This window comes from Copadichromis virginalis, linkage group LG17, assembly GCF_057382275.1.
Source record: "Copadichromis virginalis isolate Kocher_CV1m ecotype Utaka linkage group LG17, C_Virginalis_male_GT1.1, whole genome shotgun sequence".
NCBI lineage: Eukaryota > Metazoa > Chordata > Actinopteri > Cichliformes > Cichlidae > Copadichromis > Copadichromis virginalis.
The window spans coordinates 26,625,437-26,766,852 of NC_140634.1; the positions used below are offsets into that span (position 1 = coordinate 26,625,437).

At 40.2% G+C, this 141,416-nt stretch overlaps 10 protein-coding genes and 1 long non-coding RNA gene across 20 annotated transcripts in view; 5 read left to right on the forward strand and 6 right to left on the reverse strand.

Moving 5' to 3' along the window:
• The first annotated feature begins 20,619 nt into the window (after positions 1-20,619).
• Positions 20,620-38,453, forward strand: LOC146689543 (G1/S-specific cyclin-D2-like). The gene is made up of 5 exons (XM_085436362.1): positions 20,620-21,065; positions 21,986-22,201; positions 27,174-27,333; positions 30,130-30,278; positions 35,620-38,453. Exons 1-5 carry the CDS (start codon positions 20,871-20,873, stop codon positions 35,782-35,784), a joined length of 885 nt encoding a protein of 294 aa, XP_085292488.1. The 5' UTR covers positions 20,620-20,870; the 3' UTR covers positions 35,785-38,453.
• A 6,333-nt stretch (positions 38,454-44,786) lies between these two features.
• LOC146689544 (uncharacterized) lies at positions 44,787-48,626 on the reverse strand. 3 transcript variants are annotated; one of them, XM_085436858.1, is made up of 4 exons: positions 47,792-48,626; positions 47,554-47,709; positions 46,438-46,530; positions 44,787-45,429 (listed from the first exon to the last, which is right to left on the reverse strand). In XM_085436858.1, exons 1-4 carry the CDS (start codon positions 48,614-48,616, stop codon positions 45,112-45,114), a joined length of 1,392 nt encoding a protein of 463 aa, XP_085292984.1. In that variant the 5' UTR covers positions 48,617-48,626; the 3' UTR covers positions 44,787-45,111. The 3 variants fall into 3 exon arrangements, with proteins under 3 accessions (XP_085292984.1, XP_085292985.1, XP_085292986.1); XM_085436859.1 differs by lacking the exon at positions 46,438-46,530; XM_085436860.1 differs by lacking the exons at positions 44,787-45,429; positions 46,438-46,530 and adding an exon at positions 46,750-47,112.
• Positions 48,627-48,640: 14 nt separating this feature from the next.
• Positions 48,641-52,574, reverse strand: LOC146689545 (uncharacterized). The gene is made up of 3 exons (XR_014916013.1): positions 52,420-52,574; positions 51,675-51,747; positions 48,641-48,852 (listed from the first exon to the last, which is right to left on the reverse strand). It is a non-coding gene; the product is annotated as an uncharacterized LOC146689545 (long non-coding RNA).
• Positions 52,575-63,036: 10,462 nt separating this feature from the next.
• Positions 63,037-68,902, forward strand: tigarb (TP53 induced glycolysis regulatory phosphatase b). 3 transcript variants are annotated; one of them, XM_085437047.1, is made up of 7 exons: positions 63,037-63,115; positions 63,205-63,258; positions 63,384-63,421; positions 63,517-63,638; positions 65,679-65,756; positions 65,851-65,961; positions 67,858-68,902. In XM_085437047.1, the coding sequence occupies exons 1-7, from the start codon at positions 63,084-63,086 to the stop codon at positions 68,290-68,292; spliced, it is 870 nt and encodes a 289-aa protein (XP_085293173.1). In that variant the 5' UTR covers positions 63,037-63,083; the 3' UTR covers positions 68,293-68,902. The 3 variants fall into 3 exon arrangements, with proteins under 3 accessions (XP_085293173.1, XP_085293175.1, XP_085293174.1); XM_085437049.1 differs by lacking the exon at positions 63,205-63,258; XM_085437048.1 differs by lacking the exon at positions 63,037-63,115 and having other exon boundaries at positions 63,122-63,223.
• A 1,735-nt stretch (positions 68,903-70,637) lies between these two features.
• On the reverse strand, positions 70,638-73,217 carry fgf23 (fibroblast growth factor 23). The gene is made up of 3 exons (XM_085436697.1): positions 72,953-73,217; positions 72,767-72,870; positions 70,638-72,185 (listed from the first exon to the last, which is right to left on the reverse strand). The coding sequence occupies exons 1-3, from the start codon at positions 73,185-73,187 to the stop codon at positions 71,757-71,759; spliced, it is 768 nt and encodes a 255-aa protein (XP_085292823.1). The 5' UTR covers positions 73,188-73,217; the 3' UTR covers positions 70,638-71,756.
• A 1,412-nt stretch (positions 73,218-74,629) lies between these two features.
• On the reverse strand, positions 74,630-81,177 carry LOC146689548 (fibroblast growth factor 6-like). Its single transcript, XM_085436873.1, has 3 exons — positions 80,424-81,177; positions 79,834-79,937; positions 74,630-78,052 (listed from the first exon to the last, which is right to left on the reverse strand). Exons 1-3 carry the CDS (start codon positions 80,764-80,766, stop codon positions 77,876-77,878), a joined length of 624 nt encoding a protein of 207 aa, XP_085292999.1. The 5' UTR covers positions 80,767-81,177; the 3' UTR covers positions 74,630-77,875.
• Positions 81,178-99,103: 17,926 nt separating this feature from the next.
• rad51ap1 (RAD51 associated protein 1) lies at positions 99,104-106,330 on the forward strand. Of its 2 annotated transcripts, none has more exons than XM_085437170.1 (9): positions 99,104-99,369; positions 99,464-99,510; positions 101,498-101,627; positions 104,764-104,870; positions 104,953-105,036; positions 105,122-105,256; positions 105,343-105,519; positions 105,597-105,755; positions 105,854-106,330. In XM_085437170.1, exons 1-9 carry the CDS (start codon positions 99,353-99,355, stop codon positions 105,979-105,981), a joined length of 984 nt encoding a protein of 327 aa, XP_085293296.1. In that variant the 5' UTR covers positions 99,104-99,352; the 3' UTR covers positions 105,982-106,330. The 2 variants fall into 2 exon arrangements, with proteins under 2 accessions (XP_085293296.1, XP_085293297.1); XM_085437171.1 differs by having other exon boundaries at positions 105,600-105,755.
• Positions 106,331-108,320: 1,990 nt separating this feature from the next.
• Positions 108,321-116,683, forward strand: LOC146689550 (putative polypeptide N-acetylgalactosaminyltransferase 8). The gene is made up of 11 exons (XM_085436305.1): positions 108,321-108,544; positions 108,861-109,104; positions 110,035-110,201; positions 110,824-111,007; positions 111,103-111,300; positions 111,755-111,869; positions 112,191-112,376; positions 112,502-112,639; positions 114,635-114,730; positions 114,806-114,973; positions 116,067-116,683. Exons 1-11 carry the CDS (start codon positions 108,352-108,354, stop codon positions 116,199-116,201), a joined length of 1,824 nt encoding a protein of 607 aa, XP_085292431.1. The 5' UTR covers positions 108,321-108,351; the 3' UTR covers positions 116,202-116,683.
• A 70-nt stretch (positions 116,684-116,753) lies between these two features.
• On the reverse strand, positions 116,754-126,018 carry ada2b (adenosine deaminase 2b). The gene is made up of 10 exons (XM_085436303.1): positions 125,834-126,018; positions 125,031-125,414; positions 124,185-124,404; positions 123,882-124,092; positions 123,641-123,768; positions 120,331-120,421; positions 119,940-120,048; positions 119,682-119,839; positions 117,551-117,753; positions 116,754-116,874 (listed from the first exon to the last, which is right to left on the reverse strand). The coding sequence occupies exons 2-10, from the start codon at positions 125,329-125,331 to the stop codon at positions 116,787-116,789; spliced, it is 1,509 nt and encodes a 502-aa protein (XP_085292429.1). The 5' UTR covers positions 125,332-125,414; positions 125,834-126,018; the 3' UTR covers positions 116,754-116,786.
• A 65-nt stretch (positions 126,019-126,083) lies between these two features.
• Positions 126,084-135,272, reverse strand: atp6v1e1b (ATPase H+ transporting V1 subunit E1b). Its single transcript, XM_085436304.1, has 10 exons — positions 135,165-135,272; positions 134,977-135,038; positions 132,692-132,757; positions 131,400-131,509; positions 131,078-131,144; positions 130,883-130,972; positions 129,714-129,782; positions 129,416-129,510; positions 129,215-129,302; positions 126,084-126,907 (listed from the first exon to the last, which is right to left on the reverse strand). The coding sequence occupies exons 2-10, from the start codon at positions 135,007-135,009 to the stop codon at positions 126,845-126,847; spliced, it is 681 nt and encodes a 226-aa protein (XP_085292430.1). The 5' UTR covers positions 135,010-135,038; positions 135,165-135,272; the 3' UTR covers positions 126,084-126,844.
• A 3,122-nt stretch (positions 135,273-138,394) lies between these two features.
• LOC146689553 (uncharacterized) overlaps positions 138,395-141,416 on the forward strand; it is a 5,054-nt gene continuing 2,032 nt past the window's right edge. The window contains exons 1-4 of one of the 5 annotated variants that reach the window (XR_014916047.1): positions 138,397-138,461; positions 138,551-138,688; positions 139,168-139,390; positions 140,387-140,468. Coding sequence is in view for 1 of the 5 variants with exons in the window: in XM_085437115.1 (XP_085293241.1) it covers positions 138,644-138,688 (45 nt within the window). In the remaining 4 variants the exon portion in view is untranslated. The other 4 variants (XR_014916048.1, XR_014916046.1, XM_085437115.1 and 1 more) reach the window with 4 other exon arrangements.

Sequence of the window (141,416 nt, forward strand, 5' to 3'; positions counted from 1 at the left end):
ACATACACACTCCCATTCACATCCGAGTACACAATCTGACAGCAGCCACTGAAAGGGTGTAGAGAAGAGCCGCACCTTGAGAGCCCCAACAACTTTTTTCATGTCTCGCAAACAGAAACAAGTCTCAAGCTTCTTCCTCCCACACAGCACATTTCACACATTCCACATGAATGTTTGCTTTTTTTTCTTTCTTTTTTTTTGGACTTTTTTTTTGCTTTACCAGGTCACGAGAATCAATCCAGTGCAGCATTTTGTGTCTCACCAGCTTCTGGAGATCACTCTACAAAGACTATTTATTTCATCTTGTGCAACTCCTTCTTTGCATAGTCATCGTTTTTTTTTCTGCAGTCCAATTGAAAGTCTTGCTTCTCCCTGTGAGTATTTATGTCCTCATGGGCTAACCATAAAGATAGCTTCCCCATGCTTTCATTTCCTCACTCACAGTGGGAATCCTGACCAAGGGCTTGAGCTCTGGTCATCGCTCCAACTACAACACGTCTCACTGCTTCCTGTTATCGGTGATTACATAAGGTTGGGAAACAAAGACATCCTAGGTTGTCGGGGAAGCGACGAGCTTCCCTGTCGACATCCACGAGAATGGAATAATTGGACTTTTCATAGCGACGCTGATGGAAGACGCAGCTGTTGGCATTCAGAAACATCCTTGTGTACGAACACAGCCTTGGAAATATGAATAATACTCCAAATCATTCAGCGTTCTATCACAACGTTAATTCTGGCTTTCTTGTGTCATTTCAGTGGTTACCTCAGCCTGAAGTTTCCTGATTTGAAAGTCCTGGTCAGCTGTTTGCATGTTTTGGTTTGGCTGTGTGGGTTTCACAGGTTTGGTTAATTTTAAAATGATGTGAAAGTAAGTGGTTGTCTGGCTCGTTGTTTTGGGCCCGTGACACAATAGCAACCTGTCTGCCTCTTGCTCTGAAACAGCTGGGAGAGGATCCAGCACCCATGAGAAAAAAAATGGATAAATGTGTTTGACTCAGTTTGAAACAGTGTCTGCACCGCATCGGTATGGGCTAAAGTGACCAAATCACCCTCTATACGTGGAATATGTGTGTGTGTCTTCGTGTCCCACATCTCAAGACAATGTCCCAGATTTTGGCTTGTTCTGTAGAACATGCACTTTTCGAACGTTTTACTTTTACCCAGTGCAAATGAAGGAAAGGCTTTTTATCACAGCTAGTAGAACATCACCCTTCCTGCCATCCTCATCAGTGAAAGTTACGAGTCAGCAAAAAGTCACAAGCGTTGCAGATTTTGTTGAATATGATGGAAACTTCTGCTGAGAAAACAAGGTGGCAGAATATTCTGAGAAACAGAACCTCAACACAAATAAAAACTATCTATCTATCTATCTATCTATCTATCTATCTATCTATCTATCTATCTATCTATCTATCTATCTATCTATCTATCTATCTATCTATCTATCTATCTATCTATCTATCTATCTATCTATCTATCTATCTATCTATCTATCTATCTATCTATCTATCTATATTGCACAGCAGATGTTTTTCGACTCAGCTTTTCATAACGTGATAAGCAATGCAAAACTGATTTTTTTAAAAAATAGGTGACCTGTTTGTTTTGCATTTCCTCATTTTGTGTTATATAAACAATGCTGCGATGAAACGATTCAGTGTCGCCAAAATAAATAATGAGGTGAAAGTAAACCCTTTGAGGCAAAAACCTCTCGATGCTATCACCTGCTGCAGGCACAGACTGAATCATTCGGACGACATTTGACAATTTCAGCCTCAGCATATATCAATAAAGACGTGGTTTGATGACTATTAGAACAGTTTCTGGGGGTTTTTTAAGAGTAGCTGCATAGACAGAGATCACCCTAACTAACTTCTGACATGCACCCAGTCATTTTGTTCAAATAGGAAGGTGTAGAATATGACAGAAACCACTCAGAGCTCCTGATAAAGTAACAGAATTAAAGACTTTATTCTTTCAATCACACAAAGCTACTCCAGTGGAGTAGATATAAATATGAAAAGCATGACTGGTCCCCTTTAAGTGGCCTAGATAGCCATCCAGGGAGTCAGCATGCACCATGAACTCAGAAAATCTGACCTAAGTAACATTCAATCGGCTACTCCAATGCTTCTCCTCTTATAACATGCCAAAATTCTTTGGACTATTCCTTTAACAAGCAAAACTGTCGTCCTTGTGGAAGCATTAGACAAAAGGTCACAAGAGTAGTTTGACTGTTTGCACCAAAATTCTTGGCAATCCAACAGACAAGCAGCTACAGGTATCTCAGGCCCTGGTGTGTCACATGATGCCTTTTGTGCATATTTCTGGGGTAAATACAGTGTGTAGGTCACTGTGGACAGTGCTGAGGATGCAGAGTGATACAGCGGGAACTTCAGCAGCACTCCCCGGGGACTAGGCCTCGGTCCTGGGAAGTAGTGGCCCGAGATCAAGCAGACCATCGCGACTTGAGCCTGTTGCAATACTGGGAACCTCCTTTCCCAGCATGGGTTGTTGGTTGACATGTGAACAGCTACTAGGATTAGCTCCTCCCAGATTTCGGTGGGAAGACTTTTCTCTTTAGTGACTGAAGGCAAAGAGGAAAAGATTTTCTCCTGGGCGGTAACTATTATTAACAAGCCCGGTGGACTGCTAAACAAGGCAGTTCTTGTGGGAATGTTTAGTTGGATCAAATGTCCTGTTTCCAAGAGAGCAAAATTATTTTGTGCATGTGTAGCATGTTGTATCATGATCACTCTGATCCATCCCTCTTAGCTGAGGGGGGAGCCCTGAACTTGGTAACAAAGCCTGGTGTCTGGTTCTGTAAGATTGCTATTTGATTAAGACTAATCTTGAGGTTTTTCTTTCAACTGCTTTTGTCTCGGGTGGAAGTACTTTTTTTTGTTGCTCTCTTTCAATGTCTAAATTAACACTCAGCCTGTTCGACTGGATTTTGAGCCCTCTGATTTAAAAACAGCTGCACCCAAGGATAATGTCTATGAGGGGGACAGACATGAGAAAATGCCAATCAAGCAGTTTACAAATTAAGGGGAGGAAAGCGTTCCTTTCCTTTCTTCTTTAGAGTCTGCGTAGGAAATAGATAACAAAAAACAAAGGAAAGCAACTAGCGTCAAAGTTCCCTAATTAAGACATAATTAGTGCATTCTGGAAGTCGGAAGTGGAAATTCATGTGGAATGCCCCCTCAAGTTGAAGCAGCTCCATCAACCTCGAGTTAAAAACCCAGGATGGCGGCAGTGAACATAAACAGTAGCTGTCATGTCACTGAGTCTGCAGCCCGGTGTTTTTGTGTGTTTTAGTTATATTTTTCAATTATTGTAATTCATGGGTTTTGGTTCCGCTTATTATATATTTAGTCCTAGGATTTTGGTTTCTGTTATTTTGCCTTTCTAATGTTCCTTGTCGTGTCATGTCTTGTCTCCTTGTTCCCTCTGTCTCCCCAGTCAGTCAGGTCTCTATGTTCAGTGTCAAGTCTGTGTCTCTGTGCCTGTTGTGTGCTTCCTATTTTATTTTGATAGTCCCTGTCCTGTGTACAGTGTGTCTGGTTTTGCTGGCTCTGATTTCTCCCTGCTGTGTTTCTCTTCTGTCTCCCTTTCCCCGATTGTATTTAAGCCCTGTGTTTTTTCCTTGCTCTGTGTTGTGTTGTACCTACTCATGTGTGTAAGTCTCGCTGTGGTCCATGTTTCTAGTTTCCTTGAGTTTCTCAATGTTCTTTTCCTAGTTTTTCCTAGTTTTGTTTGTTTTTTGTGCTTATGTTTTGGACATTTTTCCCAACAATAAAGCTGCTGCCTTGAGTTCACCTTTTGTGTCCTGCATTTGGGTCCACCTCCTGCTGGACACAGCCTCACATGACAGTAGCAAAACTGCAAAACTTTTAGGCTACGTCCACACGTACACGGGTATTTTTGAAAATGGAAATTTTCCGTTTTCGTTTTCTTTTTTAAAAAATCCTGTCCACACGTAAACGCAAAAACGAAGGAAAACGCTGCTAGGAACATGCCAAAGCAACAGGTGGCGATATATTCCGAACCTGTAGAAATGTTGGCCAATCAGAAGTCTAGAAGCCTGGGTGGGAAAAGTAACCAAAGATGGCGCATAGAAACAGAACTGAGTCCTATGTGGAGGAACAGAAACTGTGTTGTATATGTAATCATGTAAACACTGCAGAGAGTAAAGTTAACAGTAACAGTATTTTGTCCAAGTCCGCCACTGTAGAAATCCATTTCACCGAAATAATAACGTGGCGCAAAGTGTGACGTGAAAAAAGGCGCACACCTTTGATGCTGCGTTTTCTCCATTTTTCTCGTCCACACGTAAATGCAAAAACTGAGTTTTCGAAAATATTCACCCTGGCAGGCGTATTTAAAAATCTCAGTTTTCAGTGACCGAAAACGCCGTTTACGTGTGGACGAAAGGTGCAAACGCAAAAATCTCTGTTTTCAAAAATACCCGGGTACGTGTGGACATAGCCTTAATCTGTGCTGCCACTGTTCTGTATTTGTGACTATGTGACAGGCTGTATCCATGAACATGCTGCAGCAGTGTTTTTAACAAGCACTATGATGCATAGTGATGTTTTACTTTGCTAAGATGCCAAACAAATCCTGTTTTTTCCTTGGTTTTTTACAACTTTACTACTGGAACAAGGTCAACTTGGCAGTGACGGCACTCCTTGTTTCCGAAGTATCTAGAGCGCGGCATATATCTTTGTTCTTTTAACCCGTTACAGAGGCCAAAGTGCAGGTTTTATTATCATTTTGTATCACCCTGCTTCTTGGTTTCCTGTGGTCACGCCTGTTTTTGTTAAACAAATGAGATGTTAACTATTAAGCTTTAGAAGTGCTCACTTTCCAATGATTTCCCCTTTGAACAGATCCGGGCTTGCCAAGTTAAGCAGGCAGATTTAAGAGTGTTATTGAGCTTTTTCTTTAAATGCTGTTCTTTGATTGTGTGATTCACTGGAAGAGGCTTGTGATGAGATTCCATCGTCATATCTTAAGGTTGGGCAATTACCACGTTGTGTCTCACACAGTCTTATACTTCACTTCGAGATTAAATGATTTCAGGAAAGTTGCCAAGTATGTGAAATCACTTGGCATTATCAGACACAGGAACGCCCTGGTGGATGCAGACTCAAGCTAATGGTCTGTGCATCATCAGGCAGGTTGGCTCCTCTGCTCCTCTGGACCTCCACTGGACCTCCCACTCACTGCAGGATCAAAGTCATGCTGGATGTCAGGGGACCGGAGGAGAATGACATTGTCATCAACCACTGACCACACCATCACTATGCTAAATCATATCACGGTATTTCCTGCTGATAGGCCTGGTATGCCCCTGTTTGTCTTATTTCTTTTATTCTCGGCCTTTCTGGAATGTCAAATTACACAATGTGCAAGAGGAAATGTCAGATTTCACCATCACCCTAAAGTGTTTTTGTTTGCTGCGCTTGTGTTGCTAGCTGCGATGGTAAGCTCAACACGGGCCTGAGATGGACTAAACAATTGCCTTGTGGTTGAAGTGAAGTGGTTGTGTCGAAACCATGTCATGCTATGTAGCCTTTGCTTCCTGCATTTCACACACTCTTCCTTTGTCTTCTGTGCATGCAAGTGGACAAATGCAGTGAGCCAAAACTGCCACAGAATGGTTTCAATTTTAAGAAGAGTTACCTCACAGAAACAATACTCCCCAGCCCCACTTGGGTTTATTAAACTCACAGCAATTATTAGTGTGTATAAGTGTGTTTGATCTGGCTACAGTTCATGGCCTGTGTCTCTATCTGTGGGACCATTGATAACAGGTTGATCCATCCTTCTGTTTGGATTCAGGAGACGCTCAGAAGTTCTGCAGTCTCCCTGCTGAATTTAATCAAGCAATGAGACCAATGAAAGGAATTAAGACTGGAGCTGAGTCAGCCTCACAGAGGTCTCTTTATACTGCTGCCGAACTTGACGGGGTCCAGGGTTAGCATGCATCACACACAGGAAAACAGCAAGCAGCTTCCAGACAGTCGCAGCCACAGCAGTCCGCCTCTGAATCTCCCCCCCTACACACTCCTACTGCACGCTGTTTATAAGAAGCATATCGCCTTGCTAGAACCACTTTCAAAGAGCTTTCGTTCACATTGTGAGGCCCCCCATTTCCTCCTCTCTCTCAGGAGGGAAATGTAAGTGTGCAGGAGTGGAAATGTTGCAGAGTAGAAGGGAAGTGAGTGGACCATGTTATTTGTGGGGCTGTGAGGCCCATAGGCTTAAAATAAACTTACACAAAATGACTTACTGGAAACTGCTCAGTCTTCTGCTGCTGATTAATGCCTCATTTTTCTTTGGGCACAGAGAGTGTTTGAGAGCAGGACAGAGGGAGAAAGACTAACTTTTGTTTGATCCAAGGTCACTGAGTGGCCAGCTGCAAGGCGCTCTATCTAGCATAGGGATCTGTCTTCCTATTGGACATCCTGTCTCTGATGAATTCTTACTTCTCTGATTTAAAATTGCACAGAGGAAGCTGGCTGCTGTCAAGACACACCCACCAGCACACATACTTCAGCCAATCAGATGACTCCAGTTGTCCAGCATCCTTCGCACTCAAACAGCTGCCACAGGAGCTCCTCTACTGGAATTTTTTGTGTGTCTTTCCTTCCCTAATCTCTGACCACACACACTTGTTCAGTGTGACAGGCAGCCGCTGCCTTTTGGCTCTTACTCAGTCCTCCACCCCACCCCTCCACACCCCACGTCTTCTGCACCGCCCTGAGACATGTGTGTGTTGTGAGGCAAATGAGCAGGAAAGCTGGGCAAACTTCAGAGACGGCTGTTGGAACCCAACAAAGGGGGCCCCCCACATCAGAGTTATATAACAGAAATCTAACTGCATGCTCACATGAAGAATATCACTCTTTTTCGCCTGCAGATGCATGCCGTGAGCTCATGCTGTGAACCCACATGCATTCTGGGTTTTTTTTTGTCTTGTATACTAAGAGAAACAGCATAGATGCAAATATATTATCCAGATATCTAAGTGATTTCTTATAGACATCATCTGGAGGGGATGTGACTTCATCTACTTAAAATCCAACGTTTGTCATTTGTGCTAAGTGTCCCTCTCCACCCAACATATTTAAAAAGTAATTTTGAATTTTTTTTAGCCCAATATCTGATATTTTTTTAATATTTTTCAATCAGTCGATTGAAGCCCAGAGGCAGGAGAATCCCCACAGTCCTCAGGGTATCACCACCCCAATCGAAGTTCATTGTCGTACAGACCCTTCCATAGTCTCCAGATTGGAACTCAGTCAAATCCAGCCAGTAGCAGTTCCCAGTCTAAAGCTTAGCCAGCCACACTCAATATTAGATTCTATTCAGGGCCCAGCCATTTAATATCAGCCCCTAGCTTGGAGTTTAGCCACCAGCAGCTAGCAACACATTCGTGTATAGATGTAAGCCACCAAAATCAACACCATGTTCCAGCCCAGAGCCATCCAGAAACAGCCGACAGAGTCTTCCAACACAGAGTGTAGCCAATCATTACCAGCAAGGGAAAGGAAGAAGGAAGGTAGGAAAGATCAGATTCTGTGGCCCAGATCCAGTGAGAAAAGAGAGTGGGAAACCATTGACTCAGAACCAGCTTTTATACTAGATCAACCGAAGGATCCAGTTGAAAGGAAGTTGGAGAACCTGGGAACCATCATCTATGGCTATGGGCTGAGCAGTTTGGGGTAAAGAACAAGACTCAGAGACAGCAGAAAGGCCCTTTAAACCAGTTAAAGTCCAGGAGACAGCGGGAAATTGACAGATTAGTGAAAGAGAGAAGACAAATGAGGAAACAGTGGAGGAAGGCCTTTGAGACAGAAAGGGAGGGACTTACTGCCCTGCAGGAGTAAATAAAGCAACAACTTACTAAGCTACGAAGAGCAGAACACCAGATGACAGCGTAAGAAGAAAGAACGGACCCTTTTCTACAGCAACCCATACAGCTTTGTTAGGGGCCTTTTTGTTGAAGAGAAGAGTGGGTGTCTCAAAATGCCCATAAATGACCTGGAAGATCATCTCAGGAAAACTAACTCTGAGGATCGGAGCAGTTACCATTCCGAGTGATATGCCGCCTATCCAGGCACCTGAACACCAAATGAACATAAGACCACCTACATGGATTGAAGTGGAGAAGGTAGTGAAGCACGCAAGAGCAGCATCGGCCCCAGAACCTAATGGCATCTCATATAGGCTCTATAACAACACATCAAGAGTCCTCAAATACCTGTGGAAACTTATGAAGGTAGCATGGCAGAAAGGAGTGATTCCAAAGGCTTGGCAAAAAGCAGGAGGTATTCTGATCCCTAAGGAGAAGAACTCCTCATCCATCAGCCAGTTTTGCCAGATCAGCCTGCTGAACGTAGAGCGAAACATCTTCTTCAGTGTCTTGGCCCAAAGACTATCAACTTTCCTGCAACAAAACAACTATATTGACACATCAGTGCAGAAGGCCGGCATCCAGGGCTTCTCGGGATGTCTGGGGCATGCCAGCGCCATCTGGCAGCAGATTCAAACTGCCAAGAAAGAACAAAGGGACCTTCATGTGGCCTTTTTAGACCTTGCCAACGCCTTTGGGTCAGTTCCGCACAAGATCTTGTGGATGGCTTTTAACTATTTCAGCGCACCAAACCACATCACAGGTCTGGTCAAGACCTACTTTCGGGACTTACAGTTTTGTGTGACAGCTGAGAACACCACCACAGCCTGGCAGCACCTGGGAATTGGAGTTATGGTGGGCTGCACAATTTCCCCTCTGGCATTAATCATGGCAATGAAGTTGGTCATGCGGGCATCTCGGTGGGTAGTGGGAGGTGAGAGACTCGTCTTCCTCCCATTAGAGCCTACATGGATGACATGACCATCATTACAACAGCAAAACCATGTATGAGACAATTGCTACAGAAGCTCCAGGAAAACATGGGCAAGAATGGGTAAGAAAGGAGTTTAAGCCAAGTAAATCTCACAACATTTCCATCATAAAAGGAAAACTGACAGCTGAGCAATTCTATATCAGTGGAGAACTAATTCCAACAGTCTTAGAGAAGCCTATAAAGAGCCTGGGACAGTGGTATAATGCAGACCTCAATGATATGAATGATACCTGAATGGCTAGAAGAACTAAGGCAGAACTTGGCTAATGACCTCAAGTGGATTAACAACACAGCACTCCCAGGGAAACTGAAGCTCTGGTGCTTCCAGTTTGGGTTATTACCAAGACTACTGTGGCCGCTGACAATGTACGAGATCTCACTCAATCATGCCAATAGAGACTGAAAATGTGACGTCATTCAGGGGTAAAACCGCAAAGGATTCTGGGAACTCGTGGCAAGAGGTACTAGCGCACGCAGGCTTTCAATTGAAATTACATTACACAGCGATAAAAAGAAACACAAAAAATGGCATTATTTCCACTACTAATTAATTACCGTTGAGCTTAAAGGTCCTATTAATAAACTGTTAACGAATGTGTATTTATGAAGTGAGACTGGTAAACTTACGACTGGTAAACTTACGTTTGTTCGTACGATGGTCTTTCGTTCTACACGGTGCATTTCAAGGTCCTGTACCCATCCGTCGGTAAACTGTACCTGGGCTTGTTGCAGTGACCTGAAGTTACTAAACTTCACGAGTGTATGCACTCACTCCAAGAAGCGTATAATTATAAATATGAGCGTGGTGAAAGTTGGGCAGCACGCTAACGTCTTTTGTCCACTCTGTGTGCTCGTAAGGGTCTAACCCTTTCACTCGTTTGATTTTTTCCTCGTATCTTTTCTTTGACTTTTCTTTAAGTCTGTCTTTGTACGGACCGGCATTGTTCTCCTTCGTTTTGTACATACCTTTTTTGGGGGACAAAGAAAAAGCAAGAAGGTATTGGAACCGGAGAATGAACGTTTTCAGGGATGAAGTGGACCCCAGCCATATCTGTACTTGCTTACAGGGCATTATTTGATTGATGGTGTTTCCTCTGTATTATTATATGATCTCTCCATTAAATATAAAGCATCATAAGGTTACTGTATGTAATTTGGCGCTATATAAGTGAAATTGAATTGAACTGAATTATTTACCATTTCAGATTATTTGGCACACTCTTTACTTAGCTCTGAGAACTAACTTCCTGGTATCTTTGCTAAAGTAATGACCATAACATAATTTCATGGGTTTTTTTTTAAACACACATCAAATACACGTACACACACAAAGGACACAGCAAACTGATATAATCTTAGAGTTACTGAAAGACTCATTTTATTAGTTCTGATGTGGCAGGAAGTCGCAATTTCCAAGTTTCCCTCAACTGCCCCTTCAAGTCAGATTTCTAACTTGGAAACTCAAGTGGCCCACCAACCCCTACTATCCAGGATGGCAGCAGTGCACATAAGCATTAGTAAAACTGTATAAGTTATAGTCAGTATTGCCACTTTTGTGGTCAGTGCGCAGAACACTGAGCAGGCATGAACATGCTGCAGCAGTGGTTTTAAGTGCAAAAAAACAAGTGTTGTTCTGCATTGCTAGTGATGCATGAATGGCTCTATCATAGTTTTCCCACTTTACAACTGACAATTGCTTAACTCAGAAGTGACATCACTCTCAGCACTAACATCCAACTTGGTTTGTGCTAAGCCCTGGAAGCTCATTTTTCATTGACTGCTTGCTGTGTCTACAAAAAGCAGATATTAAAAAGGCATTTTTCAGATAATTACTCTAATTACTCAGCATGATAGCAATGACTGTCCCTCTGCAGTGTTCTTTATAAACATTTTGCAGTAGGAATCTTTTTCTCCAGCACCTTATAGAACCTCTTTTGTTTCAAACCATACCCTCTTCCTCACCCCTCTGTCTGCTGTTTTTCCTGAAATGATGATGGAGAATGCCCCAATGTTTCTTGAAGGCTCTGGAAGAAATGAGGGTTGCAAGCTGCTGGACATCAGACTTGCATATGGACATAAAGGAGGAAGAGGAGGAGGGACATCCAGCCATGACCGAGGCCCAAACTGTAGAAGAGAAACCCCCTTGTGTTCATGACCCAGACCAGGGCCGGATGTTGCTATCTGTTCTGCCATTGTCTCCTCAAATGTTGGCATTTGAGTTTGAAAGATGGCTTTCAGTTATGCCAAAACATTCCTAAGACACAGTGTGGGGGGGAACACCCTCTTTTTCCTGCGCTGATTTGACGGAGCTCCATTTGTTTTCTAATCTTGCTGCATAGTTGAGTGCAAATTAGCTGATTGCACCACAGGGTTTCCAATCACATCTGAAGGATTGATGATAGGAGTTACTCAGGCATTAAGGAAGTGGGATTTACAAATCCAAAAAAATATAATTAAGAGATGCTGGGTAAAGAAAACCACAGCATTTGTTGATAGCAGCTCAAAACAGTTATTTCTCTGGCATGACTGACTTGGAGTTCTCCCGGAAAGCACCTTCTTCCACACTTTTCACCGTCAGCCACTCCATGTTGAGTGGCACTGATAGGGCAGCTTTGATGTATGACACTCCTGATAGAGGCTGCCGATAGTTTGACAAGAATAGCATGTGAAAGAGCAACAACATTCAACTGAATAATTATGTCGCCCACATTTCATGTTTGGGAACGCTTCCAGAAGGAGCGAGTAATCAGGAGATGTGAAGGCATATAGCATTGCAACCATGTGACACACAGAAGCCACTTTATCTCCTTTACTGGCTGACATACACCAGCTATCAGTCAGCTCTGGGAGGAGTGTTCACCGCTGTTCACACCACAGCATTCCAGCCATAGCATCCTCTCCTCTACTGTCAGTAAACCCAAACAGCCAGCTTGACTCAGAGCACATGGGCAACCTGTAATCAAGCTTGGTCCCGAAACTGGCATGTAAAAGTAAATCCTGTGTTTATATCTGAGAGAGGCCTCCCTCATGGAGTGGCTTACTTGATCTTCCACAGGAAATGCATAAGATGATTTTAAGCTTCAAGCCAAGCTGTAGGATTAAAGATCTTGACTCTCACCCTGCACCTCTTCCCTTTTTCTTTGTCTCTTTCTCTTGATCTGTGGCAGTCTGCCCATCTCCGGGCCCCTGTGCTCTGGTGGGTTCAGTGGACTGGTATGCAGCAGGAATCTTTGGATCAAGGTGATTTCACGCTCCTCCACGTTTTCCCAGGGCTTTGGGCGGTCTCTGTTACCTCTGTGCAGCCTGCAGCGTGTGATAGCACTTGACATGTGTTATCATAGGACACATGCACAAACAGCACCAACAGGGTAAGGCCATTTTATCTGTCTAACACCTCTGTTTCCCTCAAGTGTCACTGCTGTGACTGTCTGGTATAGCAGTCTCCCTTGGCCTCTTGCAGGGAGACCTCCTTCAGACGAAAACATTGAAGAGGGGATTTGTCAGCCTGCCCGTGCACAGACGAGGGGATAACCCTCTGACAATGAAATCTCAATTCTGAGATGAATCCTCTCAAATACCCCTGCCCTCCCCCCTCCTTTGAAGTTGAAATAACCTCACTAACCTTTGACATTCCCTCAGAGACAGTTCCCATTCTCACTTCACAGTCTGCTCTCATAATAGCGCCACAGTGCTCCATTTTTTTTTCTCAATGAAACTCCATATCTCATTCAGCTATTGGTGGCGGCAGTGAAAGGGAGAAGTTTGTGAGAAGCGGATCAGTTCAGCTACTCTCAGAAACACTTTCTGCAAATTACACTCACGCATGATCCGAAGCAGTAGATTTACATACATGAATATATCTTTTATTTATCCAGGAGAGATTAAAAATTTCTATAGACCTTGCCAAGAGGATAGGACAAATCCAAAACAATAGTCATAATAAAACAACAAGTAAAGAACAAAGAAGTTCACTGGACATGATTTTTACACATGTTATGAACACACAAATAAGACAATTTCATGTTTTTAATAATGAGTCATCATTCGGAACTGCGCAGAGAAAACACAGACCCGCTTTGTGGCCTTCAAGTATTAAAAAGTGAAAGGAAGTCGACAATCTCATGAGTTCCTCTTCTATATATAATCCTATGGTTTAACAGATTAGATCCTGTTTTAGAAGGACAAAATAACAAACACTTTGAGATATCCTGAAGATGCCACAAGGACTCTCTGCAGATTTGCATGTCCATCCTCATACTTTCATGTTTAGGCATGCCACTGCGCCAAAGGACTTCCTTTGAGGAAAACTTTGTTCTGGAAAGCCATCAACATGCCACATCCTTTGCACACACAACTCACTTTGAAGGGCTATAACCTGACTGGAGGCACCACTGGCTACCAAATATTCACATCATGAATGTGACCACACATGCACCACTAAAAAGAGCATGCTCAAATCTAATGTTTATCTGATATAGAGCCTATGTTAGTCATATTTTTAAAGGTGTAAACATACCTGGAATTGCTCTTTGTGCTAACCTTTAGCGATGTTTGCATATAAAAATGTGTACTGGTTTTGTCAAATGTTTTTAGATATATTTCTGGGACATTTTAGCCTTCATTGTGATAGGATAGGGGGAGAAAGACTAAAGGAAGACATGGAGCAAATGGCCTCAGATCGCCTGCTCCTCCCAGTGAGCTAACCAGCATTCTCGGCATCCATCGGTTTTTAACAGCATTGGATTCAGCATCTTGGAAATCCAAAGAGACATATTTTATTGAGTCTTTGTATGCTAATTTCCAGCTCCATTTTGTCTGTTTTAGAGCACCTTTGCATGACGTTCAGTATGAAATGATCCTTATTCTCCCCTCAAATGGAGGCATGATATAATTGGTTTGTTTTTTGTCTGTATGTCTATTTGTTAGCGGTTAGCAGATATCTTGTTCAAATTTTGTGCGATGGTAGATACCAATATAAGCTCAAACTGATTTAATTTTGTTGCTGGTCAAGGACAAGCTCAACGTCATTCCAAATGTGAAAATCAGTAATAACTCTACAATTCACGATTTCCTATGGATCATCTTCAAACTTCACAAAAACATACCAGGTCTTGGGGGACATGAGTATCTAGGTTGGCTAAGTATTAGGCCTTAACCTTCAAAAATTTGGTAAAGAAACTGTTACGTACGGCCCAAAATGGCCTCCGTACAAGAAAGTAGTAGCTCTAATATTGACCAGTAAGGAACCACCACAGACACACTGCAGTGGTTTACACAAGATTTCATTTTTTCTCAGAGTCAAACTACTGGCTGAAGACAACTCTGGCCAGGAATCCAAGGCCCAAGGCCACCGCGGTCAGGGTAGTTAGCCTGGTTACAAACAGGGGAAAGGTGGTCACTTGGAAGAACAAGCAGCCAAAAACATATCAACCCTGCATCTTCCCCAGAAAGGCTTCCCACCCACCTTTTCAGGCCTGGCGTCGTTCGAGCTTGGGTCTCCGCATCAAATCCTGCTTCCACTCTCAAGCTGAAACTTCCCTAAAACTTGTCCAGTTTCCTTTTCATGGGCACAGAGAGTCTCCAATCAAGTGTTTGTTTCCCCTCCCAGCAGGTCCACACAAATGCCAATTAAAATGAGTCCTCCCTCCAACATCCTCAGATTATTTTAAAAGCAAAACCAGGCCAGGTTAAAAATCTTTTCCTTTAAAATGTGCACACTTCATCCTGGAGTCTCCGAGGCTTCCCTGCTGCACGTGCAACAATATAGCACGTGAAAGGCCATGGGGAGAGGTATCCTTTGGGGGAAGTTGGGCTCTCTGAGTGCCCTTTTTTGTCTTGCTGAGCCTTGGTACACCCCCCCTCTGTTCACCCACCATCTAATTCAGCAATTTTTGCAATCTCCCTTTAAGCCAACTTTCTTCTGATTGGCCCCTCAGAAACCAAACCAAAGGCCAGTGGGAGGAGCCTCTGTTAGTCAGAGCAGGGTAATCACATCAGGTTTATCAGCTTTGACTGACATCAGACAGAGCCAAGAGGAGAAAAAAACTTCCTAAAACTGCACCTTTAGATCACAAGTATTATTTGCACATACCCTGACATCAATTTTAGAACTTGACTATTTTTAATATAAGCATCCATCACTGTAACTGTAAATATACATGACAGAAAATAAAGAAGAGCACAATTTTAACAATTTTTTTTAACATTGCAAAAGTATGTATTGAAGGGTGTACGTGAGGCTACTACACTGAAAGATCATCAGGAGCACATTTGTTCCCCAAACAGACTGGAAGCTGACTAGAAAGTAGCATAAATAAAAACAATGAAGCATCCATGATGCCTGTGCACAACCTCATCGGAGTGCTGCCTTATACCTGTCGAAACATGGTCAAAATGATATGAGGGCAAATGGTCTTCCCCACAGAGTCTCTTGTATATCCTCTGATGATGACATTTCCTTTTTTTTTTTTTTTGCCTGTCCTATTTGGTTCTTTAGCCGTCAGAATTGTTGTCTGAAGACCAACAAGGATACCCAATGGATATACTTTGCCAAATGGATCATCACGGCCTTGCCGTATTGGTCCATTTGATCAACCTTTGTTGTTATTGTTTATTTTATTTTATTTTCAGTTGTTACAGACGGGACAGACATGACTGAGGGATAGGAAAGGGAGAAAGAAAAATGAAAGAAAAGAAAAACAGAAGGGAAGAGGGACAGTGAGAATGGACACTTAAAAAGAGAAAGAGAGAAAAAAAATCTCCTGGATCACCTGTTGAGAGAAAAAGAAGAGAAAACAAGCAAAAAAAAACAAACAGAGCAACATACTAAACACAACACCATCACGTTAATCTAGCTAAGTGTAAACAGCAGTAAATAGTAAATATTGAATGTTGTTGTGTAGCAAGCAGGACCGACAGCGTATAATGTTCTTGGAAATAGCAGCCAATAAAGGTGTAGTTTATGTCTATGAACAGTGAACACCCGTGTGCACACCTGTGTGGATCAGCGCGCTTGTATTCAAAAGGTTTCCCCATGTAATGGTCTGCTAGAGGATGTAGAGAGCCATAGCCCTGTCCCCAGGGCATGAAGCAGGCATGGAGGAGATCCAGCCTCCAGACATCCAGAGGCCCCAGAGTGCGAGAGCCCAAGGAGGACAACCGGAGGGGCATCCGTGCCACCCTCCTGGGAAGAGCTGAGGAGAGCCCCAGATGAGGGGTCACCCAGTAGCCACGGCTCTGCCGGCAGCCAGCTGTGCCAGAGTGAACCGAGCCGCAGGCCCAGAGGCCCGAGGGCCCCCTTTGCCCCGGAAGAGGCCTGACTGAGCAACAGGCACCAGGCCCCGCCAAGTAGTCACCGGGAGTGAGCTGGTACATACCTGAGCGCCCAGCCCCGGACACCAAGAACTACCAACGCACCGACCCCTGAGGGCATCAGTTACCGGCAGGGAGTGTGGTGAGGGGAGATAGGCCTTGGAGGGCCTGGGAGTTCCCAGAGAGGTGGAGTGTAAGACCCGACCTGACATATAAACACAGACAAACAGGCACACACAGACACAAACATGCATTCCCACCCTCATGCACACATATACAAATACTCAGCACTCACCCAACATAGGGATAGACATACATGGGCACTGTACACACAATCACACTCCCCAAACAAACTCTATACCCCAGGTCCAGGTACCCTCACCCCTGGAGGGGGAAACGACACCTAGACCCAGGAGATGTTACCCTTTCCCCCGGGGTGGAGGCAAGCAGACCGCCCCAGGCTCCGCAGCAGCAGGGAGGCCCCGCATCCCAGATCCCAATCGGACAGCCAACACCTCCTCCCAGCCCCCCCCCCGCCCTGATGGCCGGCAGAGAACAGGGGTGTGTGAAGACCCCAAACCTCCTTCCTCTCGCTCATGTGTAGTGTTGCTGCGTGTTGTTCTAAGGTGTATTTAAAACACGGGAGAGCATGGTGCTGCTGCCAGAGAGCAGCAGGTGTTAGCACGGCCCCTCCCGAGAACCCTCAATGTCTACATGGATTTAAAATTGAGAGGTGGGCACCGGCAGCAGAGGTGGGGTTGAATACACAGACCGTCCACTGGACGCCGTTAACGTGCCCACCCTCCCTCAAGGCCCTATCCGGTTGTTCAGTCTGATGTCACTAGCTGTGTCTGGGTCTAAACTCCGCTGCAGGTCCATATATCAAACGATCACTATGGCATTACTGAGAGTTGAAAAACTGTCTAAAGTCTTTCATCTTTAATAAAATTATCAGCGTTCTGCTCTACCAGGTGTAACAATTGAGTTTAACATCCAGGCATCCATGAAAACGGAATTTATGACATTAAACGGAGTTAGAAGTTAGCAGGGAGTTAGCTCGCTAGCTTCTATCTAAATACAATATAGCATGTCCTGACTGCAGGGTTTTGGAAACAAATTAAAACGTACAGCTCTGCTATCACTTCCAGCATAAATGAAGACAGAAAACTAAACAGCAGTGACGTTTGTAGGGTTACTGAAGTTGGGCTAGCTGGTATATAATGATGTGCTACGTGACCGCTAGCGACACAGCTATGTTAGCATAATATAAACAAGCTAACTTTTTTTCCACTCGATAAAAGTTAACGTGAGTGTTCTCGGTGGTCAGAAACAAATGTAATCGCATGGCAGAATGCTGTAAAAGGACCAAACTTCAGCTAGGAGAACAACTGAGATAATCCATCCACAATACGAGGTTAGTCATTCATATACTGCTGCATGGGCTGGGCTGTAGTTACATCCTAAGGTTTTAAAAACTGAGCTTAAATAAATGATTAGCGGTAATAAAAGCCGAGGAGGTCAACAGGGATCACTGACTGTTTTAGGAGCTTTTTGAGATCAAATAGAAGAAAATACATAACATTAAACATGTTAACAACACAAAAGCCATATTAAACGCAGACTACTTTAGACCCGGAAGTAGGAGTCGTCGCGTCATCACTGAACAACCGGATATGTATGTGTTATGAGAGTATGATGATGACATTTTCTTCAGTAGTTGAGAAAAGTACACTATGTTGAAACTTTCAACCATAGCAGTTACTACTTAGCAGTTTTGTGACGTATACGACATTTTGGAGGGGTTTTTTTCTGTCTTGTCAGATCATCTTCCTTCTTCTTGTGTTAAAAATGACCAAAAAAGTAATGATAAAAAAGAAAAATGTTTAATGAGGAGCAAAGCAGTAAGGAAATGATAAGAAATCAAACATGATAGTGATAAAATAAGCAGCAGATTACTCTAAATTGTGTTTATCTGCATTATTCTATGCATTGATGTATATACTTGTCTGACTTTTCCCTCTGTTTGCTCACTGTTCTGCTAGCTTGAGAAAATTAATAAAGAGGTTCTGTTGTATTTGCAGTCAGTCCAGTGGCTTATTGCACGATCCTCAAATATGTTGGGACAGCTGGGTTGGAGAATTTCAGGCCTAACAGCAGACAGTGCTAAGTACTGATTTATACTATAAACTGCATTTAATAATGTAAACGGTCCATGATTTGTACTTTAGAAATGTGGCATCCTTTCCTTTTTTATATACAGCAGCCGTCTAGTTGATATCCACTTTAATACTGCCTTCAACTGACTTGATATCAAGTTTTTTCCCTCAACTGTAAATTATTTTGCTTTTTTAAACACCTAGTAAACTTAAACCAGATTGCATTCACAGCTGACAGGCCCTGTAACAACATCTATGTGAAATTTAGATGACTCTTTCTGCAGTTTTTGCACAAATAATTACAGGAGGAGCATATAGGACTCATAGCCACCAGCAATTTACTGAAATCTGTGAATGATTATTGTTATTATTGTTGTGCATTGTTTTTCATTTCTTTTAACATCTGCATTGCATTTCTGTCAGCAGACATTCATATCCATTTAATGTTAATGCTTTTATGTGCTTGGTCACCATCTGTTTTTCATAATTATGCAATTATATTTTGTTCTTTATTAACTGAAAAAACTTTGAGCTAAAATGTACTTTAACTATATAAAAAATGTCCCCAGTTGTTTGGATTCTATAGTTTTACCATAAACAGCATAATGAACTTCATGTGACACACTTTTGTCAACTATAAATTAAGCAAAATTATTGGGTTTTCTATGGCACACCATCTATGAATTATTTTTGAGGTGTTTAAACCTTTATTTCTATTATTTTTCTTTAATATAAAGCTGATGAAATGTATGCGTAGTAAACTGTGTTAAAATGGACTCCCAAAGACTATCGATGGTCCAACAAAGGGTCCAGACATTTGCAATTTTTAAAATTCTTAAAAAGTTGTTTTTGTCTGTTTTATTTAACACAATATAAGCTATCGGAAATCCCATTTCGTCATCATTACTATTCAACAATTAACCTTGGCTACAATTAAAGTTCCACTAGTAATAATAAACCTATAAATGTAAAACAACCCATCCATAACAATTAACTAAACAAAATAAATAGAAATAACATATGTATATACACATACACGTGTGCATACATATTTCAAAGTTTCCTTGAGGAAGATGCTGAAACAGAAGTTGTCGACAATGCATCCATCAACATGTAAGTGCTACACAAGTACCAGTCAAGTCTGCACCTCTCTTTCCAACAGCTTTATGGTGTGGCTCATCAGCCTTATTGCTCTGTAGTTACTACAGGTCTGAAGATTACGTTTGTTGAAAATTGGTACCAGTACACCTGTTCTCCATTCCTTAGGCATCCTTTTAGTCTCCATCATTGTGTTAAATAATCTGGTTAAAAAGTCCACTGTCCTCTCTCCTGGACTTCTCCATACCTGCACAGGTATATCACTAGGTCCAACCACTTCTCCACTCTTCATCCTTTTCATAGCAGCGCTGAAATGAGAGAATATAAACAAAAAATCGATCCAATACCAGTACCACCATTGGTATCAATACTATGGATATTTGGATTGTTTGTTTTTGATATTTGGATTCTGCACTCTATTCTCTCTCTCTCTGTCTCTCTCTCTCTCTCTCTCTCTCTCTCTCTCTGATTTCATTCATTCATGAGCTCCTCATAGTATTCCTACCATCTTCTCAGCATAGACTCTTTCCCTTTAATACATTTCCATCTCTGTCCTTAATCACTCTAATCTGCTGCACATCCTTTCAGCCTGATGTACATGATTTAGACTTTTACTTTAAAACTGTGTCATAACTTGGGTTGTAACCAGAACTTGCCTTTAACTTTATGATGCCAATCAAGCTGTTGCATTCTGCATTTACCCAATGTTTAGTTACATTACTTGGGAGGGTCATGTGAGATTAAGTGGACAGCTACAACGTGGTGTTAAAAGGAATTTTCCATGATGACATAGATTTCTCCACTAAAGCATAATTCATGCATTAGCCTTTCCTTTTTCATTTGCTGCCTCTCTCTTTGGGCATAGCCTCCCAGTACAGCTGTCTGGATACACACAATTACACACATGGTCCTCTCTCCATTAACTTTGATACGACTCTAGCCATCTCACAAGCTCACTCTTGGACTGAGAGCAAAAAACATAGTATTGCTGTAATGACAATGATAATCCTTAAAATTTAAAGTAATGTTATATTTATTTATTTATTTATTTTATTTTATGTTTTTGCTTGTTTGTTTTTATTAATAAGGTTTCCGGTTTGTTTTCTGCTTTCTTCCCAGACATTTATTTTTGAAAGTTCGTACCGGATGTAGTGCGTGCAGCTGCGGACCATCGACTGCAGCGAGAGGAAGCGAACCGTGAGGCAGCAGGACTGGAGCAAACCCAGCAGTCTCAGCCTCATGCTTCGTCCTGGGCACTTCTCCTCCTCCTGTCCGCTGTCGAAAACACCGTAACAATATTTATTTACTTTTCCTTCATATTATTCAGTAACTAAAACAAAGGCAACAGCAAACAAAAAAACGGGGCGAAGACGGGGGCCGAGACATGGAGCTTTACTGCCTGGAGTCGGACCTAGCCGTGAGAGCCCAGCCTGACCTAAACATCCTCTGTGATGACAGAGTGTTGCAGAGTTTATTAACAATCGAGGACAGATTTTTACCTCAGTGTTCGTATTTTCAGCGGGTCCAGAAGGATATTCAGCCTTATATGAGACGAATGGTTGCAGGCTGGATGCATGAGGTTTGTGGGCATTTTATGCACTCGCGGGGCTAACCTAACCGCTTTAGCTAATTTTCAGTTTTTTGATTTGTCTTGTTTTGTTTTTGCACACTTACAAGTTATTTCTGGCTCATTTTAGCTCGTGGAAAGTTGTCATGGATGTTAACCTGTTTGACAATTGAATAAGAATGACTCACCAAAGGCGTGGGAGAGTCGGAAATTCCACCACGAAGAAAATTCGGCTTCAAAGAAAACAGCCTAGCTGCATATTTACATTGGTTAACAGCTTCAAAGTTTGTGCTTTCTGATAATTAGTAAGTTCAGGCGACAGGGGGGGACTTATTCTTAATTTACATAATCGAAAACTCGAAAATTTCCCCTCAGAGTAATTATTATTAATTTTTTAAAAGTGACTCAGGCTCGGGGCAAGGCAGGCAGCATGAATGCTAAGCCACTTTCATTTTTTCAGCTCAAGAAAATAAGTTGATTTTGGTAAAGTTCTTTCACACAAACTGTCGGAAAGTATTTGAAGAAAACATGTGGATATTTTGCACACTTTATAAGGCTTTTGGGTGGTTTATTTTATTTTATTTTTATTTTTTGATGAGTGAGGCAAGCCCCAACAAGGAAGAGAGACTGAATGGCGATGTGGGGGTTTTGCAGAACGAGTTGCTGTTGAACTAATTTGTTTCTGCCCTGCTCTGACTTTGCAGCCTTTCATGCAGGAAAAAAAAAGACGTGAAAACCAGTCATTTAACCTTTAACCCGAAAACAGTACTATTTATAGCAGAATTAATAGCCACCAAAACCTGTTTTATATACAAACATATTCCTCTTTTTTTCTTTTTCTGTTTTGTTATTGTAGTTGGGTTTTTGTTTTGTTTTGGGTGTTTTGGCATAGTTTTACCTAATATATGTGTCTCCTGTTTAAACTTTTCCAGGTGTGTGAAGAGGAGAAGAGCAATGAAGACGTCTTTCCTTTAGCTATTAATTATTTGGACAGATTTTTAACAGTGATGCCCACAAGAAAGAGTTACTTGCAGCTTCTGGGAGCTGTGTGCATGTTTCTGGCCTCCAAGCTAAAGGACTGCAGGCCCATATCAGCAGAGAAACTTTGCATGTACACAGATAATTCATTCTCACCACGGGAACTGCTGGTAAGAGCAACAGTCCCATCCATTCATCCATCCAAACATTCACTCACTCACTCATGGGAGCATGAAGATGTCGTGTCACGTTTTTTCGATGACTTTATGATGCTAATGGCTGAATTGGTTTCACAGGAAGTTTCCTATTTTCCTTGTAAGTGGAGCACAATACAGCCACATCCTTTCTTTGGATCCATGTGGCCTGAAGAGACGCAGGATGCCATCTAGTGGCAGTTATGCAGTTTAGGATATGGATATCATGAGGAAGCCTGCATTTCTAGTACATATTGAGTATTTCATGCTATTAAAAACCAAACCTCCAAGCTCAAGTATTATTTTCTTACTATCATACGATTTACTACACAACCGTTAACCCAGGGATGCTTTTAAAGGCAACTTTTGGCACCATGTTGGCAGTTTAAAAGTCCCTTTAAGATAAATTTCTCTGTTAATCATTTGTTGTGTAAGAAAGATCTTTAAAAAGAAATTAAGGATAAATAACCCACCCAACACTTATCTCCATTTATTTAGCCTCCTCTTGAGCTTTTGATACTATCACATCGTCATCATCAGCAAAACAGTTTGTTTCTCACTTGCAGACGATCACGATGCTGAATTTTTATTAATATCATAGAGCTAATTTTTTAATCCAGTTTATGTTAATTTCAGGCTCCCCTAGGTGGCTTTTTGTGACTGGAAACATTTGGCTTAGAACAGGGGTGTCAAACATAAGGCCCGGGGACCAGAATTGGCCAGCAGAGGCTCTCAATCCGGCCCATTAGAAGGCTTTGGAGCAAATGAAGGACGGCATGTATTTTCATAAGTTTTACAGCTTTCTTTCCATAGTCATTCATACTACACCAAAGTAACGAAGTAATAAACACTTAAATGCCAGAAAAGTTATTTTCTTTACTAAATGTTCCTAATTTTACACATTTATTTCTTAGGATTAAAGGCCAAAGAGTTGTGCTGACTTATTTTTCTTATATTTAAATATTAAATATTAAACTTCTTTACGCTGACAGAAGGGGGAATTTCACAGATTAAAGCAGGCCACGATGTAAAATGAGTTTGGGACCGCTGGTCTATGACTTCTACAAGCAAACAAACGTTAGCTTCTGCCCTAAAAAATGTCTTGTTAGAAGTTTCCATTAAAAAAGAAATTGTCTTAAACAACTAAAAGAGTTGCAGATTTAATTTAACCACTTCAGTGCCAGAGTAATTTACATGTTGCAGTAAGATCTGCCAAACTGCTGCCCAGGCTCTCTATGGCTACATCCACACTAGCCTGGATAGATTTGAAAACGGCGTTTTCGTTTGAAACCGCTCCGCGTTCACACTAGCGTTTTCAGTCGTTTTCACAGAGTTGTGCGTCCGCATTGAAACGGCCGAAAACGCTTGGGTTCCAGTACTGCGCAAGAAGATTTGACCTGCCTCATTTCTGTCTGCCGCTTATTTACTTTCTGGCTCTTTGAAACGTCGCAGCAAAATGTTGAGGGAAAGCACCGAGTTTTTTAAATGGACTAACAATGAGGTGGAGTTGTTGCTACGAGTAACACAAAAGTAAAAGTTGCAAAAGCGCGTGAGAAATAAAGAATTTGAAGAAAAGCTATCTGGAGCATGTACAGACTGATTAATCTTTAATAGGGCTGTCAAAATTGAGAGCAAACAAAACAACTGCTGTATAATGCCCTCCGCTAACTTAGTTTAATTGGTCACATGACTGAATCATATGACTAACATGCGTCATCATTTTAGAAAGTCTTTGTTTTTGCTGTCTGCACTGCAACGCGAAAGCACCGTTTTCAAATGTATGCGTTTTCGTGAGCGCTTTCAAAACGCTGCGTTTTCCATGAGTGAAAACATCTCAGTGTGGACGGGAGGCCAGAACGGAGAGAAAACGATGCGTTTTCGAGTGAAAATGCATTAGTGTGGACGTAGCCTATGGGTCCTCCTGCTCGGCTGCAGCTGTTTAGGGAAATGACATCCATCCGATTTGATGCTCCATATTGTTGTAAGGCTCCATATTCCTGGATATCCTCACAGGATGCAGAGAGCAGGCAGCAGGAGCCTCTGGAAAATTATTGTAGCTCCTCACTCTTACAGTAAATGTGCTACCCCTGCTGGTGGCAGTTTGCCTGTAAGAGAGAAGTTTAACAATGGTAGTGGGTGGTATTTTTCATCAGGACAGATGTCCCGGAAGTGATCATACCAGTGGCAAACCTATCCCCTATTCATCTCACAATCATCTATCTACATTGAGGCTAAAATCGTGGCTCAAGAGTTGGGCGTTCACCTTGTAATCGGAAGGTTGCCGGTTCGAGCCCCGGCTTGGACAGTCTCGGTCGTTGTGTCCTTGGGCAAGACACTTCACCCGTTGCCTACTGGTGGTGGTCAGAGGACCCGGTGGCGCCAGTGTCCGGCAGCCTCGCCTCTGTTAGTGCGCCCCAGGGTGGCTGTGGCTACAATGTAGCTTGCCATCACCAGTGTGTGAATGTGTGTGTGAATGGGTGGATGACTGGATATGTAAAGCGCTTTGGGGTCCTTAGGGACTAGTAAAGCGCTATATAAATACAGGCCATTTACCTTTTTTTTAAAAATAGGGTGAAGAGAAACTGGTTATGTATAGGAAACCCACGTAAATGGGATTGACGGGTGACATTTTAGATGACAGAAAAGCGTTTCGGGGTGGGGGGACTGTCCCCGCTGAGCGTTGGGGTTTCGGTGTGTACTACGGTTACTTTTTGTGTGACACAGAGGAAGTGAGAAATTAGAATCAGCTGTGTTCATTCAGCGTTAAAAGGGCATTAAAGAAAACTTCTCTCATGAGAAATATGAGTAGTTTTAATCCCTTTTAATTTCTTGCTGTTGATTGCAGTGATTTCTAACACACTCCAGTTAACCTTTCTCATATTTTTCTACCCATAAATGAAGAAAACCAAACAATGACGCCGTTATCGCAAAGGTTTTCTCATGGTTAACAGAATGGACCTCATGTTCCCACAGAAATTTATTGGTATCACCTTAAGTTAAGTTCAGCCCAGCTTGCCTCATATCAGGCTTATCTGATATAAGTCACACCACCTTCTTAGGAAGTGCATATCAGTTTTCTTTATCCAGTCGCCTAGACACCAGTGAAAATCCAGTGTTAGCCTCACCTGTGACATTTACTGCCAAAGTGTTAGTCTTTGTTCTAGTTATGATTTTCAGACCACCTCTTTATGTAAACACAACTTCTCTTGTCTCAGACTTTGTTTGCTCGATTTAACACTTCAAAGTAAGTTCCTACAGACCAATATGTGCATTATCAGACCCCCTGGCTTGCTTTTTTTGGGAGTTAGATTTCACAGTGGTGCCACTGGAGGCTTACTCTCTACTGGCACGTGCCGGGGTGCCAGTGCAGCACACATTTTGATAGATTTAAGAACGGAACGGTACACAGTGTTATTCAACGGAGGTTGAGTCGTTTTCACAAATGTAAAATCAAAGCGCGATGATCGCGACCGTGAATCATCTGTGAATTTCTTTTAGTTAGTGGGTTTTACATGGTGCCGTCACTTTTTGGCATCTTATTCTGTTGAAATGTTGAGTTATTTCTAGATTAAGGGGGTGGGAAATGGTAGATTTTTAGATGTTACCACCAGTGCCAGATGTAGTGGCACTGCACTGCTTTTTTGGAAAAAATGTTTTAAATTCTTTTAAAGCCAAAGATAAGCATGTTATGAACTAAAAAATGACCTTTATGTAGCTCATTTTGATTCTATAGGGGAGCAAAACAAGTGATTCAGATTTGATAGGTGTCACCACCTGCCTCGTCTTTTTAATCGTGCCTCAGTAAAACTGCACTATGCTGCACTTCTGTCTCACCTGCCTTCCCTTCGACATGTTCCCACTTATCGTCTGCAGGTACAATTCTTTCAGAAGTGCTTGGAGCAAAGTTTAGACATGAATCTGTTACTGAATGAAAGTGTATTGATGCTAGTGTTTAGCTATTCATAAAAGCGTTACAACAGTACTTCCCCTTTAGAGTGCCTATATCAATAACTCCATTTACAGGGACAGTTCGCCACACCCTTGGATTATTTTCTCCAAATTGACAGTTATTTTAAATGGCACACCTGTGCAACTTTAAATAAAAGCTCAGGTGCAGTTTGGACCCTAAACAAATAAAAAAGCAACACATGTAAGCGTTTTTTCAATGAATGGCTTCTGGAGGAACACGCACACAATCACAGCTCAGAAGAACTAAAGTGAATTCAATTTATTTTAAGGCAGCAGTGCGATGCTTTGCTCTTTTAGGACTTCTGTTTTTCTTAAAAAGAAACAGTGGCAGGTAGAAATGGCTACAGCAACCACATTTCAGTCTCTAAATTTCTCTCGTGTGGGAGGTTAGAGAAAGTGTTATTGATTGTGTTGAAAACTTGATCATAACTAATTGTTTGTCTGAGTAAATTTTAGATGTTGAAGTCTTCATTTGATGTCTCTGCTAAATAATATTTAAAAAATATAGTAAATTGGTTGGTTTTGAATGCAATGAGTTAAGATTAACAGGAAATTAGATAATGCAGTGTGTGCAGTCTTCTTGCTCTTGCAAAGCCTTGCTGTATAAAGAGTGATCTCTGTGCGGCTGCCTGTGCAGCGCTAGCTCATTGTAGAGCTGTGTTTGAGGCTTATGACAGGAAGGAAGGGGCTAGCTGTCTCATTGGCAGGGCCTCTAAGCAGGGCAAGGCTTGTCACATGCCGGCGATATGAACACAAAAGATGCAAGGAATGAGAAAGGCATGCAGATAATAAGATACAGTGAGGATAGATAAAATGAAGAAATGTTGCTCTTCTTACAGAGCTATTTCCTCTGGGAATGGAGGCAGACTAAGATCGTTTTCACGGGCGATACAGACGTGGCAGCATGCCATTTAACCCCCTGACACACACTCTTTTTTTATTTATTTATTTATTTTTAACCCTCATCCTTGTGCTTTAGGACTGGGAACTGGTTGTGCTGGGGAAGTTGAAGTGGAACATGGCCTCCGTCATCCCCAATGATTTTGTAGAGCACATCATACGAAGGCTGCCCCTCCCCACAGAAAAGGTGGTGATGGTTCGCAAGCACACACAGACGTTCATCGCCCTCTGCGCCACAGGTAATGCGGGTACCTGTTGTTTTATTTGTTTGGTTTTTTTTGTTTTTTTTTTAAATTTGTTATTATTTTTTTAATCCTTCATCTGCTCAGTTTCGTGCTTTTTAAAAAAATGTTTACTCAGACATCCACCAGAATATTCCCACACACGCAAACATTCCCCCATCGTGAGTCATCTGTGACCTCTTTCTTCTCTGCTGGCTGCCTTATCCACTTTCTACTCTTTCCACAGCCTGTAGTGAGTTTTTTTTTTTGTCTTCACAGCTGCTAAAAGCTACTCAAAGTGGTCATGCACATTTCTCTTCTAAGTGCCTGGGAAAACTCCTATCAGTGCTGTGTTTAGATTAGCCACATACACGGGTAATGATAGCAATCCTATCACACACTCTGTGCTGAGTGACTCAGGTGCAGCTGAATTTTTCTGCGGTACTCCTTTCATTGTTTGTTGACAGAGAGACTTCCAGGTTTAAAAAGTCAGGGCAGCGATCCAGTGATCTTCCTTCCTCCTCCCATCGCCACCTTGTGTCCAAAATAAACTCTGGAAAAAGCTTACATGTCCCCCTCAGGCCTCTCCTTAGGTGAATTTTCAAGGCATTCCTTTGCCTAAACTTGGAATCCCTCTAATATTTTCATATCCTGGACAGAAATACTACTGCAGGATCACCTAATGCACATAATATACAGGAAACCTGTCTCACAAGGCTGCTTTTCTTCTGCTACCTCCTTTCCTCTTTTCTAGCTAATTCAATGAAGGAAATAAAACAAAGGGAGGTCACTTTGGTGGATTGAATTCCTCATAAACGTCAGTGCGGTCATATCTGGCTATTAAGCACTTATTTACTGGAGTAAGTTATTGGAATCAGAGGCTCCTTCAGCGAGTTTCATGCCCTGATTTTTATTTATTTATATATATATATATATATATATATATATATATATATAAAAATAAATAAATAAAATAAAAAAAATCAGGGCATGAAACTCGCTGAAGGAGCCTCTGATTCCGATAACTTACTCTAGTAAATAAGTATATATGGGTGTGTTTCAGTGGTCACTTCTGCTATTCATAAGCAGCTGCTTATATCCAAGCACAAAGCACCCGCAGTGGAAAAAAAAAAGAGGCCTGCTGTGGTTGTGCAGTAATGTAAATGTTTGGAGTTTTATATGGAGTTGAGATGTTATTATTATATTGGAGGAGCTCCTCCTATGGACAGCTGGCCCCTGGAGGAGAAGATGGGTGTAGCACAGCTGGCTAAAAGCTATCAGGCCACTGGGACTGGTTTACATTGGCTTTTCTCTATGGGCCTTAAAGAAAGGGGCTCCCTCCCCCCCCCGGAAAAAAAATGGCCACCTTAAAATAAATCAGCAATTGAAAGTCTTGTGAGCAGTTTCAGGTAGGAACTATTTTCTTACCAGCCTGTTGTGTCGCCATCTACCGGTGACTTGCTTATCAACGACTGCTTTTAGGCAGTGAATGGTAGACCTTGGAGAGAAGGTAGTTCCTACATCCAACTTAACTTGACAAACTTCATGGATTTTTTTTTTCCTTTTGAATAACTAGATCATGATTTCACTTTTTAAAAGAGCACCACATATTTTGTTCAAAATTGGTGCCAAACGCCAGTCCAGTAAGTTTCTTTTTAGCATGACATTGCCCATCTTTGCCAGAAATCAGGATGTTTCAGTCAACGACGCAAGAAGACAAAAAGCTGTCGGTTATGTAGAGTAATATCTTGGCACATTTGTGTTTTACTTGGTTGTACCAAAGAAAAGTCCCTTAAACACTTTGTTTAAAAATGGTAAAAAAAAAAGGAGCTCTAAAGCAGCAGTCCCCAACCTTTTTTGTGCCACAGACCAGATAAATACAACAAAATAAAATGATACGACCAAGACAAAAACTAGAGTGTTTTGCAAATATAATAATAAACACAAATTCACTGTGTGATTGTGTAACTTTATTAGCAGCGTCCTCCTGAAATGCGCCAACAACATTGAGAGTAACATCCTCCCCTCTGCACCTTAATCCTCTCTGGTCGCTATGGTAATGCGTAAATATTTCTTTCAAAATAAGACACAACTACAACATGGGAAAAGACAGAGTTAATGATAAAACCTGAAAACCATAAATTTCACACCCAAGCCTCAACTCTCATGGCCCGATACCAAAGAACTCACGGACCGGTCTGGGGGTTGGGGACTGCTGCTCTAAAATCAAAGATAAGAGAAATCTCAGCCAATCACAGGACAAAGAGGGTGTGAAGGAGGGATTATTTGTTTTGGGAAGTTACTGCCCTACGTATAAAAGACAATGAGGTGGGATTGCTGAAGCTCCTTGCCGTTACTTAATCGAATAACCAAGCGGTGGAAAGGACTTCTCACAATCAGCACTTGCTGGTTTTCCTTGTTGTTCTCTCCATGTCCGCCTCCTTTTCTGCCTCCTCCCAGGCCTGTTGTCACTTAAGTCTCTGAGACTTGGATGCAGACCGAAGGGAGTCGTGCCTGGAACTCATTGCTCAGCGAGTAGGAGGATTCCTACTCTGTTTTTCTAATCACAGCTGAAGTTCCTGTGAAGGACGCCACACAGGTTCCACTGTGGAGCTTCGTCTGCTGAAATCCAGACTGTGGGAAAATCAGATTCAGCTGTAAAGCATGTATGATGGAGATGATTCAGACGTTTCACCTCTTTTGCATCTGTGACACTTCCTCTGGGCGGATTTAAGTAATATTGCTCTATGTGTCACATGAGGATGTAATTTCCATGTGTCACTGTGGCTTAATGCTCTCTCTTTCCCTCACCAGATGACCGCCTTGCTATGAACCCTCCTTCTATGATAGCCTCTGGCAGCATGGGAGCCGCTATCTGTGGCCTGCAGTTGGACCACACTGACCAGAGGCTGAGTCGAGACAACCTGACAGACCTGCTGGCCAAGATCACCAACACGGAGGTGGTGAGTACCACAGCGGGGAAATTTATACTCGACAGCAGGAATTACTCAATACTTTCAGCGCTTCGAAACAATACGCTGTTAATAGCGATCATTGCAACATCTCACGACAGCAGCATAAAAGGCTCTTTAGTAAACAACAGTGATGACTTCAGTGGTGGCAGGCTGAAGCTATTTACTTTTCATGGAGAGAGGGAGAGCAAGCATTTGGCTGCTGGCTGGGGAGCCAGACTGCTGCTATAAAGAGCAGAGGGAATGTCTTCTTAAAACTCAGAGCCCACATTCTTGTGGTACGACACATGCAATTTCTTTGCAGGACTCCTACTTTAGCTGTGTGCCCCTCCTGGTGGAGGAATACGTATGCACTGAAGGCAAGAAGCATCTTTTCCAGTGAAGGATGATGCAGACACAGAGTTACTTGCAACAGACTAACTTCAGTGTTTAGTGTAACTTGCTGAGCTTTAAAATATCAGACAATACTGCACAAATCTCAAAGTGTGTGACATGCATCTGCAACTAGTTTTTATTGTTTTGAGGTTTTACAGACACCTGACCACTAACCACGTGATGCTAACTTGGTGTTCTGGATATGTGACAGTGTAGGGTCAAGTAAAGAAGGCCCAGAGACCAGTCGCCAAAAATGTGCGCACTCTGAGTTTTAGTGAAAACTTCCTAACAGCTGCTGGATCTTTGCATGGAAGACTACTCTCTGAGCAGGAGTGAAACTGAAAAGTGAAACTGCGAACGCGGAACGTTTACCTTCAAAGTAAAAGTTCCACTTTAAAAGAAAAAAATAAATACATAAATTTTTGGGTGTTTAAGCCTTAGACAGAAGCAAGGAATGCCTCTAAACCAGCACAACTTTTTCTCTGAAGGCGAACGTACTTTCACTTCCTCGGCTAGTACAAGTGTTTGTAGACAGGTTGAGCAAACTGCAGTTGACTGCAGAAATCTTCTAGCAACCTCAATCACTCGCCAACTACGTTTTTTTCCACACTATAAGGCGCACTTAAAATCCTTTAATTTTCACAAAAATTGACAGTGCGCCTTATAATCCGATACAACTATTGTATGAATCTGGTTGTGCTTACTGACCTCGAATCGATTTTGTGTGGTACACGGTGCTCAAAAATCTCTCAAATGTTTTAGTGCGACTTTAGTAAGCTACGAAGCCACACCACTTAATGGATTGTGGGAGCATTACAGCTACCGTAGTCAGGTAGCCGTAATGCTCCCACAGTTTTGGGTCCAAAACTCCGTCTGTTTCAGGTCCCAAAGTCAAACTAACACTGCGGCATCACTGACAGTTAAAAACTGTCTAAATTCTTTCATCTTTAATAAAATCATCAGAGTTGCTGCTTTACCAGGTTTCACAATTAAGTTTGACATTTAGGCATCAATGAAAACAGAATTGATGAAATTTAATGGAGTTAGAAATTAGCAGGAAGTTAGCTCCCTATTTTCCACCTAAGCATGACATAGCATGTTCTGACTGGGAGATTTCTGAAAAAATTAAAACGTACAGCTCTGCTATCACTTCCAACAGAAATGAAGACAGAAAATTTAACAGCAGTGGCGTTTGTAGGGTTACTGAAGTTGGACTAGCTGCTATATAATGATGTGCTACGTGATCGCTAGCATCACAGCTATGTTAGCATGACATAAACACAGTGAAGCTGGAGGATGAACACTAACTTTTGAGATAATCCATCCACAGTACGAGATTAGTCATTAATATACTGCAACAACACGGGAGTAGAGCAGCTGCGAGAGAATTCAACATTAATTAATTAATGGTACGGAAGTGGAGGAAGCAAGAAGAATGAGATGAGTAAAGTTTGATTTATCTGACTGTTTTGTTTTGCTTAATTCTGCTTATAATCCGGTGTGCGTTATGTATGAAAACCGACCTGTTCATCGACAGTGTGGCTTATGGTCCGAAAAATACGGTAGTTTGTAAAATCTGCTAATTAAAGAATCAGAAGCCCAGTGGTCTGCTCGGCCTAAGCACTGGGATTTGTTTTTTAATTTTTAAAAGGAGTAGTCTAAGCTAAGCTAACTAGTGTGTTTTATTAGCCCATCATTGGTTTTACACATGAATAAAATTTGAAAAAATAAAGAAGTCTAAAAGCAAGTAAATAAAGAGCAAAATGCTACAAATTAATATTTTTTTCAATCAGTTAGACTGAAATCTGTCTAATAACTGTACATTATGGTAGGATAGATGATGGTTTCACGCCTTGGCAAACACAGCTCCATTTTTGCCACATGATTACTGTTAAATGGGATCTGTAGCACTAATAAAATTTATTTTGTGCAACATGAAAGGCCCCTGGGGAGAGAAAAAAAAAAACACTGCCAAGGGACTCAACTGTTCGCTGACAGCCACGCTTAATCTAAGTCGGAGAATTTCATGCATCATGCCTGTACTGAGTGCTTGGATCGTAAGATTACCAAGTTTTGGATTAGTTTGCACTTTTTTCCTTGAACGTCCAGACGGCTTCAAATAAGACGGGCAAACTTACATGACCTTATAAATGATGGCGTGCACTACCAGGGTAGATGTGCCATCATAATGCCATTTTTACAGTTCATCAGTGTGCACTAGGAGATGTTGTAAACTGTAAAGACATACAACTGTGTGTATCTGTGGGCAAGATGTACAGTGGGGCAAAAAAGTATTTAGTCAGCCACCGATTGTGCAAGTTCCCCCACTTAAAATGATGACAGAGGTCAGTAATTTGCACCAGAGGTACACTTCAACTGTGAGAGACACCTGTCCACAGCTGCAAACAGTCAGACTCCAAACTCCGCCATGGCCAAGACCAAAGAGCTTTCGAAGGACACCAGGAAAAGTATTGTAGACCTGCACCAGACTGGGAAGAGTGAATCTACAATAGGCAAGCAGCTTGGTGTGAAAAAATCAACTGTGGGAGCAATCATCAGAAAATGGAAGACATACAAGACCACTGATAATCTCCCTTGATCTGGGGCTCCACGCAAGATCTCATCCCGTGGGGTCAAAATGATCATGAGAACGGTGAGCAAAGATCCCAGAACCACACGGGGGGACCTGGTGAATGACCTGCAGAGAGCTGGGACCAAAGTAACAAAGGTCACCATCAGTAACACACTACAACGGCAGGGAATCAAATCCCGCAGTGCCAGACGTGTTCCGCTGCTGAAGCCAGTGCATGTCCAGGCCCGTCTGAAGTTTGCCAGAGAGCACATGGATGATACAGCAGAGGATTGGGAGAATGTCATGTGGTCAGATGAAACCAAAGTAGAACTTTTTGGTATAAACTCAACTCGTCGTGTTTGGAGGAAGAAGAATACTGAGTTGCATCCCAAGAACACCATACCTACTGTGAAGCATGGGGGTGGAAACATCATGCTATGGGGCTGTTTTTCTGCCAAGGGGACAGGACGACTGATCCGTGTTAAGGACAGAATGAATGGGGCCATGTATCGTGAGATTTTGAGCCAAAACCTCCTTCCATCAGTGAGAACTTTGAAGATGAAACGAGGCTGGGTCTTCCAACATGACAATGATCCAAAACACACCGCCCGGGCAACAAAGGAGTGGCTCCGTAAGAAGCATTTGAAAGTCCTGGAGTGGCCTAGCCAGTCTCCAGACCTCAACCCCATAGAAAATCTGTGGCGGGAGTTGAAAGTCCGTGTTGCTCGGCGACAGCCCCAAAACATCACTGCTCTCGAGAAGATCTGCATGGAGGAATGGGCCAAAATACCAGCTACTGTGTGTGCAAACCTGGTAAAGACCTATAGTAAACGTTTGACCTCTGTTATTGCCAACAAAGGTTATGTTACAAAGTATTGAGTTGTATTTTTGTTATTGACCAAATACTTATTTTCCACCCTGATTTACGAATAAATTCTTTACAAATCCTACCATGTGGATTCATGGATTTTTTTTTTCACATTCTGTCTCTCACAGTTGAAGTGTACCTCTGGTGCAAATTACTGACCTCTGTCATCATTTTAGGTGGGGGAACTTGCACAATCGGTGGCTGACTAAATACTTTTTTGCCCCACTGTATATAGAGATAGATATATTAGTCATAGTCACTGGTATATCTTTTCTTTAAATATTGATTACTGAGAAAAAGTACTCTCAGAGGGCATCTATACTGGGTAGGTAGTTTTTTGCTGCAGCACAACAGTCACACAGATTTCAGGATAGAAATCCATAACGGCCTTAGAAACGGCACTCTTAGCTTGTGGTTGCGCTGCCATGGTGATGTGGGCCCCGCGACCCAGCCGGCCGTCACAACAGGCACTCCGTCTGCAGCCCATCAGGTTCCAATTATTCGTGCATTTTAAAGGAATGTTGGCCCCTCCGCAAGTTCTGCTCATTCCTTAAGAGTCCTGCAGCCGGCTCAGAGAGGCAGACCTCCCACATCTTTCGCACAGACCTGCAGGGGGGACGGAGACTGAGGGAGACGAAGAGAGGATCCCTTTTAATAAGAAAAGCCGTCCAAAAACATCCGGTCCCACTGTCCTATATTCTGTTTTACACCCTAACTCAGAGGGTTAGGGTGCAGCAGGTCAAAGCCATTTCCTCTAAGACCTCCACATGGGATTGACCGTGAAGTAAACCCAAGGGAGGGTGGAGGAAGGGAGTCCAGAGTTCCCTGACACTCCCCAGAGCTCGTGTGGGAGTCCTTCAGCTTGTACCACAGACATGCACATGTCCGGTGCCCGCTGTGCAGCTCGCTGCTCCGTGCCACTGGTATCGGAGTGTGCTGGCACCCATTGTTCTGGTCATGATGCAGACAGGACCACCTACCGCAGCAGAACATAATTCCCCGCTGGTATGCCATGCATGTGACCAAAGCTGTTAAACAACTCGCATGTCAAATGCAGCTGAAATTCCAACATTTTGCACACTAGTGTCTGCTACAGGTGCACAGATTAAGTGAGCAGACTGCCGGGGAATGGGGGGTGTATTTACAGTAACACGGCTATAGTAGAGCAGAGAGAGCCAGTTAAAGGGCATGTGTATGCCGTCAACTTTTGCTGTGGAAGCCATAAAAATAACTTAAATGTAACATTTCTGTACTTTTATTTCTTTTTGCTTTATGTGCATGAATAGTGATACATTTTAAATCCTTGAACAGATTTTGAGTGATAACTCAAAAAAGGATTTTTCCTAAATCAAAGGCTTGACTTCAGTTGCCACACAATATAGTGCTAAACATTGCAAACCTGCAAAAATGAATCTTGGATGGAGGGGATTATGTGTCTTTAAAGCACCCAGACGCTAGCAGAGGTTTGATGGAAGGGTGTGTTTAACCGCTGCTGACCCTTTTTAAAATTGTTCCAGGATTGTTTGAAGGCCTGCCAGGAACAAATAGAGCGTGTGCTGACCACCAGCCTGCAGCAGGGGCAGCAGTACCGGCAGGAGACCAGCGTCCGGGCCGGCAGCAAGGCAAGGGAGCAGCAAGACCAGTCCAGCACCCCGACAGACGTGCGCGACATCAACTTATGAGCTCCCGACGCCACCGGACTCGCACAACACTCATGTTTGCCAGCCAATGAACTGACAGGAGTGAGGGCTTGTGAGCTGCCAGTAGATCTGCATCAAGTCACCACCTACACCCCCACCCCCTGTTGAGTGATGGTGTGACAATCGATGAACTTTTAGAAGTTTCTAGTTTTTCTTTTTCCTTTTTTTTTCTGTTTTTTTTCTTTCTTTTTTTTTGTTGCCCCATTCACACCTGGTTTGGGTGTACTTTCACCTTTTTTGTACGGGCCACATGTAATCAAACAGCTACGTTAAAAAAAAGGAAAAAAAGAAAGGATTAATTCTTGAAAACTTGATAGTGCCTTAGGTTTCGAGAAAGGAAACCTGAATATATTTTCATACTTGAAAAAAAAACAACATAATTTTATGAAATATACATATTCCTTTTGATAATACCTAGCAAAGTGAATTTAATACTGTATATTTAGTATTTAGTTATGTTACTCTTTAAATATCTCTTAGCAGTTATCAATTAATAGTTTTAATGGGATGTTTCCTTTTCTGGAAATCCATATAGTAGTGATTCAAATGCTGATAATAAATACAAGGCATTTAAACCAAGCTGATATCCAACCAGAGGAGCTCTACTGCAGCTAGCTGCTCTGCCTACCATACTGTGCACCTGTAGTACTGCTTACTATTTATGCAGAAGCGTGCTGGCTAGGAGTGGGCTGGGCCTGCTCAACATAGGGAAGGACATGAAGATGGTTTCAGGCGTGCATTAGATGTGCTGACAGGACCGTATGTTCGTGTATTTGCATTCAGCAAAGATATGCCGTCGTTTGTGTGGTGTTTTTATAGGTGAAGCTTGTACATAGTGGAGGGCGCAGATGATGAAAGAGGAGATCTGGCAAGTGTCTTACCAAGTTTGAGAGAGGACTGGAGTAAGTGAAGGGTGTGTTGGTAGGTTTTTAGAATAAAAGAGAGCATGAGGAAAGTGGGTTAAAATGCAACAAGTGTGGATTGATGATTATTTTAAGCTTTATGATGTTCATGCAGCTGCACGACACTTGAGTGACACGCAGGAGGAGGAATAATAATAATCCCTGGTGATGTCCGGTTGGGTGGGGGTCGGTTCGGTGCACTGCAGTTTCTCGTGTTCAGCAGTTATACCATTTTTATTCTTTTATCCTTATTTTTTTGCAGAGAGGGCGATTTGGAACAATATCGATGCACTTTTAAAAACACTCCTTAAGATCGGTAGGGGGGATCGTGGTTGAGGAGAGTTCAGAGAGGGTTTTAGGGGTCTTTTTTTCTTTTTTGGTTTTATTAGTTTTTCTTTTAAGTTATTAGGATTTTTTTTCCTGGGCTGGATTCCCATGGGGGTAACACACGTTTATCTTGAAAGCTCGACCCCTACAGGTGAGTAGTCATAGGATAATAATCGGTGTTATAGTGTAATTGTTTATAAACCAAGAAAAGCCAAGTCATGTTTAGACTTCAGTGCATTTATTTAACTCTTGAACTTGAATTTTTTTTTCAAAGCAACTCCAACCCTTTTCCGCTAGTTCTTTAAAATAGTTACAGTCTGTATCCTAAATATTCTTGTTCGTGTTTTGTTTGTGTCTACACCGCTTTCTGAAGTTTTAAAACTGCCATGTGTGCGAGTTTTACATGTATTGAATTTCTCGTTAGACCAGAAATGTAGTTTCTAAATCGTACTCCTGCATGCTCAGTTTGTACAAAAAAAATCCACAAAAAATAAGCCAAATGCTCCCCCTCTGAAAGAATGCTTTAAGCTGAAAGATGTTTATGCTTTTAAAGGTTTTGTTCATGATTTTTAAAAGCAACAATTCCAAAGTAAGTAAAGATAGATTATATACGTCATTCTCTTGCTGCTACGAAGCTTTTCTTTTCTAGTCTTACACAAAGATGCCTTATTGTCATTCACACGTGTGCTGCTATATTATGAAATATTGTGTATGTAACAAGTCTTTTGCTTATTTTGTGTGTGTGTTTGTGTGTGTATGTATATGTGCGTGTGTGTGTGTGTGTGTGTGTCATCGTACATGTACCGGAGGGAACGTAACAGTTTGGTGCGTGACTGGAAGTAATCTTTTGATTAGCATGTTTTATTCCTCTATTGATTTGTAACTTTGTAATCTATCATATTCTTGCTGCTTCTGTGTAATGTTTGTGTACCTCAGGTTAATTTGGACGGACAGAGCGAGAACCCATCTCATTACCTCATCACACACACTCACTTCACATCACACACGTCTTTCACTCTTAATTCATCGGACGGGTTTTACTTTTATGGGGGGGTTTTCACCCCCTCTACCTTCCCTCCTTTCCCTCCATTCTGGGTAAGACAAATATCCACCACCAGGTGTCCCTGAGCAGTTACAAGTGCCTATAGCCTACTTTAAAACCATTTCATATATCTGGTGCTAAACTAAGAACAGCCTATACTGTATGTGATGCACGTGCCAGAAAGAGTTTTGATCAGTTCATTGGAATATTTTTGTTTTCCTGAGGTACCCATTTATTCAGAGTTTAAACCATCAGAATGTTTTATCTTTGTTTGGTGTGGTTGTTATTCCCAACTGCTCTCCCACTATCCCCCCTCCCCTCAAGTTCAGCCACACAATGTACCTCAACAATTTGTCCTCAATAAATTGGCTAAAAATCAACCAGCTTTTTTTGTCTTTATTTCCACTTCCACAATCTTAATTATGTGTGATGATACCACTCTTATTGTCAGCAGAGGGCGACAAAACCACAAGCAACATGTAAGTAGGTGAAAATTATGGACAACAGGTAGCAGAATGTTTCTGTGTGGCATTAAAGCTAAACATGGAAACGGGAGTAAAAAATACTGCATGTTATATGAATATCATCATATCCTGCTACCTAAAATAAGATTTTTTTTTTTATCAAAGCCAAATATAAAATGTGTAATTCACATAAAGAATAAAGTACAATTTGTTTGCTCAGGCAGTATCTTGTTTATATTCCAGTTTTCTTCTACCTCATCAGAAAGGTAACACTAAGTCCTGTCACCAGGTAAATTTCAAAATAATATATTCTAGAGGGTTTTGTATGTTCTAACATAGAAACACCACACATGATTTTAAAAACGTACTTAAAAAAATGGTCTCGCTATTATTTTTCTTTGTTTTGTTTTAGCAACAGGGTGGATATGTGTATAGGAAAGGGTTACAAAAAGACTTTATAAAATAATCTCGCACAGACACACACTCACAAGCCACTAGGTTTTGGTCAGAAAACAGAAAATATCCAGTGAGTAGCAGTTCTGGAAACTGCACAAGCACAGGAACTGCAGGACCTAGGATTGAGCAGCTCTCTCTGCAGCTGGATCCTTAACTTCCTGTCTGACATTTCACTCACGTGTGCTGGACCAGTGTACCAGCACATGTGATGTGACAATAAAAGTGAATTTATTTGATGTGATTTGACTTCTCTAGTTGAAAATACTTTATTGATGCTAGACGTCAGAGGTGATGGCTTTGAGCTGATAGGAAGGCAACCGCGAGTCTAATAACCACTTGTAGCAACCAAGGTATGCAGAAGAGCATCTCTGAGAACATTGAAACATCTTGAAGCAGATGGGCCACAGCAGTGGAAAACTACTGTGAGCTAACAGGAAATGGAAGCTACAGTTCACTTGCTGAGCCTCGTTCTGCCGGAGGTTTCTTCCTGTTAAAAAGGAGCTTTTTCCTTCCTGCTGTCACCAAGTGCTTGTTGATAGTGCTTGCTCATATATCAATATCAATGAGAAAAAAATAATTAAATATGTATGTGTGTGTACATATGTCCGCACAAATACATGTTACTTATGGAGCGATTGATGATTGTCATATTTCACGAGAGTAATTGATGGTGACTAATTATGTTGAATGTTTTAAAGCACAGGATCACAGTTAGACGGCGAAGGTCAGCTAGTGATACAAGGCTGAACCAGCTCTACCTACACAAGCATCTTCTGAGACTTCCATTCAGCAAAATATGTCCAGGTTTGGATGTTATTTAAAGAATATGCATTTGAGTGGTATAGTTATTCTAACTTGTTAAACTTTGAGATTAATTAAATATTTATACATTACACATTTGGCTTTGTCTGCAAAGGACAAAGAGGAAATTATCAACAGAGATGCTTCATTTCTTCAACTAGTTGTTTGCACTTCTTCTACAGCCTTTTTCTTTTTCCCTTTTCCTCCTCTGGACTATTTAAAAACAGAAACACAGACCTCTCTCATGGTTGTCCAAAATAGGTCAAGCACCAAAACAACACCACTTTAAACCCTCTGAGGAACTAATGGTTTTACGGACAGGTTTGGGAAGGATGACACAATGTTTCGGAGGATGCTGGCCATTAGGCGTTGTGAGACTTGCTATGAAATTTTTCATGAGGTAATAAGTGGGGTTATGTTTAGATATTTTATATTTATTTGCACAAAAGAATAGCAATGCATACAAATATAGTTTGTATGAGATGATGGCAGAATTGAATTTATTCCAGAAATGCTGTGGTTCTTGTTAATCTGATAAATGTTGGTGAATCAAACCTGGACATACTAGTATGATCCATAATTCAATTAAAACTATACAGATCCTTTTTAGATTATTGATCCATCAGGTAAGTCTGTGTACATGTCTATTTTGAATCTCCTGGCAGCTTTTGGACTCCACAAAACAGCTCTTGTAATCACACGCTAAGAAAAGAGAAGAATAATCAAAAACAATTCATGGCTAAGTTCCTCCCTCAAAATTGAAGTGTTCAGTCCTAGTTCAGGCTTGCCGCTGAATTGTGGTAATCTGCACTGCAAAAACATTAATTTAAATGAATGATGAAATTCTGCCTTTGTATTATTATTATTCCTCACCTAACGATTTATAACTGGAACTGGTTGTGATAACAATTAACACTGTGTTCTTAATATCTCTGAAGATCGGTAACGATAACACATAAATTCAAGTTGAGTCAACAACTTCCCTATAGGACTTATTGTTGGTGCAACTTAGCTGAATCAACGGGTGATATTGCACTCTTACAATCTTGGAATCTAAATTATGAATGAACACGTAAGTTAAGCCAGCTATTTACTTACAACCAGATGTTTGCCTCAATCATTTTGTCAAGAGGAAAAATGAAGTAATAAAGTGGCCTTTGTTAAGTAAATACTTTAACCCTTTAAAAATAAATAAATAAATAAAAGCAGCACTTTTAGGTGAGTTTAGTCCTTTATTTTTGTAGTCTGTAGTTTTAACTTTGTAGGAAGAAGTACAGAGTCTGTTCTGACTTCTTCAAGATCAAATCCATGGTGAAGAAGAAGAACTTAAATCCTTGGTGAGACAGTTCCTCCTGGCATATTTCAGAGTGAATGGAGTTGGACTTTTGATCCTTCCAAGATGTAAGTCAGTATGTGAAGGCCACAAGTTGTACAAGTTTTAGGTTGTATGGAGAAATGATGATCTGAGAGAACACTAACAATGGGGGGTTTTGGCAGGTGGATGTCTACTCGATTTTACAGAGGTGAACCATCTTAAAACAACACGCACACTTCCTGGGAGTCTGACACTCATTGTATTTGGGAAGTATACACCAAGATACACTGTAAACACTTTTGAGCTAGCAGAACACAGTAAACCCTCTTGTACAATGTAATTAATTGATGTTTTGGTCATCTTAGAACATCGCTGATGGTATTTCCATTTACATAAAATGAGAGAAGTTCTCCAGCTTTTTATTGGAATGCATTTGAGTGCACAGATGTTGCTGGACGTTAGTGTGAATGGCTGTCTGTCTCTGTGTTTGTCCTGGAACCGACTGGCGACCTCTCCAGAGTGTACCCTGCCTCTCGCCCCATGGCAGTTAGGTTAGGCCCCAGCCCCCTGTGACCCTGCACTGGATGATCTGAGGAGGATGGATAAATAGGTATAAGTCCCTGTTCTAAAAACCTCTTCTCTTTTTTTGTTTTGTTTCTTAAATCATAAAAATTTTCCATGATAAACTTCCAAATGCACAGTGAAGTCTGCCTGGCTGCGTATTTAACCTCAAGTACCAGGATGGGACAACATGCACATTAGAGTAGGGCTGGGCGATATGAGAAAAATCTAATATTATATTTTTCTGTTATATCACGATACACAATATATCACACAATATATCATAAAATGTTTAAATAACCTCCAAAAACAAATGTTATTTTCAACCATATAGTGAGTAAAATTGCGCTGGACTCATTCAAATTGGCCATTATATTTATATATATATATATATATATATATATATATATATATATATATATATTACATTGAATAAAAAATCTAAATTAATTGAATATTTTATTTAAACCACCAGTGTCACACAGAACTTTTCACAAATATGAATACTGTCACAGGAAGTCTCTTTTGGTGGTCAATGAGAGATGATAGCTACAAAAAGTACATCTAAAAAGTACATCATCTCACAGGACAAAATTAAACAAGTGAAATAAAACAGCTGCTCTTGTGTGCTTATAACATATAAAAATTGTAAAATGAAAAATGTGATGACCTCAAATTACAGAAACAACAGTCTAGTGACTTTTTATTTTCTTTTAATCAAATTAATAACAAAATATATTTTTTATTTTTATATTACTGTTTAAATCCAGTTTTTAAAAGTATGTAATCCATAGTATGTTACTAAAACCGTTGTTAATACATCTACAAACTCTGTGACATCATGTTGAATTTATAACACAGTGTAACTTAAAAATATGTAGAAGTAATTTCTATTTGATGTAGAGATCTGACAGAACATGTCTGTTCACTCATGAACTTTTTTGAAAACTTGAGTGACACTGATGGAATACACTGTAATTTATCTTCAAACAATGTTCGAGGACAGGACTAGTGATGGCCAAATGAAGCATTCTGAAGCACTGAGGCTTGTATTGAAAAAGGGTTGGGGGGGGGGGGGGGGGGGTGAAAAAATTGTTGTTCATTTGTTTAATAAATAATTTAGATCAATAAACTTTCCTTGTTTAAACATGCACAACGGTTTGGTCTTTCTTTACTTGTGACTTTTTGATGTTGTTAAATACAATAAGTGAAAAATACACATTATATACATATAATGCTGTACAACGCATTATTGAGTATGCTTCTGCTCTGAGGTCCTGTCTCCATGTATTTATGCAATTTATCACTGGACAGCTATGTTTATAAATACCGTAATACTATATTAGGCTGTGACGGAGTTACACCGTCCCGAGCCGCAGACAGCCGATCTGGGCGCATACACGCACCACCATTAGTTTCTACAATCACCGTGTCCGCGCGTCTTTTCGTCGACCGGGCAGATAAACAAAAGGGGTGAGGGGTATATGGTGAGCAGCGCAGAGGGTGGCCAACATATTTTCCCACTTACCTTTTAATAAAGCCGGTCGCAGAGACGCGCTGTGATCGCCGATTATGCGGGGTTATGCAAGCCGATGGCATAGTGTTCCGGGGTTTAAATAATGGGTTCGCGCGCGCTTGGAGGGTCACGTGAACTGCATTATTTTTTGGTTTGTTTTGTGTTATTGTGAAACACTGTAGGCTGCCTGGAAATAAATGTCTGTATATACATATATGTATTGTATGAATACAGCAGGAAATAAGCTGAGGGGGAAAGACTGTTTGATAAAAGAAATAATAAAGAGATGACCATTACGCCTAGTGGGAGGGGCTATGGGGTATAAGAGAAGGCGGTCAGGGCCTACCTGTGTTCTTCTCTCCAGAGAGCTGTTACCGAGAGGGTAACATGCAGACTGTGTTTTGTATATAGATGTTTGTTTGTGATGACTTAAGTCAGTTCTATTTTCTTTGTAAATAACTTTTTGTGCACCTGGGAGGCCGGCAGAATAAATTATCCTCACTGAATGCTTTCTGACTACACTCAAAAAAATAAAACATTAGATTTACTTAAAAAAGTTATGTCAAGTGGTTCCACACAACTGCTTTAAGTAACTTTTAAGAAATGTTGTTACTTAGTTTGAACTCAATACTGTTAAGTTAGATTTACGTAAGTGTATTGGCTAAATGTAACTTAATTGCAATGCTTAGCTGATACTTATCTTTGTTGCTTTAAGCCTACATAACTTGTTTAGGCAATATCTTTGTAATACTGTTACTTAGCTGGTACATAACTTTTCTGCTTTAGAAGGACATAACCTGGTTAGGTAGTATCTTTGTAAAACTGTTATGTAGCTGCTACATAACTTTGTTACTTTTGAATTATATAAAATTGTTAAGTAATTTCTATTCAATACAATTACAAATAAATCATTTACACTGGTTACTTCCATACAAAATAGCAAAGTTTCTTAAAAGTTACTTAAAGCAGTTATGTGGAACCACTTGACATAACATTTTTAAGTAAATCTTAGGGAGATCTTTTAGGAAGAAATGAAGACAGCACCCAAATTATCAAACACAATCCTGCCTTTAATAAGCACATTCAGTGCATATAAAATACTTTTTTCCAAGCACAACAGCTTAACACAAAGTGCAATCAATGCAACTTGTTACAAATTCCAAGTGAATATTTTGTGCAGAAAATGTAGATCAGTATAAAGTGCTAACCAACTTGTCGTCAAACTAAAATGATTTAAAAAAATGATCCAACAAAGTCCTGTCTTTACTAAGCACATTCAGTGCATATTAAATACTTGTTGACAGACCGAAAAGACTGTAGAGCCATAGCTTAACACAAAGTGCAATCAATGCAGACAACTTGTTACAACTTTAACTAAATACTTTGTGCATAAAACAATATTTTACTTCAAAGATCAGTGAAGTGCTAACCAACTTGTCTTTCAACTGGTCCAGAAAGCATCCAAATTATCAAAAAAAATCCTACATTTTACAGGACGTTTCAGGAATTATTTTCAAACACTGATAAGCATGAAAGAGCAAACTAAACTCATTTAAAACAGTGAAAATTGGCTGTTTTGTTCAAAAACTGTACTCAAGTTATGGTTACATCCCAAGTTGCAGACAGCTGCCAAATGTCACATTCTTTGAAATATCAAATCACAGCGGCCTAACCGCTAGAACTTTTTAAAATGTCTGTCATTTTCTGTATGTTGTCAAGTAGCAGTAGAAGAAGTGCAACACCAATTTTTTAAGTAACAGTATTTTGCTAAAATGCAAATGAACATTATTGTTCTCTAAAACTGGTGAATGTTCCCAAGAAACAGTACTGACAATGAAAAAAAGTGTTTATGAACAACTTAACTATACCTGAACGTAAAGCATTCAAACTAAGTTAAGCAATAAGGGCCTCCCGCTTCCTCCTCTTTATTCAAGGAGTTTGTTTCTGAGCACTTGAACTTTGTTTGATAGCTTCTTAGCATCAAGTCCCATCAGTACTTTCTGAAAAAACTCAAAAGTGTACCTGAGGTTGGATGGGTAGCTCATGTTTAAAGTGTAGATCAGGCCGAACAACAACACAACAGCAGTGGCAACATCAGGAAGATCTCTGAGCACAGCGACACCCTCAATTATGATACCAATGTCTTCTGCCGGGTCAAGGTCACGCTCTCCTTCTGGTTTGATGACGTAGATGCCAATGAGCGTCTTCTCCATTTCACTTTCGGCCTCATGGAAGTCCACATCCTAAAAAAATTAATAAGTAAATAAACATAATAATACAAGTTGCAGGGTTTCATATCAATTAAAGGGATATTCCACCCAAAGTGGAAATTTGTCTATTACCATAAATTGCCAAGAGTTAGATAAGTGAGAAAAAAGCATTTTGTAACCAGCACAGTACATTTCTGATCTTATACCCATTGTTCCTGGTGAGCTCAATAATCATGTCGACTGCAAATGAAAAGTAAAAAGTAACACGACGGATTTGCAGGAGGAGGCGATTTAGACTTGGGCCTACATTACGGTTACGCCAAAGCACCCTGTAACCCGCCATGGCATAGCACTTGGATACAACAACAGTGGTTGAAAAAGCCTCTGGTTTCCATAAATAAACACATATTCGAATATCCATGCACCATGCAGCGGCGGCTTACAGTGTTGTATGTGGTAACCATAATGTATTCCCAAGTCTAAATCTACTCCTCCAAATCCTTCAAGTTACTTATTACTTTTCATTTAAAGTCGACATGATTATTGAGCTCACCAGGAATAATTCGTACCATTAAAGAGTCATTTGCAACCAAAATGCTTATAGTTCCCATTCACTCCATTTTTTAAATGCTAGGCAAAAGCAAATAGACTGCTGCCGGATCAGGAGAATTATTGCACTGGTTACAAAATTATTTTTTCTCACTTATCTTACTCTGGGTAATATGGTAATAGACCAATTTTCACTTTGGGGTGGAATATCCCTTTAAGCTGCAAAACAGTAGACAGCTCAGAGCGAGATGAGAGGTGTTGGTCCATCATCTAGATTACACGGCAGAACAACAAAGCAGAAAGACAGTACACTCAGCCCACATTACACCCCAACTGTAATGGCAAGGGTCACTCCCGCATAAGCTTGTGCTTTTATATCTCCAATAATGTTCTAATTTTAACTTTTTGTTATAATCTAATGAATGTGTGTGAGGAAAAATTACCGTCAGTTAAATTTTTATTACTGGAAATTGTTTCTATTTGATTACTTGCCTGATATTCTTTGATCAAGCTGTTCGGATCTTCATTGAGGTAGACTGCAAGTCCTTTCAGCGTACACACTCTTCTCATTGCAACTGTGTCGTTCTGTAAAACATAAAAGCAAATTTTACTTAGCTAAACTTTAAAGACATTTTCAGTTAACTTCAGCAAAATAAATGTATATAATGCTTTGAGAAAAAAAGTCCATGACACACTACAGAAGAACAACAAAATTTAAAATAAAAAAAATTAAGGAAAGAAGGAACATTATCATTTGAAAAAATGTGACGAGCAAAAAAAGGTAACCACAGGATCCCAAAAAAAAACAGAAACCCGACCAAAAACAGCAGCATGAAGAATCCAGTGAGGAAGAGGATGAACAAGAGGTCACACCAAAGCCAGCCTGAACAGAGGATTTTTTTTTTTAAAGTAAACCACTGAGTCCACTGATCTAAGGCTTAGGAGGAGAGTTCCAGAGTTTGGGGGCCACAGCAGCAATGATCTGTCACTTTTGGTCTTTAGACTGTTGTGCACTACCAGGCTTTGATCACTGGACCTCAGGGACCTGCTGGGGGTGTTGGGACTGAGAAGATCTCCATTGTATGATGGTGCTTGTCCATGTAAGGCCCTAAGGACCAGAACCAGGATCTTGAAATGAACCTTGAAGTTGACCAGCAGCCAGTGACGCTGGAAGAGAAGCGGGGTGACGTGGGTGTGTTTGGAGGACTTGAACAGGAGGTTTTGCAAGGACAAATGAAAAAACAGTTGTAGTACTAAGCTCAGAGACCTCCCTTTATCCCGTCTTGGTTTGAAAGGTGCCTGATGGCAGTTTATTCTAGCTTCAGCTTTTCTACTGTAAATGCCAAAATTCTCCCCAGGGAGCCGCGGCAAATCCCGTTTTGGAAACGCTACTGTCCTGTAAAAACAGCTTTTAATTCTGGCAATTTTTTTTATAAAGTATCCAAATCAACTTAAAACTTTATTACTGTGACAACACTATCATGAAAAGGACAAAGAATAAACAATCCCATAATACCAACATTAAACTTTACCTTACAATAGAAGGAGACAACAAAATCATATGTATTAAAAGAGGGAATGAAGCATTGAAAAAAATTAATTCCAAACCTCATCAATTGCAGCCATGATTTCTGTGATCTTGCGTCCAGATGTTCCTCCCTTGTTTCTGAAGACTTTGGTCAGTTTGGTTGTGTTGTTGTCCAGCTGTGCCATAAATGTGGATGTTAGCGGGATCGTAGTGATGCGCTGGAATTCAGCATTTATCTGTAAAATAAACAAATGTTTAGCGTGATGGGTTTAAAATATTGCATGTGGAGTGCATTTGCAGATCAACTGATTCAGTTACCTCACGTGGAGAAAAAAGAGCTGGCCATCGGCTTTTAAAGTCAGCTACGAAGGGCATGTCCTGAAGAATTTCTTGCCTCCGGTGAGGAAAGGTTTGGGCCATTTTTGCTTTGATGGTTTCATTGTTGTTCTTCTTCTTGAACTCTGAAAGCAGCACCAACCTTTCTTCTTCCTGACTCTCTCGGGTTTCTCCAGCTGGATAATCAGGGCAGAAATTCACCTCTGCTCTCCTGGGTTTCTTGACTTGGTTGGGATGCACATTACTGTTCCCTCTTCTTTTGAGAGAATTGATGACCAACTCACTACACCCTAAGTTCTTCAGTTTTCCACGATAGTTTGACATTTTATACTTCAAACTGATCTTCCATGCAGAAAATCCAGTTTCTGAACCCTTCTCTTTCAAGCATGGATGCTTTACAACCAAAGCTTGGCAAACATCACTAAGATTGCTGTCTGAAGGGTAAGCTTTGTACTTCATAATTTCTGAAGACAAGCTCTCTAAAATGTCAGACTTGAGCTTTGGTTTTAGGGTTAAAAGTGTTCCATTGGCTTGGAATTCCTGGTTGCCTTTTGTCAATTGCAGCTCTACATCGAAGCTAAACTCAGGTATGCGAAAGTCCAGTGGCCAGGCTTCTGATCGCAGCGTGGAGTTTGCTGAGCTCGAGGAGCTTGATGACCTGGATTCTGGCGATGACAGTATATCTGTGTCATAATCAGGGTTGTGGCCAGAGCAGGGGCTACCCAAGTTAAATGAGGACACACTGCTTTCATTACTACCAGTGGATGTTTCTGGAACACCTGTTTTAATCACTTTTATTTTGTCCATGTCTTTTAGATCAAATATGGATGTCATGTTAAGGAACTGATTAAAATCTGTGTCCATGTACTGCAATCTGAACTGTTCAGAAACTCCGCACTGATTTTCAATCTCCGCTTTGAGCTCGTTAACATTCTTTGGTATCCCCAAAGGAAGGGTTAACTTGAGTGCGTTGTTCTCCCCCAGGATTATCAGAAGCTTTGTTGGGGCTGTCATTTCTGATGTCCCAATCTCCAACTGTTACTCTAAAAAATAAGTGCAAGAACATGAGCAGGTGGTTCCCAAACTTCAGTACATGTTACATTTTTTTAGTGGTATTCAGAATTTTGCAGCACAATTTTTTTTCTAGTATTTTTACAAGGCTTGAAACATATCCGAGTAGATTTAAGTTCTGGTCCAACTATTTTTAAGAACCAAACTTTGAGAAGAACTGCTATACAGCACAAAAATTAAATCGGCAACATGGACATTAAAATTACCTGAACAGTGTATGTATCTCTTTAATGTAACCATGCGAGAAGCTCCGACTTGGTAGTCACAAAGTGGATAACAATCCACCAGATCCTCATGTGCAACAAGAGAAATTTCCTTTGGAGATGGGTCAATTTTGAAGGATCCATAGTGTTCAGTGTACCACGAGCTCAGTTTTTTTACTATAAACACCAACGAATCTGCCAAAATACACATCTGCAGGATTTCAGCAAACTCTGGCAGACCCCCCAGTGATCCATGTACTATTAACATGCCCTTCCTGTAGTAGATGCCTGCAACAGACACACTCTGGGCAAGGCTAACTACAGCTGTGTCAGGGTACTTTTCAGCAAGACAATGTGCAATTTCACGTTTGAGAAGTTCTACTGGGACTGCCGAGACTCGTGAAACCTCAAAAGTGGCTTTGCTACAGCCTGATGAATGCATGTAATGGCCAATCATGAGCTGGTGTTTGGTTGACAAAGACAGGGTTATGTTTTTGAAGCAGTTTGTGTGTCTAGCAACTTTTTTAAAAAATGTGTGCTTTGCCTCGAATCTGATTGTCCATAATAAGGCAAGTGGACCAAAATGGCGAATTATTGAGGGATAATGAGCCAGAAAGTGATGTTTTGGCAATGGTCTTCTATCTGGGCATACTTCTTTGTACCTTTGATGGTGGTCTAAAATCTTACTCTCCAGGTATGCAACTGAGTCACTGTTATGAACAGGACACACAACAAGCTCAACAATATCCTTCAAATCTAGTAGAAGTTCCCAAGCTGGTTCGTTTTCAGGTATGTGTTGTCCAATAATAAGTGGCAGAAGTCTTAGTAAACACCAATTTTCATGTGCATTGCCACCAACAGTTTTTTTACTAAGAAAATTGTGAGGCAATTTCTGAGGGCGATTAGTCTGATCCCCTCCTTTGTAGGGAAATGACTGAACAAGTCTATTTAGATTTTCAAAAGTGATGTACTTCTTGCCTATTAGTATTCGAAGGCACTCAGCTATCTCAAAAGGCACAATACCTTCAAAAAGGTCATGTGCAAGATCAGGGGGGAATCCTGTAGTGACCTTGAAGAAAGACAGACTGTCTGCTAAGACACACGAGCTTTTCACACCACAACAAGCTACCCCTGTCTCACGTGCAGTTGCTATGTGTACACGATGGAGCTCCTCAGTTCTCAGAGAAAAGTCACTATTTGTAGCTTTTGATTCAATTTCTGAGCGTGTAGCAGTACAAAACCTGCAAAAGTAATCTCCAGAAAAACTTTCCACAAAACCGGCCAATCCATGAGCTCCGAGGCTGTCTGCCACTACATATTGGACAGTGCCTTTAAAGTTGACCCCTAAATTGTCAATGAACACTCCCTGCTGCTCTAAAATGACAAGGTCTTGCAAAAGTGGCTCAAATATTTTTGAATAGCCAAAGGTCCTAAGGTCCTCACTTTTGCACAAGAGAGCCAAATAAATAGAAGAGAGGGATGAATGACTACCTGGTGGCAAGTCACCTAAAATCCAGTAAACTGAGCAAAGTTTATGCTTTTTCCGTGATGTCCCCAATGGATTGCAAATTTCGAAATCATCAACATAAAGACAAATAGAGATTCTTAGTTCACCGCCTGAGAAAAACTCATTATTTTGAAAATGTAGACCATCTTTATATGATGTATACTTTTCCTTATTTACAAAAGGATTCTGATTGTGGCTAGTGACAAATTTGTTCAGTATGTTTTCTTGTTTAAATATCTGCTGTAATGATTTTAGAATAGGAATATACTGAAAGGTCCTCTTGCTTTGGGAGTCGAGAATGTATTCAATTGGATCAATTACTTCAAAATGTTTTCTGTAATACTGTCTGCGTTTGAAGGCAGTGGCAAGTGTGCCGTCCTTTTCTATGGCTTTTAACAAAGGGTTAAAAGAAACTGCCTTTGTCAGTTCTTCAATAACAGGCTGGTCTAGACAAAAGTTATGATTCTTGAGTATGTCTACAATTACTTGATTTGTCAAAGGCACTGATGCACAGCTTATCAGGTAGTGCAATTCTGAAAGCAACTCGTCAATTGCTATGCTGGGAACATGAAAATAGTTTTCCAACTTAAGTAAAAGAGATGCAAAATTAAGTTCTATTACATTTGCCAAATCTTCAGTCTCACTTGTAGTTTTATCGTGATCAATATTTGCACTTATGTCCTCTTCTACAATAGTGTCTGTACTGTCATCAGCTGATGTTTGGCCTACAATAGTGTTAGCGATACCGATTTTAAAGTCTTTTAAGGTATAAGGATTGTGTTTCCTATTTCGATGAGACTTGAATGTACCATAGATATTTGTTTTGAAAGAACAACCCTCAAACATGCAATGCACAGTCTCGTTACATTTTAGATGGTTGTTAATGTGAGAAAAATACTCCTGCTCCGAAGCTATGTTGCAGCAGGAACACAAATGGCAGTTAAATGTTGCCAAACTCACAGACTTGTCTAGAGTTCTTTGGGTATGTGATCTGCTTAAGTGGCTATGTAGAGCATTCCATGTTTTGAAAACACAGACACAATCAGAATAGGCACATGGATACTGCTGTCTACTATGAACTAACCTGTAGTGTTTTAATAACAGAGCTCGTGATGACACCACTTTTTTGCACAATTTGCACTGCCACATCAACGTATCTGGGGGAGAAGCACAAAAGACATTTTCATTACACTGTCCCTGAAAAAACTAAATAATTTGCACATTGTTAATGTTTCATATTAATCAGTTTTATTTTTAATATTGTATGCTACAACAATGAATTTATTGATCTACATCATCACCACTGCATATTGTGTAAATGTGTGTGTAATCTGACATTAAAAGTCGAGTGAGAAATCCCATGGACATTGTACAACATTAATGCAGTTCATCTTACACCAGCTTACTAAATGCTTTCTGCAAGCTACATCAAAACGTAAGCTGAAATATTAGACAGAAAATACACCCTAACCTGTCTGCTAGCAAGGAGCGCTTCTCCACTGTTGTTGGCTAAAGTGCAACGCAGTCAGGCGTCCGAGTATAAACTTGGCGCGAAAGTGCGTGCCGGATCGAATGCGCTGCCTGTACCGACGCGTACCGACGCATACCGACGCTGGCGCTACACTACATTTGGGCTGAAAACAGAGCTTTGCTATTGCAATGGAGTCCCCTCCAAAATCATTTGGAAACTCACGTGCAGCAAGTCCACGTTAGCAAACCTTTACCGGGCAAAACCCTGCCTGTACTCTTTTCTTAGTAGCACTTGCGACATTAACTGACGTGTGAACATATATATGTAGACGGGCTTTACAAGAAAAATGACTTCTTACCTGATTTTTGGACAAAAATGCGGCTGAACCAGTCCACATGGCGAAGAAATAGCAAGCTTGAGAAAGAGGGTGGTGCGCATGCGCATTGGCCCTTATTTAGGCGGGCTCTGCACGCAGCAGTATGTGCAGAGGGACAAACCTGTGAATTTACTCAACAATGTTACGTTGACGCAGTTCAGTGACTTTGTGTAACAACAAAAAGTAACAACATTTCATTAAATTTGCACAAACACTTTAAGGATTTTTGCAAAATCGAGTTTATTAAGAACAAACAACAAAATCTACTTTAGTAAAAGCAGAGATAGGCTGAGTTCATTTTTTTGAGTGTACGCCTGGATTTGTTCGGGAGAAGCTTAGGAGAGGACCCCGCGACATAGGCAAATTTTCTTACAGCCACCCGTGACTCTGGCCAAACGGATCAAGCCTCAACACAGTGCTTTTGAAGCAGTGTTTTTTTTTTTTTTTTTTTTTTTTTTTTTTTTTTGACACACGCATCGAAACGGGCCATCACTAGACAGGACCAAAAATAATTTTAAAAGAAGTCAATGTCTAAAGTACAGCTTTGAAACACCTTCATAGAGCCCGCAGAGCACTTAAAAAAAGAAAAACCTGGCATCTGTTCTGCAAAATATGGGGAAATTATAAGACCATTACTGAAACCTTTGCACCATATAAGAGTTTAAAGAAATGCAAAGAATAAATTAAAATATTAAGTTGCAACATAAAAGAAAAAAAATGAGGGACGTCCTTATAATTCAAACAATTCTGAAGAAGTCTGAAAAGCCCAGCAAACAATAGGCTAAATGACAAATTAAGTTCTATCAGTCTCGTGGTTTGGGATCCATGAGCAAGCTCATCAGAATCGCGTTTATTGGCCATGTATATGCGCATACACATACAAGGAATTTGGTTCCAGTAGATGGTGACTCTCAAGCATAGCAATGTAAATCTCAACAATGTAAGCAACACAATACACACACACACACACACACACACACACACACACACACACACACAAAAGCAGTGTAAGGGGCATGAGCCTTCTCCTGAATTCACTAACTTCCTCTTTAGGAATGACATCATTTCCTATTATGGACTATACTTACTTTATGGTGGTACCAGTGAGTCGCAATTACATTTACGTCTAAGAAATTTAAGATAGCATTAAACTGACTACTGTTGATATCCGAACAGTGGTTATCTTAAATTACTCTAGTAAATGGTAAATGGCCTGTATTTATATAGCGCTTTACATATCCAGTCATCCACCCATCCACACACTGGTGATGGCCGGACAGGACAGGTTACCGATTAAGAATTGTCAAATGAAAGAGTAGGGGAAAGGAATTGGCCTGATGTCTGTGAAGGTTCTCAGTCATCCAGGTCATCGTAGTAAAAGGAGCTTGCAAAGAAAAGCGTCTGGACTTCTTTAAGTTGCTTGAAGACGTTTCACCTCTCATCCGAGAAGCTTCTTCAGTTCTAAGGTCAAATGGTGGAGAGTCCCAGATATAACCCTAGTGGGAGTAACCCCCCACAGAGGGACAAAAGGACCCCCTGATGATCCTCTAATCGCCTGAGCCAAGGTGTGAAACTGGGTGTGGGTCCCAATCAGATGGTCGCTCACAGTGGACATAGATGAGTGAGCGACCATCTTTGAACAGAGGCGGGGGTTTACGACACCAACTCTCTGCCATCTATAATCCAGTTTTGAGATCCCTTCCCAGACGCCTTAACGCCCATCCTGGGCCATCTGACCTCAGGAATTCGCATGATAAGGTAGGGCCAGGTTTCACAATGAACTCACCCGAAACTCTGGCTGATTGGGACGCACCCAAGCCCCCGAGGCCCGGTCTGGGTCCCAGCCCAGAGACGGAGCGCCCCCAGAACCTCACGCCCATCCTGGACCCACCCAGGGGCAGCCAGGCTACCAGGTCAGTAACCCACGTCCGTCAGCACAGACCCTCCACTAGCCCCGCTGCACGCAGCCGCGAGGAAACAGTCACCGGAGAGCCAACAGAGCCCCTAACCGGACATGACCGCTACCCCGGGTTGAGCCCCCCAAGGAAGATGCCTCCGGGGAACCCCCCGACGCCCTAAGCCTGTCCCTACCCCCACACCAATCACAACAGTGAAGGCGGGACCAAACTATGACCCCCCACCCCCACTAGGTGATGGAGCTGATCAAAGGAGCCCAGAGCAATTGATCTGATGTGGTGGCAGAGGCTGTATCAAGACTAATGTAATCTAATAGATAATTTCTATATTGGTTAGAATTAAGATTATTTTTATTTTTCCAGTTCATGAGGACTGTTTTCTTGGCTATGCATAGGGCGGTGAAGATCATATGGGCTATATTCTTTTCTGAAGTGACATTATCTAAGCTGCCCAACAAACACACTAAGGGGGAAGTTGGAATGTTACATTTCAGACACTTCAATAAGTCTTCACATATCTCGCGCCAAAACTTCTGAACTGGTGGACAGAACCAAAGAGCGTGGATATAATTGTCCGGTGAATTGGTTTGGCAGTGTGAGCAGTTGTTGGTAGACGTAAAGCCCATCTTGAACATCCGATGACCTGTATAGTGCACTCTATGTAATATTTTGTATTGAATTAATTGAAGACTGGGATTTCTAATTAGATGAAAGGTTTTTAAGCAAATCTGAGACCAGAAGTTTAGGTCTAAGTTAACTGATAAATCCGCTTCCCATTTTGCAATAGGAAGTGATATTGATTCATCTGTTTTAGAAAGCATTCTGTATATTTTGGATAGTAATTTGGGGGGTTTAAGAGTAAGAAATTGAACCACACTTGGTGGTGTTTGTAGTTCAACTTGACCCGGTTTAAATTTCTTTTTTTACTATGGATTTAATTTGTTGATATTCTAAAAATCTTTTCTTGTTGATCCCATATTGTGTAACTAGTCCGTCATATGAAATAAATTCTGTTCCTTCTAGTATATGTTCTAAATATTTGATTCCTTTATCACTCCAATCTGAAAAGTTTATCATATTATTGTTTTGTAATATGTCAGGGTTGTTCCAGATAGGTGTACGTTTGCATGGGATTAATGAAGACGCCGTCAATTTTAGAAACTCCCACCATGCTGTCAGAGAAGAGCTGATGTTGATGCTTTTAAAGCATTCATGTCGTTGGATGTTTGAGCTGATAAATGGTAGGTCTGAGATCTCTAGATTATTGCAGAGTGCTTGTTCTACATCTAGCCAAGGTTCATCTAAGAGGGTGTGTTTTAGCCATCCTGAGATAAACTGAAGCCTGTTGGCTAAGAAGTAGTGCTGAAAGTTAGGCAGTTCTAGTCCTCCTTTATCCTTGGTCTTTTGTAGTGTTTTTAAGCTTATACGTGGGGGTTTATTTTTCCAAAGGAATTTGGACATACATGAATCTAGAGATCTGAACCAATCTTGTGACGGTTTAGTTGGGATCATTGAGAATAAATAATTTATTTTTGGTAAGACCATCATTTTTATAGCGGCAACCCTTCCCATGAGTGATATGGGTAGACATTTCCATCTAGCCAGATCATCTTCTACCTTCTTTAAAAGTGGGATATGGTTTAATTTAGTTAGATCTGCAAGCTTGGGAGAAACATTAATACCTAAATATTTTATATTTCCCGATTGCAGTGGTGTAGAAGAGGAATTATGGAAGGAGCAATTAATCGGTAGGACTGTAGATTTTGACCAGTTAATTGAGTAATCTGATATTCTTGCAAAAGAGTTTATCAATTCAATCACCCCAGAGATATTGGTTTGTGAATTTTGGAGAAAGAGTAACACATCATCCGCATAAAGGCTGATTTTATGTTCCACGTTCTTGCATTTTATGCCCTTAATTACTGAATTCTGTCTAATTGCTGCTGCTAGTGGTTCAATAAAAATTGCAAATAGTGAAGGGGAGAGTGGGCATCCCTGACTGGTGCCCCTCAAGAGACAGAAGCTGGAGGATGTCTGGTCATTTGTTCTAACACAAGCTGTTGGGGAATTATATAATATTTTTAACCAGTTTATGAAAGAGGATCCAAAACCAAATTTGTGTAAAGTTGCAAATAGAAATTTCCAGTTAACTCTGTCAAATGCTTTTTCTGCGTCTAAAGAGAATATTGTAGTTTCTAGGTTTTTACTGTATGAGTAGTCTATCAAATTAAGTAATCTACGTGTATTTGTTGATGAGTGCCTACCTTTTATGAAACCAGTTTGGTCAGGATGAATTAAGAGGGGGGTTATTTTCTCCAGTCTCTTTGAGAGAGCTTTGCAGATTATTTTAAGGTCTACATTTATAAGGGATATTGGACGATAGCTTGAGGGATATACAGGGTCTTTGCCTGGTTTTAGCAGGAGATTAATGTTTGCAGAATTCATATTTGATGGAAGTCTGCCCTTTTCTTTAATTTCCAACAACGTTCTGTAGAAAACTGGTGCTAGAATCGACCAGAATTCTTTGTAGAATTCTGCAGGAAAGCCATCTGGACCTGGAGCCTTATTATTGTGCATACTTATCAGGGCTTCCTGGAGTTCACCTGGTGTCAGTGGTGAATCCAGTGCCATTGCTTGAGTGTCCAATAATTTTGGAAGAGTTATGTTGTCCAAAAACTGATCAATTTCTTTTTTAGATGGGTTTATTTGTGGTGAATACAACGTTTTATAGAAATCCCTGAAAATGTTTTTTATTTGTATCGGTTCATATAATGTGTTCCCAGATGAATCTTGAACAGCACATATAGTTGTTTTTTCTTTATTTATTTTTAGCTGGTTTGCTAGAAATTGACCGGATTTATTACCATGTTCATAATTTTGTAGGCGTAGTCTTTGTACTAAGAATTTTGTTTTTTTTTTATCAATTATCTCATTTAATTCTAGTTTTGTTTTGCGTATTTTGTTCAATGTTTCCTGATCTTGGTGGGACGCGTAGGCTTCTTCTAGTGATTTGATGTTTTTTTCTAATTCCTGACAGCTATAGGGTGAATCTCAGTGTCTGAAATGTCGTTCAGCAGTGAGCTGCTGACCAAAAAATAATCCAGACGAGAGTAGGAGTGATGGACATGTGAGAAAAAAGTATATTCCTTACTGGTGGGGTGAAGGGAGCGCCATGCATCGCAAAGACCAAAGTCGCTCATATACTGTTTGATTATATTTGTGGACTGCCAATTACGCTGAGTTCCCGCTGTATTGAGCCTATCCATGTCTTCATTTAGTCCAAGGTTGAGGTCACCTCCAAGAACAAGTGTGCCATCTAAGTGTTCAGAGAGTGCACTGAAAAAACCGTGAAAGAATGAGGGATCATCAACATTTGGACCATATACACTTGCAATACATAGCTTTTTATCACGTATAGATACTTTAATGATTAAGAATCTGCCCTCTGGATCTATAACTGTATCGAGTACTGTGAAATTAATATTTTTATGTATTAAAATTGCTGCTCCCCTTTGTCTAGAATTATAACAAGCTGAGAACACATTAGGAAACTCAGGTGTTTTAAGTTCATTCGAACCTCTAAGAGGTCTGTGGGTCTCTTGTAATAGGACAACATCTGCCTGTAGTTTTTTGAGTTGGTTAAATATTTTTAACCTCTTTTCTCTGGAGCCAGCTCCATTTATATTCCATGTAATGAAGGACAGTAGTTTTAAGCTGGTTAATATTTTTATAAAGAGGTTGTTGATTTTTCAATAGGTGGAAGTGGAGTGATATTGGGAAGTGGTATTTGGTGTCTGTTGGGAGGTACAGGCTTGAATTGAGTGACTATTTAACCAACAAACTCCTTTTGTCTTGTAGTCGGCCCTTGGAGTTTTGTAAGGTAAATATTTTCCATTCCTGCCGGTTTGCTGTCCAGACTGTCAAGCTCTTGCTTTAATTTGATCTGACGAGTCTGTGCAGTCGAGTAGCTGAGGAGCGGTTTTTCCATTTTGTATGGATATTGGGTGTATTCTTCTCCATCTAGGAAGAAGCCACGCCCTCCCAGACTTGTCATTAAAATAGCTGTAGCTGGATGATGTTTTTTATCAATTTTTGGCAGCTCTGCCATAATATACCGCTGAAGCCTTTCCTTTTTCAGCCTCTCGTTTTTTAAAACTTTAAACGCCTCCTCGGTCTCTGCCTGTTTCTTTTGTTCAGCAATTTTTTGGTTTTCCTGAACTAAAGAAAAGTTTTCATTTATGTTTTTAATTGCATCCTCCCTTCTCTTTCGCTGTGCAATTAAAATTTTATTTTCATTCATTTTCCACATCCTTGTCATCAAAATCTTTTTGTCTTTTTTCTTCTAAAAGACTTTGTTTGGCAGACTTTTCTTTGTTAATATCTGCCAGTTTTTTTAATAGCAATTTCTGATAACACCTGCTGTCTGATAACACCACCATTCTGTCTGTGTTTTTCCTCAGCTTGAAGTTTTTCTTCATGCATTTTTCTTTCTTTCTTTTGCGCTTCAAGCTGTTCATTCAGTTCTTTCAAGACTTTACTTTTTGCTTGTGACATTTTTACTGCCTGCTATTGTAAGTCTTGTTTATATTTTTCCTCCTGCTGCTGCCTTAATTCTTGCTCCTGACTTTTGAGTTGTTTTTCTAACTGCCTTCTCTGTTCATTATCTTTTATTTGGTCTCTTTGAGCTTTATTGAAAGCCCTCTTTATTAGAATTTTCTTTTGGGCTTTCTCTTGCTCCCTTTTCTGTGCTTCCTCAAGTCTATCTTCCACCTCGTTATTAATTTTTTTCTCTTGCTCTTTTCTCACTTGCGCCATTTCTTTTTTTAACTCGATAAGCTTATCGTTTTCATTTGAAACCATACCGCCATAGATAACTTTGTGAAAGTTTTTAACACAGGCGTTCCTGTTAAACTGCAACTTATCAGCGTTCTCCAGAATCTGGGCTTGAAGTTCCTTTCTTTTTTGCAGTTCAGCTGCCTTTTCTAATTTCGTTTCCTCTTTCATGTACTTTGTCGTCTTATTTTGCTCCCTTGCCTCCGCTTGAGGATAATTTATCTCGTAAGTTTCCTTAAATCTAACTTTTTTTCTGGGAGCAAATGAGGCTTGATTTTATCCCAATGGTAGTTAACGCTATGTGTTGGGGTCTCTGTATTCTAGACATCATTTTCTTTCTAAAGATATAGCAATGCTAAGACGTTGTGCGTTTGTGAAATTGTTTGTGTCAGTGAAACTGAGTTTATGTCTGTTACAAGCCCTATTTAAGGGTTTTTGTAGCCTTTGATCTGAATTTTTTTTTTTAACTTTATTTAACAAACAATGAGTATACAACATACGAACAGATGCAGTATAGAAAACAACAGAACATGAACACAAAAAGCCAAGGGTAGAAGAAAAAGGTAACAATTATAAGAATACACGCAAAAATTCACATACATATACAACACATATTGTTTTGAGAGCCTTTGTGTTGGTGGAGTCTGATATTGATTGTATGTACATTTCCACATCCTTAAAATAATGACAGAAATATGGTGTTTTGTTAGTAAACTTACATTTATGGTTAAAAAATTTAGCTAAAAGTATTAACAAATTTATCATAAAAAAACATTTATCATACTTCTTGGGGAACTTAAAGAAACAGAATAAAACATTTTCCCATCGTAAAGAAAACTCCCTTAAAATGTGGACAATAACAAACCTGCTAAATTCCTTCCAGAATCTCTGTGTAAAAGAACAGTACCAAAAAAGATGTGTCACAGTTTCTGGATGATCCCCACAGAAAGTACAATTAGTATTTATGTCCCTTTAAAATTTTACCATGTAGTGACTGGCTGGATAACATTTATGTAGAATTTTAAATGAGACTTCTTTCACCTTATTTACAATCAAATATTTATGGGGGACCATCCAGACTGTCTTCCACTTGATATCTGGAACATATCGGTTCCAATAAGATATTATATATGGGAGAGAGACGATATCTTCTTGGAATAAACTACGTATTCTCTTATTGCTGTTACCAAGTTCCTGTGAAAAACAGATTTTCCCTATTGGTGACTCAGCTGGATCAGGGAGAGTGACTGAGGTAGATATTGAGCTGTCAGTGTTTTTATATAACATTAAAGTCCCTGAGGGTATGGCACCAAGCACCATTAAGAATTCCTGAAGACTGATTGGAAATGTTATATTGCTGCCTCTGTTCGGTGGTGTCGTGCCAAACGGACTTTAGCGTTTCTTTGAACAAGCTGACGGTTCACTCGTTAAGCTGAAAGAAAGATGCTTTAATCACTGGAGTCACGTGTCCATTGTACCATCTGGGAACTCTTCTTGTTTAGCACTCTTAATAACACAAACACTATATCCTCTGTCTCTTGTGCTGTTTTGTAGCAGTGTATACTTATTTATCATGTAGCTTGCCATCACCAGTGTGTGAATGTGTGCATGAATGGGTGGATGACTGGATATGTAAAGCGCTTTGGGGTCCTTAGGGACTAGTAAAGCGCTATATAAATACAGGCCAGGCCATTTATACACCTGAGACTGTCACCTGACTGTCTGTCCTGCACTCTCTCTCTCTTTTTCTTTCTCTGATTGTGTAATAAAATATGAGCATGTATTTATAAGTTACACTTGTGTTTGAATCCTGCAGCTTATCACACATGTGATTTCCATATGTGACAACTGCAAGTGTCCAGAGTGAGGACAGACTGAGAGACCCACTGCTGCACATCATCTGTGAGGCTTTGCACCCCTGATGATCCACCAGGACAAACTCAAATAATTTTACCATTCCAGTGTTTTCAGTGTGGGAGAAAGTACTCAGTTCAAGTTAAACACTATGAAAGGCAGTACCAAGTTTAATATTCAGAAACATAAACTATGTATCAGCAGCAGAATGGAGCTAAAATAAATGTCCATGTTTTTTTCAGTTCTATGAAGCTTTGAGTATTTTGGATTAGTAGCACTCCTGTGTTTGTTGCATCATATTGCTGTAATTGTTTATATGCTTTATATATCCTGAGGTAAGTTGATCTATAATGTTACATCATATTCTATAAGGATGTTATGTGTTTGTATATTTTCTGCCCAGTTTGACCCATTTAGCAGAAGTCAGCCTGTTTAAGGCTCTGATATCTATTCTGTATGACTTAAAGCAGTTATGACATGGTCTGATTTTGTCACCCAATAAAGGAATATTTAATATATCGGTCTACTCTTCGTTTTATCAGAAACAGTTATCACAGCTCGTAAATTTTCATTTTACACATATGTAAGCATTGAGCCAAATTTTGTAATGCCAACATAATGAAAGAACAATATTTGTCTCTTATATATGATACATCTATATACATACACTGTCAAAGATACCTGTCTTTGAGTGACGATTTAAGGTGATAGGACATAAATAACTGCAAAAGTTCAAGGGGGCTGAATACTTTTGCAAGCCACTGTATCTCTATCTGACTGACTTGGTTGAGTTGGTTCTTAATGCCATGCAGACACTCTGTGTTGAACCTACTCCTGACATTTGTGAAACCTTTCTTCACCTTTGTATTGATAAGGTCACTTCTAACAGGGCTCAGATCTCAGCTTTAATGACATGTTTGAGCCTTGGACTTTAAAGTAAATTGTTAGTCATTTGAAACCCTCATTATTTCATAAAATAATGATGCTGTCCCTCCTTCTCTACTTAGAGGTTCTTCCCACTGTAGGACCTTCTAATTTAGGAATTGTAGTAGTCTGTCTTCAGTCTCATAGGTTTTAAACATGGAGTAGATGAACCTTGACCACTTGAAATCTGCTTTGGTTCAGTCAGGGGAGGCATTTAGGTGAGGAAGAAGAGTGTTGATCCATAAAGGTCAGTGAGGTCATGTAAATGCTACTTCAGCTGTCAGATACAGAGATTAAAAAAATGTGCATGAATCATGCATGATTTTCATTTACACCCATCATCTTCAACACTGGGTACAACGGGGTTGACTTGGTTTCTTCACGTATCGCCTTCAGTGCAATTAAAGGCCTGTTAGAGGTAGTGTTGGATGCTGCATGACAATTCTGTACGCAAGACCTTCCAGCTCCCTTGGCTCATGTTCACACATCATAAACTAGTTTGAAGCATTTGTGATTAAAGTGGTTAAATTCTAGAAATCATCTTTAGTCAAAACACGGCTAATGCTTTACTGATGTAAAGAAAGGCACTGACAAAATGATTAGCTTAAAGTAAAATCACAGGCCAAAATAAACTGAATAAGTATATCATGAAATAATTAATTAAATATGTGGAAAATTATTAAAATAGGGAACAATTAGTTTGTTTAATATGCAAATAATTATTGCATATCAATTAATTTCATTTAAAACATTTAAGAGATTGTTTATTTTTATTTCAAATTTTATTTAATTAATGACGCATTAACTATTTAATAATATATTTAATCCATTTTGTCACTCGTGGCCCTCCATAGAGCTCATCCTTAATGTCTTGCTAAATTATGTGCTGTGGGGGAAAATTCCGACTGGATAGGGTTTATTTTATTTTATTTTATTTTATTTTATTTTATTTGTGTCGCGCTTTTTAGAGGGGAAATGAAACGGGGACACCCATGCCCTCGCTGAGATTTAAAAAAAATTATTTACAGTTACGCAGCACTGCAATGCGTCATGACGTCAAACGTTACGCACAACTGCAGCCGAACCAAACAGGAAGTAGTGCGAGAGCGGCTGCTGAAAATGTTTACGTTCAGTTTAACGTTCGTACGACAGTAAGTAGTAATTTAGCGGCTTAATTGTTGTTTCATACTTTCACCTGACTTGAAGATGAGTGATTTGCTGATGTTGGTGTCTCCTATAGAGCCTGCGTGTCCTGTCAGGTGTTGCAGCATGCTGTGTGGCTACATGTGTGCCTGTGCGGCTGACTTTGAGCAATAGGAGACTTAGGCACCTTTAACGTTTGTGCTCTGTTTTAGTTTTTTTTGAGGAGATGTTTATATGAGTCGTCTAACTCGGATTTGTTGTTTTGTATCTACACAGTGGGGAAACGCAGTACAACAGGGAAAAGCTGCTGCAAGGTGATTCACGTTATAACAACAGATGTAATCACGTGTTTACCTTTCACATCTAACTGCACCTGTGTGTTTGGACGGTCTGTAATTTGTGATCTCAGGTCAAGGTGTGGACACGCTGCTGTCAGAGACAGGTGTGCAGCAGGCTGAGGCAGCAGGACAATACCTAAAAGACATCGCGTTTACCAAAGTGTTTGTCAGTAACCTGCAACGAGCTGTACAGGTGAGGCACTCAGGTGCACTTTTTGGGGCACCATGGGAGGAAAATGACTGTGACAGAGGTGGCACATATCTTGCTGTAGAGATGACATCAATGAAAAATAGTCCAACACTTTAGCTCCTTTTACTGATCTGTTTACCATTAACTTTTAATCCACTTTGATCATTTTAACATGGCTCACAGTATTTATTTATAGCACTTTTTAAAATATAAGCCTATATTCTTTATGCAAAGAATCAAATGGATAAGAAGCAGATTTTATTACAGCAGCATAATGTTTATAGTTTAATCCATCAGCAGGTTATGGTATGAAATAGAAACTGTTCATTGACATCAATCTGTGACAGGTATGTTGAATTTTTTTTTAAGATGTTTGGATGGTGTGAATTTTTCGATGGAGTTATCATCTTTCCTTTTGTAACGGCTAAAGGAAGCACTGAAGCACCTTTGCTTAGCTTTTATTAAGGTTGCCAAACAGATATATCCAGGTCAGTTCACACACTTACAAACCTTATTAGGCAAATTTTACTATTCCACTACAGCACCTGCTTTCCTGCCACTTGCACTGTACTTTAAAATATTGCTGCTAGAATTATTGCAAAGCAAACAGTCCCACAGCATAGTGATATGCTGTGTTTGTTGTGCTGTTGCATTATGGCCAAAAATCTCCACATTGGTGTCATCTTTGGTTTGTTCCGATGTAACTTTTTATAGAGAGGCGCCTTTTCCCCTCACTTGTTCAGTCTTTTTTCAATTTACCGCCATGAACTTTAACATTTAACATGCTAAGTGAGGCCCGTAGAGTCTGAGATGTAGCTCCTGGTTTTTTTTGGGGGGGGGGGGGGGGTTTGCGGTTTCTCTGAGCATTGCATGGTCTGATTTTGGGGTGACTTTGCTGGGACGTCCACTCCTGGGAAGATTAACGCTGAACCAGCAACCTGCCAAAACTTGTGCTTTTGTACAGGAGAAGCATAGAAGCACCTGGCTTCTACTTACCATGTTAATTCATTTGGGACCAGTAAGGTTGTTTTTAGGGTGTATTGTCTTTCTTAAGACTGTAACTGGCACTGCTCAAGATTCAGGGGACACCAATGGATTGATTTCTTGACACAGGCAGCTATTCACGTTCCAAATAACTGGGATCTTTTGCAGATTCTAAGTCCTGCTGTGAAAATGAACCATTGTCTCCATAATGCTTATCAGCAGACACAAGCACGGAGTGCTCTGAAATCTCCTGGTAGACGCTGCATTGACTTTGGATTTGATAAAACGCAGCGGACCAACCACCACAAAGAAAAGCAGACGCCATGTAAACCCAAATCATCACAAAGTTCAGAAACTTCACACTGGACTTCAAAAACCTTTGATTCTGAGCCTCTGCTCTGCTTCCTCTAGACTCCAGGATCCTGATTTCCAAATGAAATTTATACATTTACTTAACGTTCATAAAGGTTCCAGTTATCTTTCTCCTTAGCTCAAGTAAGACTCCACTGATGTCATATCTGGTTCAGGAGTGCTTGATACTAGGACTGCGACAGTTGCAGCTCCTATCCTGAAAACATCTGTGCGTGCTCGCTCTCAATGCTCTGACACTAGCCTCAGTCCACTTCTCGTGAAGTCCATAAATGGATGTTTTCTTGACAATCCACTCATGAATGTAGTCTTGTAGTTTGTTGCTTTTGTACCTTTTCCTACCATGCTTTTCTCCTCCACTCAACTTGACATAAACATGCTTCAGTACAGCACTCTGATCAGACAGCAGTGACCTCCATGTGGAGGCTGTCATAGGTTATCATCTGGCCAACTGCCACTTCAGCGGTTTTCCTCACAGTTAAGGTAACTACAAAGCTGTAATAACTGATGTGAACAGTTACATGACTAAGTGATGCCACACGTACTTCCCATCAGCATCAAATGTTTAACTAATGAAATGTCATCTGGTTATGGAGAAATACAACACAGGATCTGTAGAAATGGCTATACTGAGATTCATGTCTTTTTCATTAACAGTGTATGAGTGACTGATTGTGTTTCCTTCTTCAGACAGCAGAGATAATTCTGAGGAACAACAGTCATTGCTCTGGCATGGAAATGGTTTTGGAGCCGCTACTCAGAGAGCGAGTAAGATCTGTTTACGTTCTGCTGCTTCCACATGTTAAAGTGTTACACATAGCTGTACGGGAGCCCTAAACTGGGGCTCTTTGTGTTGGCACAGGGTTTTGGTGTCGCTGAAGGGCGTCACAAAGAGTATTTGAAGAACATGGCGAATGCTGCAGGCCAGTCGTGCCGTGACTACACACCACCGGGAGGAGAGACTTTAGATCAGGTTAGTCCAAACAGCTGGCCTAAAGACCATTACTTGTACAACAGTGCCATGCAGTGGTCATTTTAGGACATTGCAGGTTAAGTAATCCCTTCTGTTTCCAAACTGATCTTTTATAAAGCTTCTTCTTCAGACCAGGGTAATGTAGAAAAGAATGTAGAAAGACTGTTTTGACATTTTACATTCAGAATTTCCATTTAACTCCCTTTGTATAAGCCTCAGTGTTGTGGGTGTTGGGTCAGAGCCTATACTGGGACTCTTACTGGGGTATAAAAGAGACCAGTGTTAAGCAACATCTGTGGTTTTTCTATTGCTGCGTCTTCCTCCACTCAAATTCACACACTACCCTAATTCACTTTTTTGGGTGGTTATTTTACCCCTTTGTTAGTTTAAGTGCTCACAGGATGGGAGGGTAGAGAGTTTAATGAACATCCCTAACTCAACTTAAAATAGTAGACACTTAAATTTTCTCCTACACTTTAAAGGTAAACTTATCAACACACAAATTTATCCTCTAATTTCTCTCAAAGTTGTCCTCTTTTTGGAGGTTTAAATAATTTCTTGATCAATCAGTTGTTATTCATATTGAAATGAATGAAATAAGTGAAATGCTTGTACAGGGTGGGCCATTTATATGTATACACTGTAATAACATGGGAATGGTTGGTGATATTAAAGTCCTGTTTGTGGCGTATTAGTATATGTGAGGGGGCAAACTCCTCAAGATGGGTGGTGACCATGGTGGCTATTTAGAAGTCTGCCATCTTGGATACAACTTTTGTTTTTCCAATAGGAAGAGGGCCATGTGACACATCAAACTTATTGGTGATGTCACAAGGAAAACAATGGTGTGCTTGGTGCTCTAATATCGCCAACCATTCCCACGTTATTACGGTGCATCCATATAAAAGGCCCACCCTGTATTTTCTCTGACCAGCAGTCTAGAGCTTTTCAGGGGCCATTTTCATACATTAACCTAAAATTTATAGAGGACCGAAATGGCAACATCAGTGGTAATAGTAAAGAAATTGAGTTAATGATAACGGAGTTACTATTTTTTTCTGTTCTATTTATCTACCTTTGTCTTAATTTTCTAATTTATTTACTTTTGATTTAATTATTCATCCCCTTCAGTTATTTTTAGCTCATCCAATTGTAGAACTGATGAGCTTATCCCACAACTGTCCTGCTCTCTTACTATAGTATTTGGTCAGATTTTGGTGAAATGAACATGATCACCTAATTGGTCTTCAGCATAACTGTCCTTAAGGTTGAGGGTCACATTTGTTGTTTTATGGGCAGTAACCTGTGAATGTGGTGGATGCATTTATTTCTGTTTCTTCATTCTCACTTTTTTCTATTCTTATGCTTTTCTGCTTCAGCATGAAAATGAGGGAGGCATCATTTAAAGTCTGTAATGACTTCTGTTTAAGCGTGGCTGGGTTTATAGAGAATGGCTGAACAAGAAATAAATATGTTTGAGGGCAAACTAGAAAGGATGAATGAATGAATCCATAAAAAAAATGTGAGTTCATGCTTTATACTGAGTTGAATTTAAGAACTTCCACAGACAAAGTTGGACTAGATTGATTGATAAATCAGTAGATAAATATATTATATTTTCTGCATAAACTCAGTTTGAGTTGGATAAATCAAAGTCTGACTTTTTAAACCAAAGATGAAAAAAGCAAATCTCTCCAGTGGAAATGCTGCAGTGATCAAATTTTTTTTTGGCCTTTTGGTTGAAGGTTGTTTTTTTGTTTTTTGTTTTTTTTTGTTTTTTTTTTAAATCTAGTATTCACAGCAGCTCTGATGTTTTAATATACAGTAGGTACGAGGACTGAAAATTACATGGAAAAACGAATGGCTCTCTGAGCTTCCCTGTCATGTTGCTTTCAGGTGAAGCTTCGATTCAAAAAATTCCTCAAAGCTCTTTTCAAGCAAATGCTGGATGAGCACCTCTCATCAGGACCGGCTGCCTCTTCAGGAGCTTCAGCATCTGGAGATGTCGCCCAGGGGACCGCGGCCGTTGCCTCCAACACCCCCCCCTGCTGCTCAGCTGATGACGGCCTTCAGGGCGTGCTTGTCCACACTCTGGTGGTGAGCCACGGCGCTTACATTCGTGTGGCCATCTGGCACCTTGTGGAGGACTTAAATTGCGCTCTACCTGCAGGGGCGAAAATGCAGCAAGTGTTTTCACCCTGTCCGAACACGGGCATCAGCCGCTTCATTCTCACTCTGAGTGAGTCTGAGTCTGGGCCGGTCCTCTCCGCTGCTCGCTGTGTTTTTACCAACAGGAAGGACCACCTGGAGAACCTCGCAGATGGTGAATAGCACAAAAGAAAATAAAGAGGTAGATGTTCTCTGCTTGTGTGTGTATATGTACACACTATCTGATGGATGATGGAACTATTATAAGCACTAATCTAGCACAGGTAACTGAAGGCTACGTTGCACAGGGTAATTCATGTTTTCTCAGTCGCTGTGTTTCACTGTGGATCAACGCTCAGATTCGGTGTACAGTTCTGTTTCATCATGAAACCATGTCTGTCCAGCTGTAGGCCAGTAAGGTGACCTTTCATATTTAAATTGTTTAAAAACTGATCATTAAATTGCCTCTTTTATTGTGTTACACCAAAGTTTGAAGTATTTAATGTATTGTGGCATTTCCTGTGTGGCAGTTGTGCTGCTGCTCATTTTATTGTGTGCAATATTTCGTGAGAGCACTGATACTTTGAGTTTGTGTTTAACATTTCATACAATCACAAGTAATGAGGGAAAAAAACAAGTTGCACAAATCACAGAATGCTGTGAAATTACTTGCAAGACATTTGTGGATGTATTGTCTTTTTTTCTGGGTGCTACATATTCATAAGATCTTTTTATGTTGTCTGACATCATTTTATCTCCAATAAATGGCTGATGCAGCTCATGATGACCTCAATCAATAAACCATGGTCTGATTTATTCCCAATAGCTGTGTATAACTGAAAAACTGATGAAAACCAATTTAACACAAAGGCATGTGTTATGAATAGAGCAGAAGAGCATCTCTTAATGGGCTACAGCAGTAGAAGACCACACTCCAGTTCAGAACAGGATACTGAGGCTACAATTTTCACAGTTCACCAAAATGAGACCAGACAAGATTGGAGTCATCTGGTCTGATGAGTCCATTTCTGCTGCCACATTCAGATGGTGGGATCAGAATTTGATGAGAACGGCATGAAAGTATTGATCCATCTTGGCTTCTATCAACATTCAGGCTGGTGTAGGGTTAATAGTCACCCTACATGAGTAATTTTGCTGATCATCCATTTATGAACACGGCATCTACTGATGGCTGCTTCCAGCAGGAAAACAAAGCATGTTTAGAGATATCATTCAATCTAATGCTAATGCTAAAAGTTAGTGCACTGGATTTTATAATGTTAGAATAATGAATAGGGGGAGTGTTATGTTTTTGGGAAACTTGTCGTATTTGAGGGCAGACACAAACGGCTGCTGTTGTTGTTTGCATTGAAGGATTTGTTGGCATTACTGGTGCTACATCCTCTGCTACGGTTACGGTGCTAAGTCAGCATTTTCAATTTCTTTTGAATCCATGTTGGATGTCTTTAAGTGCTGATGGGAGATCAGTTTTGCTGCTTCCACCTATTTTTAATATCCTGTTGTGAGTCTCTCGGTAGGTCAAAGTAACAGATATCCTTAAAAAAAACAACAACTTGCAAACTCTGACAGGGCGTCATGGATACCACTCTCATGCAGTTTCAGTTTATTCACAAATATATTAAAATACAAATTCCAGCATAATGATATATAAAATAGGTATTTGTGAAATGGAACTCCCCCAAAACTGTTTACGGCTTTTAAAAAGAAGTCCAAATGTCACATTATACACACCAAATACAACATGGAAATTCTTAACATACGTGATCATACTAACCTAAATCACTACAGGGATCCTAACATATAAATTACATCCAATACATCTACAGTATGAACCTCATATAGAGAGCTATTACAGTTTTTAAAAGCTCATTGCCACTCAGCATTCAAAATCAAGCATAATTTAGTAGCAACTGTTGGATTAGAGTCTGTGTGAAGGAAGAAAAAGACATGTTTAAAGTGCTTTGAAGCTCCCCCCAAAATTCTGGACCTCTTGAGGTCACACTAACACATCTACATTTAAGTTTTCTTTCCCCTGAGAAGTTTTTTTTTCTTGGTAGAGCTCACAAAGTCTTATGTTGACTCTAAATGTACAAGCATCATGAAAAATGTCACATTCAGTTAACTTCAGAAGCCTGAAAAGAAGATCTATAATCTCTCAAGATATGTGGGATAAGCATTGCACCATCTAACATTGCTTTACCTTAAGTGAGGTACAAACAAAGACTGGTCGATGGTCAGTAGTGCTTCACATGAAAGAAAATGGCTAGTTTTATAAATAAGCTAACATATTTGGATAATTTCTTCTTGATTAGATCATCAGTCTTGCATATTACATTTGCAGCTTTGCTTCAAAGATTATAAAAGAGTTAAACTGTTGTTTGCTGTTATCTAAAGTAACTGAACTTAATCAACACATATGGTATGAAAAATACCTTTAAAGTAAAACATTAACAGATTTACCAAAAAGAGAGCGCACAAAAACAACTCACAAACACAGAACGTATTTTCTTTTATTACTTTATTTTGTCCCAAATTCAAGCAACACTCCATCCAAGACCCCAGCTCATACATTCAAAGACAAACCAAGTTTCCCTTTATGTACATTTGAACTGTCTCACAAATAAATAAAACGAAGGAATGGATTTAAATAAATAAATACTCTTTGGGACTGTTTTTTGTGTTTGCTGGTGGCGCCCAGCACCTGTAAAAGTCACATAACTGGAGTTAGGAGTTGACATCTGTAAAGGTTATTTACCCTGTACATATATTCCTTCAAGTCATGTATTAAAGACTGGTGGAGGATACACAAATGAGTGATGGCAGTGAAAAGTTGTGGGATTTCCCTGTTTAATTCCAATTTAAGAAGTTAAAAACTGCACAGGACTTTCAAATATTTAATCTTAACCTACCAAATAAAAACTTTATAGTATGTTCGTCATATATATATCGCTTTCTTTTTGTTTTAAACCATTAAATGGTGCCTTCAGTATTCTAGATGCAGGCTAAGTTGAGCTTCTATCATGGGAAAAAACATCAGTGTCACTTTTGAAATGTGGGTTTCTCAGATCAGCTGTAAAAACCTCATTGAGAAGAAACCACAAAATCAAAGATTGCGCACACATGTACACTGATTTGGGGGTAATTAATTTGAAGGGCTCTGGTGATTTTGTGAGAGAAACCAAATAATATTCCGAAAGAAATCCTGATCAATGCTCAGCGTGAGAGCATGCCAGCTGGAACATCTGGACACCTAAGATATTATTTTAAAAGTGAATACAGGTTAAAACACACGTCCCTCGACTTAAAATCTATATTTACAACTGCGTGAAAACTAAATTAAAAGGAAAGAGAAGGCTGCAGGCGCAGGTGAATTTAAAGACAATATAAATTGTGCAAAAAGAGTTGCAAGTCAAGTTTGTACATTCAGTGTATAAACACACTGCATTGCTGAATGATTCGTGACTAAAAAAGTTTTTAAGTCAGTGTGAAAAAGAGGGAACGACCTTATTGTTCTGCTTTCATTTTTCCATGAAGTCTCATGTTAATATTTTTTCTCTTGTATGATCTAAACTAAAATGTTAAACTATAGACTCACATAGACTAACTGAAGGCTACCGTGGTCTTTCTCAGCCAACTGTCCCGGCGCTCCGGGGGCTGGCCGGGTTGGAGAAGTGCACGTTCCAGGGGTCTTGGCTGGATGGAGCCGCGAGTTTCTCCCGGGACACGTTGCGTCCGTCATCCCCGACCTCTGTTTCTATTTCCGTCTCAATTTCCACCTCCCTTTCCTCCAGCTCCTCGGGCACGGCCTGGGAGTCCGAACCCTCTTCTGTCTGCCCTCGGTTTCTCTTCTCCCTGTGCAGCAGGAGGCGCTCCAGTGGTACGGTGTTTTTCCTGGGCAAGAAGAGGGAGGTCTGCGGCAGGTTCTGACCCGCCGAGTACACCTGTCGGGAGCCCTCCAGGTTGAACAAGATGCCGGTCCGGCTGGAGTAGTACACGTCCCGGTTGTTCTCCAGGAGCTTGTGGTTGAACAGACAGTCATCCCGAAGGCAGACAGGCTGGAAAAGAGAGAGGTGAGAGGGGCAAAATGAAACAAACGGAAATAACCAACCAAATCTTTCTTTGATGCATGCCATGAAATAAATATTTTTTTGTTTTTAAAAAACTGTTTAAATTAAAAATAAATAAATAAATAAATAAATAAATAAATAAATAAATAAAAATCCCCGTTTAGAAATAAATCGGATCGCATGGAAAACAAAAGTGTTTTGCGGGATTATTAAATATAAAATACACGAAAAACAAACCACACACACAAAAAAACCTCTCACATTAATTACTTCATAGCTCAGAGAAATACAAATAACTCGCTGTTTAGTCAAAGAAACGGTGAAACACAAATGTGGACTATTGTTTGCATTATTTTGTGCAGAAAAACGTCATAAAAACCATAAATGTAATAAAAGTAACTGAAGGTTTGAGGTCTGAGTTTATTGACAGTGACCTTTATCGATGAATGAATATTTATTTTAGACACACTGTGCGTAAAAACTAAGTAGCACAAGGTTCCGACGAAATGCGTGGGGTCGATTAAATCACAAATAAACACTGAGTGAATTCAAATTAATTATTTGCTTACAGAGCTGAACGGGTTGCCCTCCAGGTCCATGCACAGGTAACGGCTGCTTTTGACGCCGAGGATGGCGATACGATCTCTTGCTTCAGATTTCAGTAGAATCACACCTGCAGGAGGAGAAAGGAATAATAATCATACGAGAATACAGACTTTCATTATACTACAGCATAAATATTAGAGTTATCTTACTATAGGTGCTCCTGGACGTAGTTTTGCGCACACTCCCATCTAATCTGATCTCCAAGTAGAAGTTATTGAGGTCTGTGGATGTCTGCAGGTGGACGTATCTCCTTGGGTTCCCCCAGGTGGATCCAACCAGAGGTGATGGGTTCGGGACCATATCCCCGAGAGGAAATCCCTGCAAGACAGCGAGAAAGAGCGCCAGCACGGTGTCTCTCATCCCCATTCGCCTGTTGACCTCCATTCTGGTTCAAACTTCGAGCTCCTGGAAGTTTTCAGATGCTCTGTTGTCGCAAAGTTTGGAGACAGTTCCTATTTAAAGCCCCCCGAGCGCCACTCCTGCTCACATCCTTTGGGTAAAAAAAAAGGAAAAAAACAAACAAAAACGAAACTCGCCCCCAAAGCAGATGTGCGGGTTTGCTGCAGCGGAAGGGCCACGTCCACCTCTGTCTGTTTACACCGATGCTGCTGGTCAAACAACAGAACTCTTATTTTTGGTTAGTCTTGACTCATCCACCTTAAATTAGACCTGTTACCAAATAATTCCTGCTTTAGTTTGGTGTAAAACGATGTACAGGGTAAATTAAAAGGAAAAAAACCCCGGAACTTACATTTTATTTTTAATCAAACCAGACACGGGTCATAGTATAATTTAACTGATTATAATTAAGACGTACATTTTAAATTAAATAGCTTATTATATATATTTAACAGAACCGGTTAACCACGGTGGACTAGACTTGTGTGCTGGTTCAGTTTGCCTTTGCGCACCTGCAGAGCTCAACAGTCCCTGTGTTTGACCAGCAGAGGGAGACACTTCCTTATATAGAGCAGAGAAACGAAAGTCTGATAGCAAGACTGTGACAGAATAGTTTCCCCAGAACATCACTCTAAAGTAAACTCACGCTTCAGTTTTGTGAAAATCAGGACCATTAAGTGCAGCCAAATAGTTAAAAAAAAATTAACAGAAATGTTAAATACCAGTGGTGGAAAATAAGCTTATTCATTCTGTACAGCCAACAAGCCTTTAGATTTAACATGTGGCCTTCAGAGGAGGCCTGACTCCTACACTTGGACCTGCTGTATGAATTACTACACTCTAAGGCAGATGTTTGTCTGGGGTTGAAAAGTGTATTATAGTTGAATTGCCTCAATTGTGCATTGTTTCCAATGGCCAGCAGGGGGCGACTCTTTAGACTGCAAAAAGGTGTGGAAGTCCTCTAGAAAATACTGCTCACTTGCAGGGAAGAGGATTAGCGCATTTTTATAGTAGTATTTTTAATGAACTTTTTGTGATTATTATAGAAAAGTAAGAATTCTGGAAGAAATTTTTACAACTAATTCTGGCAACAATAACGTCTGAATTCTGATTAAATCAGAATACTGAGGAAAAAGGTCTATGCGAAAATATTGTTTCCCTCACAACCAACAGGCATGCTATATATATATATATTTCACTTCTGTTCACTTCACTTTCAAGTTTTGTTTTGCTGAATTCACTATGATTTTTTTATGGTTCAACTTAGAGTAACAAAGGAGGATTAGGGAGAGTTTGCTCTACCTTGTGAAAAGTGAGCAGTGACAGTTGATTTTCTTAGTCAGATTCACCTCCAGTTTGTCAGGTAAAAGAGTTTAAAGAGATAAAGAGTTTAACCAGTGCTACACAAAGAATCACACCTTTTCAAGCAGTTTTAAAAAAACCAAAACAAACTTTTATTGGTATCTCAGGAATACAGTAGACTGCTGTGCACAGCACATACGTACAAAAATAAAAGGAAAAAACTTTAATATCCTTACTTAGCATTGTCTGTTTTCAGAAACAAATAACTGAAGTTTGTTTCTTTTCATTTACAGTCATCAGCAAACCAAAACTAAGGCAGAAGGTGAGGTATATGAGAACAGAGGAGAGGAATAGAGAAGGATTTAAAAACAAAACAAAAAAAACAGAGAAAAAGCACACACCCTTAATCAGATTCAGAGCTCAGGCATGCTAAAGTATGTTAATCATTATTTTTTTTAAAAGAAATTCCTCACCTTGACTTAATTAAATTTGACCTATGATAAGAAAATGGAAGAAAAGAAAACAGATAAATCTGGATACATTTCTTTCTTTCTTTTTTTGGTCAAAGCTGATAGGTGAGTGTTTTGCTTTAGACACAAACTTTCCCTCTTTTAGAGATTGTTTTTCATGACCGATATTGTTTGAAAAGTTGCTTCCTTACACTTGTTTCTAATCAAGATGTCCTTGATAAGGGGCTGCCAGAGACTTTGGACATCTTGATTAGGGTGCTGGCTGAGAGAAGTGCTCTTTGCTTTCATGTCTTGCTCAGCTGAAAATACAGATTCACAACGGTTTACTCCCGAGGAGATCAGTGATATGACACGCAGCCTCATCAATGACAACAATGAGCCTTTTTTTCCCCTTTGTTTGTTTTGCTGACATTTTGAGCTACATTTGCTTTGCTGTATATAGCCTTGGCATTTGCAAAAAATGCCCTCAGAGCAGAAACAAGCCATTTAAGATTGGGGAAGAACACTGTTATGATTAAATGAGCAGCGTGGCGTGTTCAAATCTTGGGGTGCAGATGGAGCTCAGCAGCAGCAGCAGCAACAGCAGCAGAGGGCACGCCCTGAGGATGGCTGGGGAGCTGTCCTAAAGGACTGGAGTGCAGCAGGAGAGGTGAGGTGAGGCTTTGCGTGACTCTGCTCCCCACATACTGCATTAACTCTGCAGATGTCCCCTCCACAGAAATATCCCTACATGACTATTTAGAAAGGGGAGTTGACAGCAAGTTGCAGGGCTGTATTTTAAAGAGGTGGTGCTCTAGTTTCATAGGATGTAGTGCTGTTTCAGAAAATACTGCAGGTAAAAGGAACTATTAGAAATATGTTTTTGAGGGCTTAAGACAGTCCGACCCATATAGAAGACCACCCTGGTCATTGGGGTCGGGGTCCGTAACTCTGACCTTGAACTAAAAAAGGCTGAAAGGAGAGGAGGAAGCTCCTGGGTTACAGCTGGAATCCCAAGGTCTCTTGCTATAGCAAGTAAGCTGTGGGGTGAGGGACAGGCAGAGGTGGGAGGGTGGGATAGAGCTCAGGTATGTGGAAAGCTGCCTGTCATCCTGGCAGATCTGCATTCCTGCAGCAGGTTTGAAGAACAACAAAGACAGCAGGCCAGCTCTGTCACATACGTCTTTCCTGGATTTAAATAGTCCTGTTTCCTCTGTCACAGGCACAGACAGAGGCAGATGATCAAGCGTTCGTCAGTTCTGTTTTGTTTGTTTTTTTGTTTTTTTAAAGTAAACAGCTGCAGAAAGTACAGGGGTGAATGTACTTGGGAAGACTCTCAGGAATTCTCAGAATGAGGCAAGAGAAACATCTTTGGAATATATAACAAGATATTTGTGCACACTAACAGCGGGTCTGCAAAGCTTAATACACCTCTAATAAACTTTTCTTATTAAATAATCAGTTTTTGACTAGCTCAGCCATTCAGCTATAGCAAACTAAGATCAAAATCAACAGAAATACAGATGCAGAGTTAAGAAATCTAAGAATGTGGATCCAGTCCTCGAGCTGAACCGCGCTTTAGTCCTTAAAGTCATCTAGAATTGCATTTCAAAACATTTACCTCCAACACCTCACTGCCACTGCAGTGCTGCTGCTGCAGAAAGCAGATTCAAGCAGGGGAATTGCCCCAGGGCATGCACATCCTCTACCAAACTCACTGATGTCAGAAAAAAAAACAAATGTGGAAGCAAAGAGAACATTGAGGCACCATCATCGATGGTCGACTGTGCAGCCTGAACTCTTAACGCCTCATCCAGGCAACTGTAACAAAGCAGCATTGTATGGTTTTTTTTGTTTTTAAAAAAAGAAGAAAGAAAAAAAAGCTCCTGAATTCTTCTTCTTTTACATTTGCCAACTATTTACAAAGTTTTTTTTCATTGGTTTCATGGACAGTAGACATCATTTTCAATAGCAGCTATATCTTTGCCATTCAGAAAAAAAATGAAAATAAATAAATAAAAACCGCATCCCAGTTTACTGTGGGAGCCCTGTCCAAGACTATGTGCTGTAACATTTCTACTGTGCGCTCTATCTGCTCAAATAAAAATTTTCTCCATGCTGGGATAAATACATATTCCACCCTGTTTATATTTCGGCAATCCCACAAAGTCAAGCTCGTGGCCTTGTGCCAGTCTACATGGCTGACGGCTCTCTGGTCTCAACCACAGATTGTTTATTACTTAATCGATCTAATTACAGAAAATAAAATAAACCAGAGATAGTCAACCCCCTCCCCCTTCTGAGGCCCTGTTCGGTGTGTCAGCCCTATTTCTGACTCCAGCGGGTGTCTCTTACATGCAACTTTAAGGGGGCCACAAGTGGGAACACCAAGGCACCTTTAAATCGTGCAGCAAAGGTAGTGAATTTAACCACTGCCAGCTATCGATAATCAAGCGCTTAAAGGTTTGCGGAAAAAATAAATAACAAACTTAGCAGATATTTGAGCAGAACTCCATGCATCCCTTAATCGAGTAAAGTGGTTCTTTGAGGTAACAAAAAGTATTCATTTCACTCTCCAAAAGCACAGAATACAGCTCATCCTCCATCTCAACAAAAAACAAAAGGAAGTGACATTTAGTTTAGTTGCAGCAAGCACCAAGGTAAAGTGGTACAGGCAAAGTCTTCAACTTTCCCCTGTCCATAAAAACAATAAGCAGCACAGTATGGCATACATATACAAAGATAACTATCCAAATATACATATATATATATATATATATCTATATATATATATCTATATATCAGAATAAATATTTGTCTTTTCTTTTGCAGTCCATGGGTGTGTATATCATTACTATGCATTTCTATATTACCTGGAGGAACATCCACATGTGCAAATTGTTAAGTTATTGCCAGTTTGTCTCATAGTCGTGGGAGGAAATGTGTGACAGTCATGGCGGTGGTGGCCTTGTTGCCTCTCTTTACACGGCCATGCTTGCTGAGGGCGATGTAGAAGCCCTTGTAAACAAAAGACTCATAGGCGTTGTAGTTGTTGGGCAGCAAAGTCTCCTTGAACTTGCACTCGTCCTTGAAGACTCTCTAGAAAAAGAGAGAAGGACAGAGGGGTGGGAGCAGGGAGGGGGTGAGGGGTGTCAGTAAATCTCATGACAGACGCAGTACGAACATCACAACATATGCATGGTTTCCACATGACCTCTGCTTTGGAAAACAGCCTGCCTTAGACAGCATGCTTTGAGGGAAACAGGAGGAGCAGGCATGCTGTTGCAAAAGAAATGCCCTTTTCAAATGCAGACACCGGCCTCCTGCTTTTACTGCTAAACTCATAAAAAAAGTCTCCCGACTGGGTTCACATCCTAACACTAATCAAAAGGAGAAGTGAACGAGCTGCAATCAAAGGCTGAATAACACAGGAACACATTACAGTGTTTACTAGGACACATTGTATTAGCATAAAAAAACCCTCTTTTGCTACAAGTGCAGATCTGTTGTACATATATATGTGTAGAAAACTGTTACATGTAGATATCCTGCTTGGTTAAAGAATTAACATTAAAGCACAGTCAAAGTACGGCAAGTAGAAGCAGTGGTGCTAATTCTGACTTTAATATTGTAATTTTCATCAACTAGTAGTTAGAAGCTGTCATACCATGGAGCAAAAAAGGCTAATACAATATTTTTACTGGCTTTGGCAATTACAGACATATTTTTATATATTATTAATTTCTTTTAAATTAACAAAAGAAACCAAACTTGTCAAAAACCTTGAATACAGACTTAACAATCTAAACAGGGCAAAATTATGACCACAAGTGATAAGTTTGATTTTCATATTCAGCCCAAAGCCCAACACAGCAAACTGTAAATTAAAAATCGAACTATCGTTTCCATTTTCCCTGTGAGATACACGCCAGTCTGAGCTTGCAGAGTCATTGCAGATACACACTATTAGGCATCAGCACTAAGTTGTAAGGTTGGATGGGACTCAGATTTATAAAATGTCCATGCTTCAAGGATTTTTATGAGACATAAACAGCTCAGAACAATATTGTAGAATCAAATTTTAGTGTAAGAAGAGAGACCTGCTGTGATATTTGACATCAACTGTAGCTAAAAATACAGAAATTACACACACACACACACACACACACACACACACACACACACACACACACACACACACACACACACACACACACACACACACACTTGCCTTTTATTTGGCATCTAAGGCATTAAACAGCATGTCATAACTGACCTACTTTTACAGACTGGCTATAATTTCCCTGTCATGATTTCACTGAAGATCGTTTGATTGTGCATAGCAGCTTCAGGAAAAATGAGAAAGAGACTCTTACACCAGGAATGTAACTAAGTACATTTACTCAAGTACTGGGGCACTTTAAATGGAAATAATGCACCTTTAGCTCTAGCTGCTTTGCAGGTTAAGCTGAAATATTATCACTGAGTGGGCCGTTCTGCTGCACAGCAACTTCATAAATCACTGTTTCCGATAACAGTTACTTTTGCTGAAATACAACTGTGAGTGTGGCATTTTTACTTGTAATGGAGTACTCTACGTGGCACCACTGCTTCTTTTACTTGAGAACAGGATACTTAAACCACTGACAGATTCTGACACAGCAAAAGATTTGAACATTGAAGCTTTCTTGGACCCTGCTGGGAAGCCCCCCTATCATCGCGGCATATTAATAACACAACAGCGCTCATAAAGTCGTGGATGCAGCAGCTATATGAACTCGTCTTACACTGAACAGGATATGTGTGTATGTGTGTGTGACAAGGAGAGAGAGAGAGAAAAAAGGGGGTGGGGGAGCCTCTGAAGTTGCGCACAAACGTACCGTTCCGTATAACCTTCCCCTGCTGTTCATTGCGACAAACAGCCCACTCCTCACTCCGAACAGGCTGATCACTCCTCGGTCCACGGTGGAGATCTCTATCAGACCTGAACGAAACATACTGTTAGGGAAGCAAAGACACAAGTCACACTGCGACTGGGGGTAAAGTCGAGTAACTGGCCTATGCAGCAGGGATGGGTGTAACCTTGCAGGTGCATTGCGACTGGATGATGCTCTCCCTGCTCAATTAGCCCCTTTGCAGTTATCAGCTATTTGCATGTTCGATGCGAGTGTAGTCGAGAGCGTGCTGAGAGGGACGGGAGGGTGCCCTGCTGTAGGGGACGGAGGGTAAAAATAAGTTAGCGTCTAAACTGGCTCAAGCATTCATGTCATGTTTTTGGTTTGGGAGGATATTTCGCACTGCACGGATGCAAAGCTCAGTACACTGGTTTTGCTTTCGGGAACTTTCAACCATGCCGACACCTCTTATTAAACATCATGCAAGATAAGTGAGCGGTTCTAACTTTTGCACAGCCCTGCGCATAGGGTTACACTCTTTTTCTGGGTCCAGTGCTTTGCCGGATGCAACTCACTGTATTGGTTCTCATTGTGTTCACCGCTTATCCTGCCATCCGGGAGCACCTGCAGGTGAAACCCAATGCCCACGTTGCAGTACAGTCGTCGCACTCTTTTGATGCCCTGCAAATAGTCACTCTCCCAGTTCAGCTCCGATTTCCCCCCAGTTATACCCAAGTAGGAGCGGGAGAAGAGGGTCTCCCACTTCTTTTCCAGTAAAGTCGCATTAGTCCTGCTCGGAATCGGATAAGATGAAACGATTCCCCAGAGAGAAGTCCACAGTACAATAACTGCCAGTAGCGTCCAGTGCGTCCGGGCCCCGCTGGACATACTGTAGTGGCACCTTTGCGCAATGGCCATCCAGTTTACCTTTGGGGCACGTGGTCAAAGTTACCTGCCCTAAAAATGCAACTCTTCTTGATTTCTGTCCTTTGGCATGGTGGTGGTAAAGGTTTATTTTGGGATCAAGATAGATCAAGGCCCCATAGCCCGAGATCTGAGCAGGAGGATTGGGACAGAGCGCGTCGGAGCTTGAATTGGTGCCGGTGGCGATGATCATCTTTCGCCGCTCCGCGCCTCTGATCAGGCAACGCTGGCCGTGGAGGGGGACACCACTCACCGCAAAACCAGCTCACCTTGCCCCCGACTCTCACATCCTAAAATGACATCACTGTGACTTCACCGCTGCACCCCCCATCAAAAAGTAGGAGATGGGAGGAGGAGGAGAAGAGTTACAGGACCCTGGCAGGAGCGGCAGCTCTGATAGGAGTAATGGGGGGTGCTGCACCTTCAAATCAGCGTCAAATAAGCGAGACAGATTGAGAAGAAGAGCATCCTGTGGTGCATTTCAAAATAATAATTAAAAAAACTTCCCTGCATCAGCTTCTCTCCCTGGTTAAAAAAAAAAGCTGCACAGTTATATGCTGTGGCCTTTACAAAAACGCAGTCTAGCTGAATACACAGGATATTTTTTATTACTAAAGTCAAACTTTGAGAAGCTAAAATTATTTCTAATTATCACTAAAATAAGTTTTATAATGCATCGCAGCGAAAATACAAGGTCACAAAAACAGGGGTGGATTCGCCATGTTTGTCATCATCTCGTCTTTATTGTGTTTAAGGTGACAGACGCTTGATAAAAGGCAGTGACAGCAAAAAAAAAACCCCACAATCAATGCATTAATCTTGAGTTCATGCATTTAGGCATTATGAATGAAAAAGACATTTTTCCTCTTGGTGTTTTTCTTTAAATTGTCACCCGTAAAAAATGGAGTTGAAAGAAATAAGTGAACAGAGGTACTCAGGTTTACTTCTGTTTTTGGATGACTCTGGATATGATTTCAAACACAGAATTGTACTTAAAAGTTCAGTGATTGAGTTTTTAAACGTATGAAGACAGCTTTGATTTATAAGTTGATCATTTTTCAACTAACTGAATACTTGTTTACATTAAGGATCACCAGAAAATGGTAAATAAATAAATAAACATTTCCTAGAACTTATTTTGGTCGTTTATTGTGGTACAAACAACATGCAGTGGGATGTTCATACATTCTTTTCTTATTTTATTATGTCACATAATTTGTGTACATGAAATACTTATAATGACATTCTCAGTAAATACAAGTGAAAATGTTTTGACATTAAAAAACAAAACAAAAACATGCTTTAACTGCAGCAAGCACAAACACTTATGATAGTGTAAATGTTATTAGCAGTTATTTTGTGTTTAGATTTTTTGCTTGATGTGGATCTTTAATGTAGTTTACTGTTTGTGTGGCCCTTTACTGTGCAATGCAAGGGTTATGGGCATTGTTGCAATAGTAATGCTGAGTGATTCTGGCTATTGTATTGAAGACATACTTTTATAGTAATAAACTACTTATAGTACTTAAAGTATGAATACTAAAATTGAAGAACAATGGCAACCAAACAGCTGACAGTATTATACTTTACTGTACACTGTAAAATAACAATTTAATAGTTGTAAATCTAGATGACAGTGCTTACTGTACAGTACAACCCCCCCCCCCCCAAAAAAAATACATAAATAAAATAAAATTAAAATAAAAGGTTTATATGGAAAATTACAGTAGGATCTTCAAATGTATAACAGCATAAATGACAGTATTATACTTAAAAATGTACATGTCATATAGCAGGGAAATGTAATACTTTTTACAGTCGAATACTATTATACTTTACATGAGGAGTTATAATGGTATAATGGGAAACATACATGTGGCCATATTACAGTGTAAATGCAGGACATTACTATTTGTTTTTACAGCAAATAACTGTTCTACATTACAGTATAAAATTTAAACAGTTAATAGTTAAATGCTGGCAAAATCATTTAAGTACTTTTTGATAGTTTCCAAGCAGCGACATTGTCTGATTTTATTTTGAAGGCAAGCTAACCTATTTTTCAGCCTTCCTCTAAATAATGGAGCTGACTTAACCCCGCTCTTGCTCACATGGGAGACATGTGGGAGGGGAGGGTGTGTGTGTGTGTGTGTGTGTGTGTGTGTGTGTGTGTGTGTGTGTGTGTGTGTGTTTGACTTTCATTGGCTTTAAGCAACCATGGGATGGATGGATGGATACTGTGTCCAGGGCCCAAATCGGGACAGTGGTCATATGTCCTGGCAGCCTGCTGCCTTATTTAGAAGGAAGGTGTAAAAACAGTCGCAGCCAGTCACAGCAGAGCAAATGGCAATCATGTCTGACACTTCCTTAGCTGTTTGTCCAGGAAGTTTACACAACCAAATATTCTGCCTGGTCAGATTGCGCGTTATTATTGTAAGTAACACACCCTGCAACTAACATAAAAATATAACTGGCATATATCAAATACTTGGCATTGTTTTGGGTAACCCATTAAATTCAGACCCAGAAAGTTGTACTGCTGATGGAAATAATTAGGCAAAAATAATCATTTTACTTTGGATAAATATCCACATTTTGTTCTATCATCATTTAAAAGACTTCATTTCAACAAATTGACATGGTTTGTTCAACGGAAACTATTTTCACAATGAAATAATTCTTATTTACTGCTTCTTAGCAGTACATAAAATCATTCTAGTGAATGATTTAGAGCATACTATAACGCCATTCTAAGCATTTACAACATTTACTACAAAAAAGCAAACACTGTCCCTGAATTATTCACAATCAATAAAAAGGTTTGGTTATAACATTGTGAAAATAAAAATAATTCTGAGTGCACTGGGTTCACCCCCTCCGCCTCGCTTTACATCCATGTTTGCATCCTGCTCTGCAGGGTGCTGGTAGGAGATGAAGGCTCAGGGGAATTCCCAGATTGCCACAGACCTCTGAGGCCCCGAGGTGGTATCTGCTGCCAGGGAGCCTCAGACCCACCTTAGCAACTGTGGAGGCCTCAGTGCAGATAAACAGCACTACCAAGAGACTCCACGATGGAAAAAAAGACAACAAATAAACAAACCGTTTTAATTTAGATTCTAAACTGGGAGGATATGTTTGAAAATGGCCCACAGCCAAGCTGCATTTAGACACACCAACACACTTAAAAAAACAATCAAAGCTAAGCAGGAAATGCTTGTATGTTATGAACACAACTGCACAAAAATAGTCTACATTTTCATAGTTTAAGATCCAAACATGCGATATCATAAATAGTCAAAGCAGATGCTGGGAGACATTTTCTGTGGAGCTCTAGAGATACATTTACTTTTGGTACTAGTTAAACCAGCTTATTGGTCACCTGGGAGACAGTGAAAAGAACTTCTGTCTCTATCTGCATCTCTTCTTCTTCAATTGTTGCATTGGTTGCATAGTGTGAATCTTTATAGACTCTAAAAGACAAGAACTGGGTGCACAAGTTTGACTTTATTTAGGATTGTCTCTAATCCACAAGGGGGCAAAAGTAAACATACAGGCATATATACATGAACCCCAAGTAATATTTGGTCAACTGTGCCTTAGCAAGTTGCACCTTGACCAGATGCTTCTGGCAGCCATCAACATGCTTCTGGGATAATTCTGGATATTTAAACACTCTTGGCAGAACTGATAGAGTTCATTTAAGCATAGTCCTGAAATTTCTAGTTGGTTTGAACTGAAAGATTTGGGAAGGCCATTCCAGAAGCTGTTATCCTGCTTCATCCATTTCAAAACCAGTTTTGATGGTGATGTTTGGGATCATTGCCTTGTTGGAACACACGACTTTGTCCAGGTTTCAATCATCTAGCAGTCTATTTGAGCTGAAGTTGAAGAATTTCGAGGTAGTCCTCCTCTGCCATTATTCCATTCACTTGCAATGTACCAGTACCACTGGCAACAAAACAGCCCCAGAGCATGATACCACCACCACCATGCTTGACAGCTAGTACAGTGTTCTTAGTCAAGTCATCTTTATTTATATAGCACATTTAAAAGACATCAAGTGTCGGCCAAAGTGCTGAACAGAGGGATAATATAATAAAATAATTAAAATAGAAAGAAAACATTTAAAAACTTTAGGCATTTGTCACTCAAGCCTGTCACGCCTGCAACTTGTTCAAAATGCAGCCGCAAGGCTCCTGACGGGTACTAGAAAGAGAGAGAATATTACTCTACATTGGCTGCCAGTTAAACATAGAATCGATTTTAAGGTTTTATTATTTGTTTTTAAAGCTCTCCATGGTTTGGCTCCAGGTTACATTTCAGATCTTCTTAGCCTGCACTTACCCACTTGATCTCTGCGCTCCTCCAGTCAGATGGTTTTATCAGTTCCACGCTCCCAGCTCAAATCTAGAGGTGACAGGGCTTTCTCCATTGCCGCCCTGAGACTCTGGAATAGTCTTCCCCCCTTCATAAAATTCTCTTCATCCTTGGAAGTCTTTAAATCGAATCTCAAGACCTACTTATTTTCCAAGGTTTTCGGATCTCTTTGATATCTTTTTTTATTCTGTCTATTTGGTCTTTTATCTTATTGGATGGTGTTGTATGTGTATAGTACAGTGTTCTTAGGCTTGAAAGCCTCAGTTTTACTCCTCCAAATATTCCCTTTGTCATTGTGGTCAAATTGCTCAATCTCTGTCTCATCTGGCCATAAAACCTTGGTCAAGCTTTTGGCTTTGGACAGCTGCAAATGTCTATCAGGATTGAAGGTGATGCTTTTAGACCAGGGGCTTCTTTCTTCTTTCTCAGTCCATAGAGACGTAAAGCTGTCTTTACTGTGAACAAGAATGTTCCAGCAGTTTCTAATTCATGGCAGGCTTGAGCCTTTGTGGTTCCTGGGTTGTTCCTGAACATCCTAAAAAATCTTCTCTAATCAGACGGTGACAGTTTGGGTCTTCTTCCAAAGAAGACCCAAAGTGGTGATACATCTGAATAACAGTATTCAGACGCATTTGTTTGAACTGATGATCTTGGAATCTACAGATATTTAGAAATGTTTATTTAATGAATTAAATTAAATGTATTTAATATTTATTTAGGTCACTCATGATCAATAACTAGAAGTGAGTGGGCCTTGTCAAGTCAAAAAACGCTTATTAAAAGATTTAAGAGCACATATGTGTATATTTGACCTTATATTTACACTTTTGACCTTGTGTGGATTAGAAAAAAACATACATTGAAATTTGCGCACCTAATTCTTATTTTTAAAGCGTTTAAAGATGCATGCATGTGTGAATTGTTTCATCACAGAATAAGAACACTTCAAAGAAATCTTTAAAAGCCCCAAACTTATCATGATCATGGTAATTCTAGGGAGCAATAAAAACACAATCATATTATCAGAATAAAATAACAAGAAACTGCACTTGAAAATATCCCAGAGGGTTTTTGGATATACTTAATTCGCTGAGTAAATTAACGCTGTGGGCAGAAAATTTGGAACCAGGATAACCTTCCATGAAAACCCCCTTGATGAATTGAAGTAAAGCAGAGAATTAGGATTTTTTTTAGTCCCAGTGGGACAGAAATACTGGATCAGGCTGAATAACAAATTAATGACACAGGCTCTTGATTTGCTTTGTAAGCACACGACTATGCAAACCAAGGCAACCAATACCCTGAATAGACAAAACTATTGACAGGGTGGAACTTTAATCAATGGAGAGTGGCCACCTTTAATGAGACGGTGCTGAGCTCCTGAGATTAATTCAGCTAATGCTGTTAAACTGGTGTGACGCTGAGCCTGCTCTTTAGTAAAGGCACCTCTCTGAAATCCTGAAAACTTACAAACAGATGCAGTTTTGAGCAAATTATGCTTTATACCACGTTTTTGCACAGCGGAAGATTACAGCAGACAGAGTGGGTAAGGGTAGTAAACATGTTTTAATCCTACCTACTTCACAGTCACTTAACATTAAGAGTGTAAATGCAGGAAAAGAGAAAAAAATGATATTTTTATCAAGAAAAGTAGCTGATTATCATCTTTAAAAAGCACTTATTCATCAATAATGTAAAGTCATGCTGCAGTGATTTGTTATTGGAGTTTTGGGCCGCTAAAACGAAAAAATGACATCAAGCCGTGTAAGACGAGTGACACGTGCAGCAGCCTTAATTTCCTCTAACGCATACACACTGATTACTTTCGTTTAGTTCACGCTGTCTTTAAGATTATTATTCTTAAGTTTGGAAACTACCTCCAGGGCCATAAGAGACATGAAGATGCCTTTGTTGTTACAAGCATGTTGTCTACTATGTTGGCTGGCTAGTGAGAGAGTTGAATAATACTCACCAAACTGTGGGGCAACAGGAAGGCAGAAACTTGCACACATATTGGAGCAAATTGATTTCTCCTGTAGACTCGGCTTGACTGAATAAATTAGAGCTGAAGTAGATGACAAAGAAACTGGAGACTCACACAAACAAAAGTATCTGCATTTTACCGTCGTCATGTCAGCTGTCTTTTCTGCAATTATAGGATCTATTTAGTGCTCACACACACACATGGATACACAGAGCTTAGTCGGAAAACCAGAAAGGAGCATAGGAAAGAGCTTTCCAAACAGGTTTTGTTCATATTACCAAAGTGTAAGTAACTGGATACAGGAGGACGCAAAGCTCTTTCAATCACTTTTTTATTAACAGGGGGTTTAAATGATGATATTGAAACAACAGCTGGGAGACCCTGAGACGGAGAGGGGATTTCTCTAGCATGACATCAGAGTCACTGGCAGGGATGGGAAATAATACTCAGTCCAACTGTGTGAGGACTGACAAAGCTGAAGAGGCCTTCACAGGAGTAAAACGTCACAATTGCAGCAGTTAATGTCACTAGATTTACAGGTATTTACTCATAAACCAAGGACATATTAAAACAGTGAGTGGATGATAGCGCATGGTGGAAAGTCACTGAGGAAAAAACAAAGTCATTAGGATCCTGAATGCTGGCGAAAACCTTTGTGCCAGTGCATGTTGCAGTATTTTGTCTGGTTAAATATGAGCCTTAAACTGTTGGTGGGACTATATAAACGAGTTACGGGTAAACTGTCATTGAAATCCATAAGTCTCCAACTCTACACTTAAAAGTTATAATTTACTTTGCTCGGGGAAGAAAAGCAAACTGGTGATCAATCTAAAACTACTGGCTACAATGGTAGCACCCTAAAGGAGCAAACGGGTTCAGCTTTTTGCTGAACCAGCTAATGTATAATTCAGTAGCTGGGTCACGCTTTTGTCTTTTGCAGCTTTGCCTATTTATGACACAGAGAGAAAGTGGAAATACTGTGAAAACCTTGCTAACTGACATAAAACGTATGCAGTGGCTTTAAACTATGGAATAAATCTGGTTCTTTCACTATTACTTTGTCAAGCTTAAAGCTCCACAGGGGACACAAAGAGCAGCCTGCCAGGATGGAGGGTTCCCAGTAAAAATATCTTTTCAAGGGTACAGCTTGTGCACCTTGCAGAGAAAGATGTGCCTGCTGCTAAATTAGGCGTACAGTGACTAAGGGAAAAAGAAGCCAGGCAGTGGTGACTTTTCAGGCGGTTTAAATCCCAAAGAAATGACACAGCAATTTTTATTTTCATGCCAGGAAGACATACACAGCACACAGTTGTTAAGTACATGTGTTCAACTATGCTTATTAATACAAATATCTAATTAGCCATCCACAGCGACTGGGTGTAGACAGGGTCAAGACGACCTGCTCACGTTTAAACTCAGCATCAGAATGATGAGGAAAGATGATTTCAGTGACTTTGAATGTGACATGGTTGCTGTTCTGAGTATTTCAGAAACTGCTGATCAGCTGAGGTTTTCCCACACAACCATCTCTTGGGTTTGCAGAGAATCGTCAGAAAAAGATAAAATTCCCAGTAAGCAGCAGTTCCCGGGTAGAAAATGCCTTGCTGATGTCAGAGGTCAGTGGAATATGGCTTCCAAGTGATGGTGAAGCAACAGTCACTTGTTACAGGTATGTAGAAGAGTAACACAGTGCATCAATCCTTGAAGGAGATGGGCTACAGCAGGAGAAGACCATGCCAGATGCCATTCCTTTCAGATAAGAATAGGAAATTGAGACCGCAATTGACACAGTGTCACCAAAACTGGAGAACATGATTGGAAAAATGTTGCCTGGGCTGATGAGTCTCAATTTCTACTTTGAGATTTAGATAGTAAGAGCAGAATTTGGCGTACACAGCATGAAAGCACGGAACGAACAGAAGATTTATCTCCACCAAATGTGTGATGCTACCATGTCAATGTGGACCAAAACCTCTGGGGAATGTTTCCAGCACCTTGTTGAATGTATGACATGAAGAACTACGGCAATTCTAAAGAAAAGGGTGGCCCAATCTGGCACTAATATGATGTACCCATTGCAGTGGCTGGTGAGTACAGTTTTCACACCCTTTGTAACATTAAAACTTTGCACTGTTATTTCTGTAAACGTTCAAAGCAAAAATCTAACTTTTTACTGCCTCCAACTTCATAAAGGTGAGGATTTGTTGTTGTCCTTTGTTACATGTAAGGATAAATTTAATATAGTAGGATTTTTCACTGTGTTACACATCCATTGTGGGACAGGTGAATTTTAATTGGAGTATTTCATCAAGCAAAAACTGTGAGAACTGCATCTTATCGACAAAGGCCCCAGGATACCGTAGAACTGCTTGTGCACTGGGAAGAGTGATTGGCTCACATCATGATCATTGATCTCCCTTTAAGCTCAGTAATTGCGATCTTATCCCACGGAGCTCAAAGATGTGTAAAAATCCGCCCAACAAGCGTGCTATGTTCAGACAGTTTTGCAAGCATTACACTGGAGTAGTGTTAACCTGAAAAGTGCAAGCTCAGCAGGGCTGTCGACTCATAAAGCCTTTAGCATGTAGCACTAAGAATGTTTTACAGAGCAGTTAATATGGCATGTATCTCAATTTCTGTCATTCAATACCTACTGACTACATTTTAAATATGATAACACCTGCTGAAAAAGACAATATATCAAATAAAAGTGCAAGGATAAGTTGAGCAAAAAGTGTAATTTTTACTGGCATGACTGAGTACCTGATCCATTAAAGGATCAATCTATCTGTGGTGGTTTCTTTTAACCTCAACATTAATCTTGTCTCTTCTCAGCTCTGTACAAAATACCTGAGGTTGAAATTTGGTCACTGCCAAATCTTCGGCGTAATCAACTGATCCTTCGATGCAAAAGCTGGCAGTCTTAAAGAAGACCACGAGGAAGGCTATGTTTACGTGGCTACCATGCTGAAAAGTCAGACAGTTTGGTTTATGGCTGTAGGAAGAGATAGAGATCAGAGGAGGTGTCAGCTGCTGAGTCGGCTGCCGATTCCCCTGGCTCCTCTTCCCTCTCTCCCAGGAACCCAACACCAAACCAGGCCACCGGGACCGAGCAGGAGAATGCGAGGAATTCTCTCAGCACATTTGCTCACTGCTTTGCACGTTCTCACCCTTGCGGGATGAAAACCATGCCGCCAGCCCCGTGGATGCGACCGCCTTGCCCCTTTGTGAGCGAACTCGAGGGTGGGCAACAGGGCGGCAACGAGCGGAGGATCAAGGCAATTTTGCTGATGGGTAGAGGAGAGCGTCAGGAATGGCACACTGCTGAGAGAGTGAGTCATCCTGGATGGAGCTGCTGTCATCCTGCCAGCACAACAAAGATCAGATCATTTATTTTTGTCACGGCCCCCGCTGGATGAAATCTAAACCCATAAGGAATGGATCAAAGCTTCTGGCATGCTGCCAGTCCTGGAGAGCAACTAATAACAAATGGCACTTGAGAAAGATCCAGAAAAATAAGTAGCCAACCAGTTTTTATTTCTTTTTAAAACAAAACCAAATCACAAACAAATTTAAGTCATTGAGTAAAACTTGGAAGCAAAGTAGCAGACCACTGATTACTAGTCTTTTCTAGTTCCAAAGATAAGTTGCTGGCAATTAAAAGCAGCGATCAGAAAAGAATGAGGAGGTAAAACACCACAGATGACCTCACGCAGAGGGAAAAGGAGCAACTGTATAAGCAGGTGAGGAGGTCAGGTGGTAATGGTGATGTCTGGTGGGCAGGTGTGGAATAATAAGCACAACAAGGAAGTCCTGAGAGGAAAAAATGGGTGTAAAATTTCATAGCGTATCTTTAGAATGATTTATTTCTCTCCTGTAAATGTTTATTAAGTAAATACTTTAACTATTTTAACTGTAGATTAATGTAAATAAAGACATTTCTGACAGAGCTGCCACAGCAGGTAGTGCTGCATATTCAATTTTACACCAGATACCCTTCCTGATGCAAAACCCAAGGAATTTGTGTCTCCCACAAATTCCACTTATGAATCACTTATGTGTTTAGGATGACCAATTAACCCAACCTCATGCAAGTCTTTGGACTGTGGAAGGAAGCAGGAGTACCAGAGAGAACATGCACCCTCCACACAGAAAGGTCCAAACCTGGATTTGAATCCCCAGCATAAGTTAAAAAAAAAAAAAGTATACAATAAAACCTGAATTATGGGGAACCAAAACTGCCCAAAGACAAATAAATACATACATTTTAAAACACATACAAATACAATACTATTTCTAATAAAAATAATAAATGTAAAATTTGTAATGAGAAAAAAAAAGATTTATCCCGTGACACATTTATAATAACAGCTTCTTCATTTGCTTAGTAAGGCATAAAAATATGCAGATGCAAAGATGCAGAAATAAACAACAGGGACAAAGCAAAATAAATAAATAAATAAAACCTGAGGATAATTAACACAGAAGCCAATAAATATAAAACTATTACTTTATGTGGCATTTATCAATGCCAACAATCATATTTCATTTTATTATATTATGGCTATTTAATACCCTATTAATCAGAGTCATTAATTTTTATTTTTTTATTTTGGCTTTTTTGGTCCTCCATAGATGACACCGCCTCAGAGTAAAGCCCAACAAAGACACATTAAAGAATGATATATAGTTAATAAAACATTGTGTGCTAATGAATAGAGGTACAACCTCTTAACAATTTCCTTTCTGTGTGGAAAAAATGCTCCGGCTGCACCCTCCACGTGTGCACATGTGGACATCGCCCTCTGGTGTCCGACAGATCTCTGAATGCACGGGGGTGGGGGGTGGAAGAACCTCCTCCCCCTGTCAGGCATGATAACTCTCTGCATTGCAGCATTGGGTCGCTGGCAAGAGGTCTGACTGGGATCACTGACACTTGAATAAACTTCTGGGAGCTTAACCGTTTGCAATATTAATTCTCTGCATTTCATGTAAGCACAGATCGACAGAGTGGGTGTTCACAAAAAGAAAATGAGTATCTCAAAATGCATAATGTGCACTTCAGGTGCTCAGCTAAACATAGTAAAAAGGAAACTGTGCCATCCCCTGCATTGCAGGTTGTGTACCTCAGTGGGATAATCAAAATAGAGTCAGGCTATAAACTACAGAGTCCAGTGAAGTTTTTTCCACTGTGTTTCAGGTCATAATTGATCACTAAAAAGTTTTAAAAAATTCCTTGTGAGCAAGCCAGTGTTCCTTTCCAGAGGCAGCCGGCTGCTTCCAGAAGTTTGTGGACACTTGCTGGCTCTTAAAGATAGCCGAGTGTTTTGGTTGGCACACAAGGAGCAGTGCACTTTGTAGGAAATGCATAACAGCGAATCTAAGATAGTCGATCTATCAGTCTTTCAACAATGAGACGGGAGTGAGAGCGCTGCATCCCAGGCACGACGACACATAAGTCACTGAGATCTCGTGTGCTTGTCTCCTTTTGCCTGCTCCCCGGGTGCCCTTCAAGTGCAGGAAACAATGCTGTGTTACAGATGCTATTTTGAATGCTGTCACGGTGTAAAACTGGCAGCGTTGAATTATTGCCGGCCCTTTGATGCTGTTTTTATCCCCACCATCTTGTCAGCACATGTAATCATACTGCAGATTCCTCCTCTGGGGCCTGATATCGTCAGTAACACTGCCCCAAAAACACAAGTGAAAACGTCTTGTCACAATGATTCAGCACATAAGAACTTGTAAAAAACTTTTTTTTTTTTAAAAAGAAAAAGTTATCCGCTTTTGCTCTTCTCTCATGCAAGCACCCAGTGATTCGATACTCAGTATTAACAGAGCTGGACTCATGACATGAGCTTTTTAAAAGGTGAAAAATAAAGCGGGCTGGACAGGGATGTTTCTAGGAGTTTTTAAATGGGGTGGGACCAGGAGAAAGGGGGAGGGGGGCACAAATAAATACCAAAACACTTGTAAATAGGTTAAAGCGAGATAATGTAGCTAAGAAAATGTAGTCGATTTATAGTCATTAAAATGATTTATTGTCTTAAGTGGTGGAAGTAAAGAACAATGTCTCACACATCTTTTAAGTTAACCTTTCCAAAGTAAATTAGTTGGAGGCATGTGAAAAGGAGTTTGTTTTTCAAAACTTAAAAATTGCTTTACATCTGCAATGATTACAAGAATTTTCAGTTCATGTTATGAGATTATTTAACATTATATTACTCACTGGACACTTTATTAGGTACACATTGGTGGTAGCTGGAACGGGAAGAAGCTGGAACCATTCCTCAGAGATTTTGTTCCATATTGACATGACAGCATTATACACTGACCCGGTACCACCCTAAGGAAAACGCCCGTGGAAGTCAATTTATCTTACGCATTTCATAAGTTCAACTTCCTTGCAATAACCTGGAATCTGAATAAACCATGACTACCCATGGGTTGGAGATTTGAGCAGTAGTAGTAATGGCTAATGAGCAGAAATAAGAAAAAGCCCGGTTTGCTTTTCTTTCTCTAAGCTCATTTCTTTCTGCTACAGTCAGCTACATCCGTCAAGTCACCGATCTTTCAAAAATATTTCACCATTTTCTAACCCTCAAGTAGACAAATCTAAAAAAACAAAAGCCACACTGTCTGCGATTATGTCATCTCAGCGTAATTACCAGTTTCTAAACTGTCCAACTTATAATAAGTGTTCCCGTCAATATCCAAGTCATAATTACCACTATAAGTAGTATTCCAAGAAGAGCCCAAAGAACAGACTCACATGCATGTTAGGTTAATTGGTGATTCCAAACTGGACACATAGGTGTGGATGTGAGTGTGACCAGTTTCTTTCTTGGCCTGTGCTGGACTAGTGACCATTCCAGAGTAATGAGAAATAGTCTCACAAGCATAGATGCACTGAAATATAAAAGATATGGTGTCAATTTGTGACCGGATAGTATGAAAATAAAGCTTCATAAAAGCCATAACCTTTGTGTAGATTACAAAGGATTTATGTTGGCTTTATTTCTTTAAAGGTTTGCAAGCCTTTAACATCCTCTAACCAACACTGCCTGATCCTTTAATCCTGCAATGCTTTAAACAATCATAACTTTTAACTGGACACACTGACATGTCAGTTTGCCGTGTCAGTGTGCGCAGCCTACATGTCCTAAAATCTCTTCACGATTGTACCTCGGCGGCCTCTCATCTCCCTTGCAATTAGCTTTGTGGCCGCCGCATGTGTACACCAAAAAAAGTGAAAATTCCCGTGAAAGCATGCAGTTCAGAAGACGAGGTCTAAGACAACAAACTCCGGAAGCCACTGATTGACAGATCTGTCTGCCCACTCTGATTCCCTGGCTAAAGCTGTGGCTGCTGTGGCAGTGCTGTGGTCGCCGCCGCTCCACGTCTGAAGATGCAAGGCCATTTCTAGGTTACAATAACAAACAGCACTCTGACACAACTGCAACGCCGGATATCCGAAACACTAAGAGCCCATCAAGACAAATTTAGTTTGAGGCTTGTAACTAATTGGTGCCCCCGACCTATGAATGTTCTCTCAGACAGAGCATTTTGTCCCCACGAGCAGCTAAAAATATGCCTGGTTTGCAGCATAATAACACAGCTTGGAAGGACAAATAACCTCCTATGGAGTACTTCTGTTACATTAACAGCAGTACTCAATCATATTCATGCGCAACACTATATTTTTTCAACGTTCCTAAAATATCTTAATAGTGCAGAAGCAGTCTAGTTTCTCGTTGCCCTGTGAGGAATGTAAATAACAACACTGCAGTCTCCACCTGCGGAACAACCATACAGGGGCATGGGTGCAGGGCTCAGAGAGCCCCACACAAACTACCACTCTGAGATGCTATAGAGCGCATAATGATGGCATTCACATCAGTGGTTGAGGGGGGGGGGGAACTGCCTCCTGACCACTTCCAACAAACAAGCTGAAATTAAGACCACTGATGACCTCACGGATGCCAACTAGGCTAGTAAACCCAACTGGATGCCTTGGTCCAAAATAGCCTAGTAATGCTGCCTAGTGTTGCCAGAGAAAGAAAAAAAACAATCTTTATGAATTTTTAAATATGTTACATAATCCACAAATTAAATCTAACAAGGATTAATTTGCGTAAGTAAATTAGAGAAACAGTTACCCCAAATTTCCCTTGTCCCTCTGGACCTCGTTACTCATGTCTTTCATGCATAGAGCCAACTGCTGTAAAATAGTTACTCAGTTTGGGCTTTGTTACAGGGTTTGTTATGAATTAGAGCGACTATAACTGCAGTCTAAAATGCAAAATAATTATCTTTATGTTTTACATTTTTGACATTTTAACCTTGAGATTAATTCACAGACTGTACACCACTAAAACATGCACAAATGTGCAGTATTACCTTTTTTAAAGACAAATTATCATCACATAGCTTAACAATATAAACCCATATAACTGCCACTAAACTCACTAACAGGATATTTCTACTTTTACTTTAGTTTATGTAACAGTCTTTCCCTCTTTAGCGGTCATGTGACTTTGTTTGGGAACATATAGGATTTAGACGTGGTAATTTTAACTGTAGCAGCATATATTCTAAACATTTCCTACAGTTATAAACGGATGTATACGTGTAGATGTGCCAGAGAAACGTGACTGTCGTTTCAGGATTAACTTCGGCATTTTAAGAGAATGCAGGGGTGTGCTCAACCTGTCATTAGTAGCACCGGAATAAATATAATATAAGCATGTATATATGTGTGAATGGAAGCGTTATGTTGTGACCGCAGTGTTTGCATGACTGGATCTGATATTTTAGTCGTGGCTGTAGGCAGTGCTGGAGGAGTTTAGGAATGCGTGACCACAGGGCCTTTTGGCCCCGTGGATGCATGTTCTCCTCCCTTGTCTGGGTCCAAAGGAGTGGACCATCACATCCCTGGTTGTTCCTCAAGGTCCACTGTGTGACAAACCGCAGCCGACAGCCACCCACTCACAAACTAGAAAATGACAACCCTCGGGACAGCTGCCCTTCTCTTGAATGTGCAGTAAAAATGGAGGGATTTTACTTTCATTGCACTTTAGAGGGAGCCGTGATTGCTTCCGCCCTAAGTGTGGGCGACTGAGTAGCAGAGGACATGTCAGGTTCATGTCAATCAGCCAGTCAGAGTCTGTACCTCTGTGAACCAAGACCAGAAGGCATTATGCTGCCATCTGCTGGTAACTTGTCTGACACGACTGATACTGTCACTGCTTGCAAATGAAGAAGCAGAAATGACTCCTCAAAGTTAACTTTCATACAAGATGATGGCTAAGATGCAATCCAGAAACCACAAGTTTCCAGAGAGATGTATTTGATCTGAAATATATTTAGCACAGATGACAGTTTAAAAACACTTTTTTAGACCATTTAAAAGATATTAGTCACATATATTTTTAAGTAAGTGATGTTTATTTCTTCATTCTAGTCCCCCACACACACCTACATCTGCACTTGTGCAAACTTAGGCTTGGCAGCCTGGTACTGTAGGTGTGGAATGAATAACTACTTTAGACTAATTTGGCATATCAAGGGAAGCAAGACACAAGGTGGCAGGTAGCATATGTTACACCAAAGTCTCAAAAGCTAAAGTTTCAGATCCTAAAGTTTTTGCTTAAATAAGCACTGATCTTCTGCATTAATCCCGGACTAGACTGAACCAGTTTCTTGTCTAAATGATTTATTTAAAAAAAAGACGTTTGTCAGCTCTCTGTAGCAGAATTCTTCAAATTGTTGCAAGTGCACTGAAAAAGAAAAACGTTAACCTAAGACTTCCTTTTCAGGGTAAAAATATGGCTTTTGTTTGCCTGTCTGTCTACTGGATTATAAAATTCACACAAACTGATGGAAAAGTCCAAGTCACTATATTTACTGTAAACCTGGGTCATTTAGTCTTGGGCTTAGAGGGGCGATCGTGGCTCAAGAGTTGGGTGTTTGTCTTGTTGCCGGTTCGAGCCCTGGCTCAGACAGTCTCGGTCATTGTGTCCTTGGGCAAGACACTTCGCCTACTGGTGATGGCCAGAGGGGCCGATGGCACAATATGGCAGCCTCGCCTCTGTCAGTCTGCCCCAGGGCAGCTGTGGCTACAACTGTAGCTTGCCTTCACCAGTGAATGAATAGTGGTATTGTAAAGCGCTTTGAGGGGTCCCAAAAAGCGCTATATAAATGCAATCCATTATTAACTGCAATCTTTGATTAGTTCTTGCATATCGAATTTTGGCTTAACTACACAATAGAACCACAACTGCAGTCTCTGAGTTCCTTTCTATTAATCATTCCTAAAGACATAACTATAGATTCCTTATTTACTCTGTGTAGAAAGTAATTTGTTATATTACTTACTTGCTGTAGTTTGAGTTACACCCCAGTATCAGCTGTCATGTACATGCAAGAGCAAAGATCCACCTTGTAAAAAGAAGGAAATACAAAAAATCCTTCTTTTATCATTTATATTTCTTTCATACATTCTTATATAGTTCTATACTGTGTATTGTGTATTTTGTTGTACAGTTATTTTATTCTCAACTTTAATTTATATATTTTATCTTATTCTTTCCCAGTTAAATTTACCCTTCATTCTAATTTGTGTTGCACAGTTATTTCATTTTTAACTTTAATTTTTATATTTTATTCCTTCCTAGTTAAATATACCCTTTTTAATTTTTCATATTTATTTCCTATCTTATTCATAGCCTTTTCCTTTTTTTTCTTTAGATCACGAGCAGTTGTCTAAGCATTTCACTGCATATCGTACTGTGTATGACTGTGTACGTGACAAATAAAATTTGAATTTGAATTTGACATGATTCTTCCGATTCATTTAACTGGAGACAAACTGGTTGCATTTCAACCTGTATCTGAAAGTCTCGTACTTACAAAACAAGAAAAAAATCCAGCAAAGATGAGATACGCATCTGGCCCCTCATTTGATCCACCTACTGTTCACCGAAGCCTCATCAGAAATGGTCTCAGTGAAAGGGCAGCTGTATAAGGCTATTTTAAGGAAAGATGGAGAAAAGGCTGAGGTATGCCAAATTACAAATAAACTGCACTAAAAATCAGTGACAACAGGCCTGATTGAGTGATGAATGCAAATGTGAAATTTTTGTCTCAAATTTTTGGAACTGTTGTCAGGAGGTTAAGACTGAGGTTCAACAGTGAGTCTACAGCCATCTGTAAAACAGTGGAGGCTGTAATGGTTTAGGGCTGCATTTCAACCTGTTGGGGATCTTGTCAAAATTGATGGACTTATAATTGCAGAAAAATACTGTCAGATTTTGCAATATCATCTGGAAAGCATCTGATTGGCAACAGCTTAATGTTTCAGTATGGCAATAATCCCAATCTTACCTAGATAGAAAGGTTATGGATTCCCAGAGCCCGGGCTAAAACATTACTGAAACAGAGTGGGACCAACGAAAGATAGCCAACATCCAAAGAAGAGGTTTGAATGGCCTTCACAAAGCCTGGAGAACTATTCCCGAAGAATGAACAAGAAAGATTGTCTAAGAGAGTTCAGGCTGTGTTGAATAAAGGTGCTCATACCAAATATTGATTTTCAAACTCTGTTTTGCCTTATATACGGCATTTGCACGTGTGTTTGCACATGTTTTAATAAACTGATGTATCTATTCACATTTCACATCAAACTATAGAGAAAAATGAGGTGGCACAAGATTTTTGCACAGTACCAAGCCATTTATAAGCGTTAGACGGGCGAACTTAGCAAAGCTGCGCCAAGCTATTTGAGTGAAGCAGATTCGACACCTTAAAAAAAACGAGTTAAAAAGAAAAACAGAAAATTGTCTATTGCTTTCTGATTATTTCTGATTTTAAAGATTAAAACAGGTTGCCGCAAACTGACTCTTCTTCTGTATTCTTTTGTTTTGTTTAGAAATAAACGAATCTGCTTCCGGTTTCCGGTAGATTGGTAAACAATTGACGTCACTTCTGGTCCGTTCAGGCGGGCTGTTTGAGAGCTCGGGGACCGACGTACCTCACGTTAAGCTTGTGTAACTAAAGTTTTATAGTTTACGGATAGTCCAGTTTACAGATAGTTCACGAAAAGTGACACTTTAACTTTGTTATTGTGTGGAGATCAAAAGCCTTCACGCAGCTGGAGGGAGTAGTAGTGTTGATTAGCCGTATCAATGCGGTTATTGTTAGCTGACTAAAAAGCGAGCTATGGACCGACCATCTAGGTAAGCTACTGCTTTTGTCGATGCCTGGGTAACCTAGATCTGGTGATGCTAAAAACTGTTTGTTTGTTGTTGTTTTTTAATTGTTGACACACAGGAAGACAAAGACTGTGAATTACTGTGAGACCAAGGACTTCGATGATGGTGAGTAAAATTGAAAATCTGTTATCCTGGCCCATTTGATCCACAGTGTGATAAAGAAATAGCAAAGCATAGCATATCATGTCATCATTTTATAATCTTACATAAAGCATTTACACAAGGACGTGTAGGTTCGTTCAAAAACGAAATTACACCGCTTTGAAATTAGTCTTTAGTATCAAAATGTGTGTAATATACTAAAGATATGACTGCTATTCTATATCAACAGAAAAATCGAGGCAAATTTACACAAGACAATTTAAAGTGCTTTACAGAGGATAGAAACAGAGAAACTGAATGTGAGGGTAGATGAGTTTAAATACCTGGGGTCAGTTTTCTAAAGCAAAGAGAGGTGAAGAAGAGAGTGCAGGTAGGGTGGAGTGGGTGGAGACGAGTGGCTGAAGGGTAGCAGCAAGAGTGAAAGGGAAGGTTTGCGAGATGCAAGTATGGTTTTGACAGGAGTTGGAGTTGATGATGCTCAGATTTTTGTTGGAGTTACAAGGATGGATACAATTAGAAATGAGTACATTGGAGGGACAGCTCAGGTTGAGGGTATGGAGACAAGATTGAGATGGTTTAGAAATGTGAAGGGAGGGGGTGGGGGCCACAGAGACGATTCGTGGATGTAGTGAAGGCAGACATGCAAGAGGGTTGGTGTGACAGAGGAGGATGCTGGGAATAGTGTGAGATGGGTCGGATCTGCTGTGGAGACCCTTAAAGGGAGCGACTGAAAGTAGAACTGCATACAAATTTAGATAAATAAATTAAAACTTTATGCAAGTTTTAATGACTTGCTTTATGATATATATTATTGATAAGCACAGAAATATTAACATCTTTATGACGGATCTGTTGGACGTTTTACTGTGATCTTTACATTTTGTTTACTATACATTGTATAAACTATAACAGCTATGCAGATGACACACAAATATATATCACAATGTCACCAGGAGACCGAGGCCCTGTACAGGCTCTTGGAAATGCATTGAGGAAATTAATGACTGGTTGTGCCACAATTTTCTCCAGCTAAACAAAAACAAAACTGAAGTAATAGTCTTTGGCGCCAAAGAAAAACGATTACAGGTCACCAGAGAACTTCAATCTATACATCTAAAAACCACAAACCAGGCGAGAAATTTGGGTGTAGTGATGGATGCAGACCTAAACTTAGAAAAACACATTAAGACAATAACAAAGTCAGCTTACTATCACCTCAAGAATATATCAAGGATAAAAGATCTGATGTCTCAACAGGACCTGGAAAAACTAGTCCATGCATTCATCTTTAGTAGGCTTGATTACTGTAACAGCATCTTTACAGGTCTACCTAAAAAATCAGTCAGACAACTACAGCTCATTCAGAACTCTGACCAAAAAAGTGGACCACATCAGTCCAGCTCTGAGGTCTTTACACTGGCTGCCTGTCCGTCAGAGGATAGACTTTAAAGTTCTGATGCTGGTCTATAAAGCTCTGAATGGTTTATCACCAAAATACATCAGTGACCTCCTGACCCAGTATGAACCTAAATCCAGGTTGAAGACTCACCTGTTCTCAGCTGCATTTGAATAAAGCACCAAATCCGCACTATTTTACTTTTAAGCTTAAATTTCAAAACTTACATTTTAACTACTGATTTTATCTACTGTTCCCTTCTTCTTCTTCTTTTCCATTTTAAATCATCCTTTTTATTTGTTTTTTAATGTCTCTGTAAAGCACTTTGAATCACCTTGCTGTTGAATTGTGCTATATAAATAAACTTGCCTTGCCTTGCCTAGATGTCTCGTGTTAACTTGATAAATCGCAGTCACTGCAGTGGTGTGATCAGGAAAAAGACATTGCAACAAAAAACGTGTTATTAGATACTGTTGCTTTGCAGAAGACTCTTAAATTCCAGGAAACCTGTAGTACAGTAGGGTGCACATGTGTAATCCAAAGGACTCCCTTTCCAGTCTTAAAAATGGTATCTTTGTCCTCATTTTGTGATAGATGAGGATTTTGCCTGTGTGAAGGCCCCACCCAGCAAAAAGGTCAGGGAGGATGTGAAACAAGAACAAAAGAAATCATTAAGCAAGTCCTCCAGTCAAGAGGCCACCTCACAATTAAGCCAGAAGAACAGGTAGGTGGCGAGTTAATCTGACACTGGCTGTGACAATCAGGTAAGAGGGCTCATGAAACCTGCTGTGAATAAATGTTACCAGTTTTACTGCTGTTTAGTTTGTTTCCAGCAGAGGGCGCGCCACTTGTGTATATCCTGCAATATTGGGAAGTTTTGCTTCAGTCCGTTAGGCAGCTACAGGTTACCTATCTACCTGCAGGGGGCGGTGGTGCCACCACTCTGTGGGTTACTCTTGCTTGTGCTGCCCTTGGTTAATCCGCTATCTGCTAAGAATGAAGTTCTAAAGCACAAAAGAGCTGAAGTGAAGCTGAGCATTAAAAATAATCAAGTGTCCACTGCAGCCACTGTCTTTGCTTTTCATCTTGTACCTTTGCTTTTCTTTTTTTGCGTTCCTTTGTCGCTCCTTTCCCTGTTTTGGCCCACTTCTCAGCTCGTCAGCATTTGGTTGATACACACCTTGAGAAGCATGAAGTGGGCATGTATAGGAGTGCGTTTGCATTGGTTACTGTCAGTAGGCAAATATCTTTACAAACAGACACAAGCACAGTACCGTAAATGTATGATAATGGCTGCACAGGGAGAGTCTGTATTAATGTATTCGCGTATAAGAACTTTTTTTTTCATACCGGAGAGAGTTTAAAGATAGAGTTACAGGCAGCAATGTTGAGAACAGCATTTAAAGAGGATAGGTTTATGTAACGTTTTCATCGTAATCTGAGAGTGCTTCTGTGCTGCAAACAGCCTGTTTCAAACTAACCTGCACACCGACCAAATTCATAGTTTAACATAATTCATTTTGTGCGTCATTGTCTAATGCAGCCATTCCCAAGCTTACGATGGCCGCGGTCCATTTTGAAGCCCAAAAATGTTAAGCGGCCCACCCAAGCCTATGGTCATCACATGGCCCTGTGCAGTGTTTCCTTTTAGCTGATCCTCTGAAATTACAGCTGGTAACACTAGTATAGTTTTTGTTCACTAACAATGAACTATAAGATGCATTCAAGATCCAAAATGGGCCCAACATTTAAGAATAACGTAGTATTTAGGTCAGATTCTTGGCTTACCTGCACTACCTTCAAGGCCCACCAGGGGGCTGCAGGACACACTTTGAGAAACACTGGTCTTATGGTTTGAAATTCAATTCAATTCAGTTTTATTTATATAGCGCCAAATCACAACAACAGTCACCTCAAGGCGATTTATATTGTAAGGTAAAATACTAACAAGCTAATGTCCACATTTGCTTATTTTAATCTCAGTCATTGTGGCCCTAGCAATGACAATATTGCACCACATGATGATTAAAAGGATTAAACTCACAGATTTTTGGTCTTTTGTTGTAGGTGTAGATATGATATGTAAAGAAATACCAGTCCAAAAGTAAAGCTACTCGGGTCTAGCGCCAATGCATTAATAGATTTTCAAAATGGGTTCATATTTTGTTGAGATGAGTAGCTAAGCGCTGGAGATAAGCAGTGGAAATTATAACTTTGTTCAAAATTATGTGTTCATGTTGAGTTCATCACTGTTAGTTTAGATTGAGTAGGGGTGGGCGGTATAAATGGTATACGGTAGAAACGATATAAATTTGGCCAACAGTAGAGATTTTGACTATACCGCTCTACCGCGATAGCGCATGTTGATGGTGTCATCAAGCTGCGCCTTTTTTGGTCGAAAGCATTGCAGCGGCTGCAAACAATATCATCTGCAAATTATGCCGAGCGACAGTAATAGCAAAGAGACGAAGCACTTTTGGAATATGGGGAAAGCCAAAAACTGCGCTTCCTCCACTTCCGTACCATTGATTCATTAATGCTGAATTCTCTCGCAGCTGCTCTGTTCCCATGTTGTTGCAGTATATGAATGACTAACTTCGTATTGTGGATGGATTATCTCAGTTGTTCTCCTGACTGAAGATTGCCGTGGGCACCTCACCCGTGCCAAAGCGCTCACAGGCGGAGGATAGTCCTCCCCCCGCTGCTATCAGGGCAGGAGATGTTCACACCTATGCGTCCAAACTGCAAATGAATCGCGCATGAGCGAAGCCGCTGCTCCCGCACTGACTGTAACGCAGTCAGTTCTTCTTTTACTGTTATGCAGTTTTGTGGATCACAAGGTTTAAAACTACTAATAAACACACACCCACACACACAAAGTAACTCCACCAGAGCGCCAATTTCGGGTCACTTTTGCTGGTCCAAGCCCGGATAAAGGAGCAGGGCTGGAATTGTGGCATTAAAAAACAATAATTCCTAAAAGAAATTTAATTTGTAGTTAATAAATTCTAAATGCATTTAGGACATTTTTTACTCACTTTCTCTTCCACAATGTTATTTCTCTCTCCAACAGCGTAGGTTGCAATTACATTAGCATGACCTATTATGCAAATTAGGCGATGACGTCATTTAGCGACTTCTAGCGACTTTTCGGTCAGCCAATAGTGATTTTCCTTACTGAGGAGTTGGCAAAACTGCGTGAGGCTCCTGACTACGGCAGCCGTAATGCTCCAGCAATCCATCAAGCCATGTGCCTTCATACCTTACCAAAGTCGTACTAAAACATTTTTTGACAGATTTCTATGTGCCGTGTACTACATAAAATCGGTTCGAGGTCAGAATTCATACATAAGGCACACTGTCGATCTTTGAGAAAATTAAAGGATTTTAAGTGTGCCTTATAGTGTGTAAAATACGTTACACAGAAGAAAAGAATATATCGCGATATATATCGTTACCGCACATGCTTCAAATTATACCGTGATATGGATTTTAGGCCATATCGCCCAGCCCTAATTGAGAGGTGCACTGGGTGTGCAGTCAGCTTGAAAGTAAGCAGTCACTTTTAAAGAATATACTGCAGACTGCGTATAAATGTTTGGGTTGAAGCCTCGCTGTGATGCTTTAACTCATTAAGGTGGTTGAATAGTAAAGCCATTCAAAGTCACTGATAAAATGATGACTGGCTTATCAGTGGGGATAATTGCTAAATTAAAACAAAATGTTGATTATGCTGAGTTAAATAAAAAAATGTCACCAAAAAGTAGTCTTTTCTTTTACATTTTTATCAGTTGTATTCATTAGAAATGCTCAGAGGTGAAAATCTCTAACATGGCTTGAATCTTGATTCATTTGTGCAGAAAGCCACTGGACGAAAAGCTGTATGAGAGGGATCTCGAAGCAGCCATCACGCTCTCCATGCTCAATAATGCAGGTGAAGTGAAGGACCAGTCTCATGTCAGTAGAGGTATGATTTGTTCTTTAAAATGATCAATACATTTCATGTGATCAAAAGGATGTTGGCTTAATTTCTTGATAAATTTATCCAGGAGATGTCAAATTTCCAGTAGATGAAAACACAGATCCAGCTTCTCTGCTCCTGTCCAACTGCAGTGTGGATGGTGCAGTTATGGGTAAAGTCTAGCAGCTTTATTTATTTATGTAGTTGAAGATTTGATTTCCTTCCCTCTGTTTAATATCATTATGGGTTTTCTTCAGGTTTGGACAAAATCACATCAGAGAAAGGGTCACCTGCCCCTGCCAGGCAGAGAAAGGCTGCCTACAAAGCTACTGACGAGCTGAAAAACAAGGATGGTGATGATGATGATGACTATCAACCCAAACTGACACCAGGTTACTTTGCCATAACTTTTTAAGTAGTTGTATCCATTTTTCGTCTTTCTTTTTGTGTCTTTAAAGTAACAATAATGCTTTTGCAGATTCAGAAAGCGATGAAGATTTCAGTGAACCATCTGAGAGCGAAGATGACGAGTTCAAAGTAAAGAAAGCAAGCAAGACTAAAAAGAAAGAAAAAGCAACAAAGAGTGAAAAAAACAAACAGATTCTTGCTTCTAAAAAAGAAAAGCAACCATCAAAGCCTAAATCGCAAGCAGCAGGTAAGCCCATGAGGATCATCAGCTTTTGTCTGCGAATCATAATTTCACATTTGAATGAGTGCTGTTCCTTCTCACAGCAGCTTCTACCCCAGTGACAACACCTCCAACGGCCAAACCTGCCTCTAAAAGACCTGCGTCATCCTCCACAGGCTGCACATCGAAGCATGCAGCCTCTCTGAGCCCAGCAGCCTCCCTGAGCCCAGCAGCGGGAAGAATGCCCAAGTGGAACCCACCAGGTGCTGAATGACTAAACAGCAGCACAGCTGGAACATGTTCCTGTAAAATTAACTCAATTGAACATATTTATCAATTTATTTCTGTTTTTTCCTCCCAGCTCAAATTGGAAAAAGTCCCTCCATGTCCCAGAGTCCAGCAGTGAAGTCTCCCGGTCAGGGTCTGCGGCTCGGGCTCTCCCGCCTCGTTCGAGTCAAACCTTTGCACCCTAGTGTTGCAAGCCACTGACTGAACTGACCTCAGAGGTCAGGTCATGTTGTGGTTTTTAAAGTTTTCAGTTATTTTTACGCAGAGACTTCTAAATATTAATTTCTCTTAGTGTGATACAAAATGCACAATACTGAGAGGGTCTTCACCTTGAAGCTGATGGAGCTTAAGGGTGTCCTCTTACCCCTGGATGCTGTTTGAGGTTAAATTCTGAAAGTGTGAGTTCATGTCTGAAGTGTCACTTTTCTTTTCTTTTCTTTTTTTTTTCGTTTTTTGGTCCTGAATTGTTACCTGACATGTTACCTCCACTCAAAGCACATTTTTTGTAAATCTTGTACATACATTTAAATAAACATATAAAAACAGGTTACATGCGTGTGCTATCTTTCCACACTTGTTAACTTTTTTTCTAAAACTGCACACATTTAGCCAAAAATGACTGACAGAGCGCCTCATAACCTTTTACATAATCCTCTAGAAATGCCTGTGCATCAGTCGTGCATCATTACAAGTTAGTACCACTGTATTATTTATGGCTACAGCAAGCTGGAATATCTTTTGAAAATCAATGTCATATATTTACGATAAACACTGCCTGCATTGTGATAAAAATGTTGTTTGTAATTCCTTAATTCCATTTGTAGTTATTTTGTTTCACTAGATGCATAAAAAGAAAGTACTTTATTGCTTTACAGGCTGCTGGATCAGCAAACTTCCAAAATCTCTTTTATAGAGGTGCTTACATTAATTAAGTGCAGCTTCTACTTTCCCTCTTACTTACTTTGAATAAATAAGAATGTACTACTGTATGGTTTCACATGACTGTTGTTCCCAAACGGTGTATTTTATCCTCATCCTCTGCCATCCACTCACAAATGTGCTTGTTGATAATTGTCTGTGCACATGCATCATTGTTACAAAGGTCACCACAGAAAGAGCATAACTCTTCTGCTGCCAGCAAACTACTTACTAGTAGCATAAAAAGCAACACTTATCTCAAGGTTTAACCCTGAAACAAAGCACAGCACTATAGCTCTACTAATTGACCCAGGCCATTAAACTTTGGTGGCTGAGTGGCAGCTGAGCTCAACAGCGAGGCAACACACACTCATACAATGTGCAGGCCTGCTAGGGCCATAACAAACAGTCACGTGTCAGTGCCTCTGGGACTCTGAGAATTATGGCTGAAAAGTGAATACACAAAGGTGGATAAACTTAACACCTCCATAATCTACACACAGGATGCCTTTCCTAACCTTCCCTGTTCAATGTTTGCCAAATATATTAAGAAGTCTTTAACATCCAGTATACCAACCAAACAGAAGCAGTATTGGCTTAAGTTTGAATACCAGGAATTCAAAGGCACAGTTGTAATACTGCTATGACAACAATAATTTGTATTCTCTTGTGTGTGGCAGTTTTAACGATGAAAACTAAACCAAAAATAAAAAGAAGCAGTGTGTCGATGAAGCTAGTCACGTGCACAAGTGTATGGACAAAATCTGCAGTGCAGTTAAAATGAATGAAAAAGCAGCCAATGATAATGAAATAAAAATATCCTTTTTTTCTTATTGGATGTGATATTTTTTGACATTGTTGGATAAATCATGGTCACACATAAAGAAATTGTAACTCCTTAGATTCCTAACTTGCTCCTGCTTGATTTTTTTTAACTCACTTATTAGCTGGCTTTTTGGTATTTTTTTCCTTATAACTTGCAGCAGCAAGCCAGAGGCATAACAGGATACGGGTGAAACACGACACGGATTACTCAAATCCTACCCCCTCTCCAAAATCTGACCCAGACCTGTGGAAGCTTGTTTTCACCACTGGAGAAAAAGGAAAGACATGGGATCTTTTTTGCCATTTATGTGTCCAAATTTTAATTAGTAAGTTGAATTTTTTTGCTATAATAACCTGAAATTTCTAATTATTAATGACAATTTTTTTTGTTTTTTTCCTTTCAGTGGTGAAAATGGGCTGCCAAACAGACCAAACCCTAAATACTGACCTTTTCGATGTGTTTTTACTAAACAGGCTGGACTATAATGTTGCAGTGCCACAAGCAATTCAGTACTACTCTTTCAGCCCTGTTCCCCTTACCTGCAGAGTCCTCCTCTTTTTCTACCCTCCCAGGTAAGTGCAGTTAATAGTACACACCTGCACCTCAGGTGTAATGTAGACAGCAGAGTGGAGAATAATGCATGTCTCCAGCACACACTTCTTTGAATATGATGTAAATTTCAGGATATCAGATTACAGCTCTCGAGCAAGGGGTGGGGAGTAAAGGAAGGGAGAGCACACCTGAAGTAAAAGGCAGAGGAAATGTTTTCTCCACCTCTTTTCACTGTGAAGTAGAGGAGTGTACCTAGCATACACAGGAGCACCAGCATGAGAGCAAGCTGGATGAAAGCTTTGCTTACAGTCCTCATTGTGGCCTTCGCATTGCTATACCTCAGCTCTATTAAGAAGGAGGTCCACATTCATTCTGAGAGACTGCAGAGGGTCCATTACAATGACTCCATCAGGGGTCAGGGAATCGTCAAGAGGATGGAAAAGATGGAAACAGACATCAACAGGCTGCGTGAGTTAAAGTCTCAGTTTGGCAGCTGCTTATGTGTAAAGTCTGTACTTAGAGTTCAGTGAAGAAACAATGAAGGCTAGATCTGTTCATCTGAGGTGTTTCTCATCTGCTACACATGAGAATTTCTGAAGCGAAACAATTAAAGTAACAATTATTATACCCGCCTGCTTTACTACTCACTTATTTTCGCTTTTTAAGTCGACATTGCTAAAAAGTACCAAACTGCTCTTACCTGACTGTTACTGACTTGGTTTTCACAGACAAAAAACAAATTAGATGGACAATGCAAACACCATGTGGTCATTTCTGTCCGCAGTCAGTTTAATGAAAAAGCTTGAAAAGAGGGCACCAGCAGCTGAGAGGAAGGAAGAGGTGAAGGACAAGAGGAAGATGGTGAAGAAGCTGTACCCCAACTCTGATCTATTCAAGAAGTGGGGTGACGATCTGTCGGAGGAGGAGCAGAAGGAAGCCGAGCAGTTGTTTCAGAGATATGGATACAATGCCTTCCTCAGTGACAGGCTGCCCCTCAACAGAGAGATTCCCGACACCAGGCCTCCGAGGTGAGTGCAACACACGAATCCGAAAGGAAATCTAAAAACACACACCGAGCTGCTTTGTGTGTGTTTTTGAGATCGATCAGCAACAATGACATTTTATTGTCTTTGTTGTCTTAGCATGAATGCATATGAATTTAGTACATATACACACTCAATGGCCACATTATTAGGTACATGATTGCTAATGCAGATATGTAATCGGTCAGTCATTAAGGCATGTATACACGGTCAAGATTATCTTCTGCAATTAATCTTGACCCTGAGGAAAAAAGGTGATTTAACTGATGTTGGCTGTGGCATGTTTGTTGGTCTAAGTATCTCAGAAACTGCTGATCTTCTGTGATTTCCTTAAATGACCATCTCTTGGGTTTTCAGAGAATGGTCAGAAAAAGAGAAAATACCCAGTGAGCGCCAGTTATCTGGGAGAAAATCCTTTGTTTGGGTAAAAGGTGAGGCTATTTTGAGTGGAAAGCAAGGAAACGGTAACTCAAATAACCACTTGCTACAACCAAAGTATGCAGAAGAGCATCTTTGAAAGCAGAGCATGTTAAACCTTGAGGCAGATGGGCTACAACACCAGAAGACAATATTTGAATGAATTTTGCATCAAGAACAAGAAAGCATGCCTTTCATCAACATTATTAAAATTTAAACAACAGAGGCAACTTCACTATTGATGCTGACCGTGTCCATCTCTTCATGATCACAGCGTACCCGTCTTCTGATGGATGCTTCCAGCAGCATAACACACCATCAGATCCTGTATGCTGGTTTCTTTAACATGAAAATAAGTTGAAATGGCCTCCACAGTCGCCAGATGTCAATCCAGTAGACAACTTTGTAATGTGGAGTGAACTCTAAAGGATACAATTTCAACTTAAAAACATTTAATTTATTACTTCTTCAGGCTGCCTGCTATTTTTCTGCTCACAGGTGTGCTGTGAAAAATTATCCGAAGGATCTGCCGACCATCAGTGTTGTGTTAATCTATTTGGATGAAGCTCTTTCAATCATTAAAAGAGCCATACGCAGCATCGTGGACAAGACACCAGCTCGGCTGCTGCAAGAAATCATCCTGGTGGACGATCACAGCAGCAACGGTGAGTCAGCATGCTTCCAAAATAATTTTCATATCTTTTTCAGACTGTGGTGGATATCCTATGTACACAGGGACGGTACTCAGATATCTGACAAATCTGAAACCAAGCGAGAAAGGAAGGCGCTCACCGCAGCTTTAGTTTATAATGCAAATGATGGCAGAAACTACATCCTTTTATTACAGGCAATAAAAGACATCAGTGTAAAATATGAGATGTAGTTTGAGTAGCAAAGGCTGCACTGAAATTGGACACGGTTGCTTGCGTTTGTGGGTTGGAACTGAAAACATATATCAGGGAGTGTAATGTGTAATTGCGATGTTGCTGTCCACTGACAAAAGAACTGATAATCCTAAATAAACACGACCACGTGTGTGGAGTACTCGGAGTAGCAGAGTGGCTTTTACAGGGATAGTACTCTGTATGTTATTTTTAATTACTATGAGTATGGCAAATAAAAAAAAAATCTTGTTTTATATTCAAAGAAGTGCCAAATCTATCAGCTGATTTGTGAAACAGTCTTTGAATTGTTTTTATTAACGATCAGAAAAAAAGTGATTGTTAGAGGCATGAGTAGATTTAATCTGCAGCTCATATTGCTGAAACAGTTCTTTATTTTCTGCAGAGGACTTAATGGAGAAGCTGGATGATTACATCAGCTTTATCCATGAGGAGCGTCCAGGCCTGGTGAAGAAAGTGCGGCACTCTGAGCAGCTGGGCCTCACCCAGGCCAGACTGTCGGGCTGGAAGGCAGCTGAGGGAGAGGTGATTGCAATCTTAGACGCTCACATAGAAGTCCACGTCCAATGGTTGGTTTAAGATCTGAGTGACTCTTTTCAGAGCTGTGGTGATAATCCTGTAATTGGCCCTCATGTTTCTTTTAAAACTGTTTGTGCGTGTCTAGGGCAGAGCCTTTACTGGCTCGGATTAAGGAGGACCGGACCGTTATACTGACGCCTGTTTTTGACAAGGTCAACTACGATGACCTGACACTGAGTTCCTACAATACTGCATCTCATGGCTTTGACTGGGCAATGTGGTGCATGTACGAGTCCTTCAGACCTGAGTGGTATGCCTTGGATGATGAGACGCAGCCTGGCAAGTAAGAGTCACATTTAAAGACATCACATTTTAAGCATGAACTCCCAGCATGTCAGGACAACACAGTGTGGACGTTTCAGACTCTCCGCTGAACCACGGCTTAGAAAGCTATGAAGACTGTATACATGGAGCCAGTGTTGCCAAAACAAATATTCAAGGATAGTTGCTGACAAAATCTTTCGCATTAAGCAATCTGCAGAGTGTAACACAGCACCCATGTGGGTGTCTATAGGTTGCACAAAGAGCAGATTTAAGGTTTTTGCTGCTAGAATGAAAGCAGAACACCCTTGATCACACATCTTTTGTTTTTTTTTTCAATCCTTGGTTGCTTTGGTGTTTCAGGCTTTGCGGTCATAATTCTTTATAATTAGGTTTGCTTTGCTCTCTTAGTTTGAGTGCTGTATGGTAAGATTTTTTGCTTATTCAGTTTTTCCTTTGTTAAACGGTGTCACCAGGAGCCCCTCAGTCATGGGGATACTTGTGGCTGATCACAAGTTCTTCGGAGAGATTGGAAGCCTTGATGGTGGAATGAAAATATACGGTGGGGAAAATGTGGAGCTGGGCATCCGGGTAAGTACTGACTGGATCAAGTCCTACTGGAGACTTGGAGATTTGAAATATGTTAGTCTACCTACCTTTTATTTAGCCCCACCATATGTGCCTTTACACACTTCTTTTTGCAACCAGGCTCTGTGGCTTTAGGTGGTTTGCAACGTTATGGTTCCTAAATGCTTCCACTTTGTAATAATACCACTTGGATTTAAAGTCTTATACAAATACTGACTCCAATGTAACTTTATTTGGTTATATTTGTGATCAGTTTTAATGGGTAATCCTTTTTATATTAGTTGCATTAAAAGCCTCCAAACCTACTTTTATATGTTTTCACAGGTGTGGCTGTGTGGAGGAAGCATTGAAGTTGTGCCTTGCTCTAAAATTGCCCACATTGAACGAGCAGTAAAGCCTTACCTCCCAGACTTGAGTGTCATGATGAAGCGTAATGCACTGAGGGTAGCAGAGGTGTGGCTAGATGAATACAAATACAATGTCAACATTGCTTGGAATCTTCCCCTTGAGGTTAGAAGAGAGGGCACTTTCCGAGTTGCATTTAAGATCTAAATTGCACAGTTGTGTGCTCTGCAGGTTGAGTAATGGTGTGCGCACTCAAACATGTCTCTGTGGTCCTATTGTTTTTCCTACAGAACCATGGGATAGACATCGGAGATGTGTCGGAGAGAAAGAAGCTCAGAGAGAGGCTTAATTGTAAGCCCTTTAAGTGGTATTTAGACAATGTTTACCCCAAGCTGGACCCCCTGCATGACCTGCTCAGTTATGGAGCTGTAAGTCAAAAATAACTGTTTTGTCGGAATACATATGAGAGGTTGGATATTAAAGTGTGACCATAAAGTCTTTTTAACTCTTTAATTCTCATTAATAATTAATTAATTAATTTAAAGGGCCTCTCTGTGGAATGTTTTTAATGCTTTTCAAGGGGTTTCCCCCCCCTATAAATGTATTACAGCTTTAAAAATTTCAAAATGAGACCTTCCCCAAGTTCTGAGGTTGCCTCCAATGTCCTACATGTGGACTTTTTCTTTTCTTTTTTTTTTTTTAAATGTAACGGTTGTATGATGGATTCTCTGCAAAAACAAATTGGAGTGATTTATGTGATGTTTATTATCCTAAATCACAGGCTTAAAGGCCTCTTTTCTGCTGCCCCATAACATCACCCAAAAAAAAAAAAAAAACAGATAACAATATCTGTGAGTCAAATTTAGCCACTTACTTGCTATGTTGGATTGTAGCAAAAGAACTGACCAGGACTGTCTTCTTTTAGCTATTTTGCTAGTGATAGACTGTGCAACATATTGTCGTGAGTGGTTGAGGTTAGCTGGGCCTCCAGTGGCGTAGTGGTTAACACATTTGTTTTCGCTGGTTTGTCTCAGCTGGAGAGACACGTCGTCTCCAGGGTTGTATTAGGGAGTCCATCAAATATGTGGCCAAATTTGACAACAGAAGCCAAAAGTAGTTTAGATACAAACTCTTTTGTCATACCTTCCCTAGACTGTATATAAAAGATGGATGTAGTTATTGTGATGGTTGCGAGGTTCTGTTAAAAAACCTCGACATGAGCAGTTTTGTTATCGCCATCTTTGTGTTAGGGTGGTAACAGTAAAGTAAACAGGGCTTGAAACTTGTGACTGAGACCATAAACGTGTTTACTGAGGTCACAGAGTGAAGGAGCCAGTTTTCAGACTCAGAAGCAAAATCCATCTTTTTTATACAGTCTGTGATTGAGGTCGCTTGCTAATAATACTAACTTCATAGCAATGAAAATGCTACATAGATAGTCTAAAATGGTTCCAGCACACTATTAATCATGATCTGTGGTGGTAGTTTTAGCCATAAATAAATTATTTAACATTACAAAGTAAATTTTTAGTTAATATTTAATTGAGGATGATGCAAGGCAAGCTTCTCTGCCTTGTCAAGTCAGCTTTGTTGGCTTTATAAAAGGACTCAGGCTTATGCGCTGGCCTCTAAGGAGTCATATGTGACATAAAATGCTTACAAGATGCAGCAGCAAGTTCAAATTCACACACATGTTAGTCCCTATTACACAATGAAGATCAGCACACAACATGGGCAGACGTCACCAGCAGCAAAGAACCTTTAAGCAGCTTTTGTTTTTTTACGCTTATCATATTATTTTTTTATTTGAAGACTTTCCTGGGGATACATCAAGGTGTCTTACGGTTACAATAGATTCATTCACTGGAGAATATTATGTACTCTTACTTCGTTTTTATGCAGGGTGTGTTTCATAGTGAGAGCATCTGTAAAGCAAACTTTCCATGAATGCTCTCAAGGAACTCCCTCTTGGTGGTGCTTCTGCTAATATTTAATTGCACTGAATCTTGGTACAGTGACATTGCAGTATTAGCAAACTCCCCTTTCCCATCTTTTCTAATTGAGAATTAATTTAAAGTTAGAGTTTTGTTTTTGTTCCAGAGTCAATTTACTCATTTACTTAAAGGAAATACAGTGTTGGGAGTATTTTATTTTAGAAAAGATATTACAATACAAACACAATACTTCATGTTATAATTTGCCTCTTAATCCTTGTTTGGTTTGTGAATTTGGCCTCACTGACAAATACTTTTTGTTAGTTTTGCAAACTCATAATGTCGTTTCAGTTTGCATCTTTTTTATTTTTATATCAGTTAACTAAAATGTGTTTCTGCACCATAATAGCGTCTGGATTTGTCTGCTGGATACACATTGTGCTCTTTCTAATGAAAGCTGCTCCAGTTTATTTGTGCTTTTGTTGGCAGATGATAAATGATCTGAAGCCAGAACTCTGTGTTGACCAAGGCCCGATGCCAGGAAACACACCCATCTTGTATGGATGCCACTTCTATTCGACTCAAGTATGTTTAGATATTCAATGCTTACAAACAGGTGGTGATTTTGTTTTTGTAGGTAATTGTTGTTCTTTGATTTAGCACTGTTTTTATCGCTCTGATGGACAACTCTACATTGGCGGGATCAAATCTCATAAGTACAACAGCAACCGCTGTCTAGTGGACCCTTTCAGTGGTCTCTACCCGGGGCTGTATGACTGCAAAATAGCCAAACAGAAAGACTTTCACATGCTGTGGGATTTTAAACAGGTAAATATTTCAGTTTTTAAATATAGACTCAGTCAAACCTGAGGGAAGTTGCCACCCGACCCACTCTGAATCAGCTGATTTTTTTTTTAAAAAGCTTTTAAGCTTGTCCAGCCAAAGGACTGTTGAGCTTATGCTACACTAGGCATAAGCTCAACTAATGAAACTTGATCACCTAGTAGGTGATGTTTTGCAGTTTTTTTAACATGTTCATTGTGGTCCTCAGTTGCTCCCAAACACATTAAAAAAACAAACAAAAAAAAAACAACTTCACCCTCTGAGAAATAAAACAAGTCTGTATAATATTGATTAAGAATGCCTACAGTGCTGTGAGGCATCTAAATTTGATGAGACGCATTTGTTGGAGTCAACTAAATATCACGAGATTATAGCAGATTACTGGTAAATGGAGGAGGCCTCAGGGCAGAGAGGTCTGGGTGTCTCGGAGCAGACACATCCATACATCCAGTCCAGTGGATGTATGGATCATCATATTCAATGATACTGATGATCAATAGAGAAGTTTTTGCAGTTGATGTAAAATTAATTTGATGGTAGTCTGTTAACTTAGCTTAAATATGTTTTTCAGTCCTGAAAATCTTAGTTGGTTATTGGATATTCTTACGAAATATAAACATTGGGGGAAAAACCCCTAATTTCAACCAAGTATTAGACTTTGAGGGCCTGTACTGCAGACAATTTTCAAAGCATGAAGGTAAATTTACAAGGCAAATAACCTTGTGTTTATGTAGCACTTTTCTACTCTGCCTGAGCACTCAAAGTACTTTATACAACATGCCTCATTCACCCAGTCACACAGCACTTTTTCTATGCCTAAGTGCTTTCTATCTAACATTCACACTGATGGATGTATTCGAGAACCATTTGGGGTTGGTTCTGTACCTTCCCTAAGGATACTTTGGCATGCAGACTGGAGCAGCCAGGGCTCGAACCACCACCCTGCTGAGGCTTGCAAATATGGTGACGTTATTGTATAAATTAAAAAAAAAAAAAATCAGCCTAATCTGAGGTCACATGGAAGCCGTCACAAATGTCTGGAGAAGAAAAGGAGACAATAAAATGTGTTTATTTGCAGGGAGGACCGATCCAGAACAGAAAAACAAAGCGATGTCTAGAAATTGCGAAGGATGACGTTGGCTTTTACCAACTCGTCGTCCAGCAGTGCACCGGTCAGAGCTGGAATATACAAAATCTCATCAAAGACCACTAAGAGACTGCTGGGCAGGTCTCAGAAGATAATGAGCTGTTTATTGCACAAAAAGTGAACCTCGTGTCAAAGAAAGATCGTTAGTTGTCTTTCGTTACATCATTATTTAAAAAAGAAACAAGGTTTCTGAAGTGAGTCACTGAAAAAGTGAAACTTTTTTTCTTCTACTTTTTGTATTTAAATTAGATGTATGTGCATCAACTACAAAGAAACATTTTATTTTTCTTGTTTGTTTTGAATAGAGAAATTTCCTTGTGAACAGTTCCCCTGTACATGTTTGGTATTATGAAGACAAAAGACTAGCTGTGCATGATAAACTTGACCAAACCTCCCCCCCACTGTCAGCTGGTCTCTTGTAAAGCTTCTTCGTGATCGCTCAAGGGGTGAAAAAGCTACTAAGACACTTACAGTACCAACCTGCCAATCCCGTCAAACTGTTAGTCTTACTGTTAACAGAGACTCCAATAGCCTTAATCTTTTTTTTTTTTAAATAAAGTCTGCTAAAGGCCTATGAATATTTACCTTTAGTGATATTACAAACATTCAGTCATTCATTCAAGTCAGTCAGGATCTAATATCACTCGGCTGTTATGAGTTGGCAGAAATGAAGGCGTCCCACTTTTTCTGCCACATGGCACGACCTGAATCCTTCAGATGAGCTGGGAGTGAGCTATACCTGCAGGCAGAAGAAGAAATATTTAATGAGAAGAAACATACTGCAACAGGGCTTAAAACCAAAGGTTTTCTTAAAATAATATAAACATTCATGTTTTTTTAATGTGAAAATCATCTTGGAGAGATTTATAAGTTGCTTCAAAAATGCAATTCCAACATGAATATTATTGTTGTCCTGACAAATAAATAAGGACATTATCTGAACGCTTGGCTCAATTTTTTACTTTTAAATTTTACTAAACATGAGTAACTCTGTGTTAGCATAGTGCTGAACATCATATTGGAGGATACTGTTACTGATAGCATGAGTTTAGTCATCCTCGTGCACTTAAAAACTGACTTTAACTAATTATATCTACATTTTCTAAGGAAAATGTTAAATTTAATGGAATCTGGTCAGATGAAATGTACTTTATTTAAATAAATAAACCTTTGATTTGATATATTTCCAGTGCATTCCTGAGAATTGTTCTTCATGTTTATTGAGAGGTGAGAATCATTGAGTGTATGTTGGACTGAAATTCATTCACTTGTATAATTTAATTCATGCTCATTCAAAGATAGTATGATGAAAACTGGCATCAGCTGTTGGCCACCACATTTTGAGCCCATCTTGTTTTCTTTGAAGGCTTAACGTTAAAACATGAATGAAAGAAATAAAGTGAAATTATTCTGACGTGATGGAGTTTGCAGCCAGTTCTTTGAGCGTGCCCAGGTTTGCTTTCAACCCTCCGATGCCCACGAATGCTTGATAGAAGTCATAGGAGAGGCCTGTGGTGCCAAACAGGGACGGGTCATCGGCACTGATGACCATCGGGTGACCCTCTGACATCAGCACAGTAGCAGGGTGGTTCCTCAGGTCTGAAACCAGCTTCAGCACCTGCAGGTCAGAGGTGAAACAAACTCAGGTAAGTTATGTATAAACACATGTACATACTGTGTGTATTTTACGATGGCAGTGCTAACAGGTCATTAATGTGACGTGTATATTTCTGTTCACTTTTATTTAAAATAATGTCCTCAATTCCTGACTTTTAGGCATTTAAGCTTCTTCAAAAACACCTGATAGATTTAGATAATCTTACAATTTTAAATCATGTTAATTTAATCGACATTTCTTGCCATTGTACCAGCTGACTTTTAGTGGTTGCAGTTTAAATTTCAATTTAATCAGGCTTAATGTTTGACACCGGTATTACCTTTTGTCTTTGGTAGCAAGATATCATTTATAAATTAAAGATTTTTATGACAAGTTAAAATTTTTCTTAGTTTTACATTTGTTCTTGACTTGGAAAGTTTATCAACCTACGTATGAGATGAGTTGTTTTTAACCATATTTCAGAAAGTGCTACAAAACTACTACCAAAGACCATACTGATGACTCATCCTGGAGGCCACAAAAGAACCCAGAACAACATCTAAAGAACTGCAGACCTCACTCTCCTCAGTTAAGGTCAGGTCACGCTAAGAAAGAGACTGTGCATCCATGGGAGACTTCCAAAGAGAAAACGAGCAAGTCCACGTCTAAATGTCAACAAAAAAAAAAAAACCCCAATGTGAAGGATTTGGAGTGGCCTAGTCAAAGTCCGGACTTAATACGATTGAGGGGCTTTGGCATGATCATAAACCCTCCAGTGTGGCTGAGTTAAAGCAATTCTGCAAAGAAGAGTGAGCCAACATTCCTCCACAGCCATGTAAAAACACTCTTGTCAGTTATCGCAAACACTTGATTGCAGTTCTTGGTGCCAAAGGAGACACAAGTTATTAGGTTTTGGGGCAATTGGATAACTTTTCTCTTAATAAATGAAATCATCATTGAAAAGATATTTAGAATTTACTTAGGTTATTTTTGTCTAATATTTAAAAGTGTGACAAATATGCAAAAAGGGGGCAAATGCTTTTTCACAGCCTTCTACAGGTATATCACTTTGCATTGCCCATAACATTAAAGGTGGTCTCTTCTTAAAGTTAGATTGTTTTATAGTGTTAATCCTACATCACGAAGAAGCTACAAATCACAGCAGTGTCTTCTGCTCTGGTAGCTTTAAAGGTATTCAGCGCAACACAGTCAAGCTGTGGGTCGGAGGTTGTGTCATCCAAATATTTCTGTGAAGGTTCTCAGTCATCCAGGTCATCGTAGTCTAAGGAGCTTGGAAAGAAAAGCGTCTGGACTTCTTTAAGTTGCTTGAAGACGTTTCACCTCTCATCCGAGAAGCTTCTTCAGTTCTAAGGGTCAAATGGTGGAGAGTCCCAGATTTAAACCCTGTGGGAGTTTCCCCCCAAAGAGGGAACAAAGGACCCCCTGATGATCCTCGACCTAATCACATGAGTCAAGATGTGAAAACGGGTGTGGGTCCCAAGAGCCAGGGTTTCGGATGAGCTCATTGTGAAACCTGGCCCCACCCTATCATGTGGTTTGCTGAGGTCAGATGGCCCAGGCGCCTGGGAAGGGATCTCAAAACTGGATTATATATGGCAGACAGTTGGTGTCATAAACCACCGCCTCAGGAAACCACATGATAGGGTGGGGCCAGGTTTCACAATGAGCTCACCTGAAACCCTGGATGATTGTGACCCACACCTGTTTTCACACCTTGGCTCAGGCAATTAGGTCGAGGATCATCAGGGGGTCCTTTGTTCCCTCTTTGGGGGGAAACTCCCACTGGTTTTAAATCTGGGACTCTCCACCATTTGACCCTTAGAACTGAAGAAGCTTCTCGGATGAGAGGTGAAACGTCTTCAAACAACTTAAAGAAGTCCAGACGCTTTTCTTTCCAAGCTCCTTAGACTGTCATGTAATGAGCTTACCTGGTTTGAGATGGGACAAAGCTCCACAGCCACATTTCTTTTCCTAGAAAGTTCTTTGGCAAGCGGATGGTGCGCTAAAGCGTAGCCGTGGCCAATGCGCATGGTGTTGAATAGAAGGGCATCAAGAATATTTTGATCTGTGTCTGTGCCTTCGTCATCTGTACACATAGATACAAATACAGCGTACAGTACATTTCAAAATAATTTTTCAAATCTTACTCATGGTATAATGAGCTTTATGCTTTTTGATCCCCCCACCTGTCTCCCCTGCATGAAAGAAGTACGGCAATCTGACACCAAGTTCAGCTGGCAGAGAGAGGGCCTCTCTGAAGAACCAAAGACTCTTCCCGCTGTCCTCCCGTCCAACCTGCAAACCATAAGGTTAACTAGTAATGCTACGCTAGGGTACACCCTGCAAGAGCTGACAGTCAGTCGTATGAAGAGAGACAGAAAGCCATTCATGCTCATATCTAAGGTGAATTAGGAGTTAACTTGAATTTCTTAGGATTGTAGGCACAATACAAGAAGAGCAGAAAAGTCAGACAGACATGTAAATTCCACACCACATGGTCCCCAATAAGCAGATAAATGATCTCTGGACTCAGAGCTTATAAGAAGTTGAGGCTAAAGTACACGGGTCACTTCTTACCATGTCAAATCCTGCAACGACATCTGGGAAGTCCTTTTGCAGCTGAATGGCCTCTTTTACAGCAGCTTTGACCTCAGATATACTCAAAGCTCTGAAGAAAGGAACAACACACATAGATGACAGTACTTTCTAAGACTCACAAACAACAAAATGTTTAATTTTACATCAAGATATAGAAGTTAAGATGCCTGCCTGAGAAAAATCGGTTTCCAATGTTGAAAACAGGTGATAAACCTTATCAGCATTTAAGCGCAGGTTTTCCTAACAGAACTGTCCAGGAAAATAAACGGGGAACTTACAAGTAGATGGTCATAGCCGCTTACTCTAGTGGTACTTTGAGGCACATGCTGAATCTAAACCAGTAAAATTAAGACACATGCACATTTTAAGATTAAATTAAATGGTTACTTTAAAGTAAAATTTGACCTAAAAATGAATGTCTTAATAAAATTTTGTGGCAGTTGGTGCTATATTGAAAAAACAAAGTCAGCGTATCACCAAATCAGGAATCAGGTTTAATCCTTTTGGAGCCCCTGAGTATCTGTTCAAAGTTTAATATGTATATTTCAGTCTGCTGCCAGCAGAGCTAAAAAAAAATAAATTCAAAATCAACTTCACAGATGTTAGGATATCAGTCATGCTATCAAACTTGTCTCAGTGACTTCAGATTGCTCCCAAACTTTTCATCCCTAAATTGTAACGTGCTTTCTGTCGGATTAACACAACATCAGGATTTAACAGGACTCCATCACAGCTGCAGAAATCATTATACGTCCCTTTTTCATGTGTTTGGATTTATCAAATGAATGGACTGTCCTGTTCATAACTGGACTTTGTCGCTGCTTCCTTTGCAAGAAAACAGGAAGCCGAATGATTCGAGATAATATATTGAATTATCATTTAATTATTTTCCAAACTGAAACACAGTTCGACTTAAAGTAGAGCTTGGAGATCACAACATCTTGCCCCCATTTTATTTAACATGAGAAATGTGCTGCCAGCGGTTGGAAGTAAGTGGTGGGAAGTAATTTGGAGGTACATACATTGGTTACAAGGCTATTATCTAATAAGTTATTCATCTTTTCATGCCTAAAGATGAATAAAAATACTTAAAAAAAAATCCTGATTGAGGTTGTCATAATTCATGCATGAAAGGGTTAAGTAAAACTACATTTCCAGTGGAGTTACTTGAAAACCACTGAATTCTTTACATTTAACTGAAGACGGTTAAAAAAAACACACACAATATTTCAAAGAAAACATTATGTTGCAAAATAAAAGCTAATTTTCAACTTCCTTCCACGAGACAGGGTCCAAAAAAAAAAACCCTGGACAAGTTACATAATGGTAAAACATATGCACATAAAAGAGTGTGCTGTCTCACAACTCATGAGGGTAATTAGTAGCATAACTGTCTCTAAAAAGACTCATAGCTCCTTATCTCACTAGTTAAAAAGGAAAGGGGAGGGGTTCACCACTTGAAAAAAAGACTAGTGAAAGACTAAATGATCAAATATTCCAGTTGAAAAAAAAATAAAAAATGTGTAAATATTATTAAAAGATTCAGAGAATCCAGAGAAATCTCTGTATACAACGGATAAGGCCGAAAGCCTATCCTTGTCTCTCTGGGGGTAGTGCATCAACAACACTCATCACTGCTTCCACTGATCCAAAAGTCTATGATACAAGAAAAAGAAAACATTTATGAACAACATCCATAAACACAGCTGCCTTCTTTGAGCCCATGCTAATTTTAGATGGGCTAAAGGGGTGTAAAAACTGTGCTGCAGTCTGGATAATCTGAGCTTTTTTTGGAAATCACAAATGTGCCATCCTCTGGGCTGAAGAGGAAATGAACCATGTAACTACAGATCACTGTGGACCTAAAAAGCCTGCACTTTTGATACTTTATTTTTTTTTTTTACGTGTAATCCAACAGCATGCCACCAAGTCCAGGTTTGTAAATCTGCCTTAGCATCTTCTTTTGTCACACCAGCTATGGCCTGGGAGCTCCAAGTTCAACATCCTTTGTCTAATATATCCACTCCTCTGCACACGTCCAAGTCATCTCAGCCTAACCTAACTTTGTCTCTAAACCACTGAGCTGTCCCTCTAATGTACTTTAATCTTTGCCATCCTCGTCACTCCCAATGAAAATTGCCTCCTTCAGCTTGGTTTCCTGTCTCCTGCTTCTCTTTCACTATTGCTTCTATTCTTCTCACACTCTTTTAAACCTCTAATAGCATAGCTGACTTCAGGTATATGAACTAATCCACCTTCACTACATCTATGCCTTGTCCGCCTTCCACCTGTCTCACTGACTTTCATTTCTCTTCTTTGCAGTGCATACCTGCACCTCTCCAGGGTCTCTTCAAACTGTTCCCTACTGTCAAAACAGAGCACAATGTCATCTGGAAACATGCCTGACCTTACGTTAACCTGTCCTTCACCACTGCAAACAAGAAGGGGTTCAGAGCAGACCGCCGATGCAATCTCTCTCCAACCTTGAATATCTGTCACTCCTGAGTTCCACATACAGTGTCACAGGTCCTCTCTTGGCACTCATCATCTGCTTTCTTTACACCCACAAAGAAACAGTGAAGCTGACCTTCAGCCTGCACTTCTGCATCAACACTCCAAGCGTCCGTAGTGCTCTTTCTCAGGGTGAAGCCATACTGCTGCTCACTGATCGTCTTTTCTTAACCCAGCTTCAACAGTTCTAGCGGGATAAAGCTTTTACAATACCAAACATTTATCCCTGTATTTAGTTCAATTCACTTTTCTTTATCTAGCACCAAATGACAACAGCCTGCCTCAAGGTTCTTTATTTTGTAAGATGAAGACCCTGAAATAATATAGAGACACCCCCAACAATCAATTGAGCCTCTATGAGTTATATACGGAAGAGGATTAGGGCCACTGGGAAAAAAAGGTGGGCACGTCTTTTTTTTTTTTCTTCTTTTCCAGAACTCTGAGAAAAAAGTCAGAATTCTGACTTTAAGAAGGAAAGAAAAAGTCATGCCCACTTTTTTTTCTCCCAGTGGCCCTAATCCTCTTCCGTAGCAATCACTGGGTGACAATAGGAAGGAAAAACTCTTTAACAGGAAGATACCCCTGGCAGGACCAGGCTCAGGGACAGGCAGCCCAGATTGGGGGTCAAGGGAGGAAAACAAGACACAGAAAAGGCATACATAGGCTCTGTGAACTTTTCCACAATGAAGCTAATAATTTGTGGAGTGCTTAGACAGCCTTGGTTGTCACTTGAAATGGAGTGTAATTTGAGAGAAGCCCTCTCTACGATATATTTTACCTGTGGACAGAAATTATGATACGAGCCCCGAGAAAGTCTGGATGGTCTCCAATAAATTTCTTTGTAACCTCTTGAAATGTTTTCAGAGTCCAGAACTTATCGTGAATAGTTCCATCGAGCTCGTATGTCTGCAACACAGAAAGGTTTCAGTTAGAAAAGCAGAAATGTCGGATATACTGCTGCTGTAGCTGTTTAGCACAGGCTGACGCTGCAAGGATCAGGTGTAAACAAACAAACAAACCCTTGAGAGACCGCTCCTCAGTTCCAGATACAGGATGTTGTCGCGGTGAAGCTCCTCTAGGCCTTTATAAAAATAATCCTTTAGGACTGGAGCATGGGTGACTAAGCCCGCAGATGCGATGAAGGCTTTCTCAAACTTCCCCCACACAACGTCTTGGCTTGGGTATTGACCATCTGGATCCTCGGTGACCAGAGTGAGGTGCTGCATTAAACTGTAAACCACCCAAAAACGACCTTTCAGTGTTAAGTTCTCCCACTACAGCTTGACTTTACATGTTCAGGAGAGGTTTAGAGGTTAACTAACCTGTTATCAAAGCCAGTAGGATCTCCTATTTTGGCTCTCAAGGTCTCGAGCAGTTGCCAGTAGAAGCAGTCCCAGCGTGGGAAGGGCTGGCGAGCTGAGAACTGGAAGCGGACAGAGTTGTCCCAAGTGAAGCAGATGTAGCAGTTAGGTCTGTAGGTGACGTTTTTCACCAGCCACTCAACACTGACCAGAGAGGAGCTGTGGATGTGGAGGGCTGCGCCTGTCACCCAAACAGCAAGATGTAACCTCAAACTTAGGCAAATACTGAAAGTAATCATTGATGACTTGTAAGACAGGCCCTAGGGTTCAGGAATATTAAAGGCCTCCCACACCTGATAAATCTAAGAAAAACTAAACAACCTCACAGTTTCTAGGGATTTTGTTTAATATTTTTCAGTCTCTGTCTGCTCATCTTTGCTTTTCTGAAAACATCTAGTGGATTAGACATCAAGCACCACATCTGCATTCCTCTTAATTTTTTCCCCAAATCATATTTTTTTCTCTCCATTGCTAATACATACAGCTTTTACAGCACACTACAGTATATGAAATATCAGAGAAAGCAGCCTGGGCGTGCTGCGCAGCTGTGACGTAAAGGGGACCAGAAATATGACTTTTGAGAATTGCTGCAGTGCTTTACCTTTTTGTTCTTTCTCTGCCAAAATCTAATCACTTTATCCTTGAGTCCACATTTAGGATTAACCTGAGGTCACAATGACCATGACCTTTGAATGCCAAAATAAACAATAACAGCATTAGGTTTGGTTGGGTCCCCTTGACCTTCTAAGCTCCTGCATCTGTTTCTGGTGGACTGATGCAGTAGGCCAGACAAAGCTTTAACATCACCTTTAGGCATCTTTTGCAGCAGTTTGAAGACTGGGCTCTTTTCAATGAGAGGTTTTGCTTTGAAGAAATGCAAAGCAGGAGGAAAAGGTGTGGCAGACATCTCTTGCTCCTTCAATCGATGGAGGTAAGCGTCCAGCTTCTGCTCGGCCGCTGTCAGCACCACTTGTCCTCCCGTTTGCCTGGATGCCTCCTGACGCATCAGCAGGTCCCTCTGAGCGGGGTCAGGCATCCCTTCAGTCACCCTCACAAACCACAGAAGGGGCACATAAGTGACCACAGCCCAGAGGAATGAGATCACCATGTCCTTGTGTGCCACCGGAGGGTACTGTATCCCTACTAGAACAACATGTTCTCACTTTTGAAAGGAGCAGGCTGTATTTGGTGCTGGAAATGAGAAGATACTCCATGAAAGACATGAATACTGTCGTTAAAGGAGAAGTTTTTGTAGCTTTGATAGTAACTGAATAAATTTCAAGCTTGTTACAAGTTCTTTAGGATTATAACATGCTCACACAGTGCTGACAGATTCTAGGGTGAAGCCGCACTCAACTGATTTATTTTGAGACATGCTCAATAATCCAGGTAAGCAAATCCCAGAAAATTGATTCTGTTAATCCTGATGCTGAGAACGCTGTATCCAGATGAACAAATTCAACTTTCTAGCATAACCGTTTTACTTTCTGGACCACATTTATTATGCATAAGAGGTAACAAAAGTAGCACACAGCTCTCGGTAACAGTGACAAATGAAGACAAATCTTAAAAGGCAAATCTAACTCCTTTAAAAACAAGACCATACTTACAAGAACAGCAAGAAGCAGCGTCTTGTGTCTCTCTCCACAGTCTCCTTAAATGCTCGGCTTGTTTTCCACAAGAAACTCTTGAATGTCAGGAAAAATACTCGGAGCGACCGGATAATTGGGACATTTTTGTCTGACTAATACCATGTGATAAACTAATGAATGAAGCATGAATGGCCAGTGTTGCAAAATAAATGGGAAAGACTGGAGATCATTCAGCTGCGAGAACAATGAAGAGAGGAAATACTAATGGTTCAGATTTTATACTTTATACACATTCCCACAATAAAACATTTTGAATTTGAGACAATCAAAAAACAACAAAAAGAAAAAAGATGAGAAATCAAAACAAACAACCACCACACACATACATATAATTTAATCTGGAAACCTCATATACATACAGGGCACCCCTCTGGAATGATATCAGCCACTCCTTTAATTCATGACAGGAGGAGAAGGTACAGTTGATGTAACAGGAATAAATTAACTCTAAGATCATATCCAACCTTCAGTTTTGTTTCTATGGATTCCATTTTTGTGTGTGCGCGCGAGCCTATATATGTATATATATATGTGCGATTGGCTGGAGCAGACACCTATTATCAACACAATGCTCCATGCAACCAAAAATGTGGTGCAGAGGGTAATGAAACTGGGAAAACCGTGACACAGATGCTATGTTTGTCATGAAACTAATCCAGTTAGAGGACAACTTGTTTAACATCCAGCCAGTCACTCGATCCCGTCTTCCCTGACTGATCAGTGTAAACTGAGGCCCATGAATGGGAGCAGCAGAGCAAACCAGTGCTTACAGCTGTACACATCTGTAATGTTGAGTTGCAGCATCTATCATGTCCCTTAATGCACAGAAAAAAAAAATACAGCAATACATCACACAACAACATCTTTTTTGCGTCAGAAATTTCACAGACAAAGGAATGACGTCTTTTATATGACAAAATAAAAAATAAAAAGGAGTGTTTCTCTCTCTCTCTCGTACAGCAGAGGTTCTCAGTCCATAAACTTGCGGTTTGGGTTGGCACCAAAGAGAGCCACTCGGATTTCAGGCATCATCTGCAAACAGAGTGACAGGATAAGCCAACAACCATCATCTCAGAGTAACTTTCTTTATAAAACAGAAACCCCGAGAGGAGACATTTACATTTTTATTGAATGACCAAACATCTAAAATGAGAAGACGTTCAATTTACTCCTCGTACATTTGAGAAAGTACAGCTAGAACTAACTACAGTACTGTGCAAAAATCTTGAGCCCCTCCTAATTTCTTTATATTGATCCAGAAAAAAAAAAAAAAAAAAAAAAAAAAAAAGGTGGAAATACAGTAAATAAGGTAAAAACTGAGTTTGTACAACAAACTTGAAAGTCAGTATTTAGTGTGACAAGCTTTATTCTTCTTCACAGCCTCAACTCTCTTTAAAGAAGTCTTCAGGAACAGTTCTCCAGGCCTCTTGAAGGACACTTAAAGCTCTTTTCTGGATGTTGGCTGTTAAGATGATCCCACACTGCTTTAATAACGTTGAGGTCTGGACTCTGGAGTCTGATCCATGACTGAAAATGTTCCACTGTGTGCTTCTCTATCCAGGTTTGTTTTTGCTGTGTGTTTATGATCATTGTCATGTAGAAAAATGAAGCTGTTGCCGGTCAGATGCTTTCAGATGGTACTGGATGGTGGATCAAAATCTGATTCTACTTTTCTGCATTCATAATTGCATCAATTTTAAATAGAACTCCAACACCACTGACAGAACCTTCATTGTGCTTTACAGACGGCATTAGACACTCTGTTGTACTTCTCTCCCGACCTCCTCCGGACATATACAATACAATTTAAACCAAAAATTTTAAATGTGGCTTCACCTCCATAAGACCTGTTGCCACTGGATTTTCAGTCCAGCTCTTGAGTAATTTGGCATAACTCAACCTTTTCTCAGTTTCTCTTTCTTAATATTAAGCACCTTGAGACTGTTATTTGGGACTATATAGTTTATCTGTTATATGCAGACAACACTGGTTCTTCCCTTGGGTTAGGTGTCCTTCTTATGTGTGATTCACAGATTCTTGTTAAGTGGCTTAACAAAAAAACAAAACGTTGTCAGGTGCAGGACTGAAAATGAGTGAAAAAGCTTCCAATGTCCAAAGCAAAGCTTTGACAGAACTTCAGAAAGCCTGGAGAACTGTGGCTCCTTAAAAGCAAAACATAAAGAAAAATGGGTGGCTCAAGACTTTTGCACAATCCTCAACTTTTCTGTCACCTAACAAGCTGATTCAGCAAATTACTAAAATCGAAGTTAGAATATATGGAATATTCTTGAACACCCACTACTGTACTGACTTAATATTCCATCTGTCATAACTCTGCTCTCTGCCACCTCTGTAAATGTGCAATACTAATGAAAAAGAAACACTACAAAACTTGTTTTCCTGTTTTATTTACAGTTAATAGCATAAAGTCACTAAATAAAAACAGAGTAAAAAGAAGTATGTTACTGGATGAAGTGCAAGACCATTTTCTGTGACTACAGTGTAGTTTTACTGAATTTTTAGAAAAAAAAAAAAATATTGCTCACCTCTTTTAAACACACTGATATTAACTTCAAAATGAAAAACTAGCCTACAGCGAGATGGTAACTATCTTCATACTCTTTATATTGGTAAATATAGTGACATGTCTCAAAGTAGGTAATGTTTATTTATTAAAAGCCTCAAATTTCGTCGAACATAAGCATTGTGTATCTTTTTAAAGTTTAAAACAGAAACAGAAAAAATATTGCACTGAAAAATGAAGTTTGGTATTAAAACAAAGTCATTTTTTCAAATGCATGTTAAGAATACTGTTTTACTTTTTCTCTGTTGCGTACATTTTAAGAATTTAACACCATGCCACCAGTGTGACGATGATTTAAAATGCAAGTTTGTTATATATAAACAGAATAATGGGGTGGCTGTAGCTCAGGTGGCAGAGCAGGTCAGCCACTAATCAGAAGGTCGGTGGTTCGATCCCAGGCTGCCTCCTGGCTGCATGCCAAATATCCTTGGGCAAGATACTAACCCCATGTTTGCCTACTGGTGGTGGTCAGAGGGCCCGGTGGCGCCAGTGTCCGGCAGCCTCGCCTCTGTCAGTGCGCCCCAGGGCAGCTGTGGCTACAATGTAGCTTGCCATTGCCAGTGTGTGAATGTGTGTGTGAATGGGTGAATGACTGAATGTAGTGTAAAGCGCTTTGGGGTCCTTAGGGACTAGTAAAGCGCTATACAAATGCAGGCCATTTACCATTTTTTACCATAATGTGCAGTTAGAGTAAACTAGTGCATTTACAATGTGTGAAACAAGAAAGATAAAATGATAAGATATGCATTTCCTACCTGCTGAGCCATGAGGTCCAGTCTGCTCTCCAGAGTGTTGGACACCTTGATCTTCCCGTCTCCATTATAGATCTCAATACCTCCAGACCTGCATGCAGAAAAAGTTTGACATTTTGATCTCAAATTAAGAGGTGGCTAAGTTTTCAAGAGAACTTCCCCTTAGTGATCACTGGTTTGTCGTTCAAATGTGATTCTGCTTACACGTCAGGGGAGAGGAAGTTATCCTGGTCAATGCGGACCTCAATGTTGTTCTTCACGGCTGCTTTATATATGGAAATGTTCTTCTGGATGGATGCCTGAAGGGTACAAGGAAGTTTGGGATGAGATTTCATCTGATACAAACAACTGGATCAGCACAAAATTTCCCTTCAGTAACTGAACACGTATCATTAAACATGATAACTTTGAAACTGGGTTTTCCCCACACTGCCCACAGCAGGGCAGGTGATACTGCACTGCAGGGTAAAAAGGGTAAAGAGACACCTTCTGTTTTACTCACCTGCACCAGCGGTATGTCCTGTTTACGACAGCGAATGGTGACTTTGGGCTCCAGCAGCTGGTAAAACCCCTGATGAGAGACGGTTATTATGTTATTTTAGTTTTTAAATATCTGCATAGAATGACAAATATTTTTATATCATGAAAACCTTTCTGTATCATACAATAAAGTTTAGGATCAGCACAATGTAAGCCCTCCAGAAAGTATATTTAAGGCGCTTCCACACTGGTTTATTAATACCTAGAGGCTACCTGAATGCTTTATAAATAGTCCTGTGTCTTGTGGTACCTCACAATTAAAAGATGGGATTTAACAAGAGCAGGGGCATTTCCAGGGGGGTTATAGAAGTTTGGGCTGTTTTTACAGAACAAATTAAACTGGAGACGGTGTTCTTAGGGGATTATCCAGAGGAACACAACCTAATTGCATCCACATCCATTGTATTAGTGAAATACCACCGCATATTTACTAAACAGAATATAATTAGCTTATCTGATTGGCCAGACAAGATTAATATGATCATAAAGTCTGGCTGGTCTTCTCTACAAGATCACCTCTTCAGGTATCATCCCAGCTTTCTGCACTGCTGGAATCAGAAGGAGGAGATGCTAAATCATTGTCTTTTATTTATCTATTTATTTTATGATAAATTAGCTGAAGTGACTCATTACATAAATTTGAAGTCACAAGGACAATAATTAAAAGGATCCACATGCATTGCAGTGGCAGGCAATCTGTCCAAAAATAACTGATGCAACTACGAGATATACAGTAACTAAGTAGCTGTGTTAGGCCCGTTTTTATTTAATAACTGCTGATATTATTGAATTTAAGCAAACGAAAACAACAACAACAACAACAACAAAAAAAAAAAAAAAGCTGAAAACTCGGTGAAATCAACTTAATATGTCATTAAAAGTTTTATTTTTCACGCCAGAGGTAAAACATATTTGGACTTTATGCTGAGAGTGTGTGTATCCTTGTGTTTACAGTGCAGTGATGTTATTATGGCAGGGTCACAGCCCCCCTCTCACATTCTGGGGACACAAATGAGGATCCTGCTGCTCTAAAATAGCTGAAATCTTTTAGTACAGATGGAACTTGTTTTACAGAGTAAATTTCATTGGTCAGAGGGATGTTAGCGGGCAGGCCTCGGAGTATAAACCAACCTGTAAGATCAGTCCATCCATAAGAGTTGAATACCTGGCCGGGTCTTTTGCAATGTTAGCGAGCCGCTGGCGAGCTTCATTCAGCATTTCCTGAGGGTACAAAAAACACACCTGATCTCTTCTGTTTGCACTCTCAGCTGTGATATTTAACCAGCCCATCTTTCGTATGTATATAAACTGATGACAGAGACTTACCGAGATCATATCATCACGGGCCTTCAGCACCTTCAGTCGAGCCTGGTTCATCAGGTTAGACATCTGACTGTTAAGCAGACAAATAACACACACATTGGTCCTGCTTATATCCCAAAGTGAGACTGTGTTTGCTCTTTTCTTAACCCTGGCACTGTTCGAGGCAGGTCACAGAGGAGGTACTGTTGGGTGAAGTGGCTAAATAAAATTACAGAAACTCTGTCACATTACAGCCGTTTCTTTGTTCTTAAAAAGGCCAGATTGAAAGGAGGAAGGAAAGAAGGGATAGGCACGATGTGTCCTGTGATGTCTCGCCACGACTCACATTTTCTTCTGTTGCTCAATCTGCTTCTCTTTCTTCTCATAGTACTCCATTATCTTCAGCCTCTGGGTCTGGACCAGGCGGCCCTTCTCAATGTTGAACTCTTCTTCTGCCTGCAGGAAGAGACACAGGTAGCTCAGAGGAATTCATGGCAAACAGAAATCTTTTTCACATAAAGAATGACATTTAAAAAGAATATTTTTCTCTAATAATGTAAGAGAAACATGAAAATATTTTGGGAACCTCACTAAACAACGAAGGTTACTATATGTACACACACACACAACTCTTCTCATAATCAGCTTTCCTTGCTGTAAAATAGTGCCTGAGGCTGCTGGAACTTGTGGACCATCATATGTGACACAATGAGAGCAATCCATATCATCTTGTAATGCAAGCATGCAGCATCAGCACCACCTAATGGTGATTGACTGGTGTTGGAGTCTACAAGGGCTGCACTGATCACCCCTGAGGTGACCTCCAGCTTGCCCTGAAGTGGTTTACAGCAGGAACCTCCTAGCCTGGGGCCATAGCTCTCATCCGGAAAAAGTTGGAGAACCCACTCTGGGTCGTTGGAGGAGTTGGAAGAATGTCACAGTAAAGATGACTGTTGTGACAATGCCGATTTCCCCTTCTGTTCACGTTTCTACCCTCAGCTACATGATGCAGGTGACTTGTATGGTCACGAGCTCTGGTAGCGACTGAAAATAGAAGTTTGTAGTTACAAACTGTGGAATGAGCTTCCTCCAATGGGTCTCTCAGTTCTCCCTTACAGATAGGTTTTTGGGGGGGGGGGGCAACACCAACACCACAAGTAATGGGGGCTGGAAGACAGTGTGGCTGAGGAGAGCATCTGGAAAGCAGCAGAACATGGATGGATATTCTTCTACTTTGGACTTCTCCCATCATCCGCCCCCTTCTCCACCACCCTCTGTCACATCAACCCTCTACATGTCCTCCTTCACTACGTGCACTGTCCGCTGATGGACGTCGCAATTTTAAAAAATAATTGATTGCATATATTAGCTGGTTTGTTGCTTTTTTGTTCTCCTCTTAAGACAAAACAATTAAATAAATCTATGTAATGACACACAGTCTGATGGGGGCCAGGAGGCCTGATGCTTCTAAACATTAAGTTCATTAATTACATGAAGACAAAGTTACAGGTGACCTTTAATGTCTGTCCACATAGTCCAATTCCCTGCCTTTCCTCAGCTTTGACTCACGAATAAAGACATAAAATCTATCCAGCCTGATATCTGTGCACAGCACTGTGTGGTGATGTGTTTTCATACCTTTGCATCAATTTCCTCCGCCTTCTCGTTTGCCTCCTGCTCGATGAAGGCCATCATGTGCTTAATCTGTGGATGGGAACAAAATATAACTAAAAACAAGCACGTGTTGTATAAAAAAACCCATAAAATTTAGATCCCATAGAAACAGCTTCTTTGATTTTTATTTTCACTTCGCTCCAAATCCGATTTTTGGAAAATCTAATACACGTTAATCTTTAAACAACATTAGATCTGATCTTTGTTGATCTGAAGATATTTTCAGAGCCTTCAAAGACCCTCATGACAAATATACTTAGCTTATTTCACATTAAAAAAAAGATTTGCACCTAATGCAACTTGTGACTTTCCTTTCTAATGCAATACACTGGAAATGAAACTCATCATTAAACTTTTGGTAAAACGATAGCAAAGCATTAGTCTGGTAAACATCAAGATATCCCATAAAGATTAGTACATTTTACTGTGTGAGGTGTGTCATCTCTGGTTTGAGATAGGAAAAAGACACCTTCAAAAAAAAAAAAAAAAAAAAAAAAAAAAAAAAACAACGTCTAACAAATACTTCAGGATATCAGTGAGTTTTGTTATTTTTCAGTGTACATGAAGCAAAATGTCAGCGATTTCTTATATCTTTCCTCCTTTGAATCCTATTAGGGATACCTCTTGTTTCCCTTTCCTGACCTGAGCGGTTTCTGTCTTATTTCAGGCCTGCTTACAAACAAAATGACTGGGTGTACATCAGCAGTTAGTGATGCAGCTACTCTTAGATAAACCCAGAAACTATTCTAATGGTTTTCCAATCACATCCTTACAGATATGTACTGGGGTATCAAAAATTCATCATTAAGGGTAGAGAGGGCATCTTAAAATCTTTACTGGGGTGGTAAAGATGAGATTAAGCCAGGGCGGTTTCCATCGCTTCAGTGAAAATGTTTGTGAATTTTGTTGCACATCGTCATTTTACCAACTGTGCAAAGAAACAGGTGATGAGCGAGGGATGGATCTCACTGAGGAAATTAAAACTATAATTTTAAACCACGGGCTCACTGTTCAGCAACTCTATTAATTCAGATAATGAACTTCATGTATTATTCGATGTAACCCGAAACTAGGAATTGAGCCCACAAAGTCATCAGGAAAGTGTCCACTGAGGTCACATAGGAGCTGTTTCCCCACAGATTTCTATACAACCATGAATCTTTTTGGGGGGTTTTGGCAGCCAGGAGAGTCGCCCTCTGATGGCCCACTACTAGAAATTCCACAATGGCTTCACACAAATTCTGTGTTTCATACAATCTAGTGCTTAAACTTTTATACTTATGGTTTTACACATTTCTAAGATATAGCGAGGGACACTCATGAGCATTTCATATTGGACGGTGTCAGTATTTACAGTGTTGACCCTCCTCTGATTGACAATAAGCCATTCTTGACTTATCAGAGCTCAAAGTTCCGCTCGTCCTCCTGCCTTTTAGGAATCAATCCTCGATGGGATTAAGAACTGGGGAGTTTCCCTGCCATAAGATCCAAAATGGTACTATGATGACCGCTGAGCCACATAATTATCACTTTTGCTTCATGACTTGGTACCCCATGATACACGGGAAAACATTGGCCTTTGAGAATGTGTTATCATATTTTCTGACACCAAATAAAAGTATAACATATAAAAACTTATTAACCCATAACCCTTTATTGCCACTTTAATTGCTGTTTCAAAACTATTTAAATAACAGCAAAAGTAGCTAATATTAAGATTTGTTGAAAATTAAATATATTATTAATGTGTGTCAAACAGCCAACTGATATAGAAATCCCTGGTCATGGCAGTGTACAGTGGGAACTTTTTATTAGACTTATTTTCCATATTTGAGGAGATTTCCAGTGAGAACACGGTGGCTCACTCACTCCAAGTTCCTCCTTCTTGGCATGTGTTCATCATGTGATCATGCAGAGATGCATGACCCTCAGTATCACATCCTTAAGTCTCAGCTGCAGAAATAGCGGCTTATTTGGGTCCAAGTGTCAATTTTATGTAAAAAAAAAAAAAAAAAAAGCACCCCTTTAAAGAACAAATATTGTCCTCTAGGTGCCGTTTGTGTTTAATTCAGTGCTAACCCTTATGCAGCTCTCTCAATGTCATTCTCCTTTGACACACCGACTTCCTGTAAATCCTACAGCGGCTGAAAGTATTTCTCAGGTTTGTAACAGGCTAACGAGTCGCTTCGTTAACGAGCGAAAACAAGCGTTAAAATGGTGTCTTTATATAGGTGAAAACGGTTCATTACCTGCTTCTGTACGTCGGCATCGCTCAGCGCCATGGCTGCAGTTGTCAAAGATCCGCCTGGGCCTGCCGGAGAAAGTAAGAATTAAAAAATCACGAATAATAAAAACCGCTAAATGGAAACAGAGACCGCGATTACTCAGAAAATGAAATTAATCCCAACATTTAAGCTTTAAAGCGGCATTTATGTACCCGAGAACAACAGAGAAGACGGTTTGAATTAATCGCCGCAGTCGTGACTCGTAAAGATGTCTACGGAGGATCAGCTGATTTTCAGAGTCACGTGATGTTTACTTCCGGCGGAAGAGGTCGTCAAGTGCGAGGAAGGAGCGAGACGAGTGAATAAAGAAAAAAGTGGCTGTTTACTCAGTTTTCAACGTGTCACGGACACAGTGAAGTATAAACGTAACTATAACTTATCAGTTTTTAAGTTAGAAAATATAAATATATTTATTTCTGTACATTATCTCTTAACAAAAATCTTTATTGCTACAGTTTAAAAAAAGGTTTAAGGTTGAGTTGATGTAACAATTAAAATGTTATATTTGTTATATTTTATTCATATAATAATGTTTATGTATTTCATAATAATATTGTTTGTAGTTGTTTTACTACATTTACTGTGTTAATAGTAGTTTCCCTTAGGATTTTCTCAGGATAAAGTTCTTATCTGTATTCTGGTTGTTTTTGTTTTTTATTTTATTAGCCTGCTACTACAGCTGTTTTAAATTATATGAAAAGGTTATTTAGAGTTGTTTATTTCTACAATATTACTGAATATTACTATAACTGTATTTGTCTATGCTGAAATGAGGAAAGTAAATACCTTTATATTCCCTGGGGGAAGTAAGAAAACACAAATCATATAATGATATATTCTTTATATTAGCTTTATTCGTATCTATATCACACTATGGCATCTTCAATATTCCAAAATAGGAGTTATGTTTTCGAATATACACTACCAGTCAAACGTTTGGACAAACCTTCTCATTTCTTTATTTTTACTACTTTCTAAACTGTAGACACATACCAAAGACATCAAATATATAAAACAAGATATATGGAACAATGTAGCAAAGAAAAAAAATTGATAAGTAACTCTAAATATGTTTTATATTTGAGAATCCTCTAAGTAGCCACCATTTGCTTTGTTGCCAGTGCTGCAAACCCTTGGCCTTTTCTCAATGAATTGAATGAATTGAATGAATTGAATGAATTCATGATGTAGTCACAGTTTTTACTTCACAGGTGTGCCTTGTCAGGGTTGATTTGTGGAATTTCTTGACCTTTTTAATGGGGTTGGGACAGAAGTCAGGTTGGTACACAGCTGGCAGCATTATTTGAAATTTGATTCTTGCTATAATATGAACTCTAAGCTTTAAAAAAAAAAAAAAAAGGAAGAGAAATGACAGTCCATTGTTACTTTAAGAACTGAAGGTCAGTCATTTTGGAAAATTGCTAAAACTCTGAATCTGTCCCCAAGTGCAGTCCCAAAGACCATCAAGTGCTACAACGAAACTGCCTAATTGCCTAATATGACAACAATTTTCTTCATGCATCTAAAATCCCACCCAGTCCCACGATGCAACTGACCCACAACCCAGGATGAATGTTCCTTATGTGTTCATGAGCAGGACAAAAATTCCTCTTCCAAAGCGGGGACCATGCCAGCCTTGTCCCAGGCAGACAAGGAGAAGCCTCCTATCCCCGTCTCGTCCCTCCACTTAGCTTGTCACATACCAGCCCAGCTCACACACTGTCGCTCGATGCCACCGCGGCTCCCCTCGTGGATTCGCCCTTTAAGTAAACATTTACTGGCCAGAACCATCGTCCCGGAAGCTGACCTGGCTAATGGCCATGGCGACCCTCTCCCAACACGACTGCACCTGGTGAACAGCAGTGGAGAAACTATTCACAAATGCAGGCAGAGGTGTACCTCTGCCCTGCTGTCGGAACCGGTCCATCTCCAAATGAGCCGTCGCACGCTACGATCAGGCAGCTGGTCCCTCTTTTCCACACTCGCCTTCACGCATTCCTCTTCATATGTGGGGCCTCTCTCCATTAGTGGTCAGCCAGCTCACTTTTAATAGGTCCTTTAAACAGCTGATAGGCCACCTCGGGACACACCCATGCCTCAGCAAGTGATCGCTATCAGCCAATTTGCCTAGCCAGTCCACAGTGGATTAAAACAATGTCATATAAAAACATGGAATACAAACAGAATAAATCATGCAAATAAAAACTACACTCATAAATAAACACTAAAATCAGAATAAAACCAATTATAAAAGGCAAATACAAATTCCTACTCTGTGACATAAGGGCTATTGGACCAAGAAGGAGAGTGATGGAGTGCTGCACCAGATGACCTGGTCTCCTCAGTCAACTGACTTAAATCCAATTGAGATGGTTTGGGGTGAGATGGACCTCAGAGGGAAGGCAAAAGTGCTACCAAGTGCTCAGCATCTCTGGGAACTCCTTCAAGACTGTTGGAAAACCATCTCAGGTTTTAATTGTGGTCTTCTTTGTTGGCATTCTCCTGTGCCATACTAACCCGCTTTGTTTCCTCTTTCACTGCATTCTCTTTTCTTCTTGCCTGGCAGTTCCAACTTTAACATCCTATTTCCAAACCAACTCAAACATACCTCTGTAGAATAAAATTAAGACTTTATTGTGGTATTTTGCTTTCTTTGTATAAATGTTTAACAGCAGAGAGAAAGCAGAAGAAATGAGAGGATGAAACAAGATAATTATAAATACAGAGCTTGAGTTCCGTTTTAAAATGTAAAGCTATAGTTTTTAGATTTAGATAACTGTATTTATCCCCACGGGGTAGTTGAGAGTGCAGAGTGGCATATATACAGTTAAAAAGAATAAGTGCAAGGCAGATAAATAAATAAAACATGTTGGTGGAGTTGCTCCTTCTTTTATGAAGTGTCTTGCCAGCAGGGGGAACTAGAAGTTGGAAAGTTCTGGTTTAAAAATGGCTCTTCTCCCCATCTGACGTGCATTTTCCATTCTGTGCTCCTGCTGTGCACACTGTGAGCTGACTGATAATCTGCTGTTTGGACAGTGAACATAAAAAGTCCACAGACTGTTGACCTAAGCGAATGCTACTCACGCTAACATCTGCCAACCTTTAGAGACCGCAAACACGAAGATTCACACCTTGATTAATTCAGAGTCAGAGTCAGCTGACTTACAACATTTATCCTGCTTCACAGTGAAGTCACTGCTGACTCCTCTCCAGCCAGCTCTTATGTGATGGATTTGGGAAGTAGGGTGGCTCAGAGAGAGAGAGAAAAAAGAGAGAGAGAGCTAGACAAGGAGGGAGGGGGAGAGAGAGACTTTTGCACAGCTTGCCTACCTTGTTACTCCTGTGCCAGCTCCAGCATGCATGTCTGCCTATCTGTTGATTTGTGAATTTGTGTCTGAATGCACATCACACTTTGATCTCTCATCTAGCAGCTCATCGAGAGGACACAGGTATGCTTGGATCTTTCTCTCTCTCTCTCTCTCTCTCTCTCTCTTGTTTTTTTAAACTTGCAGAAAATAAATCTTGGACTCCTCTACAGGATCAAACGTGAAGGAGTACTGTGCTCTGAATTAAGACTGTGATTTGATTTTGGGGGCCGAGTGCGTCTTTTAATGCTGTGAGCGTTAGAAGGATGATTGCAGGAAGGACAAATACAAGACAGCGAAATGGACAGGAGGTGTGTCTTATCAGCTCACTCTTCAACTTTGACATTGAAAGCTGACCTTTTGTGAATATGCAATATCACTCTGCCCCCATTGTGCATTGTACAGAAAGAGTGCTTTAAATCTCCCTGAGCATTTGCTTTATCACAAGTCTGTTAGAGCTAGGATAGGATCAATGGGAATCCAATTACTCAAGTAGGAGAGTAAGGAAAGGTGGAGCACACAGCAGCAAGTAAGGACACAAATGAGCTTTGCTGTCTGTTTGTGTGCATGCAGGGCTTAACATTTTTGTGTGGTCAACTTTAAGGCTGCACAGGCCCGCAGAGCCACAGTGTCTGTGTGAGGAAATATGGCAACTAGGACGTCTGGATGGCGTTTGCTCTCTAAGGAAGGGGTGGAGTTGAAGGGTTGAAAGCTCACTCTTTGAACTTTTTATTATTCTTTTTTGTTCTTTAGTTCTGACTCTAACTTTTGCAGTGTTTTGTTGGTTTAGGCAGCCTCAGCAAGGTTAATAAAAAAAGAATGGTGAGCTTTGCCACTGGCACCAGCTTGAATGATTATCAAGTTGGACCAAAAGAAGGAACAAAGGCCATTCCGACGAGCCCTTCACAACCTTCCTTCTGACCCCATCTAACGAAGAAGAGGTGTTGTTTCCAGAGGAGAGCCAAGTCAAATAGATATTTGCTATGAAATTTCCCCTTGTGGGACTAATAAAGGTATATCAATATCAATACCAATACACTTTAACAATAAACTGGTTGGCTTCTAATGTTTTTAAAGCTCACTGTAGCTTTTGTTATGATAAAAACTAATGTGTGTAATATATGAACTTACAATTTTATTCATTTTATGGTGTTTATTACTACAAAGCAGACTGTCCACAAGAACAAAAAAGACAATCCAGCCCAACATAAAGGATTTTAGTCCCCAAAACCTAATAAATGCCTCAAGAAATACATCAGCAGTGAGGGTACTCCTCTAAAATGAAAAAGTTTGTCCATTGCCTAAAAGGCTCCTATTGTTTTTACCCAGTCAGAGGTTTTATTGCACAAAAAAGTTACAAGCTGTTGCATAACAGACAGGAAAGGCCTTTCCTCTGTGAGGCAACACAAAAGAAACTGTCTTGTTTTTGAACTGCAGGTATGTGCGTTTAAAGCAGCAACAGTGAAGCAATCTTTAAATAAAACACATGTTCTTTACCAGATAGGAGGATTATTACTACAATAATACTATTTGCATTTGCAAGTTGTGTTAACCTTATTACTAATGATCATATTTGTATTTATGTTTATTTTTCATAATGTTATTCTTTTCAGCACCTTGTTTTTTAGCAGTTGAGGGGTTTTTTTTGTTGTTGTTTTTACTCTCTGTGACTCCACACTGTTCGTGTTTCTGCTCTTGGTTCTATTGTTATTGACTGTAAGAATTTCCCTCAGGATTGATACTTATCTTATCTTATAATTTTATTTCTTGTACTGTGGGAGATACGTTTTACCAGCTAATGGCTGAGAAACACAATGAGACAACAACACTCAGCTGAACCACTACACAATTTCCTTATTGAAGTCATATTACGGTATAATAAACATGACATTTGATAGGCCTCCTTTGTAAAGATATCAACTGAAGGAAATTCCTCAGCTTTTCTACTAAAACTGAATCAAATTTTAACTTCTGCATCGCTAATTACCTCTATTTGTTTTTCTCTACAGCGATCCGCAACATGTAATACTGTGTTAAGAACTAATATAACAAATTCAAGGTGTAGAGCGACTGTTAGAGGCTCATTAAGAGGTATGTTCTGAAATCAGCGAGACACGCAGACAGGCCACATGTTGTAAATGTGATACAACATCACACAGACGTGCTAAAAATATCTATTCTGGGACTGGCATGAGGGTGACAAATCTGTGCAGGCGAAGCTGAGCTGGGAACAGGGGGGTCACCTTCAGTCTATGTGGCACATTCGGGCTGAATGCATGCGTACACAACAGTGCTAACCATTATCAAAAATGTATATTTTCTCCAAAATTCTGATTTCATATGATTATATATTAACATTTCCTTTAAATTTAGAGGTAGACTGCGACATAATCGTTTCCATTTCGTGTCACTACTCTCGCCCTATTCTCATGCCATGTGAAATCACTAAAAGAGCTGCCACTCTCGGGTGACAGATGGAGATGTATACAGTGTCTAAACATAGTAAGATATGCAGGTCGAGGCTATAGATAGCCACAGACTGCTGCAATAACGACAAGCTAGTGAGCAACTTTTTCCAATCACAACCCTCACTCATGTCAATGAGAGCACAGACATGTAAAATCTGTAACAGTAGCAGCCATGAGGGGATTCTGTGGCTGTGCTGCAGAGTATCAGTAACTACATGTCTTTGTGAAGACATGAGGCTGTGTTTTCCAAAAAGTGGGACCCACTTGGAGCAGTGTGTGCTTTTCTGGCCTGTAGCAGCATGCACTGTAGTCTCTCTGTAGGTGTCCTTTATCGTACTACCACCACCACACAGACTTTTAAGGGTGCACACAGTGGAAGAATTGTGATTCTAAATTCTAAATAAAGGCATCCAGAACAGTGAGCACAAATTTTGTGATTTAAGCTGAGACACGAGGTGCTAATCTGAAAATAACTGAGGTAATATGTAATCAGCACAGTCCTCTTGGTAACATTTTGCATCACAGGCCTGGAAGTGGAGGTATTTTTGTCCTTTGAAGTAAAGAAAATAAA

Excerpts from the sequence above, each read along its gene's own strand:
- LOC146689543 (XM_085436362.1), top strand. The coding sequence starts at position 20,871 with ATGGAGCTTTACTGCCTGGAGTCGGACCTAGCCGTGAGAGCCCAGCCT. Across the intron at positions 27,334-30,129 it reads CATCGCCCTCTGCGCCACAG|ATGACCGCCTTGCTATGAAC; the intron begins GTAATGCGGGTA and ends TTCCCTCACCAG. Across the intron at positions 30,279-35,619 it reads AGATCACCAACACGGAGGTG|GATTGTTTGAAGGCCTGCCA; the intron begins GTGAGTACCACA and ends AAATTGTTCCAG.
- LOC146689544 (XM_085436858.1), bottom strand. The coding sequence starts at position 48,616 with ATGGACAAAATAAAAGTGATTAAAACAGGTGTTCCAGAAACATCCACT. Across the intron at positions 47,710-47,791 it reads CTCTTTTTTCTCCACGTGAG|ATAAATGCTGAATTCCAGCG; the intron begins GTAACTGAATCA and ends TTTATTTTACAG. Across the intron at positions 45,430-46,437 it reads GCTTGATCAAAGAATATCAG|GATGTGGACTTCCATGAGGC; the intron begins GCAAGTAATCAA and ends TAATTTTTTTAG.
- tigarb (XM_085437047.1), top strand. The coding sequence starts at position 63,084 with ATGTTTACGTTCAGTTTAACGTTCGTACGACA. Across the intron at positions 63,116-63,204 it reads AGTTTAACGTTCGTACGACA|AGCCTGCGTGTCCTGTCAGG; the intron begins GTAAGTAGTAAT and ends TGTCTCCTATAG. Across the intron at positions 65,757-65,850 it reads AGCCGCTACTCAGAGAGCGA|GGTTTTGGTGTCGCTGAAGG; the intron begins GTAAGATCTGTT and ends GTGTTGGCACAG.
- ada2b (XM_085436303.1), bottom strand. The coding sequence starts at position 125,331 with ATGGTGATCTCATTCCTCTGGGCTGTGGTCACTTATGTGCCCCTTCTG. Across the intron at positions 120,049-120,330 it reads TCGTTGCAGGATTTGACATG|GTTGGACGGGAGGACAGCGG; the intron begins GTAAGAAGTGAC and ends TATGGTTTGCAG. Across the intron at positions 119,840-119,939 it reads CTTTCATGCAGGGGAGACAG|ATGACGAAGGCACAGACACA; the intron begins GTGGGGGGATCA and ends CTATGTGTACAG.
- atp6v1e1b (XM_085436304.1), bottom strand. The coding sequence starts at position 135,009 with ATGGCGCTGAGCGATGCCGACGTACAGAAGCAG. Across the intron at positions 131,145-131,399 it reads ATTGAGCAACAGAAGAAAAT|TCAGATGTCTAACCTGATGA; the intron begins GTGAGTCGTGGC and ends TCTGCTTAACAG. Across the intron at positions 129,511-129,713 it reads AGGACATACCGCTGGTGCAG|GCATCCATCCAGAAGAACAT; the intron begins GTGAGTAAAACA and ends TGTACCCTTCAG.
- LOC146689550 (XM_085436305.1), top strand. The coding sequence starts at position 108,352 with ATGAGAGCAAGCTGGATGAAAGCTTTGCTTACAGTCCTCATTGTGGCC. Across the intron at positions 111,301-111,754 it reads GATGAGACGCAGCCTGGCAA|GAGCCCCTCAGTCATGGGGA; the intron begins GTAAGAGTCACA and ends CGGTGTCACCAG. Across the intron at positions 112,377-112,501 it reads CTTGGAATCTTCCCCTTGAG|AACCATGGGATAGACATCGG; the intron begins GTTAGAAGAGAG and ends TTTTTCCTACAG.
- fgf23 (XM_085436697.1), bottom strand. The coding sequence starts at position 73,187 with ATGGAGGTCAACAGGCGAATGGGGATGAGAGACACCGTGCTGGCGCTC. Across the intron at positions 72,871-72,952 it reads TACGTCCAGGAGCACCTATA|GTGTGATTCTACTGAAATCT; the intron begins GTAAGATAACTC and ends CTCCTCCTGCAG. Across the intron at positions 72,186-72,766 it reads AGGGCAACCCGTTCAGCTCT|CCTGTCTGCCTTCGGGATGA; the intron begins GTAAGCAAATAA and ends TCTCTTTTCCAG.
- LOC146689548 (XM_085436873.1), bottom strand. The coding sequence starts at position 80,766 with ATGGCCATTGCGCAAAGGTGCCACTACAGTATGTCCAGCGGGGCCCGG. Across the intron at positions 79,938-80,423 it reads ACACAATGAGAACCAATACA|GTCTGATAGAGATCTCCACC; the intron begins GTGAGTTGCATC and ends TGTTTCGTTCAG. Across the intron at positions 78,053-79,833 it reads GGGGAAGGTTATACGGAACG|AGAGTCTTCAAGGACGAGTG; the intron begins GTACGTTTGTGC and ends CTCTTTTTCTAG.
- rad51ap1 (XM_085437170.1), top strand. Across the intron at positions 104,871-104,952 it reads CCAGTCTCATGTCAGTAGAG|GAGATGTCAAATTTCCAGTA; the intron begins GTATGATTTGTT and ends AAATTTATCCAG. Across the intron at positions 105,037-105,121 it reads TGTGGATGGTGCAGTTATGG|GTTTGGACAAAATCACATCA; the intron begins GTAAAGTCTAGC and ends GGTTTTCTTCAG.